The sequence below is a fragment of the Ruditapes philippinarum genome, unplaced genomic scaffold, assembly GCF_026571515.1.
Source record: "Ruditapes philippinarum isolate M1 unplaced genomic scaffold, ASM2657151v2 ctg1368_1_1_1_1, whole genome shotgun sequence".
Taxonomy (NCBI): domain Eukaryota; kingdom Metazoa; phylum Mollusca; class Bivalvia; order Venerida; family Veneridae; genus Ruditapes; species Ruditapes philippinarum.
Genome location: NW_026861205.1, coordinates 1 through 144,179, shown reverse-complemented (window position 1 = coordinate 144,179; position 144,179 = coordinate 1). Strand labels below are relative to the sequence as shown.

Genomic DNA, 144,179 nt, shown 5'->3' with positions numbered 1-144,179 from the left:
ATTTTTTTTAAAACAACATTAAAATTCTATTTAAAGCCTTTTTTCTAACATTGCTCAATTTCTTATTTGGCATGCCAATTATACTGTACGTTTTCATTCGATAGCCTAAAACTGCATCTGTAATCACTGACAAATGTTAATTTTGTCAATCAGCGTATGCCACCTCATCACACTTATAATAGATGTGAAAAATGACAATGTCACAGAGCAAAATGGTGCACTTGTTTATCATTTATTCGAGTGCCGATTTTATTCAGTTTAATGAGGAATTATCTTGATGTCAAACATAGCAGTTGCAGCTACACGGAGGAGGGACTGTTACACGAGGGATGGAGATCTTATGAAAACTCGTCAGGAGTTCTTGTGATAACTGGCATGGAGTTCGTCGGAAAACTTGTGCATGTACTACAAAAACACTTGTCAAACATGATAATTTTCACCTTTAAAAAGTAAGTTTTATGTTAATGATTTAGCTTGCCTTACATCTTGTAGTTTATGTCATCAACTAATTAATAAGTCATGTTTTGTCGCATCTTGCTTAAAATCTGGTAGTTTGAGTAAACTTTCCAAATTATTGACCTGTTTATTTCTGGTCTTCATTCTTGCCATACTTAGTAATTATCTAATCTTAATGCAAAATTGCAAATATAAAGCTCCGGCTAACAAATTTATACCCGATTTTTCAAATGTCTTAGAGGTCTTGTGATTACTCTGAAAATGTTCTAGAGTTCTAATGATAACTTTTGTTACAGGCAGTATGTCTCGTGCGCTAAATCATTGCACATTTAAGCGTTTTTTATTATTCAATAATATAAAACGCCTGAACTGTCTTATGTTAAGAATATGCTAGGTGGAAATCTCCATGTGCTCATTTATAGAAGTGTTAAGTTGTGTGCTGACTATTTTATTCAGTCAAGTCAGTGTATTGTCGGGTGCATTAGTCGTTATGTTCAGTTCTTAAAACAAACATGCGTGTGATGTTGTAACAAAATTATGTAAAGTTAAACAGAGATGTTGTAGGGTGTTACACAAAGCGAACCATTTCCTTAAAGAATTTACACCATTATTCATTTTTTTTCGAGCCATTTAAATTGTCCGCTTTAAAGTTGTTATTAAAATCCTGTACAGAGAACACTTAAAAATAAAACGTAAATAAGAGATGGAAAACCATTCACTCCAATAATAGTTTATCGTTAAAGATTATTCAGTGTTTACAAGTGTATTACAATCTACACCTCCGGAGGATTTAAGTTAATCTGAAAGCGTGTCAGTTTTGAAATATGAGTACAAAGTATAAAATTTTACATTTTGATATACCCATTTGCTGACAATCTAAACTGTGTCAAACCATTGATTAATATCATAAAACTAGTACGATGAAGGGGAATGAACGGGTTAACTTTTAAGTGGCTTATTTAGTGATGGCTTTTTATAAATTCATTTTTGTTATAAATTCATCCAATTCATGTAGTTTCTATTTCGTATATCTTTATTGTTGCCATGGTTTCTTGTTGTGTACAGAAATCAATCAATCAATCAATCAATCAATCAAACAAACTGACTAACAAACTATACTATTTAGGTGTCTTCACTAGCTCTACTCCGCTTAAGTTTGCAAAACTTAAAACTTAGAAATTTAAACATATAATGCGCCAACACCATTTTTAAATCAGTGCTGAATTTAACAAAAGCCTTTATACTAAAACATTGCTTTTGTTAACGCGATAAATAGATCCGATTAAACGATTCAGGAAGTCGTTTATACACCAGTTTTCACCTCAAGATATCCAAGTCAGCCATGTCTTCATTGGTGCATAGTTTGGTAAAATTTAACCAATCTGCAGACAATACATATGTTCATCGAAATTTTACATACTGGAATAAAATTCATGTTAACTTGATACTATTGACCGCGCAAAGTTTAGCAACTGTTAAGTTTACTTAACTCAACGTACTTTTTAAATTTTGAACTTGTGAGCATAATACTGCTCAGTTTGCACTCGAAAGATTATTTTAGTTGAGTTAATAAAACTATGAAGTTATTCAATAAAACTTCTTGATACTACAGACTGGCCCAACACTTATATATAACTATATAAAAGTTAAGTTTGCTTCTTGCGAGAGGTCTTTTGGCAGCTGTGGAAGATTTGTTTAATTCGAATATATTTGGAGATATTTTTGCATAAAAGGCTCAATGATATTTATAAATTACAATTATTTAACAAAATAGAATTTATTATTTATATTGGATATAGTATCATAATGAAAGTTTGTTTTACACTTCCTTTTTTTAAATGTTTTGAGAGATTATATGCCGGAGAAATGGACATTTTCTTGGCGCATCAGGGATATTGTCTCTACAAAGGGAACAATTTTTGTTATGTTATCACACTAAATTTAAAATAAATGATATATATTAAAAGTAGTATCAAAATAAAAGTTTCTTGTAAAATTCAATAATCAAATTTTCGATTAATATTTTGGAATGTATAAGGAATCATTTCCTCTGCAACAGAGATTTTCTCTAACGGGCATAAAGTATGTCAATAAAACAATTTTAAGTCCCAGATTTACATGTATCTTGCATAAAATGTGTATATCATTTGATTGGAATAAACAGTATATACAGCTGCATGCCTCCAACCACAATATTTCAAGAAAATCAAACTGAGAAAAATGTGTGCCATTTGTGCCAAAAAAATCCTCCTTGCGTACTTTAGTTATACCGGTTCAAAAGTAAAAGGAGCAGCAAAATTTCAGTACCCGGTTCACTCGGACATATAATAGTGCATGGTGATATTGTAGCTATAATGTTCACTGTAACTGTTTTTCGGAACATGAAATGGTAAAACGCTATTCAGAAAACAATGAACGATTTTTTACAGTTTAAAGGATTAAAAACGGAATGAATCATTATTGTTAGTAGTGTTATGTAACGTAAATGATATTTTCCGATTTTCTTTATACCGATTTGTTTACTTCGATGTTAATTTTTCGTTTAAGTTAAGTCGTATTTTAAAGCGGAGCATGGGCATAACAATTTGTATTGACTGGTCCTAATGATTTAGGGCTTAAAATGCGATGCATTAGCTTCAATTTGATACGCAAAAATGGATGCCGCCAGCAATCATTCTCAACACTGTTGCCTCCTCAATAAGCACTCCAGATTATATTCGTCATTGGCTCATATTTTTCAGGGGGTTTACTTATTGTGACGACAGGCAAATATATAACAATAGAAAAGTCATAATTAGATGCTCGATCGCTGGTTACTTTTTTCTGGGGTTTCATATTATTTGTCTATGAAGCTAAGGAGAAAGAACATTAAAACACTCGGCAATCTGATTTACACTCGGGGCTACGTTTTCTCATACAAATCAGCCTCGTGTTTCGATGTTCTTTCTATTACATGTTTAATCTGTTTCAACCTTCGGGCAGCCCGCTTAAAGAGTAACCACTAAAATTTATATACATGAGATTGAAACCTACCTTACTAACTTGCAGGGTCACCAATGACTTTTTTTTCAACAAAGCATACCCGATTCATCAAATTGCCAGTACAATAAATATTAGCTCTAAATTAGTACGAAGTCAAATAAAAATAATTTTATAGTATAACACAAAACAAAAATCATTTTTAAATCAACTTAAACTTCTTTTTATTGCTTTTTTTCTAAGTTGCTTCAATTTTACTTTTACAGGCGGGGTTTAAATCCAGTAAAATTTATTCGTGCCTAAAATTTTACTGTGAAGTTTATTTTGCCCCAAAAGCTATTTTCCCTTTATAAATTTTTAAAACAATGTCATAAAACAAAAATTTTGGACTGTCTGTTGTCGTTTGCATTTTTAAAGTACCGATTTTTTTCAGTTAAAGTAAAAAATTTCTTTGTCAAACAAAAAGTTGAAGCGTTCTTTTTTTAATGTAGTGACATACGGGAATTTTGTATTCACATTTTCTTTCAGGTACCTTCCACTATTTTTTTTAATAAAACTCCAATGTTTTTCCTTTCCCTCTTCACAGGAGTCTCATATGTGCGGCGTAACGGGGTTTACACGTGGAAATAGTAATCTAAAGAGCAAAAGCCACCAGAAAGAAATGTTATACTCAATGCCATTAATTTAGTATATGTTGATCCGAATGTGTATATTAGCTTTTAGCTTCGTAGGCAATCGATCTGAAATAGTTTTGTATAAACTAAGATCGTTACAGCTCAAAATCTTATTATTTCTTAGAGGTACATTATACCTCAGAAATCAGTGTTTTTACCATTCTTTAGAACATGTGTTTAATAATGTTTAAATAATGGCAACTAAAAAGTTGAACATGCAGTTATGTGTTGTAAAGATAAGAAAATGTAAACAAAGTAGTAGTAGTCTGACTAGGCTTTGTACTTTTGGATGCATGCTTAAATTGTTGTATTTTGATATTTTAAATCCCCTAAACTTTGAATAGACTTTTCAAACAAATCCATTACACACATTCAAAAGGATAAGAATAATTACATGTTCATTGCCTATATACATTTGTGAAAGCCATGTCAAAGTACGTATCAAAGTACATATTGGGGTCATCTAAGTATGTTAAGGATTTGCGTGGTTTAAACACGGTTATGAATGTTGGGTATTAGTTCTAGTTTTTGGTATTTCTACTACTTGATTTACACGTGTGATAGCGTTAAATATGTGGTCAAACTAGTCAAGCGCAAAGAAATCGTTGGTAAACATTTACTGACACACATATCATCATCATTCATATGTTAGTTTTGTTATGTTTGACAAAATTTAGTTTGAGAAGAAAAAAGCAACCTTAAATGGGGTCATAATTACTACTCTTCATAAAGATATATAATTCAGTCATTACATTGGTTGGCATTTTAAGTAGGTGGTCGGTTATCTTTTAAAACCAGCTGATTTTAAAAGATAATTTTTATTTAGGTGTACATGTACTTTGGGAAAACTGGCTTGCTAGTTAAGAAATAATATGCTGATTTGTGATATATTATCATATTTTATCATTCAACATCATCATCATTCATATAAAACTCATCATCACGATCCCTCATCACCAAATTCTTTAATATCATCAGTCAAAATGATATTTTTATTTTGAATCAGAATTCTAGTCATCATGAAAATCATATTTTTCAAATCCTCGATTTATCACTATCATCAAAATAAACAAATTATCATCAAAAATTATCAGAATCATTAAAATACCTCCTCGTCTTTTCGTCCAATTTAAACATCACCTCCTTGCTCGATTTTGGAAAAGAATGATTAAATTTGTTGTTAAGTTTTCTTTTTTTAAGGTCATAAAACTCGAAAAAATACATAGTTGATAAAAAATTAAATTAAAAAAATAATATAAAACTTTTTTAAAAGACAATTGTAAATACTCTTTTCAAAGCAGTGTTTATCACTTTGGCGCTTAATTCAATGTTGTTAACTAAAGTTAAAATTATGAAGAGGAGGAGAAAATTTATTTCGCTAACTGTTATACATTTACAGTATCTCATTACATACAAAAATTACAAACATAATAATTCTCTGGTCACATTGACAAAAGCAAAGAAAAAAATAATGATAAAAGAAGCATAAAAAGTTTTAACTTATGACATTCTAGAAAATTTGATTCAATCTGCAAATAAAGGAACTATGTACATGTATACATTATTATGAAAAAGTTAGAAAAACATCTTAATTTCCTTTTTACCTTGTAGAATTGAATAGAAGGAAGTTAATGTTAACACGTCAGTTTTTTATGTAGCAATCTATTTATTTTGAAAAGAGTTATTATATGTTTGAAACCCAGTATGTACATTGGGTTTACATACAACATGTATTATGTACTTACGTAATGCGTATTTATAGAAACAACTAACTGAGACAAAGTAGCAAAAGGAAGAGCAGGTGAAATGTGAGTTATTAATTTTATTACAGATTTAAATTTAATATTAAAAAGGTAAGATTATTGATTATATTAAATATCTATCAAACAATTGATAATGATACGTTTATTTTCAAAGAATTAATTTTTTAGTGTAATCAGGAAATCTTGTTATGTTACATTTAGCTTATAATAAGATAATTTGTTACAAAAATGACATGTTTATGTATATATAAAAAATGATCCTGATAAAAGAATATTAAACTTATATGCGCAGATAACACGCTTGGTAAACGATAGATCTATTTCTTTTGGAGGTATTCGGTAAAGTTGCTATATCGCCACTTCCTAGTGCATGTTGCTAAAATCAGGTGTCAAGTGTTATCATTTTTTATATATTTTGTAAACTCTACATCAAATGTCGGAATTCGGTGAATGCTATGTCATGAAGATTTTATTGAGATTTCCAGGAAATGTAAATTTGTTATAATTGTGTTTGAAATATTGTTGTGGCAGCGTTTCCCAGTTTGCGAATTTATCGTTGAAATGGACAGTTTCATAATGAAGCAGATTATTTTTCCTCCATTTGTCATCTAAACAGCGATTCAGATTAAAAACAAATACGTTTCAAGTAGATATGAGGACAATGAATCAAATAAAATTGAAATCAGAACAAAGCATTAGTTATTAAAGAAAATTTAGGATATTTATTCTGTTAGACCGTTCTGTCGTGAAGGAGGTAATCATGTCGGCAAGGAGATATTTCATGGTTACGTACAAAGTATCTGAGTGTGTATATTGTATTCATTACATTTATCACGATATAAATAGTTAATAGAAACTATCATACTCATATAATTAATATATATGTATAATCATAACTAATTGTTTTAAATTAACATTTTTTCCTTTTTTTTGGGGTTTTTAAACACCAAAGGGAAAACCTTTTGTTTATTTTTTGGGACAATAAAGAATTGTATTTCCTTTTCTCTTGAAAAATTTTTCACAATGGTTTTTGAAAATCTTTTGGATTTATGGTTTTGGGAAAACTAATTTTTCAAACCCCGGGTTTTTGGAAAATCCTCCCAAAAAAATTTTCGAAAATTTAAAAAAAATACAATTTTTAAAAAAAAATTAAAACTCTTAAACAATTTAGCTAAGCTTCGATATTTGGCTTCAAAATCTTCAAATTATGCCTTTTATAAACATCTGGTTTTTCCTTTTAAACTATATTAATAATCTTTGAATGCCCTCTCTGAACCTAAAAAACCAAAACTTTTTTAAAATTTGACAAAAACATTGTCTTTCGACCTTTCATAAAATTTGGGCAAAAGAACCCAGCCCCATAAGCCATGGGTTTTGTTATAAAATGTATGTATATCATAAAACTATTAAAACATTTTCAATCCTGAAACCATACGGTCAAGAGCTAAGATTTTGGCATAAGACATTGTATAGATGGAGCCTACCTTTGTTCAAATCATAGCCGTGGGGTTCGAAATTGCCCTTTCCCGATGGTCATGTGTTTTCCTTTAATGAATATCACTGTCTGGTACTGTCTGGTTTGTGCGGACTTTCTGTGTTACAGTGCTTCCATTCACGATGGGGACTGATAACAACAATAAAGTACGCGTCATTTTATTTTTTTATGTATTAAGACAGATGCGTTTTATAGTTATAAATTGCCCCTGATCATTTTAAGCCTTCATACTCTGATGAGAGATATTAGGGCTGCCATTGCCCTCTTGTTATCTAAACAATAAACAGCAATGTTAGTCATTTACTTTGTTCTAGATAATTTACCTATCATTATAATTTTACATAAACTTACATATACTATAAAGTATTGCAATTGAAAAAAAGGATTCAAAATAATTATAATTCATGCCTCTCTATGTTCAAGATATGTATATAAAAGACGGCATTTTATAATACCTCATTTTGATATATTATCGGTGTTTTTGTAACTTTATTGTCACGTCTACAGGTAAAAACTTTTGTCTACATTTTATTACTTTAAATACTCAAAATGGATTTCATTTAATTTCCTGGTGGTTTCAAGATTTAGATTGTTCAAATTTAATGAAATATTTACCCAGTATATGGGACACGGAAGTTTTTAGTTTGAAACAGAAAAATATAGACATATACAGGTGTTTTAATACTGTTATTGACTCATCGTTCGCTATAAGCTCATAACTAGATTTATCAGCACTTGTGGGAGTGATCGACATAAAAATATGAATAAACTGCATATTCAATTTAGAATCATTATTAGCCAAATTTTTTTCTTGTATGTGTAATGTTCAAAGTTCGTATATTTTTATATATATTAATATAATAGATCAAAATCAGATAAATCGAGCTCTAAACATACATAATTTCTTTTTATGATGAAAAACATGTAACGCCAAAATACCTTAGACATGACACAAAAGAGTTTATCGGAACTTGCTACGGCTAGCTGTCCATTTTAAAGATACATTTTGTTTATGATGAGGTTTTTGTCTTGGTTGCTGTTAATTCTGCCATAGTCGCAGACGAATTAATTTGATTATCGTTAACAAAATAAATTCAGACACACTCCCGTATATACTGTCATATATAATTTTCTATATGACAGTATATACGGGGGTGTGTCTGAATTTTTTTTCGGATAATATTTCGGGCAGTTTGTGTTATATGGGTATAATTTCATCTATTTTATGATTATATAAGGACTGGTGCCAGTGTCATTGTACATATCTTCAATAATCAAACACCCTCATACCAATCGGAATTTATGGCTATTATGACCGACAAAAAAGCCCGAGAAGTTGCAATTGCCCTTTCACAAAATCTGATTTCATTCCATAAGGGGCGCCGCGCTTTGGCGCGGACGCCAATTAGGTAATCGTTATACCAATATAGCAATCGAAATCGGAATCTTCAACATCTCGGTAAAAACGTTAAACCTTTCAAGAAATACGCTTTTGTTAACTAATACTAAAATCTTAGCACTGAGTCAGCAATTTATTTCAGGTAATAGGTTTGACAAAGGCAAGAAATTGTTAATAATGTAAAAGAAATCACGTATTTTTTGTGATTTTTTTTTCAAGTATAGACACACACGCAATTTCGTTTTTTCACCGTCATTTAAAATTAATAAAAATGCTACTTTTAAGGGTATATTTAGTAACAGCTTTGATTATGTATCTTGGAATTTTGTAAATGATCTTATGTCGAAATTGTATAAAATGTCACGGTTTATAGAAACTGTCGAATTTTTCTGTCACTCTTTTGTCGGAAAAAGTTGATTTTACTGAGGAATTCGTGACATTTTCTGTCTACATAGTAGATTAAGCCACGTCAACATCTGCAGGCTTTAGGTTGCTGATTGCCGCCATTATAATCCGCGATGATTTGTTATGATGCATACCTTGTAAAACGTAGAGTTTGAGCATTCATCCTCACCTTCTTTTGTGTTGGAAAATGTCTTTTCGCAAAAAGTCGCGGCTAAAAAGTCACGGATTTCTTACAAAAGTCGCCGTTAAAAAATCCTCGACATTTTAGCCGTGACGTTTTGAGGAACAAAAAGTCGCGGCCTTTAATTATTCCCCTCGACTTTTTTGTAGAATTTCTACAACACTTGCAGAAAATGTCGCGGATTTCTTTCTTTTCCTCGGGTTTTTATAGACAAACGACGAGGAATAAGATATATAATCAAACAATGGATGCTACCGGCCATTGAAATCAAAATGTTCCTTGCTGTTTCCAACAACTGTTATAGAATATCGAGGTTTAAACGTTCCCCGCGACATTTTGTATTTTTTCGGCAGAAATTCTCGCGGATTTGTAAGTTGCCTGAGACATATTATGATAAAACGATAATATTTCTCGCTGGTTTAAAATGGCCGCAACCGGCCACCGTAAATTCCCTTAAGATTCGAATTCTAAGTTAGGCAAATGCAATATATAAAATCAGACGATTAAGGGATGACTAATCTTTCAGAAAAAACTTTTCAAATTTCATCTCCAGCTGCATATGAGTTGTTAGCTGCAGTAGAATATTCATGGAAGGGGACTTTGATGATTTCACAGAAAAAGCATCATTGTGAGTATCGGCCTAAATAATGTTCGTAAGATAATCTCTTAACATTTTATATGTCTCGTTAATTTAGGTCTTATATTTTAAACAGCAGGTTGTCTAAATGTGTGTCTATTAAATGTTTTGAACGTTTCTAAGGCCCATCACCAGTGTTCTAGTCAAATACTACCAGACACAGTCAAAGAATCTAGGTGCATTTTGTTTGACTAAGTCATCAGATATTTTACCAGCAAATCCTAACATTTTTCATAATAAGGAATTAACCGACATATAGTTTCAAAAAATCAAAACACGACGGGTTAAGCTGTTTTCATATCTTTCAAGTCATTTCTCAAGTGTTAATAAGGACAGTGTCTATGAATAAAATGCCTCCCATCTCGCCCTCAAATAAATATTTCCATAATATTGGGTGTTTCGTCATGATCTACTTTTGCCTTTGCCCTGCAATGGAAAATCACTAACAAAATACTTTAAGAGTGGGCACTCGAAATATAGAATGACATTGTAAGCCTCAAATGAAACGAGCGTACAAATGGTTTTCTGGATTTGATTCTTATCATTTACAGGGAAAAGCTGCTATTGTATTGTATCACAGGGTTGTGTTTACTTGTATGAAAACTGGCGATCACATAAAGCATTCCAGAAACAGTCTTTAAAAGAATTTAAAAGGTAAGAGTTACCTTTTATTTCTTACTTGATATATTATCTTTCAGTCCTGGTAGACTTAACTTTAAAGCGGCCTTTTGTTGGGAAAACAATTCTTTTTTGTTTCAAACAATGTTAGCATGGATCAGTGCGTCATGTCACTGTTAAACCGTCTTCAAAACAGCGTCCCGAGAGCTATTTATAACACGTCAGTGACGTTTGTGTCTAAAAATAGAAGATCGGGAAAAGATTCTTTCGATATACTTATTTAAATATAGGAAGCCGGCCAGTAGAAAAAAATGTTATCTTATTTTTATTTCCTTACTATTTATGTAATTTACCGTACCAATATTTCATTTTCCATCTTAATTTTCTTTATTTGAGAATAATATGAAACGATGTATCTAAAAATAACGTATTTAGTCATTACAAGTGCTGATGGCCGATTAAAATACTGAACAACTTATACGGTGTAAGATAATTAAACTATCATCTGCACGTTGATTCTAGCTTAGCAATATGTAAATCAAGATCTAGCAAAAAAAAATTTTTTTTAAAACGTTATATGAAAATATGAAATATACATACAAGTGTAGAAATTAATTTGTTGTTTGAAAACACTATTTTAACTACTTACGATTTTTAGCGCTTGGGAGTCAACAGAGGAACACAATGGAGAAATTTGCTTTTATCTTGGTTACAATGATGAACAGCCACCTCTACATTTTTGCTGTGATACAGAAGAATCACAAAAAGTATAAACACAATACCTTTTATATTGTTATCATGTTCATTCCATTAGATTCGACTTCTAGCTCAGCCTTCCAGAACAAATTCAAATTAAAGATCCTGTATGTTATGTAAATAATTTATGAAAAACGTCAGAAAGGTAAAGGGTAAACGCGATCATTTTACGGGGAAAAAGTAACAATTGGTAAATAAAAAAGAAAATAAAATGGTGAAAAATCTTCAACGCTGACTGGGGTTTTCTAAATATAACACAATGATATGTCAAAAGCAACACATGATCTGTCACGTTACCCATCCTATAAGTAGAGAAAAACAAAAATATATGCCCAAGAAACCAGCTTATGAAGCAAAGAAGGTTATTTTTATACTTTTACTTTTGTTTAACGTTCTTAAGATTAACCTTCCTGTTGTATGTGGTTTCTTCCTTTCCGCCAAGTTTGCTTACAAGCAGTTTGAGCGCGTGTCACATGACCTCCATTAATTTAAATATTCAATTGTTACCACACTTAGTAATACCGTCAGGGTTTTCCGAAGATCACTATGTATTTAATTACATTCTGACCATCAACTTGTTTTTGTTATTCATTTGAAGACCATCTTTAACACATACAAAAGTACTATTCTTTTCTTCTATTAAGCGTTTATGAAATGTTTCAGGATCTTTAAAATAGATACCTAGGTGACGCGCGACAGATTTAAGAAAGTAACAATTGACAACTGTTATGAATATATTCATAAATCATCTACATTGAAAACCCTTGAAAAACGAAGTATTTACGGTCTTTGTTTACTTTATCATTAAAATCATCAAATGAAGAATTGCATTGTTTACATATAAATTATTGTAAATGTGTTGATTCGTTTTATTTTCTTTTTTCCCAACTATCTTAGATGATATACATGCACGAGTATGAAGTTCAATCATGGATGAAATGCTCGTTTTATTAAAAAGGAATGTTGCTTAATGACGTTTTATTTGGCTTTTGAGGTCACCTGGCCATAAAGTCACAGCTTTTGCTTGGATCTTAATCAAACTTTGACAGAATGTTTGTCTCAATGAAATACATGTCAGGTTTGAATATAGGTCATCTCGGATAAAAAATGTAGTCAAAATAGAGTTTAAATAGAACAATCTTGTTGGCACTCTAGTGGTTACTGTTATGATCTAAATATCCTGTAAATTGATCAGAAAGGTTGGTTTGATGATTTCTCAGTCAGATTTGATTACGGGTCACCTAGGTCACACAACACATTTATGGAAACACGTTTTTAACACCCAAGTGGCTATTGTTTCAGTCAGAATATCTTGAAAATTGGCCAGCAGGTTGTTTTGATGATTTCCGGTCAGATTCGAATATGGGTCATCTGTAGTAAAAACCTAGGTCACCCAGCCCAAATATGTAAAAACCTCGTAAACACTCTTGAGGCTATTGTTTATATTGTAAGCTAAGTCAAAAACTGTTCAAACTTTTATTGATATAAAGTTAATTCAACAATTTCTTTATCTAACTCTGAAGAGCACTAAATTTGCTAGATTCAACAATACAAGTTTCCATGAAAATATTACAAAATGCTCTTGTCACTAGTTTTCGCGACTGTCAGGATTTAAAGCCAAAATGCAAGCTGTAAATAACCTGTCATGGCTACTTATATAGACTCTGAAATGGCCGGGACTGTCACAATTGACCTATCATAACATTCCATTTGCCCTGGAAGTCTGGCTGAAAAGACAGGAATTTCTAAAAATGGCAGCCATCTTGACAGGAAAAATTTAGAAAAATGTAAATTTACATGGTAAACAAATAACAAAATATGCAATGAACACTTGAATTACATGCTTAACTCCTTGTACTAAATGTCTGGACCAAACATAATCATGTTTCTAGCTTATGAAAAATGAACTATTGAATCAGATATAAAAAAGATTCCAGTGCCAGGAATTTGAATTTCCCCTCCTGACAAACTTAGAGGTCATACTGGTCATCAAGATAATTATGAAATACAGCAATGCCGGCTAACTATTTGGAAAGTAACTTAAATCTTAAGTAAATAAGGATAACATTCTATGTTCGTTCATGTAAAATAATAAGTATTTGTATATGTTTATGAAAATAGATGCATCTAATGTTTTGAATCAAGTTAGACAACTCTCAACAGCCATTTTGATGCCAGGATAAACAAAGTAAATAAATAAATCATTTCTTAAAGTATTAACCTCCTTAATACTGCCTTATATCGTCCTAGAACCTCAGAATGTCCTATATCATGGTCTTAATTCCTTCATTTACCAGAAAATTATCTTAACAATAAAATCAGCAAATATTAATGAATGGCTGAGGCAAGTTCAGAAATCCTGACAGGTAAGTGTTAAGCATTGCCTGAGCATTATTACCTCATTAGTCAATAATTATCCTAGTTTGATATTCATATTGTCATAAAATATAATTTGTTTTAACTGATAACATTACAAGGTCCTAGAAGTATTTTATTAACAGTATCTTACAATATCCAAATATCCTTAAATTGGTCAGAAAGGTTGCTTTGATGATTTCTAGGTCAAGTTTGAATCAGGTCACAACGTCCAAATATAGAAAAACCTTGTTTACACACTAGGGGCTACTGTTCCAGTCCAAATATCATGGAAATTGTCAGATTGTTTTAATGATTTCTAGGTCAAGTTCGAATATGGGTCACTTAGGGTCTAAAGCTCGGCCACACAGCCAAAATATGGAAACCTTTACGTAAACACTCAAGAGGCTACTGTTTTGGACCAAATATCATGAAATTTTGCCTGAAGTTTTTTTTTTATGATTTCTAAGTCAAGCTTTAATATGGGTCTCCTTTGGTCAATAACTAGGTCACATAGTCCAAATATGAAAAAAAAACTTGTTAAAACCCTTGAGGGTACTGTTTTGATTTCAATATTTAGAAAATTGGTCAGAAAGGTTGTATTGTTGATTTCTAGCTCATCTCTTGTCACAAACTAGGTCACACAGCCCAAAAAGAGAACAAAACCTTGTTAACACACTTAGGACTGTTGTTTTGATTAAAATATTTAGAAATGGGTCAGCTAGATTGTTTTGTTGACTTCTAGGTCAAGTTCAAAAATGTGTAACTTGGTGTCAAAAACTAGGCCAGACTGCCTAAATACTGAGAACATTGTTTACACTCTAGTGGTCACTGCTGTGATCGAAATATCCTAAGTCACACATCCCAATTATGGAATCACCTTGTTAAATGTCTACAGGCCACAGTTTTGATTCAAATATCCTACAATTTGGTCAAAGATTGTTTTTATGATGTCTATGTCGAGTTTGAATACGGGTCAATAGGGGTTAAAAACTAGGCCACACTGCCCAAATAATGGAAAAACCTTGTTAACATTCTAGAGGCTACTGGCTTGATGCAAGTATCCTGGAAATTGGAAAGAAATGTTGTATTGATGATTTCTAGGTCAAGTTCGAATATGGATTATCTGTGGTCAAAAATTAGGTCACACAGCCCAAATATGGAAAAAACGTTGTTAACACACTTGGGGCTACTTTTTCAATGCAATGTCTCTGGTAATTAGTAAGAAAAGTTATGATGTTTTTGAGGCCAAATTCGAAATGGGTTACCTGGGGTCAAAAACCATCTGGTTAAACTTCTTCAGGCTACTGTTTTGATCCAAATATCCTGCAAATCAGAAAGGTTGTTTTGATGATTTCTCGCTCAAGTTTGATTATAGGTAACATGGGTCAAAAACTAAGCCACACTGCCCAAAATGAAAAAATAACATTGTTTACACTCTATGGGGTTCCAGTCAAAATATTCTGGAAATTGGGAATGAACCTTTATAATCAGATGAGCGATAGTAAGGCCATCATAACATAACCCTTTTGTTTCTTTTCAAATCTAAAACTGATAGTTTAATATATAAAATCAAGTATTACTGTTGTATTTTTTGTAACAGAAATGGGTTGACGAATTAAACCGCAGAATTTCGGAAGTGAAGTCCCACTTTCGTCAATCATGGTAGGCAGCTTTTTTCTTGATTTCGTTCTGTCTATTATTACGAATCTTGTTAAAGAAAATGCTTTTGTGTAGATTATCATAATTCAATAAATCAAAATAAAAAGATTGTTGGTGAAGAAATTAGATATGACCAAGTAAACAGTTTCCTTATAAAGTATCAAATATTTTAAAGAACTAAATACTAAATGCTATATTATATTTTAGTGATAGCGGATACGGAAGCGCAGGAACAGTACCCGCAATAGAAATCGGTAAGTAATTTTGTAATATCTTTAATTCTGATAACAAACTATATGATACATATTAGTCATTATGGCATTACGGATATATTTTGTCATACCGAAAGTTTTTAATTGATTTGTTATAGCGAATTCGTCTCATGCAAGAACATAATTTATACCATTTACAAGCATAAGAAATATCTTTACAGTCAGTGTATAAAAGTTATTTCTTAAAAGTTTATAAGTGGCAAAGAGGTTCAAATATTAAATGCCAGGGTCGGGAAAATAAAAAAAACTCTCTGTTTTAGTTGAAATATTATTGATTTAGCGCAAATTATTATCATATAATTTTACGACATTTATGATACACAACATCATGTTATTTGTACCTTCAGATATAATATTGTATTAAAACTTTAAAACAAAGTGTTGCAGTCATTTTGATACATAGTTGTGAAAAATAAGCCTTTTATCGGGTAAATAGTGCCATTTTGTAACCACTGCTTTTCATTTTGTAAAAACATAGTATCAGTTAATATCATTTCACTTCAAGGGAGACCATGGGTTTTTTAAAATTAAGGTGGTCCTTGAAAAATTTCAAATGGTTCGGACCAAGGAACCCGCTAAATGTGAGGCGAAAAATGTATCTATGTTGTATTTATTTATGATAGAAAAAGAAAATTTTCATTTTTTTAGCAACTTTTAACAAGATATGTTTTAGAATATCGAATATATATTAAATGTTAAATACGAATTCATCACATGACAATCATTCTTACGTCGATATAGATGTTGACAAAGAAACAAGAATTGGAACTGATGATAAAGCGTACGATGAAGTTGATCAAAGACGGTTTGGCAATATACACCATGGTAAGAAACTGTTCAGTTGTAAATTCATGACAGAAGATATGTGTTTGTTTGTGTGTAATGCTCTCACCTCCGATCAGATAAAATCGATCAAGCACAATCAAGCGATCGGGTACCGGTCTAGCTCGGTCTGCATGCGTGATCGAGGGTGGTCGGAGCGGTCTACCTTGGTCGGCATGGCTCGGGCTTCTTTCCCGAATTTTTTTGACATGTCGAAAAAATTCGAGTAGAGATCGAGCAGATAAGACGTCGAGAAGCGATCGTATAGTGATCGAGTAGAATATCTAGTTGATCGAGAATAAATCGTGTAACGATCTAGTTTGGTCGGGTTTACATCGGGTATACATCTCTTACCTGATTTGTGCACGATTATCTCGACTTCTACTCGAGTATTATCCGATCTGGTCGGGTGGAAATCTGGCAACGATCGATCAGAGGTCCTGTTAGTCTAGTAGAGATCATGTATGACTCGCGTATAGGTCAGGGTGATCGAAAAAGATGTCGGGATGTTGGTTGGGTTGTCGTCGAGAAGAAGTCGTAAACATGGTCGACTTGAGGTCGTGTTGGGGTCGTGAATTTGCATTTGATCCAGCTTGGTCGGGCTTCATCGGGGAATTAATGTGATCGGGACAATCGACTTGATCTGATCGGCGGTGAGAACATAGCTTAAGATGTAATTTTATTCCATCCCGTAACAACAATATTCATACGAGTGACAGAAAATACTGTTTTTTATGTTCGAAATAAAATTACATCTTACACAGCAAACAAGCAATATTTTTTTGTATTAGATGCTGAAATTTAAATGAAATTTCCTGAATATATACTTGTATATAAACAATTTCCCCCCCCCCCTAGGCTTCAATTTCGGACGAATTTCTCACATTTACAGGAAGTCTTCAGCATAAATATAAGTTTATAAATCAAAGTTAAATGGCGATGATATTATTTATTCTAAACAACAAATATGAATGATGCCTCGTTTTAATCATTTAAACAAACATTTCTAGATGGTTAATCTAAATCTGTTTTTACACCAATATAACTGATATAATAGTCTCTATCACGTCCGCCATTTTTAAAAATTGTTGAAATGGTAAAATGTGTTTGATTCGAAGGGATTGCATCTTTTTAACATCTATCATAAGAAAAAATACGTATTCTAGGATTATTTCAGACAATAATGTATTGTTGACATATTTGTATTTGTACACATTCAAGAAGTGACTTGAAATTTGGAAAACATTGATTTTTTAAAAGGCTGTCTTACGAACGCTATGTTATTTACTTATCCTTCGAGCAGATGACTGTCATTGCATTTACATAGTTTTACAGATATTGCTCGTAGAAAACTTAAATATGCCAAAATGTAATCAAGAGCAGTTTTGCATGATGACGAAAGACTAATTATCACTGTTATAAACAAAGTCAAAGCGCAGAGACGAATTTGGTGATCGGTAAATTGAATGAATTGAAATAAGTTAAGTTTGAAATTGAGTTATTTATCAATACATGTTCTGTAAAATTTAAACATTAAATATCGAAATTATTGTCCTCAATTTATAGGTACATAAAAGATAAACTTAGATACTATATGTTTCATATGGTCTATAATTATGATCAATTAGTTACACATAATGTTTGATTTAAACAGGGGTAATCGTAATCACACTTCAGGCAGTATATACTGTATGTGCGGTAACTGTGTTAAAGTTTACTAAATGAAATAAGAATTATTGGTTGAACCGATTATTCTTCATTGGGTTAAAGCAAGAATTTTTCTATAAAAGGAATGAAGGAAGAAGCGGGTGTTATACACATGAAGGGGCAACAACATGTATTAGACTCCGCAGACACAGATGACGATTATGAAGACGTAAGCCCTTCATTAAAGGGTAAGACAAAATCAGAGCTTACAAAATCTTAGCTATGAATATATACGTACATATGTTTTCATATACACTACGTTTAGGCTTAATTGATACATGGCTTTGCTTGTTTCTATGAGATGTATACTATGCACCAAATTTCGTACAATTGCAGTGATGTAAATCAAACACTCAATTTGTTCACCAGGTTTTTTTCATGTTCGCTTAGGCATATGGAAGACAACATAGAATTGTTTCATATTAAAAGCAGCAAAATAAAAAATTTGATTTTTTCCTAAATTTCATTACAATTGATTGTCGCTGATTTTTTTTCATCAGAATTTGTTCAATTCATATAAACATGCCACGGATTATCATAAACTTGTTAATGTTAACATATGTTTTATTTCCTTCTTGTTAAATACAAGGCCTATTAGCAGGAGATCGAAAACATTCAATAGCTTCGTCATTTTGTTCCGTGTCAGCACCAAGTGACTCTCACTGTGACACGCATTTAGTTCATGAGAATGACAGCAAAAAGAAAACAGCACATTCACACAAAAGTGAAACGGAACGCCATAATGGTATGAAACGAAATGGCCAGTCAGTGTTTATGTCTCTAATGAGCATTTAATATAATGATAATGCTGAATAACGTTAGACTTATAAATTATTTTTTTCTAATTAAATATCTTTCTCAAATCATATTGTTCTCATCTAGCGGTAGACAAATGATCTTTTATATAGACCTGACAAAGAAAAAAATCAAAGTCACACTCATAACATTACCTTTAAAAACATGTCGCGGCAATGTTAATTTATGACAAACTCTCAGCAATTTGATTTTCACAATCAAATTACATCAAATTCACAATTGAATTACATTTTCACAATTAAATTATTTTAACGACTAAATACACATCATTTAGGATTACACGGAACACGGTGCATTAACGTGACTTTTTGGTTTTTTCTCGCCTTGAAAAAACAAAGAGAAAACAAATACAAAAAACCGTCCAGGCTTTATTTTGTGCCTTAACTTGTTTTATTATATACATATAAATTTTGTTCCTAAAATACACGCAAATCTTGAAGCGCAAATACACTTCAATGGATAGAAAATTCCGTATTATTATAGTTACAAATACGGTACCATATATGGAAGTGTCGGACTATTTTTGCCGTTGGTTCTGATCTTCCGAGCTGTGTATAACGTAGCATTTGGAAACGGGAACCAAACTTATAAAAGGCGTGGCCAGTATTGCAAAAATTACATATTCATCCGTCAGTGATGAATTTATTTCTTGACAGATACATTACATTTTCTGAATAATACGGAATTATACGGAATATCATGTTGTAGTAGCTTTCTGGGGCTTTGTATTTTGCTTCGAGCAGCGGCGGAACCGAATAGAAAAATGCATAGCCACAGAAAGCTACTACAACATAATTTACCTTTTATTATATAGCTTTTCGTTATGAGTAAAAATGATATTCATTTTACTACACTTTTATAAAAAAAAATTCAAAAATGAAATTCAAAAACACACTGCACATTTTACCTGCTTTTGTAAGCACACAAAATCTGGATTTTAAGCCAATGAACATAATGGTAAATAGTGACATTTTAGAATCTGTTAAATAAGCTTATACTGTCAAATGAACGCTAAGACTTTTTAATAAATTTTATTGCAAGTTTTTACCAAAATGTTTTGAAATCTTAGTTAATGCAAAACAAACAAATATAACGTTGTTATAAATATATCTTTTAGAAACAACGGCCAAACAAAATGGAGCATTACTGTTTCCAAAAGCACCATTTTTAGATGAGCTCAAAACAAGGGTGCATTCTGATAATAAAGGCTGATCGGGCGGTAAGTATTTATTAAACATCACATTTCATTATACTATCATTAACTCTTCTTTCAAATAGAAAAGTATGTGATTCAACAGATTTACCATAAAACATTTTTTCCCCTGCCAATCAACTATTATTGTTACATTGACTTACCAATATATTTTTTCCAACTTTATCGTATACAGTTATGAACTAGTAAACAAATAAAATTTAATTTTTTATATAACCTCTGTTACTTTAACAAAATTTCCAAAATGATACTCCAGTTCAAGATTTTAAAGTTAAATATACTAGCATCTGACCAGTGTTTACTACAAGAATTATCTAGATTTTACAGTTACTGTGGAGCATATTCATTTATTTGAACTACATTTCATGTCAACAAATTCAGAAGCATTCATCGTTTACCTTCCTTTTATATTTTAAATATTTTGCAAACTACTTAAAGTCTTGAAGCTACTCTCCCACACAAAACGGGGTTAAAACATCAAGATATTTGTTTACGTTATTAAAAATACATAAAAGTAAACTTGCAGTTTTCACGAGATAACTGTCACCAAACGGTTGTTATGTTTCACTCACACCCATGAACATATTGCGAGTATAATAAAAATATCACTTTTTAACTGGATAACCGCAACCAACGTATCTACTTGCAACCAGATAACGGATAAGTGTATAAATTATAAGTGTATATTTACAAAATAAAACGTTGCAACGGTTTAAAATAAAAGCATCATAAACAAAGCAAAAGTTTGTTTTTGATTATTTTTCTTCACACAATACATGCATTAATCATCTTGTTCCATATAAATGCACGAGCCTGTGGTCAAATGTTATCTTTTGATGGCATTTAATTTCATAAATGCCCAAACTACATATACGGGATAGTAGCTTACAAGGGTATAAAGCTGTATCTAATAAAGTATCTTAATAAAACATTTTAGATATTAAAATTATGTGATGTAATGATAATACTCTTTTTGTCGATTCTCAAAAGAGCTTTATATTAGAATTTCTCATTCACGAAACACACGTAAATATTTAACATAAACAGAATAGAAATGAACTGGAAAAATATCGTGCAGCTTTTAAGTTGCGTTTCAATTTTTCAGCAAAGATTGCGAGTACGTACCTTTTGTTCAGAAAATGTACAAACTCATATAGTTGTTTGTTTTTGGAATGATACTTTTTTAAAATTCAAAAATAATTTTTAAACTGCAATTATCAGATATATAGCTTTACACACTTAAAGGACTGAATACATAAGAGGTACTACACAAGATTTATGAGTTGCAAGAATGAATCGCATTAGTTTATGAGTCTTTAATATTCTTGATATCAAATAAAAAGAAATAAAAATAGTAGGAAATGAGATAAAATAATAATGATGATTCATTATTTCGGTGCATAACTAAATACAGACTTTATCATTTCATTTTAGCAGTTGAAGTGGAAAAAGAAAATGAATAAATGATAACACAATGTTTACTAGTGTTTATTATCATTAAAAGATTATAACACTTTATCACTATAAAGGTGCATTATTTGTGCTACTGTTAAAATACAAGCCTTCTATTGGATGGTTATAGTATAAAGGACATATTATAATTTCAGCCAAATTGGCATATTAACGAATGAGTCATATGCCCAAAACATTTATTTTGTCTTAATGCACATCTATGCAAAGTTTGATGCTTTTCTCATTTTCTTAAGTATGTTGACATATTTGTTACAAATTGAAGGACTAATAATACACAATCTAAAACGACATCAGACACATTATAATATTAGTTAATGTTTTAACTAAATGCAATTTTAATGTTTTAAGGAGGACATAAGAAAGATATGCAGCCTTCATGAAGTATAAGAGGAACGACATGAACGAAGATTTTTTTAATTGAATGTTTGAAACAAGTGGATTCCCTCAATCTTTGGGCCTGAGCATAATATGTCATAAACATAAGGCTGGATCAACCTGTAACCCGAGTTATTCTCGAGGAATTCCTCACATTATTACACTATATAAAATATTTTCAAGCATCGGTGATAAACGCTTGACGTATAAATTGGGGAAAATAACAATTATTTTGATGAACCACAGGCAGGTTTTCGGTCTGGATATCCGGCAATTATTTGTTTTACTTCAAGTTATGGCGCAAAAATGTTTTTCTAAACTGGTCATATATTTCGAGGCTTCTACATGGTTATTTGCAAGGCCTTCGATATGATTAATCATCAGATACTTTTTCAAGCTTTACAAAGCATAGGAGCAAATGGAAGATTTAGTGTTTTTATAAAATAAAGTGTATAATTAGCTCTATGCAAGCGTAAATGATGTGTGCTGTGATTTAAATGCACAAACCATTTCTAAATAGGCCTACGATTTCTGAATCTTTCAAATGTAATATAGGAACCCGACAGGGATACAGTTTCTGCCCTTTGTTAATGAATTAGCATAATGCCTCGCATATATATAATTCTGAGATACTTATTACGCACAAAATTCACGATATCTGTGCTGATGATGTAGCAAGTTGTGTTGAAACAGCAATAAGATAACATCAACTAAATGTTGTCGATGAATTTTATAAAAAATACTGAGACGGAAATAAATCTAAATAAAGCTAAGATAATGGTTTTTAGATATAGAGGATCTCTCAAACAGTATGGGAATTGGATTTCTGAGTTTAGACAAGTTTACACCCGTAAACAAATAAATGGGATCTTTATTTACGCCTTGGCTATCATAGAGTTCAGCACAGAATGAATTATGTACACACGCCGAACCGAACATGCAAAACTTTCTGTGTATAATTCAAAGAAGCTTATGATTATTTTCCGACTAATGAACTGTTCATTCTGTTTGATAATGTGGTTATACTATTCTTTGCTTTTGGTGCCAGATATGGGAAAATTGATTTGTTAATTCAAGGCAGTTAAAAAGCATTTATGTTTTAAAAGAAATATAATGCATGTTATAAATAAATGTGTATGTTTGCCATTATGTATAATATGTTTTGTTAATTGTATAAAAAACGGGGTAAGTTGTTTCCATATTATAGATATTACAAACTGTGAAAAAATCCTTGAACGAGATAGGTTGAATTATTTTTGGGACTCTTAAGTAAATCACTAGTTAAAACTTAAGGTTTTGGAAATGTATGGATTGCACAAGATGTTGGAAAAAAGACATTTTTCTTTTAGCCCTTCGTCAAGAATGAAAGATTTTTTAAACAAAATATCATAATGATATAAATATTGCGTCCCGTTGTTACCGTTTTCAATTTTTCAAGAATCAATTAAACCCTGAGCGTTATCTTTGTTGTGATATTCCTAAAAATGCGTGGTTGCTTTTGCAAGGATTCGATATTCCTGTCATAAATTAACGATTGAAATGCATATGGGAAGACACAATAATTTCATGAAAGAATATGTTCAGGTGGTTCAAACCAAAATAATCTGCCTGCTCTTGATTGTTACCTTTTCTATGTTCTTAGTATTATGATATTCAAACTAATTATCTCTACAATTAGTAAAACAGCAATGAATGATTTTTATTTTCTGATAAACTCACAACATGAAGAAACCATTTGTAAAGTAGTCTGTAATTGTGTTTCATTCGTTGAAAAGAACGAACACTTGAATATAAAATTTTATAATAATTATTTGTATTTACAACTACATTTATTTAATACATGAATATCATATTGTACCTTTACTAATGTGTATTTTTGGCCAGAAGCCTTTTAAACTGTAATAAAAATATTTTAGTTGAGTGTAATTGACTACAATGATAGCAAGTCTTTAAAACCGTCTTAAAGGGTCTTCACTGAGTTTCGTTTGACATGTTTGTTTCAAAGATTCGGATAAACTTATTTTAATTGAAGAAATGATACAAAATAAGAAAAACGTTGCTTTGCTTTTCATTCAAATCGGACTAAGAATTTCACTAAAAATACGATTTTCAATTTATTTCTGCAAATATAACCTGATTATTGCTTGGCGCCCATAGACGCAGAGCTATTTGTTTACTATTTTTTTGTCCATGGACCCGATTTTTATCAATTATTCCCTTCGATTTATAGCTAAAAATAAATTCGGAAAGCAGAATTCCTTCCGATTTCTATTATGTAAAGTCATATATTGGTTTCCCCTTCGGTAATTCGCAGCATGTCATATTGATGAATTAGAACGGGAACAAACTTCCCGAAAATCTATTTCAAGAAATAGTTCTAATTTAGCGCATCTGAAACTAAACGGTCATTCGTGTCGCGCTATGGTATTAATTAACGATTTGGAGAATTTTGCAGGAAATGAAATGCAAACATATTCAACACTACATATTTATATTTATCGAAAAAAAGTAGGCCATTTTTACGAATTGTTATATCATAGTATTATCTATTCCGTAGATACTTTCCGGTAAATTAATAGCTCCCCTGATTGTTCTTCTGACATTTTTTTAGAGTGGATATTTAAATCGACCCTGATTTCCCGAATTTTTGACAGATTGATCTCCCAAAAAATCAGTTAACAATAGGTCCAAAATTCGGGTGACAGTCTTCCATTATATTGATAAATAATGTTTCAACATATCAACTTGCCATGCAAATTTATTCATAATTTTTATTGTACCATTTTTTTTTTATTATTGCGTTTAACAAAAAAATCCCGTAATTGGTCTTCCAAATTTTTCATTCCAGTGTGTGTTTTACTTTCAGTAATTATCTGGGACTTGAAATATAACTACTGTATCTTAAGTCCCAGGTGTTAATAGAAACCATTTTTTTTAAATTTGATCTGAAAAATATGCATGTAATAATACTATATTAGTCCCTTTGTTACTATTTTTATATACTGTTTGTACATTTGTTACAGGTATAATAATAAAATAGATCAGACTGTGTTTATTTTGACTACTGTTTTGTATGTTCCAAAGAAAATACATTTAATATTCTAATCTCTAGCAAGCCTACCAAAGTTCATGATGAACAATGTCTTTCGTCCGTTCATTCATCTATGATATACAATTCTGGTTAAATCCAATTAACCATTGAAACGAAAATATAGACATCAGATGTCTCTTAGTTCATCGTCAATTGCTTTCTTGCTTGGACGCCCTCCTTTGATGCTTTGTATCAATGCTTTTCTTGTTATATATTATGAAACATGTAACAGACCTTTTGAAAAAATAAAGTCGATTAAAGTTTTTGTTTTTGCTTATTTACATATGGATTTTTTATTTCTTACCACGATTAGGTGTGATACTTGTAGAAAATGAGTAGCATTGTAAGTGAAAAAGAAAATGTACATGCTTTGATTTTTTTTTACCATCTAATATTACTGACTACAGTAGTGACACAAACAAAACAATGTTGCACTGCTGTCATGTCACATTACAAGTCTTGCATGTCATTTTTATATTGGAATTACTTTCCTTATCAGGTAGGCATCAGTGAAAGCATATTTTTTAAAATGTAATATCTCTCATGGTCCCATGGACAGTGCATACGATAAATATAATTATGCAAATTTAAATGATTTACAAAACATCCAGAATAATATACAATAAATAGTACTTAATCTAAATAGAAAATGACCTGTATGAATAATTTGTAAGGGTGTAATGAACGCATTTTTTGCGCGGAGCTTCTCAATTGCTGCATTGAAACAATAATTGTACTAGTCCATTGACGATTTTTCGTTCTTAAGTTCACCAGCTGGACTATGTAAGAAATTCATTTAATATTTATGTTTTAGGTTTTTGGTCGTTCAGCGACGTTCCTTCAATGAAGCATCGATTGCGACCTTGACACCATTTAAATATAAAAGCATCTTTATATACAATATATGAGAAATGATAGGGTATTTAACAAGCTACATAATACGAATGAAAATAAACGTCCCTATAAATATATACATTATAACAATAATATTCAAAAACTGACCAAAAACACAACATTTCACATTATATTAATATTTAATAAGTTCTTTTCACTGAGCTTGATTTCGATTTTGTTTGTTGTGTTGTCCGTTTTATCAAACATAACGGATGCTTCATAAGCCCCATAAACACTTCGAAATCAACAAAAACACCAACGTCGTGACTGAAAAAGAAATATTGAGTCTCAGTGAGTACAAGAATATGTTCAATATTTAAATATGAAGTTACAACGAACATATTACTAAACGATATGTTTTGTATAATTTTACCAGACTAAGTTGAAAAAAAATGAAAAGAAAATAGTGAATTAAACAAACTTTTGAAAACATATTTGAAAAGGACTAAGTGAAGAAATTAAGTATTAAAAACCAAATTCGCTGCAAAGATAATGGATATTCTTAATTCCTCCATAGAAAGGTTGCCCCATTACCTGGTTGTGCACTTATATTGCAACATTTATTGCCTGCAAAGACAACGTTGTAACAGCTTCTAGCGATCGTGTTGTTTGAATCTATTTGTCGAAATGTAATAGGTGACAAACTGTCTGATATCAAATAATGACCTTTGGTAACTTCCTTCAATATTGTTTCAGAATTCATTAGAATTTGACTGTACATATTCCACTGAGGTTTCTGGTGTTTCTTTCTCATCACCTTTTGCAAACATGTCAGTGAGCAATTTCAAACTTTCAGTTAGTTCACCTTTTGTTAGGGCCTCACAATTATCGAAATACATAGTACAAGTATTATTCATCATCATGTCTTGCTTTTCACTAAACGTTTTTTTCGAATTCATGTAATTTGTCAGATAGCGAAGACAAAGAACTTATTTTAAACTCTCTTAATTCTGTAAACAATGATTCAACATCTGACTTAGTGGCTAAATCTGAGATAGGCACGTCGTAAGGTTGCCTAGTCGAAACATATGTATTCATTTCTTTTGATAAGAAATTGCGAAGCATATATTTAAGCTCAAACATTTCTGATTCGACTTTATCTGTCATTCTGGCAAACAATAATTTAATACCTTTCTCTGAGTAAGGTTTCGTAGTCGAAACATCTGTATTCATTACTATTGATAAGATCTTATGAAGCATATCAGCAAGACCATTCATTCTTAATTCGATATAATTTGTCATTCCGAGCATGATCTCAGTTAGTTGCTTGATACCTTCGTCATTATCTTTAATACTTTCTTTCATTACTTCCATATCCTGCAAATGATATATAACAGTCGACATATCCACACTATTGTACAATTACCTCAATTTTATTAACATGGCCTTGTCGTGTTTAAGTTAATTCTTATAAAGATTCATATACCGGTGTATTCCGAGGTTCATCCAATAGTACAACTGAATGTATTAAAGGCTCTCTGGAAAGCATTTTCAAAGATTCAAAATGTTGACATATTTAAAACAGCGATAAGATTTTCGAAAAGTAGTTGTTGGCCTCAAATACTGCTGAATGGCCCTTTCCTCGAAAGCAATAAAACATTTTACGAACATATTTAAATTAGTGGCAACAATTCAATTTAACAATAATTCACACGTGAAAGAACATATGTGATACACCGTTGGAAAGATCAATAATTTTTCTAACCAAATTTTTAGCCTGTTATTATGGTCAAAGGCGATGAAATGTTGCTTTATTTTTTTTTATTTTATTCTTTTTATTTTATTTATTTATTTTTTTGTGCCAGACAATAAACTCATAGTGCAGAGAATTGAGGTTTTGCTACATCCAGCTAATAGTCATTGATCTCTCTCCTTCTGACTTTTGGTTAAATCTATACATCAAATCTTGCCTTCACGGTTACCGGTGCAAAACCCGTAGTGCCGTCGTAATCGCTCTCTACAAGTGTATAAAGAGAATACCTCAAAGAATAGTATATAAATGCTTGTTCGTTATAGATTCTGAGGCTGGAAAGTGTGTAGAAGTCCAAGTTGAGTAATTTTAAGGACTCTACAAATTATGTTTTCCACATGTTTCACTTATTTATATGATAAAAACGCACTGTCGTTGCCACTAATTTAAAATATACTCCCGTATTATATGAAAATTGCAGACTTGATCGGCTGAGAGATAGTTTAAGAAATGTATTATCATATACGCTCCCTAGCACCAATTTAAGTTGTATTCAATCTTCAACGCTATAGTACTGGAAGAAGCAAAGATCCACAAGTATCAGACAAAAATAGAACAATACTGAAACATATTAAAACCATTAAAATATATACGTACATGGACTTCTTTGTCCCGCAAAACATGTTTGTTTTTTGCATATCTAAATAAGTATTATATTAAGTATTCATATTAAAAAAATTAAGTTACAGAAAGTGGTTTTTCACCTTAACTATCACTTTCAGCGTTGCCTGTATATGTCGTTCTAGCAGCATACGACTTTCACTGAAACACTGCACAACGATAAAGCATATCTGCAGGATACTATCTGTCCAGTTTTCATAGTTGAATACACCTTCCAGATCGTTAAGCTTCTACTGCAAAAAGTGATTTGGAATCACATAATTTAAAATAAGTTATACTTCATCTAGTCCGTATGGTAAATTATATTTGATATTATCATAAAATTATATAATTTGAAAAAATTAAGTTTCTACTCGTAACATGATTAATTGTAATGGATTCCCCTGCTTTTACTTTGAATTAGCCTATTTTATTGTAAACTGTACTTTAATATTAAAATACTACTTATTCCTTTCTTGGAAATTTGATTGACTCATTTCTATGATAATAAAATTTTATGGCAAAAACTAAAATTCATTTACCTACAAGTTATGAAAAAATCCTTACCTAGCAAAAATATGAATGTCACAATTTCAACACAATAATCCTGACTATAATTGAGACTGCAAGTCAAATCAAAGTACCACTTTAGAAAAATAAAGGCTCATTGTTTATGTTTCTTAGTTTATTTTCAATGAAAACAAATATGTACTTATATAGTCTAACATGTATCAAATAATTAAAAAAACGCTTATTATTATAAATATGCATTTTGTTTAGATTCTTGTAATAGTTACAATAAAATTTAATGCTTTGTGAAAGAAACAACTGAAACTTAAGCGATTTTATAGAAGAACCTAGAAAATCGAGTGGGAGTCCTATGTATTATGTATTTTTTTTAATGTACTTAGGTCCACTTACAACTATTTCATTTACTATGGTAGCTAATTTTTGTTTTGTTTTACGGCGCACTAAAACAATTTAGGTCATATGACGCCAAAACAGGAAAGATCAATTTGGCTGAGGCAGAGAGATACAAAGGCTCCAGTAACATGAACCCATTTGGTCGCCTCTTACGATCACGCGGGATAAACGGTCGCTGCCATTTTGATGCATTAACACTTTAAGGCAATTCCTCAACCACAAAGGGGATTTTAGCTGTTAAATGTCAATATGTTGAATTCATTTAAGCAAAAGACTTAAAATACATTAACTAATTTTTTTTTAATTCCCAAAAATGTTTGATACTGGACAAAATCTAATATTTCTTTCATGCCTAAAACTATTTGATCATTCTCCTAAATTATACGATGCGTGAATTAGTTTAAGGATGTTCTTATTCTTATATCCCGAATAATCTCGATAACCAAGCAGTAATGGACAGAATAGAACCGTATTTAAACAATACACATAGTTTATATTAAGTGGTCATACTACGGTTTAGACTTATGATAGCGCTACTCTATATTTGTGACATAGTCAACTTTTTGACCTGTGAAGTCTGTATGTATTGAATGGAATAACAAGCCACAAAGATACGATATCTGCTTAAAAATATATACAACGCGTCTATAATCTTTCAAAACAACTACATCGTTTCAATTTTACATTTAAAATAAAGTTGAAAACAAGCTGCAGATAAAAGAGAGGAAAACGGAATCCCTAAAAAACTCACAAATCGAAAAATTGAACATATTGCCGACCCTGTTTCATTAAGCCTGTTCATGGACGGTTATGGAAATGGCAAATTACCGTCCAGGCCCCTAGCACCTGATTGAGCAGAATTTAAGAATTTAACATGTGTGTGTGTGTGTGTGTGTGTGTGTGCGTGTGTGTGTGTGCGTGTGTGTGTGCATGTGTTGGTGTGTGTGTGTGTGTGTGTGTGTGTATATATATAATGATGATAATACAAGATAACATTTTTTTTCTTGTGACGACGTTGTTTATTTTTATTGTATATAACCCACTTCATGATCAGAGCTGCATCAGTACTAAGGGTGTAGTACTTAAGTACCAGTACCAGTACTTGGCAAATTATGCAGTACCATTACCAGTACCAGTACTAGATTTTAGCTCGGTACTGCAGTACCAGTACTTTTTTTGGTGAAGTAATTAAGTATCAGTACCATTACTTTTATATATTCATCAAAGTTTGAATAAATACAGTGTCAAACAAATAATTGCAAATATTATTCAGCAAAGAAATAAAATCATAATTTACTTTAAAGTTAACATAACATATTTACAACTTTATAGTTTTAACATACTTTTTACAAACAATATTTACAACATAATTATTATATTCATGTCATATCTAATTGTTCAGTAACCAGTCAACTGTATAAATACAATGCAAACATCTTTCATGATTTAGAACACAACAGTCTTTTGTTGCCTTTCACACCTTCACACCTCTGTTCAATTTATACCAAAGTAAATAACAACTTTTTATGGTGCTAATATGATCTAAGTCCAAAGTTATTTTGTCAGTTATTTGATGCTTTTGTTGTTTCTATTTTGAACTATTCATGTGAAGTCTGGGGATATTCTAAGTCGAAACCAATTGAAAGAATTCATTTAAAATTTTGCAAAAGATTATTAAAAGTGAGACAGAATACATGTAATGCATATGTTTATGGCGAATTGGGAAGGTACCCATTGTATGTAAATAGATATATAAGAATAATAAAATACTGGATGAAAATTGTTGAGACTGATAATATCTTATTAAAAACAATGTATAATATAGCATTAAATGACAGCAATAGTGGATGTGTAAACTGGGTCACAAATGTGAAAAAAATTTTGAATGCTTATGGATTTTCATATGTTTTTGATCAAATAAATTACATAGATAAGAATATATTTTTGACAGAGTTTAAAAATCGCATTTTGGATGTTGTTAAACAAGAATGGTTTGCTAACTTAGAAAATAGTTCCCTTTTATATTTTTATAAAAATGTTAAGAGTACATTTGAATATGAGAAATATTTAGATATTTTACAAAAAGGATTTAGATTTTATTTTTGTAAATTACGCATGAGTGGTCTTCCCCTTAGAATTCAAACAGGAAGATTTAATAGAAACCTTATTCCCCGTAATGAACGATATTGTTTATGTTGTAACAATTTAGATATAGAAGATGAGTATCATTTTATATGTATATGCAGCTTTTATTCAGAATTAAGAAAAAAATACATAAAGGATATTTACGTCAAAAGACCATCTGTTTATAAATTTATCAAACTTTTAAATTCTTGTGATAAAACCGAGCTCATACAATTATCACTGTTCATCAAAAACGCTCTTGCTTTAAGAAATTCAGTATTAACTGTAGAAAGATAACTCTAATACATGTTCTTTCTCCTTATACATGATTAATTGTTTTGATTTATATGTATTCAAATTACTACCATTACTGTCAAAAATAATTCTGTTCTTATTGTATCTCAATTTGACATATATAATTATTGATATGTATATACAAGATGATGTACTATGTACAAATCTGAATAAACTATCTGTTCTGTTCTGTTCTGCTAACAATATCACTTTTTTCACTTGAAATGGGATTATTTAGAATAGAAGAAATTAATAAGTGTTTATTTTGCTCTTTTACTAGTAAATACAAAGTAATAAAAGATTTTAATAAGGATATTTTAGGGTAAAGAGTTATTGAGCCTGTTTATCTTAATTTAATATTTACTTAAAGTCTTTGGTGCTTTTTATGATGAATACTATGTTAACATTTGAAGGAATATTGCAGCAAATTATCTTTAGATTTGATAACTTACTTTTTCACAAAAATAAAATATAGTTAATGTAATTTACAGCTTTATTTTATGAGAAAAATTGATGCTATTTTTAATTTTTATCAAAACCAAAAGTACTGGGTAATGCAGTAGCAGTACCACTTTTTAAGACAGTAATGCAGTACCAGTACCAGTAGTAGCAAAATTTTGTAAGAGTAATTCAGTATCAGTACCAGTACTTGCAAAATCGCTGCAGTATGTACTGCAGTACCAGTACCAGTACCAGTAATGCAGCTCTGTTCATGATAGGGAGCTTTATTCATCAATGCGAGGCATCATTCTAGAAACCGGCGCATGTTATTGACGGATAAAGCTGTACTGATTTAACGAATATTGCTTTTTCAGCGCTATATATGTGTTATTGCGTAACAGATGAAGGTACAAGGAGAGCTATATTCGTTGAAAGCTACATGCGGCGTAATACAGCTTCCTTACATCATAGTTCTGAATCATGCTAGTACGAACGACAGAAAGTGATACGATATCAGAAATATAATTTTTTTTTAATTCTTGATCTTGATTTTTAGAAGATTATGCATCTTTATCGGTGACAAAATCAATATTAACTACCCAACTGATATTCAAAAGCAATGTTATAACGAAAACATTTATTTTTATGTTTACCTCCTGATATTGAATATAAGTATGTTGATCCTTCCCCGTCAATCTTGTTATCTAACACTGCGAGTATTTTGAAGAAGATATTGACACCATTTGGTTTACATACATATGTAATTTATATTTATAGAAACAGCTAAATGGAAAAAATAGAAACAGGAAGAATAGGTGATATATATGTTATCAAACTTATAACAGATGAATCTTTTAATAAAGGTAAGATTTTCGATTATATGATTATTAAATACATTTCTTGTTAATGAATGAATTTGTATATATTGTAATCAGATAAAAATGTTATGCTATATCTAACTTTTGATAAGATAGTTAATTACAAAACGGCAAGTTTACACAAAAATTAGGTTCTAATGTTTGTTCCGGTGTCCAAATTGGCTATTCCTTTGTTTTCCCTATATGGTTACTAGTATAGAACAGCCTCGTATAAATTTCCTCTGAAACCATAAAGACTAGAGATTAGGCATTTTGGATGAAACATCTGCAAAATGTTCAAATTATTGCCCTTTGGTTAAAATCTGTCCTGTCCCAGAGGGTAATTGGTGTTCCTTATATCTGTAAAAATTAAACCTCCTCCTCTGAAAACACTTTTTATTTTTGACAAGAAATATTGTCCAGTCAACCTAACTAAATTAAAACTTACGTTGAAGACCCAAAGGGTCATGGGTTTTTCTTATAAATGTATGTATAAAGTAACAATTTTGACATATGTTTCAACTTGAATCCATACGGACAAGAGCTTAGATATAAGACATAAAACATTGTGTAGAAGGTATCTTTTATTGTCAAAATCATAGCCCTTGAGTCAAAATTGGCCTTGTCCCGATGGTCATATGTGTTTACCTTAGATGTATAAAGTAAAATTTTTGATAGCACCTACCAATACAAGTTTTGTTTAAATCATATTCCCTGGATTGAATTGACTCTGTCCCGGTGTCCATTGGCTTTCTTTACATGTATATTTATAATAAAAACTTGAGAGCTTATAAAAATTGACCATTGAATAATCTGCAAGTAAATTTCATGGCAACTATTGGCAAATATCAGCCATTGATCTATAAAGCAACCAGTGACATCATATAACTACAAGTGGCCTCAACAACAACCATTGACTACCCTTTGCTACCGCTTACTTTCAAAGCAACCATTGACTGTTCTTAGCAACCAATGACTTCCAAAGCGGCCATTGTTTTCCGTAACAACCTCTGACTTCCATTATTGGCTTCCCTCAGCAACTATTGACTTTCAATAGCCTCCATTTACTTACAACGCAACCATTGACTTTCCAAAGCAACCATTGCCTTCCCTAAGCAATCAATGAATTCTGTAGCAATCACTGACTACCCTTAGCAACTTCTTACTTTAATAGCAAGCATTGACTTTTCTCAACAACAACAGACTTTCATATCAACCATTGTCTTTCCATAGTTAAAATTGACTACAATAACACATATTCGCATTCCTTAGCAATCACTGCCTTCCATTTCAAGCACTGACTTTTTTAAGCATTCAGTACTTATATAGCAATCACTGACTTCCATAAAACCATTGAATTTTAAGCAATCATTGAATCCCACAGCAACCATTCACTTAGTTTAGCAAGCATTTCCTTCTACAACAATCATTGCATTTATTTAACTCACAGTGTTTGAACAGGTCCTCTAAACGCTCGACATAAATCATGATCACAAAGTAGAAAAATATCACTTTTTTGCGATTCTTGCTCTTTTTGTTCATTATTGTACACGGGAGAGTAACTGTTACACGGAGGATGGAGTTCTCATGATAACTTGTTAGGATTTCTTCTTATAACTTTCACGGAATCCTCGGAAAACATTACTGATTTCGACGGGAAACTTCTGTATTAACCGAAGAAACAATAGTCAGGAAGGTTGCTATTCACCATAAAAAAGAGTTTAAAGTGCTATATTTAAATTTTGAGATTAATCTTGCGTAACATATTGTATTATGTGTCAGAAAAAAATAAAGTCCTTTTTTCAATGTCTCTTTTTGAAAATCTGGTAGTTTTGAAACATCGGGCATAAATTTGTTAGACTTTATGTTTGCAACTTTCCATTATAATGAAGTATTTAAGAATGGCAAGGAAATCACAAATAAACAATTCAATTTGTACGAATGAGCACACCATTTGGAAATTTCACTCAACACTACCAGATTTGACACAAGAGTCGATTAAAAGTGAGATGTAAAGTTTTTTCTCATCCATTTTTCAATTTGTAAGACAGTTTAATAATCCTTTTTGAAGAGTATTTCTTCTGTATAATATTATTTTTTATACATAAGTTTTTATACCCGTAACATTTCAAGGAACTCCGTGACAGTAAAAAATTCCTGACAAGTTGTCATAAAAGTTCCATCCTCCATGTAACAGCTCCTTCCCGCGTGTATAAATTAATGTGAGCGTCTTAATGTGCATTTCGGTGGGTTGAAAGCCGAGATTTTAGCATTTAATCATTCAAGCGCCTTGTCCGGTATTTGTAATTTAATGTGGTGCTCCAACACTTTTTTAAGTCTCAAACTTAGCCAGCCTCTGGATTCCATCGCAACCATCAACTTTTCACAGCAACCAGTGCTTTCAAAAACAACATCGACTTTTCATAGCAACAACTTCCTTTAAGGCAACCATTCACCAGTCCTGTTATAGCAAAAGTTGACTTCCCGAGAAACCAACCATGACAGTAGTACTGGAGAATTGGACATTTTTAAACAATATGAAATGTATTTTTTATATTTATAATCGTTGATCTAGATGGTGTCAATGGTGACCTGCTTTTTAAACTGAAAGCTTCAGCTATAAAAACTAAGAATTATGTCAATATTTCATATGCATATTTGCAGCTTTATATCGATATAAGTTGACGTAAATTTTGACGTTATAACTTTTTTTTTCATAGTAATTGTCCATTGTCATTTAGAGACTAAACACTCTGAAAAGCAATATAATGGTTATTATAGCATTCTTGTTATCAAAACAATAAACAGCGAAGTTTTTCGTTTACTTTGTACAAACTTATTTACTTATTATTTTACATTAACTTACAAATACTATAATATACTGAAATTTCAAAATAATCAGATTTATCTTCTGTTATGATTCATATCTCTTAATGTTTAAGATATCAATAAATAGGTCGGCAATTTATAACCTTCGTTATTGAAATATTATCGGTGTTTTATAACTTTATCGCCGTGGGGGTAAAAAAAGCGTTGTCTGTAAATACTCAATTGTGTTTCATTTCAATTCCCAAGTGCAACATAAAAACATGGTTTAAATATTTTTTATCTTAATGTTTACACAGTAAAACAAGGAAGTTTTAAACAGTATTACGTTTATGTATAATTTTGTCCTATACGATGGGTTATCCAAAAGTTCGTTGCGTAAAATATATTTGAGATATTGATTTGAAATTACACTGCTTAGAAGAATAAATAACAAATAAACACAGAACAATTCATATTAGTAGCTTCTTATATTACAACAATATTAAATTTTACATAAACACATGTGGCGCACTCCAAACAAGTATTGAAGTCAACGTCATAATATTTAACGTACAACTTATGCTTCAACGTTACGCAGTCAATAACCATTACTGCTTCACAAAGTAATGTCCATCACTAATTTTTTATGCCACTTAAACACTAATGATAGTAAAATTTTATTTTCTCTGTTCGCCTGATGTTTTTTGTTTGTTTGTTTTCAAATGTTTTTGTTGGTGTCATTCCAAAATTACAAGAACAATTTATGATCACGCTATTTTCTAATTTCTGCGTATACGTCATTTTCTCATTTTCCCGTTGTAAACAATATAGTCGTCTGGCGTTTTTGGCGATTTCAACAAAAATTAACGGAATTGACGTCCGTAATTACTTAAATGACATTATAGAAGAAATATGCGATGTTTATCGGGTTTTCTACGTTAATTACCGGTAGTAGTTTTTTAGATGACAATTGACTAACTGCGTTTTCCTACTGTGCGCCGGTTGCCGTGTATGTGCTTATTTTAAAGCAATATTAAATCGTTATTTATTGACTCATTTAACTGTTCGTTTTAAAACGTGTTGATAATATTCTACAATGTATGCTGATAAAATTTCATTACAATACACGTTGACGTTCAAAAGATATTTATATACATAAATTGTTTAATTGTTTTTGTTTTTTTTATTCATTTAAAGTCCGATATCCCTGCAATATTTCTATCTTATATCCATCCATTATATCATTTTTTCATGCTCACAATTTATTACTTTAAAATATTTTATTTAAACGTAATTTGCATGCCGGACTTCAATTTTACACAGTCACTTCCCGGACAAACCATCTCACGCATGCGCACTGTGATAAAGATATTTCTTTGGCTTACGCCTCAATTTATTTGAAATTAATAAAGCATAGGTTTATGTCTTTTACAGGTATAAACAGCCATGTCAAACATTAAAGGACCATTCGACATATATGATGAAAAACAAGTAACGTTCAATTGCCTGAGACATGACACAAAATATTTGAAGGGCTTGACACGTCTTATTATCCCTTTTAAAGATACCTTTTGTTTATCTTTTTCGCTCCTGGCCGCCAGTCCCAATGCTGGGTCGTGCGTTCATTGAACACCTAATCTTGTTTACCATATTTCATATTCTATCTAGGCTGTTGTTAACTTAAGTCCATAGACGACCGTTCACAAATTTAGATTAATTTATTAATAAAACATAATTAGGTATTATTATACCAACAGAGCAATCGGTACCAATTTTAATCTAAATATGCAACATTGTTGTAAAAAATGAAACTTTACAAGGAATCAATTGTTAATAACTAACAACAAATAAGCACTCAATCAGCATTTTATTTTAGGTTACTAGTTTGACAAAGGCCAGAAATTGTTAATGATGCAAATGAAATAACGTTTCTTGTCGTTGTTGTTATTGTTGTTTTGAAATAAAGTCATACGCAATTACATTTTTTTCAACATCATTTTAATTAATCAAATACCGAATGCTAGTTCTTTTGCATATTAAGTAACGGACACAATAATATGCTCCTGCGAATTTTGTAAATGATTCGTATATAAAACCACCAATTTTAGTTTCATTTTTGATGCCAGTACTTTTTTTCATATCTGCTTAATTACTGTTATAAATTGGTTATATTTCAGATAATTTGTGAACGGATACCCTGAAACGTTTTTAAATACTATGAAGATTATTAAGACACCGTTGACTATAGGTAATGTCATTTTGATATTAGTTATCTATTCAATCCATGACGTCACGTATTTTACTGTTCAACTCTATTTTCGTACATACCGATCCAATTGTAGATTTTTGTTGTTTTTATTTTGTTTTATTTGTTTCATGTTTTTCAAACGAATCCTTGTCATAATATATTAATCTTTATCCAGCACAATAAACATTGTTAAAATTAGCCTCCAGTACATAGAGCAAGGCCAGCATGCACATGAGTGCAATAAGACTAGACTCTACACACTTGGTAGCTAGCATTTTGCATTGTGTTATTAAATTCCCTTACGATTCGAATTGACTGTTAACACAAATTTGGGCAAATGCAATTATATATAACCTCATATAACCTCATGATATTAAGGGATGACTAATCTTTCAGAATTAACTTTTCAAATTTCTTCTCCAGCTGCAAATGAGTTGTTAGCTGCAGTAGATTATTCCATCAGTTGGACTTTGATGATTTTAAAGAAAAAACGTTGTAAGTATTGGCTCGAATAATATTCGTAAGATAATCTCTTAAAATCTTATGTGTGTCATTAAATTAGATCTGATTATGAACAGCAGATAATCTAAATGTGTTCCTATTGAATGTTTTTAACGTTCCTCAACACAATCACCAGTGTCACAGTCTAATGCTACCAGAAACAGTCAAATTAGAGTGTGATAACAAGGCCAGTCTCAGTTATTTAATCACATATATTAAATAGAAAATTAAATGAATAAAATGTCCCCCCTCTCGCCCTTAGATCAATATTACATTTCCATAATAAGTGGGGTTTAGTGATGATCTTATTGCTTTTGCCCATGCCCTGCTCGCTTTCATAATTCATAAGAATTCACTTACAAAATACATTTGTACTTTCAATGTAGGCACTCACAATTTTGAATGACATTTAATGTTGTTTGCGTCAAGTTAAACGAGAATAAATATTGTTTAATTAGGTTAAAATAATTTTAAATTTGATTCAAATCATCATTCACAGGGAAAATCTGCTATTGTATTGTATCCCAGGGTTGTCTTTACTTATATGATGACTGGTTATCACGTGAAGCATTCCTGAAAAAGTCTTTAAAGGAATTTGAACGGTAAGAGTTATTATTTTTTCTTATTTGATATATATTCGTTCAGTCCGGGTACACATATCTTTAAAGCAGCCATAAGTTTATATTCTCTGTTGGGAAACAACTCTGTGTTGTTTCGAACTAAGTATTTCAGTAAGTTTATTTTGAAAAAGTGCATCATATCACTGCTAAACCTTTAAAACAGTGTCCCGAGAGCTAGTCATAACGCATCTGTGTCGTTCGTGTCTCAAAAGTTGAAGTTCGGGAAACGAATCGTCCGCCTTACTTATCTAAATATAGAGAGCGGGCCGGTAGAGAAAAGGTGTGTCCTTATTGTTCATGTATTTTTTCGTCCAACGATTTCATTTTCCGTCTCAATTATTTTGATTTGACAATTATATGAAACGATTAATCTAAATATAACAAATTTAATCGTAAGAAAAGCTGAAAGTTCCTTAAAACACTTTACAACAATAATAAAACAATCATTTGCACTTAGCAATATGTAATTTAAAATCTGTTTAGTAATGGACACACAAAAAACCCTCTTCATCAAAACTTTATATAAATTATGAAATAAACATACACGTGTATAATAAAACATTATTTGTTTGATAATGCACTATATTAACAATTTATTATTTTTTAGCGTTTGGGAATCCACAGAGGAATACCATGGAGCAATATGCTTTTATCTTGGTTTCAATGATGAAAATACACCTCTACATTTTTGCTGTGATACAGAAAAAGCACAAAAAGTAACTATAAGATACCTTTTATATTGTTATCGTGTTCATTCCATTAGTATCGATTTCTAGCTCAGTCTATCAGCTCAAATTTAAAAGACGCGAGACAGATTTAAGAAAGTAAAAATTGAAAACTATTATGAATATATTTATAGAAAACCCTTGAAAAATGAAATATTAACAATCTTTGTTTACTTTGTTATAAAAATTATCAGTGTAAAAGAAAAATTGCATTCTTGACATAGAAACTATTGTTAATTTGTTGATTTGCTTTATTTTCCTTTTTTCAAATCTTAAAGATGATATGTTCATAAATGGATGAAATGCTCGTTTTCATAATAAAAAATGATGCTTATTGACGTTTCATTTGGCTTTTGAGCTCACCTAACCACGAGGTCATAGATTTTGGCTGGATCGTAATCAAACTTTGATAGAATGTCTGTTAATAATGAAATGCAGGTCTAGTTCAAAAATAGGGATAACAAATAGTCGCAAGAGCTAGAAATAAAAAATCTTTTTGACACTCTCGTGGTTAATGTTTTGATCCAAATATCCTGAAAATTGATCAGAAAGGTTGCTTTAATGATTTCTGAGTTATCTTTGAATATGGGTCACCTGGGGTCAAAAAACTAGGTCATGCAACCCAATTATGGAAAAATATTTTTAACACTCAATCAGCTATTGTACCAGTGCAAATATCCTGGAAATTGGTCAGAAAGGTTGTTTTGATAATTTCTAGGTCAGATTCGAAAATGGGTCATCTACAGTAAAAGACTACGTCGCACAGTCCAAATACGGAAGGACATCATTAACACTCTAGTGGCTCCTTCTCTTGTCCAAATATCCTGAAAATTGGTAATAAAGGTTGTTTTGATGATTTCTATGTCAGGACTAATATTGGTGTCTTGGGTTAAAAAACTAGGTCACACAGCCCCAATATGTAAAAACCTTGTTTACACTCATACGGCTATTGTATTAATCTAAATATCCTTGAAATTGATAGGAAAAGTGGCTTTGGTGATTTCTAGGTCAACTTGAATATTGGTCACCTTGGGTTCAAAATTAGGTCACACAAAAAATGGCATTTGAAACTACTGTTTTGCTTCACAGATCCTGGAAATTGGTCAGAAATGATGTTGTTTTGTGATTTCAAGGTAAAGTTTGAATATTTGTCACCTTGGCTCCAAATAGGGGCTACTGTTACAGTCAAAATATCATGGAAAAATTAGTCAGATTGTTATGATGATTCCTAAGTCATTTTCTAATATGGGTCAAATAGGTCTTAATCTCGGTCAAACAGCTAAAATAAGGAAACATTGATGTTAACACTCTAGAGACTACTGTTTAAATCCAAATATTCTGGAAATTTGTCAGAAAAGTTATTGTATGATTACTAGATTAAGCTTGAATACGGGTCACCTTGGGTACAAAACTAGGTCACAAAGTCCCGAAATGGACAACCTTGTTAAAACCATTCAGGCTTCTGTGTTGATTAATGTTTGGAAAATATGTCAGAAAGGTTGTCTTTTGTGTTTTATAGGTCAGCTGTGGTCAAAAACTAGATCACACAACCCAAATTAAGAAAAAAACTTGTTAACATACTTTGACCTTTTGTTTTGATTTAAATATTTTGGAAATTGGTCAGAAAGATTGCTTTGTTGACTTCTACGTCAAGCTCAAATAAAGGTTTTTTTTGTTGTAGAAAACTTGGTCACACAGCCTAGATATGGACAAACCTTGTTAACACACTAGTGGTTACTGTTGTGATCCAAATATCCTATTTAAAATCATGTAAAACTGTTATATTGTTTGTAACAGGAATGGGTTGACAAATTAGACCACAGTATTTTGGAAGTGAAGACCCACGTTCGTCCACCATGGTACGAATTTTTTTTATTGATTTCATTCTGACTATTATAAACAACCGTGTAAAGGTAAATGCGCTACTGTAGATTATCATAAATCAATGAAACACAAAATAAAAATATTGAGGGTTAAGAAATTAAATTCGACCAAGAAAACAGTATCAAAAATGTACCTTATATTCTTAAAGTACTAAATGGTATAATATATTTTAGTGATAGTGGATACGGAAGCGCAGGAACAGTACCAGCAATAGAAATTGGTAAGTAATTTTATAATATCTGATAATAAAATATATGGGACATTTTAGTCATCATGGCATTACGGATATATTTTGTCATACCAAAAGTTTTTTTTTGATTTGTAATGACGAATTTCGTCTCAAGTAAGAACATAATTGATACCACTTGCACGTTTAATTATCATACAATTATACTGAAAGTAAGCTAACGATTATTCGGGATTTCTTAGATTTTAGTATTTGTTAAAGGTTTTCTGTATCTGATAGAGTAGATCACTCCTTTTAGAAATTGTTTGGAAGCAATATTATCTAATAGACGTTTTCTGATAGAAGAAAGCCAATTTTAGCACCTTTTAACAAAATATGTTACATGTACTACATTGTTTAGATTATCGATATTTAATATAAAATACGACTTCATCACATGACAATCATTCTTACGTTGATATAGATGTTGACAAAGAAACAAGAATTGGAAGTGATGATAAAGCTTACGATGAAGTTGATCAAAGACGGTTTGGCAACATAAACCATGGTATGAAACTGTCCAGTTGTAAATTCAAGATAGATGATATTTATTTGTTTGTGTGTAAGATGTAATTTTATTCCATCTCGTGAAATTCAAAAAACAGTATCCTCGCGTGGAAAATTTAATTCCTCGAGAGAGCTATAAAAACAATATTCTCACGAGTGACAGATAATACTGTTTTGATGTTAGAAATAGAATTACATCTTGCACAACAAAGAAGCAATTTCTCTTTTTTTTATTATTTTATGCATAACTAAAAATTTAAATGAAATAACCTGAATATTAACTTGTGCATTAACAATTTGTTTTTTCCCCTGGTAAGCCTCAATTTCAGACGAATGTCTCACAAATACAAAAGTATTGAGCTGAAATATAAGTTCATAAAGTTAAATTGCAATGATATTATTTATTTTTAACAACAAATATGAATGGTGCCTTGTTTTAATCATAAAACGAACATTTCTAGAAGACGATAAAGTTACCGTTAATTTAATTCTGTTTTTTTAAAACCAATATAACTGAAATATTAGTCTATATCACGACCGCCATTTTTAGAATCATTGAAATGGTAAATTGAGTTTGATTCGAAGGGATTGCATTTGGCTTTGATATTTTAACATCTATCATAAGAAATAAAAATACTTATTCGTGGATTGTTAAAGACAAAAATGAATTGTTGACATAATTTTATTTGTACACATTTAAAAAGCGACATGAAATTTGCAAAAAATTGATTTTTTTTTTAAAAAAAGGCTGTCTTAAGAACGCTGGTTTATTTTCTTATCCTTCGGGCAGACGAATGTCATTGCATTTACACCGTTTAACTGTTATTGCCCGTAGAAAACTTATTAATGCCCAAATATCATCAAGAGCAGTTTTGCATGATGATCGGTAAATTGAATGAATTGAAATAAAGTAATTATAAGCATAAATAAAAAGTGAGGAACCACATTGGGAAATCATTAAAAGATAGTTTCTTCATTGCAAAGATTATATTTTGATACTTTTCACTGTGAAATTATCAAATATGATTTTCATTGATAAATCAGTAGTCCACTCAAAAGCATAAGAATAACGTGTAAAAAAATCATTAATTCGCCAATGTGTTGTAAATGCGTCATTACATTTCTAAACTCTTTCATTTCAGAACATGCTGTTTTAATAAAAGGAACACCGTGCTTAAACTGATTCAGATATTATTTGTTTATTTCTTTTCTGTTTGATAATCTTTTAGTACTGTAAAATTTAAACATTTACCATGAAAATTATTGTCCTCAATTTATATGTACATATAAGATAAACTTAGATACTGTATGTTTCATATGGTCTATAATTATGATCAATTTGTTACACGCAATGTTTGATTTTAAAAGGGGTAATCACACTTCAGGCAATTTATACTGTATGTGTGGTAACTGAGTTAAAGTTTACCAAATTAAATAAGAATTATTGTTTGAACCGATTATTCTTCATTGTGTTAAAGTAAGGCTTTTTCTATAAAAGGAATGAAGGAAGAAGCGGATGTTAAACACATGAAGGGACAACATGTATTAGACTCCGCAGACACAGATGACGATTATGAAGACGTAAGCTGTTCATTAAAGGGTAAGACAAAACCAGAGCTTACAAAATCAATCTTAGCTATGAATATATACGTATGTTTCGATATGCTTAATTGATTCATAGCTTTGCTTGTATACTATGCACCAAATTTCGTTCAACTGCAGTGATGTAAATCAAACATGCAATTTGTTCACCAGGTTGTATGGAAGACAGCATAGAATTGTTTCATATTCAAAGCAGCAAAATGATAAATTTGATTTTTTTCCTACATTTCATTACTGTAACAATTGTTTGTCGCTGATTTTTTTCATCAGAATGTGTTCAATTCATATAAACATGCTACAGATTTACATAAACATATTAATGTTAACATATGTTTTATTTCCTTTACTTCTTGTTAATTACAAGGCCTATCAGCAGGAGATAGAAAACATTCAATAGCTTCGTCATATTGTTCCGTGTCAGCACCAAGTGACTCTCACTGTGACATGCATTTAGTTCATGAGAATGACAAAGAAAAGAAAACAGCACATTCACACAAAAGTGAGAGAAGTAAAACAGAAACGGAACGCCATAATGGTATGAATCGAAAGGGCAAGTCCGTGTTGATGTCTCTACTTAGCATTTATATAACGTTAGACATATAAATGAATTTTTCTAATTTAATATCTTTCTCAAATCATATTGTACTCATCTAGCGGTAGACAAATGATCTTTTATATAGACCTGACCTGACCTTACCTTTAAAAACATGTCGCGGCAATGTTAAGTTATGACAAAATCTCAGCAAATTAATTTTCACAATAAAATTACATCAAATTCAGAATTGAATTACATTTTTACAATTAAATTATTTTAATGACTAAATACATGTACACATCATTTAGGATTACACGGAACACGGTGCAAAAACGTGACTCTTTGTTTTTTCGCTTTGAAAAAAAAAAACAAAGAGAAAACCAATACAAAAGACCGTCCAGGCTTTATTTTGTGCCTTTACTTGTTTTATTATATACCTATAAGTTTTGTCCCTAAAATACACGCAAATCTTGAAGCGCAGATACGCTTCAATGGATAGAAAATACGGAATACGGAATATCATGTTGTATTAGCTTTCTCGGGCTTTGTATTTTGCTTCGAGCAGTGGTGGAAAATTGATATCTCGCGAGACCGAGTAGAAAAATGCATAGCCTCAGAGAGCTACTACAACATAATTTGCGTTTAATTATATACCTTCAGATGAATATATATATATATATATATATCATTATCTTGTATGGAATGAAGCATAAAACCTGTTTATACGTATAAATAGGAAAACAAATCTTCTTCTTTCATAAAATAAAACTGCGTGGATATCTAATTGTTAAGACACACTGTTTCCACTTATTTCCGATACAAAACTGGATGTTTCCCTATATAATTCAATGTAATTGTTACATATTATAATTAGAGGACTTTAACATTTTATCCGATTAAACAGTGAAATAGTTAAAATATTATGAAGGAAAATAATATCTGGTAAATCTTTTGCATTGTTATTCTTGTTTTGTTTTTTGATTGTCGTTTTGCCCAAAGTAAGTAAGTGGTTAAATGTCATATGGTATAAGCATAAAAGTTACATCTGTAAATAGTAAAAAGAGTAAATGGTGGGTGAATCAAACTTATGGTTTAAAGAAAAAAATGGTAAGAGCTATCAATAAATGGCAGTGAAAATAAAACCAAAAAGTTAGAAATTACAGTTTTGAATTTATTAGGTCTGTTCACGACATGTAGCAATTGCAACAATTTTCATGCCCCTCCCCCGCTCGGTAGCAGAGACTTTACGATATTTAATTTTCAACACTTTAAGCATTGGAATCAATGGTTCTAAAGGAACTGAAAGCTATAACAACACAGTGATAGGGTCAATTCCTAAACAGTTAGCACACTGCACATCTTACCTGCTTTTGTAAGCACACAAATTCTGGATTTTAGGGCAATGAACATCATGATAAATAGTGACAATTTAGAAACTGTTTAGTTAGCTTATACTATCATATGAACCTCTCGATTTTTTAGTAAATTTAATTGCGAGTTTTTACCAAAAAGTGTTGAAATCAGCGTTAAAACCAAACGAACAAATATAACGTTGTTATACATATTTCTTTTAGAAACAACGCCCAAACAAAATGGAGCATTACTATTTCCAAAAGCACCATTTATAGATGAGCTTAAAACAAGGGTGCATTCTGATAATAAAGGCTTATCGGGCGGTAAGTATTTATTAAACATCATATTTCATTATACTATCATTAACTATTCTTTTAAATAGAAAAGTATGTGATACAACAGGTTTACAATAAAACATTTCTGCCCCTGCCAGCTATCAGCTATTATTGTTACATTGACTTACCAATACCTTTTTTCCAACTTTATCGTACACAGTGGTTTACTAGTTAACAATAAAACAATTTTCTATATAACATCTGTTACTTTAACAAAATTTCCAGATGCCATTTCATTTTAGCAGTTACAGTTGAAAAAGAAAATACATGATAAAACGAATGAGTCATATAATCAAAACGTTTCTTTTGTCTTAAAGCACATCTATGCAAAGTTTGATGCTTTTCTCAATTTCTGAAGAAACTTGGCATATTTTGTTACAAATTGAAGGACAAATAATATGCAATCCAAAACGACATCAGACACGTTTTAGTATTAGTTCATTTTTTTACTAATAATAACTAATAACTGCAATGTTAATATTTCTAGGAGGACGTAAGAAAGATATGCAGCCTTCATGAAGTATGAGAGGAACGACATGAACGAAAACGCTTCACGTGCAATTTGTTTTTAATTGAATGTTTAAAGCAAGTGGATTCCCTCAATCTTTGGACCTGGGTCAATCTGTAATTCTCGAGGAACTTCTCACATTATTACACTATATAAAATATTTTCAAGCGCTAATAAACGTTTGTATCAACTGATGAAAACAACAATAATTATGACAAACCACAGGAAGGTTTCTGATTTGGATTTCAGGCAATTAATAATGTTTTTTATGGAGCAAAAATATTTTTCTAAACTGAGGGTATATATTTCGAGGCTTCTACATGGATATTTGCAAGGCTTTTGATACGATTAATCATCAGATACTTTTTCAAGCTTTACAAAGCAAAGGAGTAAATGGAAGATTTAGTGTTTTTATAAAAGAAAATGTATGGTTAGCTCTATTCGTGCTTTAATGATAGAAATACTTTCTGCTGTGATTTAAATGCACGAACTATAACCAAATAGGCCTATGATTACTGAATATTTCAAATGTAATATAGGAACCCGACAATGAGACAGTTTTGCTCTTTATATTGACGAATATTGCCTCACGATATATACAATTCTGAGAAACTTATAACGCAAGAAATTCACGATGTCTGTGCTGATGATATAGTAAGTTGTGTTCAAAACAGCAGTAGGATAACATCAACTTAATGTTGTCGATGAATTTTATAAAATACTGGGACAGATAGTAAATCTAAATAAAACTGAGATAATGGTTTTTAGTGATGGAGGACCTCTCAGACAGTTTGAATTTCTGAGTTTAAACAATCGGGTTTACACCCGTATACAGATATATGGGACCTTTATTTACGCCTGGGCTATCATATAGTGCAGCACAGAACGAATAATGTACTCACGCCGAACCAGCAATACTTTCTGTGTATAGTTTTAAGAAGTTTATGGCTATTTTTCGACCAATGAACTCTTCATTCTGTTTGATAATGTTGTTAAACCTATTCTTGTTTTGGGTGTCAGATATGGGAAAGTTGATTTGTTGATTCTGTCACGGCAGTTAATAAAAGCCTTAAAGTTTTATAAGAAAAAAAATGAATGAAATTTATTCGCTGATGAACTCACAAAGTAATGAAAATCATGAAACCATTTTAAATTATTCTATAATTGTGTTTCACTCGTTTAAAAGTACGAACTCTTGAATATAAATTTTTATTCTAATCTATTGTATTTACAACTACATTTATTACGTATATATGCATATCATTGTGAACCTTTATTAATGTGTTTCGGCCAGAGGCCTTTTTAACTGAAATAAAGTTATCCCAGTTGAGTTTATTTAACGGCAATAGTATAAAGTATTTCAAACCGTCTAAAAGGGTCACCACTGAGATTCTTTTGACATGTTGTTTCAAAGAGTCGGATAATATTATTTTAATTGTAAAAATGATACAAAAAAGAGGAAAACGTTGCAATGCTTTTCATTCAAATCGGACTAAGAATTGCACTAAAATACGATTTTCAATATATTTCTGCTTATATTTCTTGATTATCCTTTGAAGATTTTTCGTTTTTAACTTCCCCAGCTGAACTATGTAAGGAATTCAATCTAATGTTTATGTTTAAGGCTTTTGGCGTTCAGCGACGTTCCTTTAATGAAGCATTGATTGTGACCTTGACATTGTTACAACACTGAGTCTATGTATTACTATGTACTATATATATGTACTATGTAATAATAGAATCTTTACCTAGACTATGTATTTTGTTCATGCAAATTTAGCAGAATATATAAAATAATGTTTGACATTGTTAAAGAAATCAAAGAAATTATTAAATGCTATTCTAGAAAGGAAAGCTACAGTATACAGTTAATTATTGGTGAAATGGACTGAATTATTCCTAAGCAACTAACACAGCAGAAAAAGATTCGATTCTTTTTTTGCCAAAAAAGGGTCAAATTGTGTTAACTTTTCAACCATGTAGAAAGTAAAAATACTCCTGATAATGATAATAGTTTAGCTTCTCTGAGACATAATCTGAGACAGCCAAACCTTGTCTCAATATATCTGAGAAAAATCTCAAATATTAAGTTGAGATTCTTCTCAACATTTTTTAGTGAAAGCCAAACAGAGAAAAATCTCAATCTCAATTTCTGGGTTTAGAAAAATCTTAGATTTGAGCTGTGATTAAAACTCTGAGAACGTTAGTGAAAGCCGGGCCTGGTCTATTAATAGGATATTTAACAAGCTACAGAATATGAATGGAAATAAACGTCCCTATAAATATATAAATTATAACAATAATATTCAAAACCTGATCAAAACACAACAATTCACATTATATTAATATTCAATAAGTTCTTTTTCACTGAGCTTGTTTTCGATTTTGTTTGTCCGGTTTTTTTTTTCAAACATAACGGATGTCTCATATGCCCCATAAACTCTTCGCAATCAACAAAAACACCAACGTCGTGACTGAAAAAGAAATATTGAGTCTTCAGTGATAACAAGAATATGTTCAATATTTAAATATGAAGTTACAACGAACATATAACTAAACGATATGTTTTGTATAATTTTACCAGACTAAGTTGAAAAAGTGAAAAGAAAATAATGAATTAAACAAACGTTTTAATACATATTTGAAACACTGTTGTACAGCGTTCACCGGATATAGCCCCTAAAAACACCGAAAACGAAAGTAGAAAGCTGCACAACGAGTACACCCAAGGTAATGTTTTAACTTATTTCTTCATCATAACTTCATAGATTTTTCCAAACTAAACAATTTTGTGAAGCTTAATGATTCTGAATTTAGAGCAATATTTGCTTTTGTCTGGACATTGAATACTTTTTGTTAACTTGGCGAAAAAGTGTAGCGTATTTGTTGACATGTGCGAACGATGTTGATATTCACCACTAAATCAAACCCAAAACGCATTTGTTGTAACAAATTCGCCGTTTTACACAAATTATAGTCATCCTTCTACTTATATTTGAGTTTACACCCTTCAACTCGAGCTGCTTTTAACAAAATTCGCAAAAATTTGCCTTGCCTTGTGTACAGTCTAGCAAAGAAAACAAACTTAAGTGAACGGGGTGTAGTAGTTTAATGTACAGGGTTTAGTAGATGTGTACGGTGTCTAGCAGTCACATATTTATAAAGTATAGTCTTTTTTATTATTTTTAATTGAAAATTATCTCATATCAGACTAAACATGGATAGGTTAGAGGACGATACAGAGGTATTTGGTAAATGATTTATGTTTTAAGTGTTTTGAGCCTAACAGTATAGCTGCGTTTAATTTTTATTGTCATACCATCACAACCATCAGCTGAATAGTGTCTGTCGTTATTTATAAGACATGTTGAGGAGTCTTCTAACCAACTCGCCGAATGGAGATGAGCCGAATGGGGATATATTTATATATATACATGTATAACTAACCTACACATAAGGTAGGAGGTCGAAAATCGATTAAAAGATTATGCAGGACTGTCATTTTCTACAAAACGGTATTAACACTGTCTTCTATAAAACGGTTTTAGCCGCCTTATATAAGCTATTAGTCGGCTTAGAAGATGCCGAATAGACTCTTTAAATTTTTCATATCTCTCTTCATACTCTGTACATTTGTATTGCAATGTTGAAATGAAAACATAACATACCATCATTTTCATCATCGTCATCATTGAGGTGTCATCATAATCATTTTCAGAAAAAAAACAGCAGCATATAAGCGGCAGCACTGTATTTATTAAACTGAATATCGAAATCACATGTGAGTAATATAGTATTTCCACAAAGACAAATCTAATGATTAACCTAACTAATCAAAGCGGATATTTTACCAAAGCTCATTAACAAATGTTTGTTTTTCAATGAAGTCTTAAGACCGGTGACATAATAAACAAATATAACATGTTTCGATCAAGTTTAGTTCACAATGTATAAGACGAACATGGTTTGAAATTGTTTAAGACAAATTATAGAATTTTCTGTTTATTATGTTCTACTAAATATGGAATGAAATTGTGGTCTTTTGAGTTTACATTTACCCTATTAACTTAAAGTCACGCATAAAAAGTGGTATAGCAGGACGGAAACTGTTTACTGCAATTAATATACATGTCGCGTAACATGTTGACAATTTAATTAAACATTTTTATCCTTAATAAAAATAAAATCATTCACTTCACAATCCCTGATCCCGACATAAATCGTTTTCTTCATCAGCGCACGTGTATATGCTCTGGTACTGAATATATTTTGCAGAAAATGACATTCTTTTTTCTACTACACCCCGTACAATCGCTATCAGCTTTCCATCTACACCCCGTACACATCCGTGCTAGACTCTGTACACAAGGCAAGACAGTTTTTCGCAAATTTTGTTAAAAGCAGCTCGAGTTGAAGGGTGAAAACTCAAATATAAGTAGAGGGATGACTGTAGTTTGTATTAACGGCGGAATTTGATACAGCAAATGCGTTTTTTGCTTGATTTAGTGGTAAATATCAACATCGTTTGCAAATGTCAACAAATACGCTACATTTTATCACCAATTTAACAAAAAGTATTTTATTTACAGGCAATGGCAAACACTGACCTAAAACTAGACATACGTATTTAGCTTCACAATATTGTTTAGTTTGGAAAAATCGATGAAGTTATGATGAAAGTACATTGTATAAGTTCAAACATTACCTTGGGTTTACTCGTTGTGCAGCTTTCTTCTTTCGTTTTCGGTGTTTTTAGGGGCTATATCCGGTGGACGCTGTACAACAGTGTGAAAAGGACTAAGTGAAGAAAAATAGTTTATTAAAAACCCTAATTCGCTGCATAGAAAATGGATATTCTTAATTCCCCCATATTACCTGGTTGTGCACTTATATTACAACATTTATTGCCCGCAAAGACAATGTTGTAACAGCTTCCAGCGATCGTGTTGTTTAAATCTGTTTGTCGAGATGTAATAGCTGACAGACTATCTGATATCATAGAATGACCTTTGGTAACTTCCTTCAATATTGTGTCAGACTTCATCAGAATTTGACCGTATTCCACTGACGTTTCTGGTGTTTCTTTCTCATCACCTTTTGCCAACATTTCTTTGAGCAATTTCAAATTTTCAGTTAGTTCAACTTTTTTTGGGGCCTCACAATTATCGAAATACATACAAGTATTATTCATCATCATATCTAGCTTCTCACTAAACGTTTTTTCGAATTTATGAAATTTGTCAGATAGCGAAGACAAAGACCTTACTTTAAACTCTCTTAATTCTGTAAACATTATTTCAATATCTGACTTAGTGACTAAATCTGAGATATTCACGTCGCTAGGTTGCGTAGTCGAAACATATGTTTTCCTTACTTTTACTTTTAAGAACTTGCGAAGCATATCTTCAAGTCTAAACATTTTTGATTCGATTAATTTTGTCATTACGACAAACGAATCTCTAATACCTGAGATAAGCAGGCCGTTATTTTGCGTAGTCCAAACATCTGTATTCATAACTATTGATAAGATCTTGTGAAGCATATCGGCAAGTTCATTTATTCTTGATTCCGTATTATTTGTCATTCCGTGCATGATCTCAGCTAGTTGCTTGATACCTTGGTCATTATCTTTAATACTTTCTTTCATTACTGCAATATCCTGCAAATGAAATATAACAGCAAATGTTACGGCCTGATAATGACCGACAGATCAACATAATTGTACAATTACCTCAATTTGATTAACATGACTTTGTCGTGTTTAAGTTCATTCTTATACAGATCCATATACCGGTGTATTCCGGGGGTCCATCCAATAGTACAACTGAATATATTACAGGCTCTCTGGAAAGCCAACGTATGTATAAAATGTAATGTTGACAAAATTATAACAGCAATAAGATTTTTGAAAAGAAGTTGTTGCCCTCAAATACTTCTCAATGTATAAAAAGAATAAAAAGAAAGGTGGCCCTTTCCTCGAAAGCAATAAAACATTAATACGAACATATTTAAATTAGTGGCAACAACTCAATTTAACAATGATTCGCACGTGAAAGAAAATATAATTATGATACACCGTTGGAAAGATTAATGACTTTTCTTATCAGTTTTATATTTTTGCATGATTTACACGTGCAATAATTTTTAGCAGGTTATTAAAATGCATGTTGTTTGTTAAGTATATACTGGTCGTAAACATAGCTGATTTTCTTCTGAGTGATGAGCAAAAAGCTTATTGAAATATTTGTGGGGTATTTGGTAAATGCACGTCAGAAATAAAAACGGACCTGGATTTACTTAATGGAGAAAATTTACTTCCGTGTCGTACAAGCGCCTGTGGGTGTAGATATTAAAGGAAGGTAAAACTAACGTTAGGAATGATCCCGAAATTAGTACTGCCTCATTGTAAAGGTTTAAAGATCGAAACCCTAGACGTCTGAGAAAAATGGTCACAGAGGATAAAACGTTGCTTTATTTTTTTATATTTTTTTTTGAGCCAGACAATACACTCGTGGTGCAGAGACTTGAGGTTTGCTAAATTCAGCTTATAGTCCTGACCTCTCTCATTATGACTTTTGTTTAAATCCAAAATCAAATCTTGCCTTCGCGGTTGCCGGTTCGAAACCCGTAGTACCGTCGAAATCGCTCTATACCAGTGTATAGAGAGAATACCCTAAAGATTAGTTCAAAAATGCTTGTTCGGAATGGACCAGAAAAAATAGAACAATACTGAAACATATTAAAACAATTAAATATATACGTATATGGACTTCTTTGTCACGCAAAACATTTTTGTTACTTGCATATCTAAATAAGTATTATATTAAGTCTTAATATTAAAACTAAGTTACAGAAAATGATTTTTCACCTTAGCTATCACTCTCAGATGTCGTTCTAGCATCGTACGACTTTGACTGGAACACGGCACAACAATAAAGCATAGCTGCAGGATTACTATGTGTCCAGTTTTCATAGTTGACAACACCTTTCAGATCGTTAAGCTTCTACTGCAAAAGTGATTTAAAATTGCAAAATTTAAAATAAATTATATTCCAATTAGTTCGTATTGTAAATTATATTTGATATCATCATAAAATTATTTATCACACACCCGTGCCGATTTTGCGACTCCGTAAATATGGTATTGCACGGCCGTGCATATATTTTGACGTGACGTCATTAGCGTTATACAAACATAGTGTAAAGACGCGCTAAATGTGAGCGTTATACTATAGGCGACGCAATGAAAATGAAAAATGACTATTATTTCACTTAAAACGGTCTTTATTTTGGGTATGTGATAAATAGAATATTAAATTCGTGTAAGTTCATTACTGAATTTATTGCACTTGTTGAATAAAATAATATTATTCAACTCGTGCAATAAATTCAGTATTAAACTTACACTCATTTAATATCCTCTATATAATTAAAAAAAAGTTTCGACTTGCAACATGGTTAATTGTTAGTGATTCACCTGCTTCAACTTTGGGTTAGCCTATTTTATAGTAAACTATATTTTAATATTAAAATACTACTAATTCCTTTCTTGGAAACTTGATTACTCATTACAATGATAATAAATAAGTGAAAACAAAAATTAGAACGTAAATGAAATTCATATGCCTACAAGTTATGATAAATACAATCCTTATCTGGCATAAATGTGAATGTCACAATTTCAACACATTAACCCAGACTATAATTGAGACAACAAGTTAAGTCAAAGTACCACTTTAGATAAATAAAGGCTAATAGTTTATGTTTCTTAGTCTATTTTCAATGTAAACAAATATGTACTTATATAGTCTTACATAAATCATTAAGTTAAATGCGCTTATTATAATAGATATGCATACATTTATTAGATAATTGTAATCAAATATTTACATTAACGTTTAATTTTTGACGTCTTCTTTGCGTTCTTTTGCGTATAATTGTTTCACTAATTTAACAGTTCTGGCCTTCGTTTCAATGCTTTGTGGAAAGAACAATGGACCTTAAGCGATTTTATAGAAGAACCTTGAGAAATGGAGTGTTTGAGGGCTATGTTTTATATATATATATATATATATATATATATATATATATATATATATATATATATATATATATATATATATATATATATATATATATATATTACTGTTCTTAGGTCCACTTGTTTGTTGTTTTGTTTAGCTTTACGGACACTTAAACAATTTAGGTCATGTGGCGCCGAAACAGGGAAGATAAATTTGGCTTACCTCCGGTGTTATAAACTTAAAGCAACACCAGCGGTCCAAACCACCTCACCTGTTGCAGCAAAGAGATACATAGGCTTCAGTAACATGAACCCATTTGGTCGCCTCTTACGATCACGCGGGATAAACGGTGCTGCCATTTTGATGCATAATCACTTTAAGGCAATTCATCAGTCACAAAGGGGATTTTAGCTGTTAAATGTCAATTCGTTTAATTCATTTAAGCAAGATTCTGAAAATACATCAACTAATTCTTTTTTAAAATTCCCAAAAGTGTTTGATACTGGACATAATCTAATATTTCTTTTCATGCCTTAAACACTTTGATCATTCTTCTTAATTATAGGAAAGCGTGAATTGGTTTAAGGATGTTCTTATTCTTATATCTCAAATAATCTCATTAACGCATTCAAACAATACGCATTGTTTATATTATAATAAGTGGTCATATTAATGATCGCTCTACTTGATCTTTGTGTCATAGTCAGCCTTTTTAGTTCAGTATAGTTCCTATATATTGAAAGGAATAATAAGTCACCAAGATACGTTATCTGCTTTAAAATATATACAATGCATGTATATTCTTTCAAAACAACTACATCGTTTTATTGAAACATTTAAAATAAAAATGAAAACAATCAGCAGGTTAAAATCCCTAAAAAACGCACAAAGCGACAAAATTGAAATGTTACCAACGCTGTTTGATTGAGACTGTTCATGGAAGGTAATTGAAAGTTTTTTTCATTATTATTATTATTATTATTATTATTATTATTCCCTGCGGGCCGGAGCCCGCAGGGTATTGGTACGCGTTTAATTTTTGAGGCATGGAGGAGCACGTGACCTGTTTTCGGTACATGGAGGAGCATGTGATCTGTAAACCGTACATGATTGGTTAATTGACCTATTCGAAAACCTAGCTAAATACCGTTTCCCGGTACGTTACGGATTTACCTCTAGGGAATCATTGTATACACACCGGTCTCTCAAATGAACCGATGTACACAATGCTAGGGAATTAGTCCGAATTACACCTAATTAAGAACATAACACTATATTTCTAATAATTTCTAATTTCGTGATATTTCTAATTTTCTATTATTATTTTACCGTTTAAGATGGAAAAACTTGCATGATGTGTTTGAAAATTATCAATGTTTCTTTAATATCTATCTGAAATTTTACAAACAATAAATTGTTTATAGTGAAAATCCACAGAATTAAAACATTCGTTTGTGGCATCTGCCATAATAAATAAAGATATTGTCTGCGTAAACTTGTGTGTTTACTTTATTTTATTATTTTTTGCAAGGAATTATTCATACAATGGTATTTAATCATTTTCTTAAACAGACATATTGTTTTATTTTCGACAAAGGCCAAAGACCTTCTTCTATTGATCGATTATTGTCAACTATATTCCTGATACAAACGTTAATTTTCTTTTAATTTTCCCTCCAAACAATGTTGAAAATAGTTAAATGAAATATCTTTAAATCATTAAAAATGTTCCCCGCACGAAACCATTTTACTTGTTATACCTTTGTTTGATACAAATAAGACATATAGACGCCTTGACTCTTAGATCTCTTTTTTACACGAATTTGAGTCCTAATCAAGTAATGAATTGCCGGCAAATAAAGCATTTAGGAGAGCGTCATACGTTAAGATCCATATGCGAAGTTACATAGCTATCCGTCTTCTTTAATGACTAATGCTCGTTTTACAACAAAGATTTGTTCATTGCCTCCCTTTATCACAAAAGCCAGTAATTTACCATATGACAATTACTGTAAATATGCTGTTATCATGATGTAGTTGTAAATGAAATGATATAAGCAAAATTATGTTTTAAACTAGCAAGCGAGTTACAAATAAGTAATACATGTACACGTAATCAAAATTAGTGCGTGTTCTAGACCAGCTTGTATAACCAAGAAACCGACCAACCTAATCAAAATACCAGCCAATCTATTGATTGACTTTCGTTTCTTTATAACAAGTAGATTTTTTATGACGTCATTCAAAGGATTCCGTTTTCTTTGTAATATACCCAATGGCTTTCAGCATGAACTTACCTTTAACCTGGTGAATGTGTGAAATGGGTTTGCCCTGCTTTGAATTAACTTACAGTTTATGGGGATTAAAAAAACTAAACATTTCTCAAGTTAAGCAGATTAAAAGCCCATTTTGCCTTAGAAATAGTGACATTTTTATTTCTTAAAAACTGCATATTTTTTACAATTGGTATAAATGTAGATAATAAGTATTCTGTAAGGAGTCAAAATATTTAATTGATTACATTTTCCTGCCTTTACGGTACATAGCCTCATGTTAAGCATTTACGTTTTCAGTTGTTAAACATCTAACATGCTTTTTATACATTTGTCACATTTTTGACATTTCTAAAGAGGTAAAAGATATGGATTTCTGAGGGATAATGCGCCTTTGAGAATTAATAAGATTTCAATCTGTAACGACCTTAGTATAAATACAGAGATTATTTCAGTTTGATTACGAACTACAATGTATATGCTTATAGACACACTCTCGATCAACAAGTACTAAATTAGTGTCTTCTTTTTGGTGACAAAATCCATGTATAACTAGTCCGACACATTATCCACTCGATCACACCGCCACCAATTTGTAAAGGCCTTGTGATGCTAAATTGTTTTCATTGAGATCACAACGTCGTCACTTTTTAGTCTTATCTAAACCAAATAGCTGGAAGGTACCTGAAAAGAAGATGAAGTAAAAACAAAATTCCGTATGTCACTACATTAAACAATGCACTAGCTGCAACTGCTATGTTTTAATATTAAGACAATTCCAACGTCAAACTGAAAAAAATCAGTACTCGAACAAGTGACAAAGGACTGACAGAAGAAAAATAGTTTAAACATTTTGCTGTTTGACACTTCATTTGTTCACATCTTTTATATGTGTGATGAAATTGAAAACAATGCTTGGCAGAATGAACAGTAATAGTAATTGAAGGGGCAATTTTAGACAATGTAAATGATACTTGCAGTCTAAAATATGATAAACAAGATCAACAAGGAAATTGATGCATGTCAAAGAAGACAACTTACATGTCAAAGAAGAAATTGGGCAATGTTTGAATAAAAGCAGTAAATGCAAATATATTGTTGTTTAAAGTGATGCGGATGCACAGGCTGGTCTGGATCCATGCTGGTAGCAAACGCATTACGTTGGTTTTGTCGTGACACGGCTTATTTATTGGTCCTATTGCTCATTGTAATTATACGTATAGTTAGGCGTTGCGCCAATTTGTAGAACCAAAGAAGCTTTATTGAATAATTTCATAGCTTGAATAACCCAACTAAAATGATCGAGTACAAATTCAACAGTATCATGCTTACTATTTCAAAATTTCACAAGTACTTTTATTTTAATAAACTAAGCAGTTGCTAAACTTTACACAGTCAGTAGTATCGAGTATCAAGTATGATAAATTTCGATAATCACATTTATTCCGTCTCAAAATCGGTTTAATTTTACCAAGCTATGCACCAATTAAGACATGCATGGAACGCCGTGACTGTCTTATGCTATCAATGTTTTTGATATCTTGTGAAGTATGATAAATTTCGATAATCACATTTATTCCGTCTCAAAAATCGGTTTAATTTCACTAAGCTATGCACCAATTAAGACATGTATGGAACGCCGTGACTGTCTTATGCTATCAATGTTTTTGATATCTTGTGATGAGATGATATTATCGAGTCATTTAAGCATATTAACAAGTGCAATCTTCACGGTTCTTTGACAAATTAACATGTTGTCTGCACAAGTCATCATGATAATTTGACAAGATAACATGGCATTTGCACAAGTCATCATGATACATTGACAAGTTAGAATGGAGTTTGCACAAGTCATCACGATACCTTGACAAGTTAACATGCTGTTTGCACAAGTAATCATGAAATTTTGACAAGTTAACATATCGCTTTCGCAAGTCACCATGATACTTAGACAAGTTAGCATGTTGTTTGCACATGTTATCACGATGATTTGACAAGTTAACATACTGTTTGCACATGTCATCATGAAATTTTGACAAGTTAGCATGGCATTTGCACAAGTCATCATTATACTTGGACAAGTTAACATGTCGTTTGCACAAGTCATCATGATACTTGGACAAGTCAACATGCTGTATGCACATGTCATAACGATAATTCGACAAGTTAAACTGCTGTTAACACATGTCATCATGGAATTTTGACATGTTAGCATGGCATTTGCACAAGTTATCATAATACTTTGACAAGTTAACAGTACGTTTTGACATGTCAGCATGATACAAAAAAAACAAGTCATTTGCACAAGTCATCACAATTCCATTCTTTGACAAGTTCACATGTTGTCTTCACAAGTCATCATGGTAATTTGACATGTTAACATGCTGTTTGCACAAGTCATCATGATACTTTGACATGTTCACATGTTGTTTGCACATGTCATCACGATAATTCGACAAGTTAACATGTCGTTTGCACAAGTCATCATTATACTTTGACAAGTTAACATGGCGTTTGCACAAGTCATCATGACACTTTGACAAGTTAACATGCTGTTTGCACATGTCATCACAATAATTCGACAAGTTAACATGTCGTTTGCACAAGTCATCATTACATTTTGACAAGTTAACATGGCGTTTGCACAAGTCATCATGATACTTTGACAAGTTCACATGCTGTTTGCACATGTCATCACGATAATTCGACAAGTTAACATGTCGTTTGCACAAGTCATCATTATACTTTGACAAGTTAACATGGCGTTTGCACAAGTCATCATGACACTTTGACAAGTTAACATGCTGTTTGCACATGTCATCACTATAATTCGACAAGTTACCATGTCATTTGCACAAGTCATCACGATACTTTGACAAGTTAGCATGTTGTCTCCACATGTCATCATAATAATTTGACAAGTTAACATGCTGTTTGCACAAGTCAGCATGTTCCTTTGACAAGACATGATGTAAATTGCACATGTTAACATGCTCAAACGACAATATAATATCATTGTTTCACAAGATAACAAAAACATTGATTACATAAGACAGTCACGGCGTTCCATAGACATGGATATATTGCCTTTCAAAACTACTACCTTAATCGTTTAATGGAATCTATAAATCACGTTAACAAAATCGATGTATTACTATTAAGTTTAAGTTGAAATTTAGCACTGATTTAAAACTGGTGCGGAAGCATTATATATTTAAATTTCTAAATGATAAGTTTGGCATACTAAAACGGAGTAGAGCTAGTTAAGACAATTCTTGACTACCAAAAATTATTGTTCGTTAGTTTGATTGATTGAATGATTGATTGATTGATTGATTTAATGATTGATTTCTGTACACATCAAGAATCCATGGCAACAAGAAAGATATACGAAATAGAGACGACATGACTTGGATGAATTTATAAATTAATGAATTTATAAAAAGCCATAACAACAAACAAATTATGTAAGGGCTCGTTCTAAATAGAGCCACTTAAACTGCTACCCCTTCATAGTTCTAGTTTTACCATTATCAACGGTTTGACTAAGTTTAGATTCAATTTGTTTACATTCTGTATTCATATTTCAAAACCAACATGCTTTCAGATAAACTTAAATCAAAGACTTTTATTCAACCTTATAGGTTAAATGTAATATACCCATAATTGTTTTTGATGTTAACAGTGTTTTTTGTTTGTTTTTTTTTTCAAATTACAATTGGAATTCTTGTGAAATCATGCCAAATTCTGAACCAACAGTTAGGCGTTGGGCCAGATATTTATGTTTATATTTAATTGCTAACACTGAAGAAAAATAAAATAAAATAAGTTTAATTTATGATGAACTATTTTAAGAACTTCTTGTACATGGATTTGGAGTGAAATGGGGGTTTTACCATTTCTTATTACGTTTTATTTCCCAATGGACTCTGTACAGGTCTTTTAATTACATGATTAAAGTGAACATTTTTAATGGCTAGAAAAAATGAAAAAATAGTGTAAATTAGTGAAAGAAATGGTTCGCTTTGTGAAATAAAACTTCCACATACGTTTTGGTATGTAGTTTTGTTGTGTTTCTTTTTCTTTTCTTGTTTGTAAGTTTAATTTTATGCTTTTCAGTTGATTACTGATTTATCTATGAAAACTGTATTTGATAATTTCACAGTGAAAATTATCAAAATATAATTTCACACTTTTCAATGATCAGACTACTTCTTTAAGATTTTCCCCATGTGGTATCTTACTTCTATTATTATTGTTGACAATTCTGACATTATCAGGGCTGTTTAGAGAAAAGCAAAGCTGAAATTGATAAATAACTTAAATTTCAAAAGTAATAAAAAGAAGAAAACTAACTTCAATTCATTCAAATTACCAATCACCAAATATCGTCTTTAAATTTTGTTTCAATTTTACAGCCTGAAAAATACAATCCCTTCCACATGCAAAACTGCTCTTGATGACATTTGGGCATATCTAAGTATCCTACGAGCAATTACTGCTTAATAAGTTGAAAAGCAATAACAGACATCAGCCAAAATAATACGTAAACATCCCAGCGTTCGTAAGGCAGCCTTTCAAAAATTCTATGTTTCCCAATTTTCTAGCCGCTTTTTGAATGTTTACACATCTGTCAACACTTATTTATCGTCTGTAACAACCTCAAATAAAATAAGTTGTCTTTCTTTTAAAAAGTGTATGACTAACAAATCCAAATGACAACCCTCTGAATCAAACACAATTATTTTCCTCCCGTAAAATACACAACTTTAAAAAATGGCGACCGCTTACATTTCACAGAAGAAGGTCTAATATAAATTCGCCGTAAGTAACAGAAATATGGATGGATGAATGGTTTGACTTTTCCTCCTACGAGAATTGTTGGTTTTTTGTGTGTTTTTTTTTATTAAAACAAGCAATCTCTAAAATGAATAATATCATCGCCATTTAACGTTGATTGTTGAACTTATTTTTCAGCCAAATACGTCTTGTATTTAATGAGAAATTCGATTGATAGAAGCTACCAGTAGGGAAAACAGATTTTAATATTAAAGTGAATACATTGTATCAAGGAAATTTCGTTTTAACTTGTTTTTAATCATAAAATAAAAAGAAAATGTTTTGTCTGTTTGTTGTGTAAGATGTAATTTTATTTCATCTCGTGAACTATAAAAACAGTATTCTTCATCTTGCACACAAACAAACAAATATCCCCTTTATTTAATTAAATTGATAATTATTATTTTCATTCTGTTTTAAAATGCCATCATAGATAGTGATAATAGATGTAAAACTGCAAGGAGAGTTTACGATTTATAATACATTTTTCGATATCTCAGCGATTTATATGAAGTACTTAACAAATATTAAATATCATGATTAACACATCGCGCATGCTCTTTTCGATATATTGGAAACATAAAGTCTTCTTCCAAATAAATTTCATTACAATGTTTATAATGTTGGAGTACTGTTACAGTTTTAAAATAAAAGTAACCCGTTCGCCTTATACTGAACAGTCTTTTGTAAAATGTTTTTGTTGTTTTTTTTTTGCAATTATGAGAAACATTTTTGTCCTTTCTAAGCATGAAAAATAAATCTGGTTATTTTGCATTTAAAACATTGTCTTTCAACTAATGAGATAAAGTTTGAACTACATATACCGACAACAGGACTACAAAATTTATATTATTGATTAAGAAAATTACTTAGACCTAAATCAACATTGTTTCGCTGAGAAATATATTCTTAAGAATTTCAAAATGATACATTTCTGTAATTATTTCTTTATCAATATTTGACATATTTATTGATAATGCGCCATTTGAAGGCGTATTCACTTAAAGTGGCAATATGCCTATCCATGTCTAAATGCTGAATGCACAATTAATGTCAAATTAAGTTACATTTTTCCGAAAATTGTTAATGATTTTATATTTTACTATGCAAAAAGGACAATAATCTGTGTGACCCATGGACATTTTTATAGATATTGATTGGAATATAGCGACAGTATTCAAATTCTAAAAAGAGTGGGACAGTATTTTTATGATTTAGATTCTTTTAAATATTTAACATTAAACATTACAAATATTACATATTATTGGCCAATAACCATTCTAATAGTCCATCTCTTGAAATATAATATCAAATATTAATTTTACTCAATTTGTCAGTGAAAGAAGAGCATAACATCACTTTAAGCTGTTCATTAATTTAAAAGCATAATAAGTCGATATCAGAGCATATTGATTTTCGGAACATTCCCACTGTTTTTTTTCTATAGAAATGTCTTCGCGAATGAGATGAGTACATGACTTGGCGTCTTGAAAAAAAATTGGTACGTAAAATTTACGTATATATCTATAGATAAAGCAAACTAACTGAAGAAATGTCGATTTGCTACGTATTCAGAAGCGGTTTTGAAAACCGTAACAAAACTAGTTTTTATACTTTAGTTAGTAATTAATTCTGACTTGTTTATTTCGCATTACATTTGTTTGCTTTGAGCGTTAACAAACCACGTTCGTCATGATTTTTACGTACGAGTGTGATGTAATTTGAGAGTATCATTGCATTGAGCTTTTTTACATTGTGCCCTGAGTCGCGCATTTTAAAAATGTGCAACTTGTATGCACGTTATCTTCTCGGTTTATGTATAGCTTAATGCGCAGTGTCTATGCAAAAATAACAGTTCATGCATAGCAATGAGTAGGTCTTGTAAAATAATTAAAGGATTGTTTTTCTATAGAAAGTTTATTTTATTCACCATTCAACCACTTGACGTTTGTTAATATGAGTAGTTAATTAGTCCTACCCTCCTCGAATAGCAGATCTTAAATCTGTCCCGTTGAATATCATATAATGCAGCGGTAGTTATATGGTCAAATTAATTGTATTTCAACTCCAACAACGTGAGTTAGGGCATTTCTGAAGTCCCTATTATGGCACTAGTGTTGCTTTATTCCATGAAAGGTCCAAAATATGCAACGCCTCTTTGCGAAGAGCTAACTTTAAGAAATATTAAAACTGGTTTCGTATACATCAATGCACTTTAAATTGAATCCTACCTCCAAAATGTCAATATAAATGACAAAGGTTTTATGTTTTTCCACAAGATCAGATTATTTCAAAATTTGATTGTATCAGCTTATCAAAATATACTATCTCCGCTACATTACAATGGTTTCGTGTTACATTAGTGTATTTAGTCGCTACTTTAAAGACACTTCATGTTGGACCAGCATTCTTTTTATTGACTACTTATTACATTTTACCCATTTAATGAAACTCCCATCGTCGCTTAAGATACATTTTTAATGATTATTTAAGTTATATTTTGCATATGAAGTTTTAGAATAAAATTCTAAAATTCTTGTAAAAATTATGTTGTTAACCTATTCAAAACTTGTTGTTAAAAAGAATTTTGTCATGTATAAAAAACTGCGTTATATAATGTTATGTGTTCAATTTTTAGCCGCGCTTTTTACTTGATTTGGGAATCCGGTTTAAAAATAAAAACGATTTAATAAGATACCCGTACAATAAATTTATATAGTACCCTTTTTACAATAATACATGACTTGTTCAGTATGTAACATCGATTATGATTTTTTTTATTTACAGATTTTTATCATTTCAATTACAAACGACATTTAAAAGGTTATTTGGCAACTTGTTTGCGATAAACTGAGTCATACAATATGTTTTTGTTAACAAAAATATATTCTATTATATGTTATGACAGAAAAATAGATTAGATAGAAAATAGAAATATTGTATCATTAATTATGATCAAGGCATTAAATAACTGACGCCTTGATGTGATCTAAAAGACAATTGCATTGTTTGACTATCTGTAGATATTAAATCAAATAAATAAAGATAATTACAGCGACACACTTCTAGATGTTAACATTTAAAAAAATTAAAAAGAGGCACGTCCAAAGATAATGGAAATTGAAAATTATAATAGCGATACACCTCCGGATGATGTTAAAATCTAAATGTACTAAAGTGCATCCACATCCCACTCCAGATGAGTAAATTAAATCTTCAAAAAACTTAAAGGGGCACATAATGCCTCAAAAACAGAAAAGCTATATTTTATTTGGAAAGTGCAAAGATGAGTTTTATAATATGTAAATTAAGGTTTAAGAAACATGTAACATACTTATCACCTGACGAAAGAAGTGCTGATAACAAAAATAACTTTGTAAATTTAAATACAAAATTAATACTTTCTCAATATAAATCTACTTTTTGCTAAAGAGAAGCAGAATTAAACGATGGTTCAGGTAATTGGCCAACTTATAACTTTTGGAATCTATAATAGAACAGAACACTTCTACATAGATATATCACCTTAATGCATAAACATCTATGCTAAACATGTTGCATTCATTGATTTTCATAAATGTTTTGATACCATAAATAGACAAATTCTTTGGAATGTACTTAGAAATGGGGGTGTCAGTTGAAAATTGTATATAGCTTTTCAAAGTATGTATAGAACCGTTAAAGCATGTATTAGATGTAATAATGAAAGAAGTGATTACATATTAAGTTCAGTAGGATTAAAACAAGGTTGTTTTGCCAGCCCGATTCTTTTCTCTTTCTATATAGATGAATTACAACATATTTTAGATGATAGTGGCATAAGAGGAATTCAATTACACCCGTCTGAGACACAACTTTTATCTTTAATGTTTGCAGATGATATTGCTCTCCTTTCAGATACAGTTTCTGGTTTACAAAACAGTTAGATACTTTGTCATTTTTTTGCGATACATATAAACTTAAAGTAAATGAAAGTAAAACAAAAATAGTTGTTTTTAAAAATGGTGGTACATTATGTAAAATTGAAAAATGGACTTATAAAAACAAGCAGATTGAAGTTGTTAATGCTTTTAGTTACGTTGATTTAACATTTACAAGACAACTTTCTATGAAAAGAATGGTACACGAGTTATGCATAAAGGGTAAGAGGGTTTTTATATCAATCTTAAAATCCTTGTATGATTGTGGCCAATTAAATAAGAAAGTATTTTTTAAACTGTTTGATACTAAAATATGTCCTCAGTTACTTTATGGGGCTGAAATTTGGGGCATGGGTAAATTTGAAGAGCTAGAACGAGTACAATATTATGCATGCAAACGCTTTAGGTGTTGTAAACAAAATGCATCCAATGTAGCTGTATTAGGCGACTGCGGGAGGTATCCTATGTATTTAATATCCATTAAGAGGTGTATTTACTATTGGTTAAAAATTATTAAAATGCCAAACGATAGATTAGTTAAAAAGTGTTACTTAATGATGTTTAATGATGATATACAGGGACATGACAATTGGGTTACATCTTTAAGAACAATTTTACAAAGTCATGGTTTTGGATATGTATGGGAAAGTCAATCTGTTACATCAGATAAATAATTTATAGCACAATTTGAAAATAGGTTAAAAGATATATACCTACAAGAGTGGCATTCATCTGTAACCTCTAATTTAAAATTGTCTTTTTATGGTATGTTTAAGGAAAATTTCTCATATGAATGTTATTTAGATGTTCTAGACATTAGAAAATTTAGATATATATACTCAAATTTTAGAATAGGGTCACATGATCTTGAAATTATGGTTGGTAGACATAAAAAGATATTGAGGGAAAACAGATTATGCACAAAATGTTCTAAGAATGTAATAGAAGATGAATTTCATTTTTTACTATGTTGTGATTTTTTTCAGAACTTAGAAAATTATATTTACCGATTAAGTACCTAAATGCTCCAACCCGAAACAAATTTAATATATTAATGTCTACAAAAAATGATGATCTTATAAAGGGTACAGCAACATTTTTGTATTACGCTTTTGAAAAAAGGAAGATTAACAATTAATATGTCTTAGATACAAAATGATAATTAAGAAACTCCCAGAAAAAAAAAATTATGCTTAAAAGTTATTTTCAGTTAAATTTATATAGTATATGTTTAAACATTGTGCACATGCTATAATTTTGTGTAAATTGTTTCTCTGTATATATGTTTTTGCATGGGCCGGAGGCCTTAAAGCGAATAAAGTATTTGTATTGTATTGTATTATATTACATATCTAGAACATATTTAAAAAGTTTAATCATATGCCCTTTAACATATATTTACATATGATGAAAACATGTATCATAAAGTCAGTAAGGTAATAAGTTCTACAGCATCAGGTCATATTATTTATAAATGAATTTTGAATAACAAAAATCTCTTTCATATATTTGCTCAATTTAACAACATCGTTTTTATTTGAAGAAGTAAGCAAAACATGAAATTTAAACACAGAAATGTTTACTTAATGAAAACGTTTGATATATCTCTTTCATATTTAAGTGTAGCAATGATATATACAAATAAAGTTGAATTTATTTTCAATGTCTCTTGTGTAACAACATTAACATTATCTTTAGTTTCTTGTTAAATTAGGACGGGTATCGCTCCCTGTTTGTATCCTCAAAGGATGCAATAAAATTCCGGGTTTAATAAAATATGTTCCTAGTATTTTTGTAATAAGTCTAAGTATTTTTTCATATTCAGAGGTAGTTTTAAATATTCTATTCATATTCATTTTAGAGTTAATGTCGATATTTCAATACCATTCCAGCATAAAGTATCAATCAATCTACATTTAAATTCACAAATGAATAAATGATTTTTCATTTTCAGAACTAGGATTTTTAAATACATTTGAAAATCCGTAATTATGTAATATCCTATTAACATGAGAAACCCAATCTGTATGACCATTATTACAATCAGTAACACTCGAGCTTATTTTTAAAAAAAGTATTCAATACCATAACAGAGCGATTTATATACAATGGATATATATAACTCTTCTTATACAGCAACATTACTAGAATTTACAAACTTGTAAAATAAGTTTGCAAAACTTCAAATAAATTCGTTCTAAGTCTTCAGGCTTTGTAAAACCCCATATTTCATGAAAATCGAACCAGCAAAAGCATCAAACAATGGGCAATAAATTCTAAGTTTTGAGTCATTTGTTTTACATTTATGTTACAAAGTATTTATAACTTTAAGTCCTTTTCCAGCCATATGTTCTTGGTTCAGTGTTAAACTACCGGTAAAACAATTACTGTACCCAAATAGTTCAAATTGTCTATTACCTCTATATCATGGCCATCATATGTCCATTACTCATTTTGGCGCAATCGGTCCTTCTTTCGAAACCAATTGTTTTGGACGTTTTAACTTTTAGACTCAAAATGAATTATCTAAATGTGTTTGAATATCTCCTGGAAATTAACCTAAAATAGCCCCTTTCATCTGCAAACAAAAGCAATATAAGCAATACAATGTCTTCTACATTCAATCCCAATCCAAATTCAATATTATTTAGTAAATAAAGCTCTGAATCTTCAACAAACAAAGAAACTAGTATCGGAACATTACCTCTCCTTGACAGAAGCCCACAGAATAATGAAAGAAATCTGTGTACGATGTTCATGACTTAACATGTGATTTGACATTTTCATACATATTTATTACAACTTTAAGCATTTTTCCTCCAACCCCTGATTTATCATTTTTACCTCAACCATTTCTAAAACAAACAATTAAACACGTCATCAAATTAACGTCAACAACATTCACTGTATAATCTTTTGTTTTCAATAAATTAATATATTTTTAACAATACATAAAAAATAACATAACTGACATCAACTGTTAAAAAACCCGCACCGGAATGTGAAGTGTGCATCCGAAATGTAGCTAATGATATTATTTAAAAATATGCTTTGATGTGTTTATTAGACGCCGCGTGCAACTTAATTATTACACAACGAGCACATACCAAGAACATGGAGAAAAAAATGATTTGTGCTTCGGATATTCAACTGTAATAGAGAACGATTGTCAATGCTGATTGTACGGTGGCATAGAGGTGACATTTGCAGTTTTATTTTATCTCGTGGCCACGACTTATTATCTTGAGGCCTCAAGATACTATCTCGTTGCCACGACTTATTATCTCGTGGCCACGACTTATTATCTTGTGACCTCAAGATATTATCTCGTGGCCACGAGTTATTAACTTGTGGCCACGACATATTATCTTGTGGCCACGATTTATTATCTCGTGGCCACGACTTATTATCTTGTGGCCTCAAGATATTATCTCGTGGCCACGACTTATTATCTTGTGGCCTCAAGATATTATCTCGTGGCCACGACTTATTATCTCGTGGCCACGACTTATTATCTCGTTGCCTCAAGATATTATCTTGTGGCCACGAGTTATTATCTCGTGGCCACGACTTATCATCTCGTGGCCACGACTTATTATATTGAGGCCACGACTTATTATCTCGTGGCCACGAGTTATTATCTTGTGGCCAGGACTTATGTCAGCCAATGAAAATGGTCGTTTCATCTTGAACAAAAGTTAATATCACTAAGACCTTATATCACACTTGCCACAGCTTTTACAAGAGTGGCGGGTCAAACGCTGCGGCGGTGAAAAAGGGGGACGTTTTATAATTATTATTATTCTTTTTTTTGTATGGTCAGGTGTTTCTTATATACTTTACTTAAATTTAATATAAGAAAATATTGATAATTGTTACATAGTTCCTTTGTACATGTAAACATAAAATAAAAATGTTTTGACTTCACAGATAGTTGATATGTTATGTTTAAAATTCTACACAATATAGGTGTTAACCATGAATATATGTAATGTCAGTTTTTTAAGTAAAGATTACTTGACCTTTTATAGAAAACGCAGCTTCCTGTACATAGTTCATTGATTTCTTTATTCATGGCGGACGCATTAAGTTAGAATATCATAGATTTAAATAAATTTCTGTGATTTTAATATTCAAGGATGAGCACGGTTTATCTAATGTGAAGTCAAGACAATTTTATTTTATGTTTACAAAGAAACAGGGTTACAATTATCAATATTTTCTAAAATCAACTTTAAGCAAGATAAATGAAAAAACACCTGACCATACAAAAAAGAAGAAAGGGGTACACTAATAACTATAAAACGTCCCCCTTATCCAACGCTGCAGCGTTTGACCCGCCGCTCTTGTGACACTTTGGCCAGTGTGATATACGGTCGTTAACTTTTATTCAAGATGAAACGACCATTTTAATTGGCTGTAATAAGTCGTGGCCACAAGATAATAAGTCGTGGCCACGAAATAATAAGTCGTGGCCACAAGATAATAACTCGTGGCCACGAGATAATATCTTGAGGCCACAAGATAATAAGTCGTGGCCACAAGATAATATGTCGTGGCCACGAGATAATATCTTGAGACCACGAGATAATAAATCGTGGCCACAAGATAATAAGTCGTGGCCACAAGATAATAACTCGTGGCCACGAGATAATAAGTCGTGGCCACAAGATAATAATTCGTGGCCACGAGATAATAAGTCGTGGCCACAAGATAATAAGTCGTGGCCACGAGATAATATCTTGAGGCCACAAGATAATAAGTCGTGGCCATAAGATAATAAGTCGTGGCCACGAGATAGTATCTTGAGGCCTCAAGATAATAAGTCGTGGCCACGAGATAAAATAAAACTGCAAATGTCACCTCTATGCCACCGTATGATTGACTGTTCACATCATTTGGCGGCGTCTTTGATGTGCAGCATCAACATTTAAATTCTATATGACTGTGATGAACAATAAAAAAAACAATCAATAAGCGTTATTCCTGTTAAGTTATTAACATCATTTACCGGACCCTTTTATGCAATTGAATTATAATACCCTGAGGAAAAATCCTAAATACAAAATAGTGTTGATTATATCATGTAAATAGCTAGATAATATATAACTACATTCAATAAATTACTTGTTCCAAATAATGTCACAACTGACAAATTAAATTTGTTACGTGAAAATGTGCTTGTTTGTATTTGGTATTTCATCGACAGTTATAGAATAGTCTAATTTCTGAAATGCTAAGTTCTCTCTCGTAAAACCATAATTGGAACAAATTTGTTCTGTTCAACTTTTATTGCAATCAGCAGTATTACTACTAAGTCTCTCGAAGAACATTTTATAATCTTCTAAAGAAATACCTTTTTTTAATTTTGCCATTAGTTTAAAAATATTTCAAAAAATCTCGATGGACTTTAACTCTTCATGCTTTTAATTATAATCATTTTTCTACGTTACGCACAACTTTTTTTCCTTAATTTTTTCATTAATGTTTCTATAATACGACTTACATAAATAAGTTTTTTTTTGGCGGGGGGGGGGTTTGTTGTTGTTTTCTTTCGTTTTGAACATGTTGTTTGAAAAATCGATTCGATAAAAAAAATGATAAAAACAAAATAAAAAAAAAGATAAAACTGTCCTGCTGAGCTCCATGGCCATATACCTGTGATGCTGGGTCGTGTTGGGGATGTGTTCAGTGAATGTCACCCTCCCTTGTTGATCCTGTTTTACATATTTTGCCATTTCAAGCTGTCTATAAGGCCTACAGACCTTAAAGCAGCACGCCTCCAGATTCATGCTAATTTTCATGGAAATTTTGAAAATGTATTTGAATGTAAAGGTGGTCAAAATTTGCATAAATAGCCCTTCCTGCGTTAGTAACGCAGAAGAAATATAGTTGTAAATACTAAAAAATCAGTCATTAACCGCACATAACATGTAAAATATTACTTGAATCTTGAATCATTTAATTAATATTACGTTTCCTTAAATCGTAGTACATGTTTCTCAAGTTTGATTTTATTGAACTATTTTGACTCATCTGGAGGCATGCAGCTTTAATGAATATATGCTTATAGATTTTTAATGATTATTATTTTTAAATGTCATTTCATTGCGTGTGTGGTGTAGTGTCCCGTGCATTCACTCAAATAAGTTTTGAATTTATGAATGAGGAAGTGGAAAACCTTTAAGAAATTATGAATGCATTTTCAATAATCATCGTTAGTCCTTACTGGATAAAATTTATCCTAAAGATAATTGTCTTAATATTAAATAAGATATCCCTAATTCATTTATGATGGACATCTAAGGTCATTGAATAGACTGAGTTAAATTGAAATATTATTATACAAGCGAGAGAAGGGTCCTTAACATGGCAACCAATTTATTATTATTATGTATAACTGCTTGTATCCACCGGGTTGTACTATATAAAACCAGACAAGACACTGTACAGCATGTCACAAAATTATATTATCGCGGTGACTATACTTCCTGTCTTTTGTAATCTGCAAGCTGCTGAATAGCTTAAGAAGATAATTTCTTTCTTCAATTTTTATTTTTATCATCATTTTTACATTGATCAAGTGTAGAGTTCGCCCACTCTAGTGAGTCACTCGTCATTGGTAAATAATCGTATATATCGCGACAAATAATTACGTTTAATCCCATATAAAATGATATAAAAAAAATTCAATAATTTTCGGTAGAAAATTCTAAATGCCCCGTCTTTTGTATTGATTTGCGACCCATGATCACAAAACGTCACGTGGTAATGGCGCAGTTAAAATCCCCGAAATACACAAAATACAGCATTTACTTGCGCCCTGTTTTTATTTGGGTTCCTCTTGGTCTCCATGTCGCTGGGTCTTGTTGCTGGGTCGTGTAGGAGTTGCGTTTATTGAACGTCGCCTTTCCTTGTTGCTCTTGTTTATCATATTTTAACTCAAAACAGGACAAGTCTATAGGTGTATAAGTTTACTTTAGATTGTAACACATATTAACCTTCTTCTCAGATATGTAGCCTTTTAAAGATCTTGAATGTTATATTTGAGGTTGTTACCACACGTTAGTGGAACTTTATATATGTTTATAATTATAATTTTCAAAATGTGAAGAATAGGTAAAATATGAACTGCAAATATTTGTGCACATTATATGTAATCATTAAAATATATGCATTCATTTTTTTTTTTAAATTTGACTTACTCATTATAAAAAATAAATTTCCAATTATCTCCCTCTATTTATATGAAATGTTAAAATTCGGTAATATCTTTATAAATAATGCTTTTTTGGAACTTAAAATATTTATAAATTTCAATTTGAGCATCATTTTTATGATATAAACCATAAAAAAATTGTGTTACAGGATATTTAAAAGACGGACTTGAAAAATAATGGGTATTTGCGAAGAGCCCATAACAATAGGTAAGACTTATTAGTTATCTACCTATGAAATAAGATTAAAAATGTATTATAAAAACAAATGCAATAATGGTTTTAATACTACAAATCAAAAGGATTTGAATTTTTGTAAACATATATATGTTTGATAGATATCAATGTGTAAGAATTAATGAAGAAATATTTCACAATGTACCCATTCGTTTGGATACGTCAAAAGTGTTTAAGAGACACAGTTTTGACAATTGAATTGGGTTTCTTTCCTACTGTTAATTAGCCCGTTCAATACAGTTCTAGTTTTGTTATATATATATTCATTTACACAGTTATAAACATTATGATTTAACGTTGATTTAAAACGGTTCAAATTTGCTTTTTTTAGCCAAATCTTTAAAAACAAAACCAGTATAAGTAATAGAAAGGGCATCAAAATCCGAGGCTATCTGATTTGCACGAAGAGATAGGAGTCAGTCAGATTGCTGAATGTTTTGATGTTCTTTGGAATTCGTTTTTGTATCATAGACAAAGTAACAAGAACTAGTTTGTTAAACAAAAATGCCTCCGGCTCAGGTTCATGTCAGTACCAATATTTCAAAAAATGTTCTCTCATTTACTCAATTAAGGACCGAAAATTACCAAAAATGTAAACGCAGTAATATAATTCGACATGGCGTTTTGTAATTTTAAAAACATAAGTTGGCAAGTCATTGCTATGACTAGTGATTAAGTTGAAAAATATTCAACTTAATCAAATCCTAGTATTTTAAATGTAAATGCAAGACTTTACCTTGAACCAAGTAACCCCAAACTCCACCCGATCTTAAAGGACCATCTTAGGTATATTCCTTGTAAATATGAGACTTGGTAAAAATACAAGGCTTTATAAATAAGTGACATTGTCTTTGTGACTATCCAATGTATGTTCCTTTCAAATTTGAAAAGCTTCAGGCTATAAATAAAGGCTGTATAAGCCAATGTATAAAAATCTGTTTTTGTCACCCTTGACTTTAACCCATTGACCCCTTACTCAATCAAAACTATGCAAGATATCTTACTACTAAATATGAAAGACGTCTGTTTATAAACAATGGCTATATGGGCAAAAGTGTAAAAATCTATTTTTAGCACTGGTGACCTTGACCAAACTGACCCCTAACTCAATCCAAGGATGCAAGTTATCATCCTTTCAAAAATGAAAAAATATCAGTCAAAAAATAAAGGCAGTTTCAGTCAAAAAATAAAGGCAGTTTAAGCAAATGTGTAGAAATCTATTATTAGTGTTTTCTTTTACTTTGACCCACTGACTCTTAATTCAATAGAAAGGAAGAATAACACCCAAAACCAACCAAACATGATAGACATCTGTCCATAAATAAAGGATATATTAGCAAAAGTGAAACAAAATATATGTTTAAGCAATGATGGCATTGACCCAACTGATCCCTAACTCAATGCAAAGGAAGAAGACCATATGAATTATCATCCTACCAAATATAGTCAAAAAGAAAAGGCTGTGTTAGCAAACATATAGAAATCTATTTTTGGTATCCTTGACATTGACACACTGACTCCTACCTCAATCAAAAGGAAGAGTATTATGAAAGTTATCTTTTTACCAAATATGAAACACATCTGTCAATTAATTAAGGCTGTACGGGCAAAAGTGTAAATAGCTATTTTCAGCACTGGTGACCGAAATGACCCCTTACTCCACCCAAAGGAAGAATACTATGCAAGTTATCTTCATACCAGATATGAAATGCATTTGTCAGTAAATAAGGCTATATTAGCAAAAGTGTGATTTGAAATCTATTTTAACACTTGTGACATTGACCCACTGCCCTTACCTCAATCGGGAGGAAGAATAGCATGCAAGTAATTTTCCTATGAAAGACATCTGTAAATAAATAAATGTTGTAAGTGTTAAAGTGTAAAATCTATTTTTTTTCAGCACTGGTGACCTTGACCCAACTGACCCTAACTCCATTCGAAGAAAAAGGCCCAAATCTTATATGCCTACAAATACAACATCTGAGACATCTGTCAATTGACTAACGTTAATACACCTGTAAAAAAGTAAAGATATGTTTTTGACATTGGTGGCCTTGACCCAAATGACCCCTAAACCCAATGAAGATGACCTCCATGAGCAGTTTGTATTAAACATGAATGACATCAACTAAAAATAAAGGCTGTATGAGCAAAAATATTTAGATTTGCTTTACACCAGTGACCTTGATTCTAGAGACCCCTTATTCCATAGAAAATTAGAGAACCGGTTCAGGTATCCACCTACTAAATATGAAATATACCATTAGATAATTGAAGCAATTAGGAGACATTTAAGTCCAACTTGCCTAAATAGGTTAACCATACAAGGCCTTATTTTCAAAATGATAAAAAGGGAAATATCTGGGAAAAATGGATGACATAGTTATATAACTTGGCAATATTATTTTCGTAAGTGTGGTAATTATGAATCTATTAGATTAGTATAGATAGAACTAATAATATATCCAACTTGCCGTTTTAGGTTAACCAATCATTCATTTTCTAAGTGCTGAAAAAGGCAATAACTTGGTAAAACTGAAAGCCATAGTTATGGTACTTGCCTAGATCATGAACGTTAAGTTGATTACTAAGTTGTAAAGTATTAAGCCATTGGTATAAGTAGACTTTGAGAAAAATCCAACTTGCCGTTTTACGTTAACCTCGTACGGACAGTCGAACAGCAGGGCGGACGGACGGTTCAATCACTCTATGCCCGAGACATAAAAACACTGATAGCACGTTATTGTGAAACCCTAAAAAACCAATAAACGAACATTTGAATAGATTTTTTATCATTATCCCTTTCACTTTCGTAATAATAAATTAACCCAAGAAAAAAATGTATTCAATCCTCTGCATTCTCCATTTTCATTTCCGACAGACAGTGAGGTACCTCGAGAGCAGATAACTTATACCTGCAACCCAGTTTATGCATTCATGAGTATAATCCTGGCGATCTAACCCTGGTACATTTTAATTTAAGGTGACCAAACTATGATACAATGTTGCTATAAAATGCTATCTTTGCTCAATCAAACCCTGCAACATATCCAATCTTGCAGATGATTTAAAGAAAGTAATTATTTCTCTATTTTACTCACATACTTTTCTGAAGAAATTGTGAAATCTTGTTTATTTTATGTGTAACACAATTGTTCAGTATTAAAAATAATCTACAATTGCTAAGTTTAAATCTATTAAATACATTCTTCTTGAAGGTGCAGAGGACCTTTTAAAATTTGATAATCTGGCACATTGTGGGGATATATATGTTCATTGTAAACGTAGGATAGGTAAGAAGTGTAAGTATTTGTGCTATTTATTTAAGAAATAAATCTCTCTTTCATTTTGGAGCAAATCCAATTATAAAGCGTGTATATGTATCGTTCTCTGCTAATTGGGGAGCCATACGTGGCCAAACAAGTGTGCTGCCTTAAAATCACTTGTGGTCATCGCTGTGGTTGTGAATAGAACAGGGATTTTTATTATTTCATGATACTAACGTGGTTCGCTAACATTATAGGTCAGTGGTTCTATTGAGGTATGTTAGACCACATTTGTAATAAACATATTTCCAACATCTTTTTCAAAAATAAGACATGCTTTATGAAAGTTTGATGGACAAAAAACACGTTCATGCACAGTTCAAAGTGTTTTCTTTAGACCTAAGCTTTTTACTGATAGGCATTTGTTTGAGATCGTATTTTGCCTGCATCTGTTTGACTATCCAGCATTTTAAGAAGCATTTAATGTCTTTGATCCAGCATATATGGCTGTGGCGTTATTGTTTAATTATAGGCTTAAGGAAAATTACAAAGGTTCGAGCCTACGTTGTTGAAGCAGAATTTTATTAGGCAAAGTTACTAGAACAGATCGCAAATCAAAGGGGCCTAAGTTTATTAAACACAAAATTCACAGAAATTTATTTTATTTTGTCTTTATATTTCCAGGGAAACAGAGATATGTGATCATATCCAAAGGCTGCTTTTATGTTTATCTTAGTAGAAAGGCTACAAAACAAGACCAATCTTACTCATTGAAACAATTTGAAAGGTATGCAAAGATCGTTAGTATCAATTAAAATATTTACATATAAACATATTTAGCTTGAATTATTGTACAAAGCCCTATTATGTCGCAGAAACGTTTTTATTCTTGATTTCCTATTTTTATTTAATTCTTGATCACCGAAAAGTTCTAAAAATATTCTTATTAGTTCTGATTAGCTTATTACCTGAACCGTCTTTTGCTTCTGCTGCTTTTTGGCATTTAGTACTGTTAGAATAAAAGACTATTTCGGTATGGGAGTGATAATACTTTTGTACGTTCAGCGCTACTTTCTTCAGGTGATAAACATCTAAAACCATTATGAAAACGAATTGTTTGCCCTTTCTAAAGAAATAAAAACAAATGCTCTTGAGGCATTATGTGCCTTTGATTTACAGAGGTATGTTAAGTTGACTTTATAATTCAAGTGAATTTTACGATTTTAATTTAGTTCAAGACTTATATCTAAACAGGAAAAAATCATTGTTACCACATTTAAAATATACTGGTGGCTACATTGTTTCAGTGCAACAGAGTGTGTTCTAGAGAACGGTGAAAAAGGTTTTCGTCTAAATTACACTACAATGCAAAACCCAATATTGTTTTTGTGTGATACCACCGAGCACATGACAGTAAGATATCTTATATATTATTCAAGGGCGATTGCTATTGTACCCTCGTCAACTTTATGTTCAGTGACGTAGGGATACTTTGCTGCTATGAAACTAAAATTTCAAGATTATGTATATTATTTGTATTAACCATAAATCTTTTGATGTGCCAGTCAGGCTCTACATTGATGGCAAAGTATAATAAATTCAGAATTCAGCAGGTTGAGGATAAAGAACGGTGTTTATTAAACATGTATTATTAAACATCATGTAAACGTAAACCAACATGTATATAATATTTATACAAATACGTCATGGGTAAAGTGGCTAGGATTTAGTAAATTGTTATATATATCACATACCATATGTTCTGGAACGGCGGAATCGCCATCATAGCAGAAACACAGAAATTCAGAATAACACCTCTCAAGTTGCCGAGGTACCGACAGAAGCTGTATTAACCAATAGAAATCCAAACCACCAGTCTGTTATAAAATGTGTACATGTAGTAACAAAAAGTATTAACAAAAACGTTTGTATCTTGTTTAGAAGTGGATTCAACGATTCCAAGAAGAAATTTCTGAAGTGAAACGATGGCATTCCTGTTCAGCGTAAGTTAGTTTGGAATATGTTTTAATGTTTCAAACATCAATATCATAATTATTTATTGTTTCCGACATTCATTGTTAGATTGACAAGTTTAAATGATTTACTTTCACCTCTTGATTCAATCAAGATAACAATCTGCTTACAAACACAAATGAAGAATTATTGAAATATATCGATATACTAAACTATATAATTTGCATGAATTATCCAACCTTAAAAGCATTAAAAGTGGTATGTAATATAAGGTTTTCTATAATTTTGTTTTACAGAGACAGTGGCTTTGGAAGCGCCGAGGCGACTGTTATCAGAAGTGGACAAAGTAAGTGCATTTTACACAGATTTATGTAAGGATGCTATAAGATATGTTTAAAATGTTGTTTGTTTGTTTTTGGGTTTTACGTCACATCGACACAGTATAGGTCATATCGCGACGTTCCAGCTTTACTGGCGGAGGAAGACCTCAGGTGCCCTTCCGTGCATTATTTCAGGCAGGAACACGCACCTGAGTAGAACCACCGACGTTCCGTAAGCTAGCTGGATAGTTAAAATGTTGTTTTATGCTTAAAAAAATTAGATGAAAATGGTTGTAAAAAAGGGTGACAACTCTCTATTAGAATGGTTTGGGTATATTTGAGAAGGAAAAATAGGTGGAAAATGCAAAATATAATTCCTTGCTCTTTATGTAAATCGGTTAAAAGATCAATATATGCAAAATTGGAACAGCGAGTGTTTCGAAAATAGTAGAGGATAGAAAGCTTATGTTTTATAGAAATTTTAATTGTAATATTAAGAAGCAATCTTGAACTTTGAGGTCCTCACTACTTTACAAACGTGCATTAGAATGAAAAATCTATATAAATATCAAGATTATCCAATGAAACGCGAAGTTACAAACGTGCAGTATTATGGTAAACCTAAACCGTTTACACTGGGCCCTATAACCTATAAGATATTTTTATAATTAAAATCAAACATGGTAGTATAAAATTCCCTATAATTATAATGAATAGAAATTCCCTAAATAGATTTGGATGAACACGCATTATCTAAGCTTTATCGCATGAGCTTGTGCAATAGATGGCATACAAGGATTGATAATAGTAAATGAGAGTCGTTGGATGTAGTCAATAAATGTCCAAAAGGTCATTTATCATTTCTGGTACCTCAGAATAAAATTTAAACAAGAGGGCCATGATGGCCCTAGATCGCTCACCTGACTTATCAAACTCATCCAAACAATTACCTAGACAAGCATTCTGACCAAGTCTCATGACAGGTGAGTCAAAAATGTGACCACTACAGTGTTAACAAGGATTATCCATATTTGAGCAGTGCGACCTAGTTTTTTACCCAGGTTACACATATTCAAACTTGACCTAGAAATCATCAAAACAAACTTTCAGACCAATTTCCAGGATACTTGGATCAAAACAAGATTTTTCTACTTTTAGCTCCGGTGACTTAGTTTCGTATGCGTTTTCGAACTCATCCGAGCAATTACCTAGACAAGCATCCTGACCAAGTTTGATGATAATTGAGTCGAAAATGTGACCACTAGAATGTTAACAAGGTTTTTCCATATTTGGGCGGTGTGACCTAGTTTTTCATCCAAGATGACCCATGTTGGATCTTGACTTAGAAATCATCAAAACAAATTTTTAGACCAATTAACAGAATATTTGGATCACAACAGTAGCCACTAGAGTGTTAACAAGATTTTTCTATTTTTAGCTCCTGTGACCTAGTTTTTCATCCGAGATGTCCCATGTTCGATTTATTCCCAGAATACAAATACAAATACAAGACATTTATATAGCGCAAAAATGTATTAAATATTCGATTGCGCTGTACATTACAGAAATGACCTAGACAAGTTTCCTGATCAAGTTTGATGACAATTGAGTCGAAATTGTGACCACTAGAGTGTTAACAAGGTTTTTCTATTTTTAGCTCCTGTGACCTAGTTTTTCATCCGAGATGACCCATGTTCAAACTCATCCGAGCTATCACCTAGACAAGCATCGGGATCAAGTTTAATGATGATTGATGCAAAAATGTGACCGCTAGAGTGTTAACAAGGTTTTTCTATTTTTAGCTCCGGTGACCTACTTTTTCATCCAAAATGACCCATGTTTGAACTCATCCAAGCTATGATCTAGATAAGCATCCTGACCAAGTTTGATGATGATTGATGCAAAAATGTGACCGCTAGAGTGTTAACAAGGTTTTTCTATTTATAGCTCCAATGACCTAGTTTTTCATTCGAGATGACCCATATTCGAACTCATCCGAGCCATTATCTAAACAAGCATCCTGACAAAGTTTGATGATGATTGGGTCAAAAATGTGACCACTAGAGTGTTCACAAGGTTTTTCTATTTTTAGCTCCTGTGACCTAGTTTTTCATCCGAGATGACCCATGTTCGAACTCATCTAAGCAATTGACTAGACAAGCATTCTGACCAAGTTTGATGGTGATTGGTTTAAAAATGTGACCACTAGAGTGTTCACAAGGTTTTTCTATTTTTAGCTCCTGTGACGTAGTTTTTCATCCGAAATAACCCATGTTCGAACTCATCCAAGCAATTGACTAGACAAGCATTCTGACCAAGTTTGATGGTGATTGGTTTAAAAATGTGACCACTAGAGTGTTCACAAGGTTTTTCTATTTTTAGCTCCTGTGACCTAGTTTTTCATCCGAAATAACCCATGTTCGAACTCATCCGAGCTATTACCTAGACAAATACCCTGAATAAGTTTGATGATGATTGGGTCAAAAATGTGACATCTAGAGTGTTCACAAGGTTTTTCTATATTTAGCTCTTGTGACCTAGTTTTTCATCCGAGATGAGCCATGTTCGTACTCATCCGAGCTTACAACTAGATAAGCATCCTGACCAAGTTTGAAAATGATTGAGGCAAAAATGCGATCGCTACAGTGTTCACAAGCAATTGTGGACGTACGACGGACGACGGACGGACGGAAAAACGGACGACGGACATTCACCGATCCTAAAAGCTCACCCTGAGCAAGCTCAGGTGAGCTAAAGAGGATTAAAAATGAGTTACTTACAGTGCTTCTTATGACTATGCGATATGCAAATTGACCTAGCTCTATACTTTTGGTTTTGATTATACAAATCAATTTTGTTTCCATAAGGAGAAGTGTTTACAATCAAAGACAGCAAATGCTACTTACGTGCCTTTTTGTACTACTGTGTTTGAGTATGTTTTTAATATTAAGGGCTACATCATATTAAGTTTATATCAATCAAAATTTCTCATTTTCCTGAGCCAAGGACCCAAGAACAATACCGCTTAATAATTTATATTAATTTTGTAAAAAAATAACGAACAAGGACGTTTCAGGAAAAAACAATCCTTTGTTTATTTTTGTAGAGACACCTGACTATGCGTATGCAAAGTACGACGAGGTCAATGAAAGCTTTTTAACAATGGCCACATGTGTGCCTGTTCAGCCAAGTGGTATGTTATCTTTAGATTTGCTGCCTGCTTTTTATTTTATGACCGTATAATTTATATATATTCAATTATTAACTATATGTTGTTGGAAATATTACAACCAATGAAGTGCTATGATTTGGTTGTTGGGTGCAAAAAAAATAATAAAAACGATACCCAATGAATAAATATGCATATAAAGATGTATTTAATTTTGGATACAGCTTTTATAAATGAACGATTCGAAGAAAAAGGATATATAAAAATAGGCTCCGTCCGTCCGACCTCTCTCACGGGACAGTAATAATGTAGCTAGAGGGACAGTAGGTAAATGTTCTTTCTCTTTGATGTCATTCACTCTGTAATGCTTTCATGTGGCTATTTTTGTGTGGCTAAAAAAGAACAATAGAGAAACAACATTATTACTCTCCCCGTCCCTCACACTTTTGTTTTCTTTTTTCATTTTTCAAAGGAATTTGAAATAACTTGGCACAAATGTTTGTTATAATAAGACAATGTTTCATGCGTAACAACCATACTCCTACCTCCAGGATCAAAATCTGGAAACAAAGTGATCCCTCGGAGGCATTAATCACAACAAAATTACATAAGAATTGCAGACTCGGTTTGATTGAGTCTGTACATGAGGGATAATGATTATATGCAACATCCCTCACGCCCCCTAGCACCGGCTTGAGCGGTACTCAATTCTCAACACTTAATAGTGCTGGCATCAATGATCCCGAAGGACCAGAAAAATATAACAACACTGAAGTGAAGTACGGGGCAACTTTTTACAGCTGCCACACAGCACTTGACACCTGCTGTTGTGTCGCATTTGCTCATTCAAGGTCAACATTGTCTATTTGAGGGTTTAGCTCGTGTCCGGCCCATAATTTTTTTTATCCGGCGGGGGATATGATAATAGTCTCCGTCCGTCCGTCCGTCCGACCTTCCGTCCGACATTTTTGTCCGGAGCATATCTCTAAAAGTATTTGAGTTATCAATTTGAAACTTCATAGGTGGATAGACCTCATTGAGGAGGAGTGCAGGGCACAAGAATGATAACTCTACCCTGCATAATTTTTGAGTTATTGCTCCTTGCTATTTCTCAAAATTGATTTTTGTCCAGAGCATAACTCCAAAAGCCTATGAGATATCAACATGAAACTTCATAGGTGCATAGATCAATTCAGGTGGTGTGCAGTGCGCAAGAATGATAACTCTACCTTTCATAATTTTTGAGTTATTTCCCTTTGTTATTTTTCATACTTAATTTTTCACCTGAATGGAGCATAACTCAAAAGTGTTTGAGATGTCAACATGAAATGTCATAGGTGGATAGATTTTATTGAGGAGGAATGCTGTGCAGAAGAATGATAACTCTTCAATACACAATTTTTGAGTTATTGCCCTTTGTTCTTTTTCATGCTATTATGTCCAGAGCTTATCTCAAAAAGTATTTGAGGTATCAACTTGAAACTTCATAGGTGGATGTATCTCATTGAGGTGGAGTGCAGTGCACAAGAATGATGACTCTACCCTGCATAGTGTTTGAGTTATTGCCCTTTGTTATTTTACAAAATTAATTTTTGTCCAGAGCATAACTCAAAAGGCCTTTGAGATATCATTATGAAACTTCATAATGGTACATAAATCTAACTCAGGAGGTGTGCAGTGCAGAAGAATGATAACTCTACCTTTTATAAAATTTGATTTATTTCCCTTTTTTTTTTTTCATACTTAATTTTTCAATTCAATATTTTTCTCAAAAAGTATTTGAGGTATCAACTTGAAACTTTATAGGTGGATAGATTTTACTGAGGAGGGATGCAGCACACAAGAATGATAACCTACCCTGCATTATTTTCCGTTATTGCCTTTTGTTATTTACAGCCATCAGTATTCACATAGGTTTCAAATCTGTAATCACTATAGCCATCAGTTTTCATTACCAAAAGAACTCTTAAAATGGAATTATTCTGCTCTACTACATTTACATTTATTCCAATGAGCAAACACATTCGGCGGGGGATGGCCATGTTGACATGGCTCTTGTTATCTTTGAAGGGATTTTGTTAATACTTGCCAATTGTTCACAATAATGAGACGATGTGTCATAAGCAACAACCGGTGATGTACCTTCAAGGTCAATGTCACACTTTGAGGTCAAAGATTAACATAGTCTGTTGTTTTGTTTTTGTTTGTTTGTTTCATTTTACGCCTTCTTCCAACAGTATTTCAGTCGTATTTGCGGGTATTTTCCTAACCATCGTTCCTGGAGAGTTACACCAGTACTATAATACCTTCCTCCGCGCTAAACTACCAAAGCCTGTCCCGGGGATCGAACCCATGCCAGAGAGGTAACAAGATTCGAAGTCATCGACTCGAACCCCTCGACCATGGAGGCGGTAACATAGTTTGTTAAAGAGTATATTTTGTGTCCGCTCCATACCTTTTTTATAAATCAAAGGATTTTGAAAACACTTTGCGCAAATAGTCGCTATAATAAGAAGATGTGTCATGCGCAACATCTGCATTCCTTCCTTTTAGATCAAGGTCACACTTAGAGGTCAAAAAGTAACATAATCTGTTATTGGGTATATTTTGTGTCCGATCTAGAACTTTTTCATTGTTCAAGGGATTTTTAAATAACTTGGCACAAATAGTCACAATACTAAGGCGATATGTCAAGCACAACAACTGCACCCCTTCTTCCAAGTCAAGGTCACACTGAGAGGTCAAAGGTAAGCATAGTCTGTTATAGGGTATATTTTGTATCCGATCTATAACTTCTTCATATTTTAAGGGATTTTGAAAATACTTGGCACAAATAGTAACAATAAAATGGCATGCACAACACCTGCATCCCTACCTCCAAGGTCAAGGTTACACTTAGAGGTAAAAGTTTAACATGAAAGATGTTTATATGTCTGTTGTGTGGTATATTTTGTGTTCCGTCCATAAGTTCTCCATCGATCAAGGGATTTAAAAAATACTTGGCTGAAATAGTAACAATGATAAGGTGATATGTCATACGTGACACATGTGTCCCTACTTCTATTTTCTATGTCACACTTAGGGTCAAAGATTAGCATAGTCTGTTATAGGGTATATTTTGTGTCCGATCTATAACTTCTTCATAGTTCAAGGGACTTTGAAAATACTTTGTACAAATAGTTACAATAAAATGCCATGCACAACACATGCATCCCTACCTCCAAGGTCAAGGTCACACTTAGAGGTGAAAGTTTAACATGATAGAATTTTAAATTCCGTGTTTCATTTTCTTTCTTTAATAAATTTATTGTTGCATTTGCAGATCAGGCATTGATCATAATTTTGGACTGAAAGTCCTAACATCCATACCTCAATCTTTTGAAATAGCACAATTTTATGCATCAAAATTTTATGCATGCGAAATAGAAAGCTAGTATTTTATTGAAAATTGAAATGTTATGATAATTTTGAAAAATAAATCTTGAAAGTATAGACATTGAAATTAGGGAGCAGTCTTGTAGCTTTTAGGTCCTCTTCCCATCTTGTTGATGATAAAGAAAGAAGGACATAGTGGTATTCCTTGGGAAATTTGTTTTTGTTTACGCTGTCAGTATACATTGAATATGAATACCATTTTCTGTTAAAATGTCCTTTAAATGATCATTTACGTCAACAATTCTTCCAAGTAAGTATTTGGAACATCCAAATATTCATCGGCTGTAACTTATAACTGTCATATAAAAGTGTAAAGACAATATTAAATTTATCATTTATAGATTATGCACTTAAACTGCGAAATAAATTTAAACCTTAAATTATTAAATGTTGGTTGCTAATTCCTTTTATGCAATTACATGTTTTGTGAAACATGCTGCTATGACAATATGCGATTAAACTACATGTATACTACTTTATTTAAACATAAATATTTTGTGATGAAATATAACTCTTAACAGCTTTAAATGACGTCACGTTGTATTATAATTTGGCGCGCTTTTCATTCAGTGTTAGGTTTTATGTCTTTTTAAAACTTTTTTTTTTTTGCATATAATGAAAAGAAAGTTTGTTTAGTTTTTTGTAAGATCGAAATATATTTCACCTTGTGAACACCAAAAGTTCATATTTAACTCGTGGCTGCGCCACTCGTGAATTATCCCTTTTAATGCTCACTCGGTGAAATATATTCCGATCTTACACTGAACTAAACAAATATCCCGTATATAAACGGTTGTTTTGAAATATAGACCGAACTGCTTAGCAAGGGTTGTTTTGCAAACAACCGTTTATATACGGTCATATCACCTGTCAGAAATATCTATAACGAATTTATAATACAGCAAAAACTTCTTTAGATAAGAAAGTGAGTTTTCTTCATAAATTATCAGGAGCCGTATGTTTATATTATATGTTATTTTGGTTTTGGAGTAATATATGTGGATATATTACCTGTCAGGATTTTATATCACCCGAGCCGTTTGGCGAGGGTGATATTTTATCTTGGCAGGTAATATATCCACATATATTACTCCAAAACCAAAATAATAATTTTATTACCCTTCCTGTGCCGAGTTAAGACGATTGTAAAATTAATCATTGCTACTTCAAATGAAACGTCGAAATAAGATTCCCTTTAGGATACCCCTTCCCAATAACATGACGTCACATAAATACATGACGTATTTTCTTTCGAACATAATGGATGTAAACAAGAGAAAAGGAGTAGTCTGCTGAACATACTTTTTTGGAATTAATATCAAGCTTTCACAAGCCATATTTGTTTCCTATACTGACGAGAATATGTATCATTACTCTATTTTGGTAAATATTTATCATTTGACAGTTTAAAAGTGCTTGTAAATCGGAATTTATATCGCGTAAAACCAAACCGTACGCGCATCGCACTGCGCATGTTGTTTACAACGTGGGGTACCCATCGGGGAAATTTAATGTGTATATTACTCGTCTGGCTCGGTCATATCAATTTCTTTCGGGTGATCAATATCTAATCAAAAAGGCGGAAAAAATCTGGAAGGGTAATAAAAAACTTTATAAACTTCACGATTATTCAATGAAAAGCGACGTTACAAACGTGCAGAATTATAAAAGTCTATATAAACGTCACGATTATCCAACGAAAAGCGATGTTATTAACATGCAGTATTATAATAAGCTTACAGTCATTTAAGGATTTTATCAAAATATTGAAATTTTGCATATCAGCTGGAGGTGAATAGTCAAGACACACAAGGTTGATATCTGTATGTACTCAGCTGCATTAATATTTGAACAACGTGTTGTAACTGGTCAATAGCAGCACTTATAGTGATTTGATAACATTGTTACAGAAGATGACGATGGATATGAGAATTCGATTGGCGTTCTAGTGTCAGATGATCCGTTGCGCGTGAATAAATCACCAGATGGAGACAGATCTACTGGACCTGCAGGTATATATCAACATTTATTTCAGTTTGTATATTAATAATATTTACAATACTATAAGTACAAGAATATATATACCTTTACCTTGGCCTTTTTAAATGCGCAGTTTGTCAAAAGTTATTCTTTATTAAACGCCAATGAGCCAGTCTATATTCGGTCGTTCTAAAACTTAGCCGTTGAGAGATGTAACGACTGAGGCAGTGTCATTTATTTCATTTGCTCCGCCTCTCTTGAAGTTCGGCTCCGCCTTAAATTGTCGCCAAATATTCTATCATGCTCCGTATGCTAGCATTTAGTCTTTGTTGACGGGGTGGAAGGGAACCAGGACATCTTTGATCAATATCACTTGTCGAATCATTAAATTACAAGTTACAAAGCCTTAACCACGCCCACTTTTAGAAAGGTGGTTCTACCTCAACCGTTAAGAAAGTTCGCCAAACTGTGCGCACCGGTTACGCTACGGCCCTAAGGGGAGATCACTGTAGAACAGTTCGTCATTATAATCATTCGAACATTATGCAATTCGTACCAATATTTAAATGGACATATCCTTGGCACATATTGTCTTGAATTTATTTTAAGTATACCAATCATTTCAATTTTACTTGTTATCCAATTTATTTGCTTCGACCAGACGTTTCAGTCTTTGTCGCAAAAGACAAACATTTCAGAATTTCATACATGGCATCACTTTGTGAATTAAATGCATTAGGTTCTACTTTTTCACAAAGATATGCAACTTTATTATTAAACAACGAGCACATACCAAGAACATTGAGAAAAAAATGATTTGTTTCGGATATTCAACTGTAATAGAGAACGCTTTTCAATGCTGATTGATTGTTCACATCATTTGGCGGCGTCTTTGATGTGCAGCATCAACATTTAACTTGTCACTAATTGTTAAAACAAAACATAGACAGCACTATAATAATTTTGATAAATGTACGCTATTAAAAACATTTTAAGCCTATTATAGTATTCGGCACGATATGGCCAGTTATGTGTTGACGTGCCTTAAAAAACCAAACAAACAAACAAAACAAAAATATTTAAAGAGAAAGAAAAAACAAAACAAGACACTTTGATAAAACATCATTTCTGTGCTAAAAATTCTTGTTACACATTTATACACTAGTGTTATCAAATATTGCAATACTTAATTAATCTTGTTCTTGATTTCAGGAACATCTGAAAAAGATACACATTCTCCGCCGAGTGATAACCTCATAAACGAGTTAAAGAATCATCTTGAAGGTAAAAACCATTCTTCCTAAAACGTTCATGTATTAATATAACTTCATATTTCGAATGCATTTCTTAACTTTTTAAAGACATCCTTAACGAGGTGTTCTTTTAATAGCTACTTATGATTTGTATAACCTGTAATATGTCAAACGAATATATTTAGTGTACTTAATTACTATATATACACTGTACTTCTTTAACATTATCCTTTGTTTTCCTATTTTAGGAGGACAAATTAAGCAACGTTTAAAACCGAAAGCATTGGTTAAACCAACAGTGAATAGATCGCCTGCAACTTCGCATGCTTCAATGTCACCATTTAGTCGACAAGGAACGAACGCTTCTGAACTGTCAATTAATCACATGCCGTCTGTTGATCAATCATTTGTCTCAGTTCGAAGCGGAGCGAATGATTCTGTACCTTCATGTGATTTTGAAGAACATCTGGACGAAAATAATAATAGTGGCAATACATCGCCTAAAGTTCGTTATGAAAATCCAGAAACGTTACAAAGCATGCCGAAGAAAGTAAGTATGTTTCTTCTTTACTTTTCTAAGTAAAACATTTTTGTACGTTTATTATATAATCTGTAAAAAGTTTTGAAATGCCTTTCCATGACTGGCTTATAAGCAACTTTTTGTTAACAATAACAGGCTAATAGTCTTCTTAAATAAATTGTCAGAGTATATTCACGGATATTTTCCCTATAAATAGATTTTCTTGTAATCCCTCAAAAGACGCGAGGCTATGACGTGACGTAACGCCCATTTTATTGTTGTTATTAAAAAAAGAAAACGTTGGGTGACTCGCAAATAAAAGTCAAATTAATCTAGTTTAGCTTTCATTTTCACATCTGTAAGAGAATTACGAGTTAAATGTACCAATGTGCTCTTTTAAAATATAAGGTTTGAAAACGACAAATAAATAAAAAAAAAAACAAGCTGAAAAATTGTCGGTTTCCGTCATATTCAATAGAAGATGTTATAAGCCATACAAAAGCTATTTATAAACTATATATGCATGATAAAACAGATATTTACTTTTTAGCTGACGTGACGTTGGCGATATATTTTTGGCGATCTGATTTATGTAAACAGGAAAATACATCGTTGGACGGGTCAATGGAGCCCTTCCATTTTAAAATTACTACCAGTTGGCTTCTAACAGGGCGCTCGTGGATTGTTTTCCGAATCAAATGTACATATTATATATCAGTGCAATGATATAATAATTTCTATCAGCGTCTAGTTTTAAATTACACTTGTCCCTCTTTTCTATGTTTAAATTTGTATAATTATAATTAGAACAAGTTTAATTGATTATTGCAGACATTTGCAAGAGAGGACTATTTTTGTGCGGACATAGTAAGAGGAAAATGGTAAGAATGAAATAACTCTGCTTCTACTGCTTCTACGCATACTTTCCATAAATTACTTTCTCAGTGAATATCATCAGGCTTTTTTATTTGTAATTTATGTCGCATCAACACAGAATATGTCAATAACCTCTTCCCACCTTTTCCTATTGGAGGAAAACCTCAGGTGTCCAACCGGCTTTGAAGGCACGGACGGTACCTGAGTAGATCAATCGACATGACATAAGCTAGCTGGATAGCATCCTCATGTAAAGTATCTCAAGTCCTCAGGATTCAAACCAAGCGTGGTGAGAGTTAGGTGGTTTGAAATCAACAATGTCCTTCAGTTTAACAGTTAATCAAAAGTGTGGCTGCTGACAGTGAAAGGATCATTATGCTTCTAAAGAAAGAATATGTCAGTAAATTTCTGTGATTAAAGGATTAGCAACGTATATCTTTAATGTGATATGTTATGAAATAAATCTACGGAAATTGTATTTGAATATTAAATGTACTTTAGGTTATTAAAAGAACAGGAAGTTGGTCACTTTGGTGAGAATTCAAATGGCGTTCTAGTGTCAGATGATCCGTTGCGCGTGAATAAATCACCAGATGGTGACAATTATAAACGTAACGATCACAGATCTACTGGGCCTACAGGTATATATCAACATTTATTTCAGTTATTTTATTGATAATGATGACAATACTATAAGTACAAGAATATATATACCTTTACCTTGGCCTTTTTAAATGCGCAGTTTGTCAAAAGTTATTCTTTATTAAACGCCAATGAGCCAGTCTATATTCGGTCGTTCTAAAACTTAGCCGTTGAGAGATGTAACGACTGAGGCAGTGTCATTTATTTCAAATTTCCCTTCTTAAATTTTGGCCCCTTAAAGCCCAAAAATTTTATGATTAATTCTAAAATTTAGTTTTTTGAAGGAAAAAAGCCTAAAACACTTATTTAAAATAACTTCATATTTTTAAAAACAACCCTTTTTTTTAACATTTTAAAGGTGTTCTAATAAGTTAAATTTGGTTTTAACGGGAATAGGCTAAGGGGGAAAAAAAATTGTAAAAACAATTTTTCCCTTTTTTTTTAACATTATCCTTTCCTTTTTTTAAAGGACAAATTCAACTTTAAACCAAAAATTGGTTAAAATAATAATCTCAATTTTCTTTCCAATTTTTTCCCAAACCCCTTTTTTTATCGCAAAGGAACGAATTCAAATTTAAACCTCCTTTGACGAAAGGGGAAACAATTATTTTACAACAGGATTTAAAACATTTGAAAAATTTCGGATACCTGAGTAGATAGATTAAAAAAAACAAGCAAAATTTGGGTTTCTCATATTCATAGAAGATTTTAACCTTTTAAAAAACATTTAACAATTTCTTTTAAAAGTATTTTTGTTTAATTGATGGCTTCGATATTTTTTTTTAAATACCCATAATCAAATTCCCTTTAAACCATACGGACGGTACCTGAGTAGATCAATCGACATGACATAAGCTAGCTGGATAGCATCCTCATGTAAAGTATCTCAAGTCCTCGGGATTCAAACCAAGCGTGGTGAGAGTTAGGTGGTTTGAAATCAACAATGTCCTTTAGTATAACAGTTAATCAAAAGTGTGGCTGCTGACAGTGAAAGGATCATTATGCTTCTAAAGAAAATAAATTTCAGTAAACTTCTGTGATTAAAGGTAAGCAACGTATATCTTTAATGTGATATGTTATGAAATAAATCTACGGAAATTGTGTTTGAATATTAAATGTACTTTAGGTTATTAAAAGAACAGGAAGTTGGTCACTTTGGTGTTTTCCCAGTTGGTGACAACCCCCATGAATATGTAAGTATATTATTTATTCCATACCATTACTGAAAATCAACTTGTTTAACTAAACATTTCTTCCAGAGACATATGTGGTCCTTTCCTACTTTCTTTTATCAACCAATGAGCTCGATCGAAAAGAGTTAATATGAGCATATTTTGTCTAAAAATAGTTTCTAAATTTCGAGAGATGCCAGACGCATTAGTGAGATATTGGAAATTGAATTTCACTTTCAGTTTGAAAGAGGCGAAACATGCTTATCAATTATATAGTCCTTAACTAATATTTTTCTCAAAACAGTTTGGCTCCTTTCAAATAAATTTAAGTTTAACATGTTATCATTATTTAAAGATCCTGCAACACATTGTTGCCATGGTTTTATTTCATAAATATGATGCTCAAATTAAGATTTGTCAATATTGTAAGTTGCAGTAAGCATTATTTATAAACTTAAGATATTACCGAATTTAACATATCATGTAAATAAAGGGAGGTAATTAGAAATTTATTTCTATAAATTTTAAGTCAAATTTTTCCAATAAGAAAGAAATGCATGTAATATGTTGAATAATTATACTCTTCACAAATATTTGCAGTACACATTTTTCATATTCTTCGATGTTTGAAAATTGTTTTAATTGCATCATATACATATTCCATTGTTTTTTCCAAGTGCGGTGTACACACAGTAACAATACCAATCACAAAACATACAGGATCTTTAACGAGTAAAATGAAATTCTTCCAGTGTTCAGTTAGCTTTCGCACGATCTTTTTCAGCTAATTCACGTACCTTTTTCATGTTTGTTTCTCTTTGAAATATTGTAATTGATTTAGATTTGTTTCTGCCTTGTAGGAACTGTATATTCAAACCCTTAAGGGCCTAAAATGTTTCCGGATATATTCTCAGGTTTGTTTTGCATGGTATTTGTTTCATGTAGGTTATGAGATCTAAAATTTCTTGGTTTTTCATTTTAAACTTTGAGTTCGATTTCTGTTAAAATGAATATCAAGACATAAAAATCTTTAAATTTCTTTTAGCTTGTTATTTTTCATTGCAAGTGAAAATAGCAACTAAGTCTAACTTAAAATTTGATTTTTTAGCCACTTATAGATACATTTTCTGTTCACTGGCAAAATTCAAGTATTGTGCATGCTAGTATTAGTTAGTTTTTTATCTATTTTAGAATGGTCGGGTTTCCTTGGACAAGCTTCACGAGGCTTACACATTTTCTTCCCTTGACAAACTCCTCTCGTTCTACAGTATGCATGATTTACCTTCTAGAGAATATCAAGTGAAACTTCAGTATGGATGTTACAGTAGACGACCCTAGTGTTTCGATTATACGTTTTTAAATGGCATAAATAATCTTACGGACAATGAATAACTTGCCTATTCAACGCAGAGGAATCAAATTTGTGTGTATATATATATAAACACTGTATCACTAATACACATATGAACACAATATGTGAAGTTCTATTGAACGTACTTTTTTGCATTTACAATTTGTTTTGCATGATGCCAACTGGAACAATCATTCGGAGAAAAAGTAAAATGTGTGCATTATTCCACATGAGCTGTATATTTAATACAAGTCAATTTTATATACATTATTAATCAATATCCTTCTCATGAACGAAATGATAGTTCAATTATTACAGAAAACGTTATCATGTTATAGAATCTTATGTTTTTATTTGGTACTCAAATTATTTTTTATTTATTCTTAGTTGCCTGTCTGCAACACCTTTATTTCTTGACGTCGCAGATTATCGTTTTGCCTATTATTTTCTCTTTATAGCAAACATATTTATTTTATCTTTATATAATGGCAAAATGTGCTACATTTAAAGTTCCATGATAACCGCTGTATGAACTTATCTGCTGATGTTTCTCAATTCAAAATTTTACCATTGTTCAATTTTGCTTAAACCGGTGTTAGTGGCATGGGCTGTAACTTGCACTTTCCAGTACCGTTCATGAACAGGCTAAATCAAACGAAGGCTAACACACATTTAACTCTGCCGTTTTTTATTTGTATTAATAGAAGGTTGCGGACACTGAAGTATCCATGACTAAAAAGCTTTATTATGTCATATGCATAAGTTTGAATTTGTGAAGTGTAAAATTGTTTTGATTTTAATATTTTATACGCTAAAGATAGTTGTATGTTATTTATATATATTTTTTAGATGTATTGTAAAGATATATTATATTATGTAAATAGTATATGAACTTTTTATTGGCCACGCCGGTGAACGACGTCGTCTCTTATGGAATGCTTTTTATTTTGGCCTATGGAAGGAGCTGTAATTATAAGAAGTTAATGTCATGTTGTGTTAATTAGATTTTATTGATTCGTTAAAGCAAGTTAACAAATATGTTGCTATATTTGTATTTAATAACTATATGTAAAAAGCATGTGCATTGTGATATTATTTTCACGAAATTGCAGGCTCAGTTTAACAGCTTGTCCCTTAGCTTTATTGGCAATACTAAAACCCGGATTTCGAATAATGGTGTGGTCTACATTGATGCCGTATTCTTTTTCATTCATTAAAATTGTTTTCAAAATGTTCATCCAAGAAGAAAGTTCACGTGCAAATGAGTATTAGGATTGGTAATGGAACTGTTGTAAACGATTATCCTATTGATTTTATCCATAGTACGTTTATCTATTGCACAGAATGATTGTTTTTACAAAGTGTACCAGTATCCGGATGTTGAAAGCTATCCGAGTTTCTGCAATTACTGCTGTCACATAACTATCTAATTTTTTTATGAATACTTTACCAGAGTCTGTAACATTTCATAATTTTGCTGTTTATGGTGTTCTTTTGGGTTTCATGTTTTCTCCTTTTTAAGGGGAAGTTATTCATGTTTACTAAATTATTTGTTCTTTTCTGTCTATCTTAGGTATTACTTACTATTTTTGTTGTATAAAATTTACCAGTTGTAAAGTCATCAAAGGCATAGAGGCCCTGAGGGGTGAATATTAATAGATTTTTACTGGCTTTATATACAGTATAGACTGGATTTTTCTAGTTTGTTCAGTAAGTACATACCTACAGGTATTCTGCTACAGGAATCTTCTAATCACTATGTGAAACTAATTATTATTTTCTATGTGTTTGTATATAAATTGTCTATCAAATAACCTTTGGTAAAAATGAAAGTTGGAAAATTAAAGCTATACATATAGGTGCTCATTTCCATATATTGAAACAGAGAAAGAATAACATCCTGAAATTATCAATTTTAAACACTTGATATACAATGTATATGCAGTTAGTTATAAAGTAAAGTCTAATGGAACAGTATTTGTTACTGTAAGAGATATGCATTTAATGTTTAGACACTCACACAACTCAATCTTTATTATATGATATAGACTATTTGAGATTTTTTTACTTTTATACTATACATGTACATTAAAGTTTTCTTTCTACAAGATTATAAATGTTCCATCCAAGTACCAATGCTAATAGGATGTTATATTCATTTTTAATGGAAACTGTGAATTATTAATTTTATGTGCATATATGTATATCTAAGTATATGGATATAGTGTGACTTACAATATTTCTGTATTTAAAGACTTACAGTTATGATGGATGAGATCTGGGCTGCGTTTCATAGAGAGTCCTAAGTAAATCCTAATTCCTAGGACTTATGACCAACTTTAGGAGAAAAAGTTTTTGCACTTAAGACCGTTTCACGTAACTGTCCTATCTTTTGTCTTAAACTTAAGACTTATGACCAATTCGCTCTCCTGAAAAAAAATACAAAATATAATGGCACGCGCATAATCCCGGATTGGATTTACTATGTAATTTGTTATAGCAAGTATAAAAAGTAATGTATTGCCTTCTTATCATATTGAGTGAAAATATATACCATATTTCACGAAAAACGATAAAATAACCATTTTATTTAATTTTATATTAAAAAAAAAATAGTTACCAACCCCTTTGCTTGCTACGCAACTGCAATTGTACAGCGCGCAGTAATATTATTATTTATAGACTCGTCTTGTTTTGCACGCGATATTTGGCGCTACATTGTGACGTCATGTAAACAACCCTTTAAACGTCTGTACAGCGTTAATGACTGAATTAAAGATATTGGTGTTCGGATTTATTTTCTTAGTTAGACCATTATCTATCATTCTAGATAGTTTTCAAAACAAAATTCAACAAAAAATTGTTTGATTTTGGAGTGGTTTTGACTTAGGACAATCTTAGGATACCTTTTAAACACTCCTAGACTTAGGACTGTTTTTGGTCATAAATTTAGGAGTCCTAAGTTAGGACCTTTTTTAAGACTTTCTTTGAAACGCAAAATTGTCACAATTTTTTACTTAAGACAAACTTAAGACTTAGGACTCTCCATGAAACGCAGCCCAGCATTTGAATTTATATTGAATGATTATACAGGTTTTGATTGGTCTACAGGTTATATGTGTATATACCAAGTGTTGTCTGGCTATAAATAGTATCTATAATAAAGTTTATACATTAATGATAGTTTTCTTTCTACAAGATTTTGAATTCCATCCATTATTACCAACGTAAATGTTGATGTAAGGATTTCATATTTATTCAATAGAAACTGGGAATTGTTAATGTTATGTGCATACATGTATATCTTAGTATATGGATATGATAAGACTTTTAATATTTCTGTATTTAAAGAGTTACAGTTATGACATTATTATTAAATTGATGGAGGACTTTCATTTAAAGTTTTAAATGATAATACATGTATTGATAAGTATACAGGTTAAAGGTTTATACCATTGTTAGCTGGCTAATAATAATATCTATTATACAGTTAAAGGAATCTTAGCCTGGATGTTGTGGTTTATCTTCTGCACTTGTGAGATTTGGCAGGCTACATAATGACCTATCCAGAATTGAGGTTAATTAGTGTCCATAACTAGTGATGGCAGGGTCCATGGTGCAATTCCACCGGACAGTTGCATGGCAATATAGACATATATTCCACACTCTCTGTGTAAGTAGGTCATTACTGGTCCTTTAAGGGAAGAAAATGTCCTTAAATTTGGATCTAGCAATATAGTCTCAAAAAATCATATTCTGAATTGTTATTCTATTTTTTCTAACATGTGCATAGTTTGAAAAGGACAGCTTCTGTCTTATCTATTTGTAATTGAGGGACACCGGTCTCAACCTCCAGGTTTCCAGAGTCAACCCAACTACAGACTTTCCATAGAGTAGATTGTTACTTGCACTTGAATAAATTTGTGCACTAAATTTTATAGTGGGTGATTTGTGCCACATGAAAACCGACAAAGTACAAAAAGTTACCGGGCGCCAGATGAAAACATGAAGATACAATCTTGTTGTATTTTCATGTTTTCGCCCGGTGCCCCCTGATGCAAAATACTAATCAGCCCCCATAAAATGTCTTATCAAAGAAAAAAGGTTAGTTTCTTATCTACAAAAGAAAGATATTGTACATGTATTAGTACAGTTATGTTCACTTTCAAATTGACCTGTTACAGATAATGGCACAACCAATAAATGTATTAGCCGTTTTTTAGTAAAATAATTATACAATATATAACTTGTTATTTTCTTTAAGACTATGAGTATGTAAGTTTTTTCTTATTTGTTTAATTAAGAATTAATCTACCTGTTAATTAAAAAATAGAAAAAGTATCTGTCAAGTTAAGAACTGTTCACTATGAAGGGGAGACAATATTTAAGCGGCCAGATAGCTCAATCGCTACAGCCGCGTTACATTATTCTGTGGGTCACACATTCGACTTCAGGTCAAGCTGAAAATTTCTCATCCTGTGACTGAATATAACCCTGAGTTTAATTCACTATGCTCTGTACACATCAGAAATTCAAGGACACAAATCAATATAGTGGGGGAATACGTTGTGGTTTAGAACTGTTCATTATTAAAGAGGAAATGTGTAGCCGGCCGGATAGCTAGCTCAGTTGATCTTCTAACAGTCATGGGTTCGACTCATGGTCAAGCAGTTTCAGTCAAGGTTTAGACGTGGTTTTTCAACTGACACATGTTTGATTCATTTAACAGGTTGTATTTAATTTGAAATGGACAAAGGCAGTATTGTATGCGTGATACTTTTAGATCAACAAAAGGCAATTGATACAGTTGATCACACTTTACTGCACATGAAGAAGTTCTTCTTCTGAAACTTCTAGCATCTGCCATAGGTAATGACATTCTTACATGGTTCAAGTCTTATTTCTGATGGACAGCAGCTGGTGGATGTGGCTGGTACTCATTCTACTACTGCTCCGAGTACCTATCGTGTTCCCCTGAGGGTCATTTTAGGTCCTCTTTTATGTCTTATATATGTCAATGACATGTCTGCAATCCTAAGCAATAAGCTTTTATTATATGCTGATGACCCAGGTATATTGTTTCTGGTAAAATAAATCTGAAGAAATTCTCTCTTATGGCATGACTCTTATTAGTGATTTGTTTATTGACTAAAAATTGTCTTTACATCTTGGCAAGACAGGGTCTATCCCTTTTGGTTTAAGTTTCAACTTAAACTGGGCCTAGCCTCCAGGTCACATGTACTGGTACTGCTATAAAGTACACATCTTTTGTTAAGTATTTAGGTGCAAAACTTTATCAAATTTTTTGGCGTCGCCTTTGATGATTTGCATCAATGCTTTTCTTGTTATATTCATTGTGATACTTTTGTTGCATAATTTGCTTAAGATATGCACTTTTTGTACGGTTTTCAATAATAAAAAATAAATGGTAATGGCAGTTGCATTTTTCCTCTAATGAATTTTATATTTGTACAACCATATTTAATCATCAAGCTTATTCGTTGAATCGATATCCCCAGTCTAATGATTAAAATTATTTTTCTGACACTTCTTAATATTATGTATCTCACAGCATAAGAATTATTTTACAAAAGACCACAAATTTTAAAATGATCAGTGTTAATCAAATGGACTTATCCTTTAACAGTATAATTACATTCAGAAATGTACTTATAATATCATATATGATTATTCATTTAAAGTATATTTATAAAATAAGGAAATTTCAATATCGAGATTCAAATGTAATTAATTAAGTTGTTATTTTAATTTATCTTAGTAGATCAAGGAATAACACTCTGAAGCAAACTCTTAAATTATATAAAAGAGAATCATGGTTCATGGACAATTTTTTTCGCCCATTATGAGATACATGAATGTCAAGGCATGAGGTTACAATATGATATCTCCTACATCTTCAATCTGAAAGGACCAATAACTCCACAATCCTAAAACTTGTGTTTCTCATTTATAAGCTAAATAAAACTATGAAATGCCACATTGATTTCTACAATACTTAAGAGTTACACTATACTCAAATTTGATATTAAAAAATATTGAAAATTGCTACAAAGTATCTTTGTTAGTATTAAATAAACATGTATCGACTTCTCACAAAGAAGATATGTCATGTTAATAATACTATAAATTAATAGATGCACACAATATGAGTATAAAGTGTCATTTAACAAACTGGCAGTTTTCCTCAAGGAAAAAAAACAAGTTAACTTGACCTGTATTATGGTTCCCATATATAGTTTATTATACTTTCTTTTATTCATATTAGACATATTCAGTGAGAATCTTATGGATTTCAATAGATGTTTGTAATTAAAATAAGTCAAGGATGAGCATAGTACATGAATAGGTTTGAGAGAAAATAAACAGGGCAAGAACTTAAAAATGCGAACGAAAGTTATGATCCAATTAATAGCACTATACCTTAATTATATGTAATATATCAATTTATAAAGTTTCAAGAAAGTAAATTATACATTTTTAATATGTCCATAACGCAGTAAAAATGTTATACATTACGAACGTTCAGTAAAACCTTCGGTCATTTGAAGAAAACAAGAAATTATTGTACCATTTTAATTATTTTTTTATTGCAGAAGTGTTACTTTATTCAAATTTTAATATGATGAAATCGCCAAATAGGGCAGGAGAATGTATTTTTATTAACACAACTAACTACACATTAATAAAAACGCAAAAAGGACAACCAAAATGTATGAAACAAATATAACGAAAAACGTTCTTGCTCACATAAATACTATAAACTGTTAGTACCAAAGATAATATGTTTACTGATAACAGTAACAATATCGTATTTTTGATTAGACGTATCATACAAATAAATAGAAGAAAACATCAAATTGAAACACTTGTAAAAAGAAACAGGATTTTTTTATCTTACCGAATTTGTTTTCCTTTAAAAAAAATTCTTATATAACCAAATACCTTTACAATATTGGGATGACGCTATCATTAAAATGGAATTTGATAATTGGTTGAAATTTAGTATCATTTGTATCTGACCATCTTTAATATTAATCTTAGCTCGGGAATATTGTCTATAGATTTTAAACATTATTTCAAAGTCAATTTCTTGTTTAAAATAAGAATAATTGGTTTGTGTAATTCGTAGGTTTCTCGAAGTAACATTTCACATCATTGACTTTGACAAACGTTGGTAGTCAGAAAGAAAAGGCCAACACAGCTTTATGTAATACATCGCATTATTTCATCAACGATTGGAAACCGAAGATTTAATTGTTCATTGACCACTCAAAGAACTTCTCTGTTAGTCTTGATCAATTCCTGTAATGACTCATTTAATAAAATACAAACATGCTTGATATCTCTTCATGATGATCGATAGAATAAAACACAAAGCACAATACTCTTTCCAGAACCTTACCAAGTTTGAAATCATTAATAAAATTGTCCCTTTGTCTTCCTTTTTTCTGCTACCTCTTCTTGTAATACATCTTGTAAACGGTTTGTTACAGTTTAATATGATGTTTTGATTGAACAGTTATGACAAATAATAATATAATTTTATCATATTTATATGCGCAATACAAAAAAAAATTCATTCATTTTGAATAAACTGCCGATTAATCGGGTAATTTTGACAAAAACTCAGCGGTCAGGTCTCTGTCGAGTTACACTTGCGATGTCTTCGAGATTACATATCTTCTTATAACTTGAAATGATTGTAATGACACTTTGTATCCTTTAAGAGTAATCAATTTTCTACCATTTGGTACCAATATATTGAAAATTGGTGAAAAAAATGTTGGAGTTATATAGTTCATATTAAGATGAGTGCTGAAAATGAGCGGCGAGTTGCATACCTTTACTAAATGTATCATTTTTTTGTATTTTGTAGGAAATAAAAGTTATTGAATTAAAAGCATATACCAAATATTAAAACATGTTTCAAATGAAAAATACTACATTTCACGTGGTTTTGAGAGGTAGGAGGGTTGTAGAGTGGATGATGGGGGGGGGGGGGGGCGCGGTACCAGTGACCAATAAACGCGCCGAACACCTATGGTTTGAAAGAGCAAATTCACAAAAGTTAATGAATCGAGACGATGACGTTATCATAAGCTCAATGTGTGTAACATTGACAGTGCTTTAAAAACATTTGCCTCATTGTTGAACTTGTATCCCAAGAAGTGTTAAGTGAGAAAAATTTAAAATCATAAAGACGGAACCTTACTCTGTGACGGTGATATCTAGGAAACCTACATTCTAAAAAAGACGAACAGTCATATGCAAACGTTTTATTATCGATAGGTCCCTGATAACAATGCCTGATAGTTTTCTGGATAGGACAAGAGGTTTTCTATTTTCACATATGACAATTTAATTGAATTCACAATTGTTCTTTTCCACCTCAATTAATCTGTTAGTTTTTAAGTAGCATATAGGCAAGCAACAACAACTGAGTTTACACATACAAATGTATATAGTCCCTAAACTTTCTATAGTGCTATGACTAACGAATTGTATTAACTATTTCATCATGTTAAGTCTAGTTTGCTTCTTGATAATCCTGAAGGAAGATATATATCTACTTCGCTATCCAGATTTATCTGATTTTCAAAACGTGATATAACTTTAAAAAACAAAACAAAAACAAAAACAAAAAAAGAGAATAACTTACAATCATTTAAGTTCTTTCAATTTGTATTTGGCAAGGCAGCTATGTTCAAAGAAAAAAAAGAGAGGCAGTCACTTGTTGATAATCGTGAAGGGCTTGCTAAAGATGGTTATGGTCTCAATTGAATATTTCAACAACAGCGATGAAAATTAAACTTGGAAAATGAAACAAGGAAATTCATTGAGCTTAAAATCTTAATACGTTTTTTTGGACAATCGTCTGAAAGTAATTAAACAAATAGCTTTACCGTCTAAATGTGCCTCTGCACTTACACAAGAAGTTATCAAACCTCGAGAAAGTATTGACTGATAATGCTTAAAATACAAAATATCGTCTGATATTTAACCTAGATGAAACAGGGTTTAGTCTGATCATAGACCACCAAAAGTAATGTCTTGAAAATTGTGTGAGAGAATTCAAAAGGTTACTTCATCCAATGCGACAACAACAACAAAAACACACTGAAACGTTTTTAAATCATTTGTTAATATGTTTTAAGTGAATAAAGATGAAAGGTTCTGCACCATAGGTCATCTTATAAAGTGGCCTAGACAAGGTTATCAATGGTTAAATCTTGATGCGATAATTGGAAAATAAATTCGGAAAATATGCCGCCCAGAAAGATCCTGTTTAACAACAATTACAATGGTATGAGCAGTTCATTGTTTGCGACCTAAGCATTGTAAATAGGAACCTACTGGAGAAACTTTTTCGTGGGAATGCGAATAAAATAAAAGCATCGTCATACAGCATTTTAGCAATTTAAATATAAGCATGGTTATACTCCTTTTTTAATTAATGGTCTTTTGTTGTATTTTTTTTTCAATAATAAAACAGATATTTATCCAATGAAAGTGTATGTTAGGCAGGAATTGCAAGCAAAAATGACCAGTCTCAATTTGTGTGTTTAAATATTCTCTGATTTGATAACACAATTAACCTGCAGTGAAATGTGAGTAGTCACACTTTGTCCTAATGGAGAAATGACACTTTAAAGAGCGCGCAGCTGGATAAAATTAACATATAATTTGGTTTGAAATATACTATTCTTACACGAAAGTGGTAAATGCAAGCCATCAACAAAGCCCCACTAGCGTAAGCAGAACTCAGAACTTTAGATATTCAAGACTTATAAACATAAGCAGATGTGTTCATCCTTAAAAAAGAATTACTGCAGTATTTAATTTATTATTTTAAGATTTTTTGTTTGAACTTCAACTTGTATCTGAGAGCCTTCATATGGATGTGAAATATTTCAGCGATAATTTGAAGGTTTAACCTCAAAACTGTAAAAAGAAATGAAGTATTTGTCACAACATGTAGTTGAAGTAGATTTTATTATTGTTAGGGCCGCACAAAAAAAACAAAAACAGTAGGAGTTGTTCTGACTTGAACAAATTAAAGGTTACTGAAAGTGCACGATGCGTACTGGTCGTTTATGACTAATACGTTTCAGAGAGTTTAAAAATTGAAAACTAAATAATAACAGTACATTTGATATATCATAAGATAAAAAGGACATTTCACATGAACCACATTTTAGAAAGTTACTGATAATTCTTAACGTTAAGAGTTGTAGTGCGTCTTCATATTGCATTAAATTAAAAATATTTTCTAATATCGCAATGGTTGAATATTGTCTTAAAATTGAGCATGATTTTTATAATTATTGCTAAACGCGTGTTATCTTTGATATTGAATAACTATGGTAACGCGCATCGGCGCAGCGCATCAAATATGTTAAACAAGATCATCAAGGACAGGCGGCGTTCAATGAACGCAGCCCCACCCGACCCAGTAACAAGAGCCAGTGGCAAGGAGCCCAGAGGGATCCCAAACAAAAACAGGGAAGGGTAAAAGGCAGAGTACGGCCAGGCAAACCACTACCTAAGAATAAATAATTAGAAACTGATAAGGAGCTAAAAGAAAACAAATAAATGATTGGATAGTAGGCCCATAAAGTCAAAAGTCACAGGGGAATAGGACATGAGACCCGGGGAGAATAAATAAAAACTAGGGGCAAAGGGGAAGATACTTACCGTAGACTAGACAACAACAAGAGACACAAAAGTTTCACCGAAACAGTATAAAACAACATAGACAAACATCTGAGGAACACGGAGGGGCGCCGCCTTGGAACGGTCAGCAGCATAAATACTGCTGGGGAGTTTAAACCGGTTAATGGTGCACCAAACCTCACTCTGAGCCCCACCATGTTCCTATAAACGAGACAGTGTAAATAAAATGAATCCCCGCCAAGTGAAATTCTAACAGTTGTCATGGTTACAAAAGGTGAAATAAGTAAAACATCGAAATGCTCATGTAGAAAAAAACAGTTTTTGAGGCTTGGTTGTACTTATAGGTTCTTCATAAATTGACCTCTATTTTTGCCATATGCTCCATCAACACGTTTTATTACATTAACGAGATAGTCATTCAGACATGAAACGGCTAAATAATTTATTTTAATGGCAGAGGTCATAGCATTAATATATAAAAATATACGAGATCACAAACTAGAAAAGGTGATGAAGAAAGAATATAAAATTGACGAGAAATTAATGACCTAAATTTAAAAAGCGCTAATTTAAAAAAGGTATCGACTGTAAACAGATAGCGATCTGTCCGTCATATTTGATGAAAATAAAATGATGTCTGCATCGGGTTTATTCATTCAGTTTTACCAACATTTGAAATTGATGCATATGTTTAAAACGGTACTTGATTTTATCTAACTAGTTATCTTTTTTTTCTAAAGCGAATATTTTAAGAAGAAATCGCGTTTTACATATTGTATTTACTTTCCGACGTGATGACGTACGTTATTCAATTCATTGATAGTGTGCGCCGGGCTACGTACCCTTTGCCATTTGTTTTTTGGGGTTTTTTTTATCACAGAATTATTCTTTGTAAACATACTTTATTGATTGTTTCACTGGTCATAAAGGACATATTTCAATATTTGTCTCCAGAAAATTGTTCATGTTTATTAAAAGACTGAATAGTAGAGCCCAAGTCATGTTATTTTTTGAAAAACCCTCGTAAAGACATACAGCAGAAGCGAAATAGAGAAATCTGAGATACAATATCTATTTTTATGCTCCACTGGAAAATTCGGAGATAAGTCCGTCCCTCCGTATTCTTCCGTAGCTACGCTGCACTTTTCTCGTATAGACATACACCAGAAGCGAAATAGAGGAATCTGAGATACAATATCTATTTTTATGCTCGACTGGAAAATTCGGAGATAAGTCCGTCCCTCCGTATTCTTCCGTAGCTACGCTGCACTTTTCTACAGTTTCCCCGAGCAAATTCATTTATCTACAGAAATCTTCTATATTTTGGAGGTAGATACTTTGCGTTGTCCTCTTACGTAAAATATATTTTGGAACTTTCTCTCTATTAGGGTGATCAGTATTAAAATAGTTTTTAACGTTTTTGGATTTACATCCTTCATGTTTTTATCGACATCTTCATATATGGTACGAACATAAAGATACATTAAGGTTGAGCTCAGAGAAACTTTGGTCAAGATAAAGGTCACATGTGCTTAAGGAAATTGGGTAATTTATAATTTCTTTGCTAATTCAACCTCCATTTACTAACCAATGTTTCTTTAAATTGATTGATGTTCCTTTAAAATATGGCAGGAAAATATCTTGGAAAGGTGCTTTTAAATTAAAAAAGTTGTCAAATGTTTCAAAGTTTATTTCGTTCTAAGGCTTCCGTCCCATATACAACATTTTGCAGCATATAACAATAACATGTAAGTGTTGACAGGAAGATTTAAATAATGTCAAACATACATGTATACAATAAAGTTCTAATACTGATGAAAGTAATTTGCTTACAGTTGTGATTAGTTTAATTTTTGACTGACTTTGGTAAACATACATTGCAATCTTTTTTATTACATCTACGTTTTTAGTAGAAATCAACATATAAAATATATACAAAGAATGCTTACTTTAATATTTTGATGGAATATTAAACTTCTCTGATGTACAAAGGATATGTAATTACAAAATTAGTTTCATTTTTCAGTATATGTACAATTTTTAAAAGTATGATAAAAAAGATCAACAAGGAAAGGTGGCGTTCAATGAACGCAACACCCACAAGACCCAGTAACAAGAACCAGCGGCAAGGAGCCCAACAATGCATATTTAAATGTCTACCAATTTCAATAACGAGGTTGTAAGTAGAACAACTTCACTACGAAATGTACTAATAGTTATACAATCAATATCAGTTTCTTCCCAAAAGACCTGCTTAGCATAAGTATAAAATGAGTTCAGTTATAAATTTCTTACGTTTTGTCTCCAAATGTGTAGTTATTGGTATTTTAACCTTAAAACAGATCTGAACAAACATTTCTTTTTTATTTTAATTTTCTACTTCTTGGGCTTCCCAAACATAGTCAATTCCATTCATTTACAATATAATACGTAGTTCGTTTAAAATAATACACAAATAATACAAGCAACTGCTATGTCTAAAACAAGGCATACCCAATGGCAGAATGTCGAGCTCGCTGGTCTTTATTCAAACCTAAACCTATAAGCTTAAGATGTACATAACTCGTTTACAGTATACATAAGTGATCTTAATATATTGTTTGCAACACTTCTGCTTATACCCAAGGCAATATATTGGCATTGTATCATCTAAGGTGACCATGACCTATGACTAAGTGACCTGGTTAATATGCATCACACTCTCATGACGAATATTTGTGCCTTAAAAACTCAATTCATGTTATTTGAAAATTTTACATGCACAAAGAAGTTATGGCATAGACAAGTTCAGATGCATGTTCGAACGCAGGCGCACCCAAACAACAAAAAGCCATTTTTACAACTAGGTCGGCTCAACGCAAGCGGGCTCAATGAATATCTACCGACCACTAAGCATAATACTTCAAAGCATAAGCAAGATACAGTGCCAACAAACAAATTTTAATTTTTCTATTTAACTTTTGATCTCTTGTGACCTTAATATTGACCTTCATTTTGCGCGGGCCAAGTCAACTAAACGCGGTAAACATTTATGCTAAGTTATATTCAAATCCAGCCATGTATATAGAATATGATAAACACGGCCATTTAGAATACTAGTCACATCCTAGTCAGAAAGAGGTTACAAACATTCAAAATAATTCTCTCCAGTGCTTAAAATAGATTTATTTACACTTTTAATAAATAGCCTTTATTGACGGACATCGTTCATCTTTGTAGATAGGTGACGATACGTAAGGAGCGGTTTAAGCCATTCTACTTTTGATTACATCTGGGGACACTTTGGTCAAGGTCAAGATTGCATGTGCTTAAAAAATATTTTTTTATTAACTTTGCTACTGCAACCTTCATTTTTGATCAATGTCTTCCATATTCATTAGGCAGATACTTAAGTCGATATTCTGGTAAGGGCTACTAGTTTCAATTTTAAAGTTTCCACCGCTAACAAAAGATATTTCTTAAGTTTTAGTTTTGCTCATGTAGACATTATAACCTGATCATTGTTTTTCACATTTTGTAGGTTGATACGTTGGGTGGTTTCCTTATTTGGCAAGGTCACAGTTGCCTTAAATATAATATAAAATATTTCATAATTTTACACTTGTATTTGCAGAACTTTTATTTATCGACTAATGTATTTCATATATGATAGCTAGAGTTGACAGAGATCTATACATGTTTATATATTTTTGCCGAATGTGTATTCATGTTCTTAATGCGTGCAAATTTTATTTTCTAACCCCACACAAATTTACGAACAAATTAATAGCATAATTGTAAAGAACAATTACGTTTTGGTTACTTGACACTGAAAAAGCAGTATCATGAAAACACATGGAAATTTAAACAAAACAAAAACTGTCATAAAATTGTACAAACGTTAATGGTTTGTTTAAATGATTATGTGAAGAAATTAAATTTAGTATAATTAAAAAACAATTCCGCTTGAAACAGAATTGATAGCGGAACCATGGGTCATTTACGGTTATTAATTTCGAGTTTGTCCAATATACTCGTGTGTATACTGAAATGCCATTAGATATACAGCACCTTTTTAAAAAAATATCATGCCAACCAAAAACATCTAACTGCATCGTCCTGGGAATGATTACAATTATCTCCACCAATACCATATATCCTATGACAATCAAATAAATCAAGTTCTTGACCTTTGCAATAAAGACACGAAAGCCAAACTGGACCAGATCCTTTTGGGACATTATATCCTTCAACGCCCCTTGCAAATCCAGCTGGTCCGCATGCTACGTTCGACTCAACCTCGTCAAAGCAAACCGAGCATACTGTGCCCCAGTGGTTGTTATATCTGACTTCAACGCGATCTTCGACCGCAATTTCCGTAACTATTGCGTCTGCAATACGAATATTCTTATTGCCACAATGGAAGGTTACTCTTTTGCCTGGTTGTGCATTGATATTGAAACAACTATTATTATCGTGATCATTTGCTATTTCAAATTCTTTTTCATAAACAACTTTGAAACAGCTGGCTGAAATTGTATCCTCCGAATCCGTTTTGCGAGATGTAATAGCTGACAAACCATCTAATATCATAGAATGACCTTTGATTACTTCTTTATATATTGTTTCAGCCTTTATCAGAATTTGATTATACTCTGCTGACGTTGTTTTATTTGCACTTTCATCATAATCTTTTGCGCGAGGATTCAAAGTGTCTATGAGCTTTTCCAAATTTTCACAAAGGTACGATTTTGTTTTGGACTCACACTTTTCGAAATATAAAGATATATTCTTCATGAATAAGTTTTGCTTTTCAATGAATGTTTCCAACCGATTAAAGGTGTTAACTTGCAAAAACAATGAATGCATTTTAAGTTCCTTAAATGCATTCTGCAATCTTTTGATATCTGACTGAGTGATGTGTGTCTTTGAATTCTTATTTAGATCCGAGATATTCACATCTTTCGATTTCGTAGTCGGTACATTAGTATTCTTTAGAATTGATAGGGTTTCGTGAAGCAAATCGGAAAGCCCGTTTATTTTTGATTCAATATTATTTATCATTCCTTCATTTTTCTGTATACCTTCGGTATTTTTGTTTATCCCTCCTTTCATTATTTGTTCTAAGTTATAGAGTTTAAAATTTAACATCCAAAAGCATCAACGTGTTATGAAAATTCCCCAATTCTAAAGCAAAACAGTAAAAAAGAAAAATTATTGACTTGACGGTTTCTTCGAATAAAGTTCATATCTATATTTATCAAAATGGTAGTCTTCAGTTGTTCTAGTATGAAAATGTTAAGTAAGGGGTATATTTTCAACGACAACTTTTACAGAGCACTCAAACTATTCTTTACAGACTCATGCCCTCGAGAACAGATCTTTTGACAGCATTAATATTGCAAAGTCTACTAAATGAAACGATTCGGTTTATGTGCGTCTTCTTACTGGCGGGAAGTAAGTGATGACCCAGGGGTTAAAATGTCTGCCTCTCAACCCAGGGATCATGTGTTTGAGCCCTTCTTGGGTCCTGACCATATATTTTTCATTTGATACCAGTACTGGTTAGTTCAAGGAAGCAGACTCGAAAGTGATTTTAACTACGTTGCAAGAATTTGATTCGCATTTGAGTTTAGATGCATATGTTTAAACTAAAATAAATGCAAAGTATAAGTTCAATTTTTGTAAACATGAACATTAACCAAAGAAGAAATTTTGGAGATCTTTTCAGAAGAACGAAAACAAACAAACGCCACACAGCATTTGTTATTTTATTCAAACGATTTGTTTAAAGACACATTAAGCCTCAGAATCAATATTTTTTCATTCTTTAGAAATGTCACACATGCAAAATGTAAGCAAAGTAGTATTTTGGTTCCATATGAAATACTAATGCTCAAAAATTATAACGATTGCAAATAGAGCTATTATTGCAAAAGATGTATCTATCCATGTATTTATCCAAATATTCATATAACATGTAAGGGCTTAAAGTAATGCAGACGATATAATAAGGTAATTGAATTAAGGGCATTAAAACCATTAAATAAATACTTACAAGGTATTTTATGTAAAATAAGAGATATTTATTAAATGCTTCTCTTGACATAAATATTTAAGTATTAAATTTACTAAGTTATACCAGGTACATTTTTACCTGAAATATCAGTGTCTGCATTGCCTGTAGACGTTGCTCTAGCTGCTTACGAGACAGTTTGGCACATGGTACAGCAATAAAGCAAAGCTGCAGGATTACTATGTGTGCACATTTCATAGCTGGATATGCTTTTCTTCAACTGTAAAAATATTTAAATCTCATAATATGTGGTATAATTTATTCTCAAATTGGCTAAATAATCGAGCCAATTTGAGAATAAATAATATACATTTATATTTTACGTCTTACGTTGCCTATATTTCTACAGAGTTAATAAAGTTTTTTGCCAAATGAAGATGATATTTTATTGTATAATAAAGTAATTATATAATATCTTCTTCATTTTGGCAAAAGCTTTATTAACTCTGTAGAAAAATAGGCAACATATGACGTAATATTGAAATACAACGTTTGACACTAAAGATCTGGCATTTAACTATTAAAATCTTTTAAAAATATCATTATATTTATCATGAAGTATTAATGGCTCCTTTACGGATTTAGAGTTTAGATCTAAGATACATGAGAGTTTCAAAAATATTAAAAATATAACAATAATAAAATAAGTTTAAATATAAAGAACGATGAAATATAAACTTATTAATTACCTTCTAGTTATAATAAAGCGAACTCAGATTTGATCAAGCAGTGGTTATCAGCAATAAATACAAAGAATTTCGAGTCGATCGGTCAAGTTAATAGCACTACTTGAGAAAAGTTAAGGCTAAAATGTTTGAAGTTTCTTAGACATTTTTAAGTTTTATCAAATATGTATACCTATTTTCTAACTTTTTTCAAGCATGTACATTTTTCTGTCATTAAAAGTATCTACTATCATTGATATGCATTATTTTTGTTTTACTTCACAGTTTTGTCCTCGTGTCTTTTCATTTTGAAAGTTACTTTGATAGTAAGTACATTTTAGAGATAAAGTTTACTTACATGTACTTGTGCACCGCACCGGTGGAATGCTTCACTCCATTCACCGTTCGAAGAAACGGTACTGTATTTAATAAGCTGTTATATTTGTGTAGATGAATTGATGTTTTGTGTCAATTATCTGCGTCATATTCATCATCATCATCATCATCATCATCGCTATGATAGTCATCATCATTACTTACCACGATAATAATTGAAATGATTTTTATAAAAATAAGTTGAAAGCAGGTTATTTTAACCATCGTTCGACTTAATTTTATTTTGTCATAACAATTTTCTTTTCCAAATAGTAAAATGACTCGTTCCAAAATAAATATAAAACGCTCGTTCCAAAATAAATAATTTAAAACAACGAAGTTTATGTGAACATATTGACGTCATTAGAGTCTTCGATTATTTCAATTTTCTAGCAAGTGGAATTGCTGCAACCAAGCCTATATGTGACAAAGGCTTCAAAATATCTCTTTTATTACCAATACTATATGCGACTGAATATAAATATTATTTTGTTAAACAAAGAAATTAAATAGTTTCTGTTTAGGCCTAAAACACTTAAATCTATCATCCCAAAAATGTGAGTACGTTCATAACTTTAAAGATGATCTTATTTTTTACATCCGACATTGGCTCATTGAACAAAGTAAGGGCTGAACAAAATCAGCTTATCAACATGTAACATATTTATATGATAAGTGGGCAATTTATCGTCACAATATTTATGTTGCACATAAACGTATAAAGTATATTTTTTGTTTAACATTGACATTAAAATGTATTCATGTTTTTATATTAGAAGAGAGATAATCATGTCATCTTATAATGACATAAGTTGTCCTAGTTTTCTCCCTAAGAAGTCACGAGTGTCTTGAAAAGATAAAGTCCTAATGATTTTCTGCCTTTGTTATGCTTTCCTAATTTTTATTTTCAACTGTATTTAAGAAAAAAGTGCATCATGGAAATTAGACACCTTGGCTGAATTCAAAATGTGACTGTTTACATCGTTTCAGAGACAAGTGCTTATAGTCATTGTTATTCAGTAATGTCAATAAATTCCTGTTATTTGATTTCTCTTCTGATTGTCCGGAGTGAATTCAACCATGTGGTGAATGACATTTGAGTTCCGTTCAAGCCGGTACTAGGGGGTCATGAGGGATGTTGCACTTTTCATTATCTATCACGTACATTAGTCTGCTATTTTCATGTAATTTTTGTGTTTTTAATGCTTCCGGGGAATCACTTTGTTGCCAGATATTTATGTATCAATCAGTTATTAAATCAAAAGATATGTTAACTGATCTGCATATTGTCTCTTTTTCAAAATATAATTTTAATGGATTATATCTTATTAAATATACTTTACTTCCGAGCTTAAGTCACGATTTTTGATAAAAGAAAATACTCTTCCGACTGCTCGGAATGTAATCAGCCTTGTGGGCTTTAGACATTTTTGTAATCTTATAGTAAATGTATATTATTTATGATTATCCGGAATACATTGTATTAAATGTTTTATTCAGCCATTGGACAAAATACTGCCAAAAGAAATCTAAAAATCTGGAAACAAAGTGATCCCTCGGAAGCATTAATCACAACACAATTACGTGCAAATTGCAGACTCGGTTTGATCGAGTCTGTACATAAGGGATAACGATCCCAAACTCAGTAAATAGTTTAAATCTAAATGTGTGTTATTCTATATTTTCTTATCCTATTCGAAATTATAGCACATTAACCAGTATATGTTTGTTAATATTTGCGGTGTTTAATGCTTGATAATTGTTGCTGTTGTTTATAAACGATGTACTGGAAGTTAATACATGTACATTAAAGATTGTTACAAACTGTGTGCCATCGATAAAATACTTTCTCATGATGGTCCATTGATTGTAATTCAATCATTTAGAATGTAAAAAAAACTTACTGTGATATATTTTCTGTTTGATTGTGCAGAGTCATTTTGATAAAGTTATTTTTCAGCAAACCCATTATAATAATGATAAACCGTTTGATCGAACAAAAATTCTTTGAAATATATAACTATCCGTGGTTACATTGTAAGTACCCAACACTTAAAGATGACAAAGCCAATTTAGATTATCTTTCTAATTGTGCATACGTCGCGTTAAACTTTGTTCTCTTTTTATATATGGGTGTTTGGCCTCCGTTTCTTTGTTGTGTGTGATGTGTGTACGTGCGCGCGCGTGCGTGCTTGCGTGCGTGCGTATGTGCCAGAGCAATTATTATTTATTATTTATGTTGTTAGGCGCTTTAAAGGGATACTTAGGCAAATTAATGTCAAAAATATTAAAATGATATTTTTTACACGATAAAAGGACATTTGTTTTGAAGTCCCAACAAAAATTTCTTTATACATTCTATATATTTGGGTTTATAGCGGAAATACATCTTTATTATGTTGAATGAAATTTAGACGCCGTCAAAACTACAGGGTAGGTTTAAAACAAGTCATGTGACTTGAACAAACCCTGGAAGTTACAATATCAGATATTGTGGATATTGTATGATCGAAACAAGTCTAAGTCATTCATTTCAGATATTCGTTAATGTTTCCAGAGTTCACTGTGACACTATTGTGAAATAGAAACTCTCTTACCTGACCCTCGTGGGTCAAGTTCGGAAACCATGAATTTATTTCTTATAAGGAGAGAAGTTTTGTTACTGTGACTACCTTCTGTATTTGTTTTGAGAACATTTAAAGAATAAAGAATGAAAAAACGAAAACTTTGCTTTGTGTCTACTTTAAAAAAATAAAAGATATGTGCAATGAGCGTTACGAAATAAGTAATTGGTCTCACACATTTAATCTTTACTAAAAATTCACTTCTAATGATGTAAAAAAATGTAGTATATATATTTTAAGTGATGCCTCACACAGATATCATGTCGCCAACAAACACTAGGTAAGAGATGCTGATAAGCCCGAAAATTTACACGAAGATACGACGAAAAGAAACAGCCTATATCCGAAAATCAGCATTTTCTTTCCACAGCTTAAAACAATGTATAAATTCAAAGTTTTGAGGAGTTTAATATCATGTTTGCCTCTCAATATGGACCTTAGTTATACTTTTAAATGCAACGAATTATTTTTTAAAGTCTCATAACAATGTTTTTACAGTTACCTCTCTGGCGTGGGTTCGATCCGGGAGGTGCTTTGGTAGTTTAGCGCGGAGGAAGGTAGTCTAGTACTGGTGTAACTCTCCAGGAACGATGGTGAGGAAACTACCCGCCTATATGACTGAAATACTGTTGAAAAAGGCGTAAAATGAAACAAACAAACAATTAAAAACAATGTTTTTACGAATACATTTAAATTAATATATATGTTCTTTAAAGTACCCAGTTTTGTAATTACTTACGCATCAACTTATCTAGTTACACCTGCGGGTATTTTATATATATATTTTTTCTGTCCGATGTTTTATCTTTTATGTTTTGTTTTACTATGCTTGCAAAAGCAGTAAATAATTATTTTACACACGGCTGTCATGTTACCAGTGTTACATCGTAGTTTATGTTGAGCAGTATACTGGCATACTTTAGATAACGCATAACACAAAAATAGATTTTTAAACCTGTGTTTTCATCTTTTTGGAGTTTTAGATAATAGAAATGAATATATTGGAACAACATAAATGGTTTTAACAAAGTCAGGTAACATATTGCTCTGTGCTCTCTCTTACTATCACGAATCTTTTGTATTTGTTTACTTTTAGTGCACTGACTAATGTTTGTTTGTATATGGCAGGACCATTTTAATGTATGACGCGATTATCTCTATAGCATATACACTACCGGCAATTGAAATGGTGCCTATTTACGTTTGCGAAATGTACTGAAATTACACTCTGTTAAATTAAATATAACAAACTTACCATGGGGTAAATGTTTCATCATAAACCTTACGGAATGCTAAATTTCAAAGATAATGCATACTGAATGTAAAAATCAATTGACTTTTCAATAATTACTCTTTGACTATATAACTTTATTCACGGTTTCGGCTTGACATAATCAAAACTATTCTACATATTTTAAAAAAGTTATCGCAGTACTCATTTAACATGTAGTAAGTTAACTTACCATTAAACACAGTTTACACTCGTCCGGAGTACTAAGTGGTAGAATGAATACCTATTTGCAAATTAATGCATAAAAGTACTGTTTTAAAAGCTTAATTAATTACAGAATCGCTTTAGAATTAGGAATCTTTTAAATAACATTTTGAAATCTAAATTATGTAAATAAAAAAAAATTGGGACTTCCTTATATACACAACATTATTTTGGTCTGAAATACATATAAAACAAAAATTAAAAGACAATAAAACAACCATTGTTTGACCATTATTTATACAATTACTAGATTTTACTAGAAGGGTTACTCCGCAGTATATATTACCATAGAGTGCATGCGCCAGACATTTATCTCCCTTATTTAAATATCACTACTACATGACTATAATGTACTACATGACTATGACATCATTATAGGTAGCATATCATGATAACATACTTTATTTTATGCTTTTCAGTGGATTACTGATTTATCCGTGAAAATTATATTTGATAATTTCACAGTGAAAATTATCAAAATATAATTTCACTTTTTTCAATGACGAAACTACTTTTTTAAGATTTTCCCCATGTGGTACCTCAATTTTATTTTTGCTGACACTTCTGACAATATCAGGCTGTTTAAAGAAAACGCAAAGCTGAAATTGATAATCAACTTAAACGTCAAAAGTAATAAAAAGAAGAAAACTTACTTCTATTCATTCAAATTCCAATCACCAAATTTCATCTCTAAATTTTTTGTTTCATTTTTACAGTCTGACAAATACCTTCCTTCCACATGCAAACTGCTCTTGATGACATTTGGGCACATTAAAGTATCCTACGAGCAATAACTGCCGTACGCTTTATGAAAAATTGAAAAGCAATGACAGCTCTCACCTCGTAGAACAATTAAACCACCCAGCGTTCCGAGCAAGCTTCCAAGTTTTCCATTTTCCAAGCTCCTTTTCTGAATGTTTTCACATCTGTCAACACTTATTTTTTGTCTGTTTCAATCCTCAAATATGTTTTCTTTCTTTTAAAAAGGTGTATGACTAACAAATCCAAATGATATCCCTCTGAATAAAACACAATTATTTTCCTCCCGTGAAATACACAACTTTAAAAAATGGCTGCCGCTTACATTTAACAAAGCCAGGTCTAATATAAATACGCAGTAAGTTACAGAAATATGGATGGATGGTTGGAATTTTTCTCCTACAAGAATTGTTTGTTTTTATTATTAAAACAAGCGATCATTCATATTTTTTAACAAAATAAATAATATCACTGTCATTTAACGTTGATTGTCGGACTTATTTTACAGCTCAAGACTTCTTGTTTTTAATGAGAAATTCCGACTAAAAGGGGCTCTCAATGGGGAAAACAGATTTTAATATTTACATTTATATTATGGAAATTTCGTTTTAACTTGTTTTTAAGCATAAAATAAAAAGAAAGTTTGTTTTTTTGTTGTGTAAGATTTAATTTTATTTCATCTCGTGAACTTTAAAAACAGTATTCTCACTCGTGGCTACGCCACTCGTGAGAATACTGTTTTTAAAGCCCACTCGATGAAATAAAATTTCATCTTACACACAAACAAACAAATATCCTCTATATAGTTACCATAGTAAAATGACGAATGTAACACTATCGCATACCTTCTTTTGTAACGTAAGTGAATTCACTGTGTTTAGGTTTTCAAGAATAGTTTGAACTCTATGTAGTTGATTCTATTCTCTATCATAATGACTTTTCGGACAAAATCAATATGCCTAGTCAATGATTCGATAATTTATAAGTATACAGTAAGTATTTCCTTTCCTTTCTAAAAAGAAGACATGTAGTGAGAAATATTATACTTGCATTTGACATATTTCTAGCATCCTTGAAAAGTTTTGTTGTGGTTTAAACTGAATGTATGGTCCCACAGATTCGCTAGACCAGATGTAGGCTACAAGTTCTGACAGTGCTCGGCGACTGATTTTTTGTTTTCATTCTTTTTAATAATTCACTAATATGATATTGGTTGTTTATAACATAAAATCTGAAACCGTTTTAATGGGTGAATTCAAATTAATTTCAATGAATTAAAACAAGTAAAGTCGCTTGATAAAGTATTCAAAAAAAATGTTAGCAAAGTAGAGTCACGCTTTATGTTGCAAAAATTATCCCACAGATGTAAAACTTAATTCGTAACCTAAACATTTCAATTAAACAATCTACTCTATTATTTTTTATTACAAGGTTCACGGGAGTCGAGTAGCTGATATTTTACATTTCTATAATGTTCATGTATTCAATTTGACATCATGTACGACGATTCAAGTATTTTTTTCGTTGACATTTTTTAGGAATTTAAAACAATTAATATCAGTCTAGTAAACTATTGAAACACAAATAAAATGTCGGTTATGATATCATACTTGGTCAATACACAGAAGAGTCGTCATTTTGTAAAATGTTAAATCTAAGACAAAACAGAAATTCGACCACAAAGAAACGAATGAAGTGACTAACACATTTGAACATGTTTCAAGACCATTTTAGCTATGTCTAAGAATGTAATGAAAATATAAAATAAATTTTTTTACCAACTTTCTTAAAGACTGACCGAAATGAAACATTCGAAAGTTTGGAATGTGATTTTCTGTAGTAGTAAAATATCATTGTTCATTCAACTTTTAATTTTAGGTCATAAAATGTGTTGAAATATCTGGAAAAAGAGTGATCCATCGGAAGAATTAAAACAGCAAAATAACAAGTGCAACATCCCCCACGCACCCTAGCACCGGCTTTAGCGGTACCCAATTCTCAACACTTAAAAATGCTGGATTTTATGATCCCAAAGGACCAAAAAATATAACAACACTGAAGTGAAGTACGAGTCAACTTTTTACGGCTGTCACACAGAACTTGACACCTGATGTTGTGATGTGTAATGAAGCATTGATTTTTACCTGACAGCGTTATAAGATTAGGATGCATCACTTTCCGGTAAATATATTTTACTATAAAATACGTTTGTCTGAAACTGTATTCTTTTTTGAATGTCAGTCACTACATTGTTGGAAACATAACCTGGTGTTTAAACTACTAAACCAAATCAGATTGTTGAAAAATTCGGTGATAAATCTTTTCTTAAAATCTACATGTATTTCAAGAATAAAACCATTGTCATATTTCTATCAAATATTTGAGACATGCTTTCCTTAAAGTAAAATAGGAATACGAAAATCTATTTTTCCTATGACAGGTTTGGTGTGAGTTTCTTTTTTTAAATATTGTAACTTTGAACAAAATAATAATAATAATAACTGTTTTAGAAAATTGATGGCATACTTTTCAACGTAATTTCAACGCTAAATAAGTTTCTGTTATATTTCAGAGTACATTACACTTTGCAGTTGGGCTGCAATTCTGGAAGAATTTAGCAGGGAAATGTATACTAGAATTTGGAAAAATTGTTTGCATCTTAGTTTTATGGCTTCATATTGTTTTTGACCTTAATCCGGATATTATTGTATGTTTGTTCATATTATTTAAAGTACATGAAATGCCGTATTATGGAACGTTTAATACAACGAGCTGGATTGATATATTTAGACAAATAGTTTACATCGTACTAATAGCAGTATACTGGCCTTTGTGCCTTGGTTACGAGGGTCCTAATTTCACATCCATTTCCTTATATATAATTCTCAGCTGTGTCGAATGTTTTGGAGACAGTTGTGCTCATCCTTACATTTATGGATCAAATCAAAGTCAATCAGTTTTGGATTATTGTGATCTATGTTCTGTCGTAGCTTATCTAACGAAAAAGTATGTGTTTGGTTACCGTAGTATAATTGCGTTAATATTCACTGTTTTCCACCAATATTGTCACTTGAGTTTTGTATTACCTGCCTGTAAGCAAATAGAACATAGAATTAAGGAAGCATATTTAAGCTTACGATCGTATATTGTTCTACGGCATAGATTTTTGAAAAAGTATGGCAAAAGGAAAGTCTGCTGTTATTTTCTAATTTTTGTACTGAAAATATGTACTATTTTGATGTTTTCAATAGGAATAATAAAAATGAACCAACAGATTTCCGTTATGTACAGAGAATACGGTTGGCAACAGACGATAGATTTTTCAAATGAAAGTTTGTTTGATTATAGATTCACTAGCATGAACAACTATTCACATCCATTGTTATATACATTTGAAAAGTGCATCCAAAATACATGTTCAACAGTAATATCTAACAAAGCAGAAGAAAGCTATTTAAGAAAATGTGACATCAAGAAAACCACATCAAATGAACATGTATTATTATCTGTTAAGGATATCAATTGGGATAGAAATAGTGTGTATGTTTGGACTTTTAACGATGTACCCGTTTCTAAAATCAGTGCATATAAATATGTTCAAGTGAGAAAACCACCAGATTTTTACTTGATTATAAGGAATGTGAATAGCTATGACTTTGGAACATACACACTTGTTAAACAAATGTGTGTCAATCTAAGTAATTGTGAAAATACGCCTTTTTACAGGCCGCACAAACTTCTCATACAAAATGAGATTATACCGGTAGGAGCCATAGCATGTACTCATCTCATTGAACAGGACAGTAATTTGATTATCCATGCTTCCTTAGGAGAATTGATAAAACTGGCTAATATAACTGTGATTATGGAAAAAGGAGATACTAGTACCATTTATGAATTTCAAAGTGATTCCTTTTGGCAACGAAATGAAAACAAGTGCGGTGTTTTCACAAAATCAAAATTCAAAACAGGTTATTCAATGGAAATAAATGATATCACGGAGCAATGGTGTGTAATAAAACTACAAATGTTATTTTGCGTCTCTCCTGACTTATACTGGAACCAAAATTACATCTTGTACTGGATCAATAACATTCCCATGCATTATACACTTTCTTTTGAACCGCCGCTTGTTGATCTTTTTAATAAAGAATTTCTTGATTATTATCTACAGTGTGAACATATGGGCTACGCCTTGAAGACATTTTACAAATGCATTGATACATTTTATTTTCAAGACAAACATTTGTTGAATGTAACTTTAAAACAATACGATATAATGAAACGTAAAGAGTTGGCAGTCTATGTCTGTCTTTTTATAGTCTACTATTTGCTGTTTGTGTTTTGTCTTAGCATTCTTGATAAATTGTTATTTCATATATTTCATACACAAGTTAGAAATGTTATAAGTAATATGAATTTGTTGTCAACTAAGCCGTTTGAATTTGACATTTATCTATCCTACAATGATGAATTTCCAAATGACAGAAGCTTCGCCGAAGAAACAATTAAATATAACCTAATACAATCCAAAGGGTACAAAGTTTGTGATTGTGAAAATATAAAGCTCGGCCAACACAGACGTATAGCATTTGAGGAAAACATAACCAAAAGTAAATTGCTGGTTATACTTCTATCTGCCGAATATTTAAAAAACGAGATATGTATGCAGCTGGAATATGAATATACTCTGTTATCTCTTATTGGAGCATCGAAAATATCTAGAGACAACGTTTTAATACTTAAAATGGATACTTGTCCACGAGACGCTAGACCGTTGACTCAAGTCCACGTGCTTGACTGGACTGACACGGTAAATAACTTACGAACGGAGTCAGAAAAGAAGGAGAAACTGCACGAATGGTTGGTTCAACGTTTCAGAAAACCTGGAAAACTTAAAATGTCTTTAATTTCTTGGGTTCTGTGTCCTATCTTACGAATGATTGGCTTAGATTTGCAACCAGGGAATATTGAAAGACAATGACAACGATGGTGGTATAATTTATACTTACATGACATAGTGCTTAATTATTTATTATGTAAGCATTGTCACTGCTTGTTGTATAAGATAACAATTTTATTTCAATCCTCTAATAAAAATATCGTTTGACACATTTGTGACAATTATGAAAACTGTTTATGATTATGAAATAAATTTTAGTATGACTGTGTTATTGTTTTAAGTTTTGGTATATTGAATGGTATATGATCGTCGAATCGACTTATTTAGAATATACATACATCCCTATCGGTGATTGTTGGTATTGTATTACTCTATGATTTTATAGTTGGATTTAATGTTATGACGGGTAAACGATAATAAGTTGACCCAGTGACTACGTACTACATAGAACAGCAGTAATATATCTTTGCTGAGAATAAATAGTTTTCCTTTTGGCTTAACCTCAATGTCTGAAGTATACCCTTATCATACAAATATTATAGTGATTCAAGTACTTAGTTAATGCTTTTGATAATGATTTACTGGGCATTTGTATAAAGATATTTCTTTTTTCGTCCAAAATATGTATTTTATTTCAGGTGAAAATTTAAAACCCTTACAGTAAATTATAACTTAAATAATTGCCTATTTATAATATTTCTAGAGAACTAATTAATGGATGATCACAAACTTTGTCTGTAGCATTTTTATGAAGTCTTTTATCAAGTTTTCTAAATTAAATATTATTTTGATTGGCCCCGTTTAGGGACCGCAAAAGCTAAAAATAGATATACCTTTAAATGTCTATTTCTACACAACTAATTGATGGAAGATCACCAAACTTTGTCTGTAGCATTCTTGGGTAGTCTTTTATCAAGTTTGCTCATATTAATTTGATTAGCGCCTTTTACGGGTCTCTAAAGCTAAAAATAGAAATACCTTTAAATGTCTATTTCTAAAGAAATAATGGATGGATGATCACCAAACTTTGTCTGAAGCATTGTTGGGTAGTCTTTTATCAAGTTTGCTCATATTATTTTGATTGGCCCCTTTTAGGGGCCGCTTAAATTAAAAATAGATATACATTTAAACGTCTATATCTACAGAACTAATTGATTGATGATTACCAAACTTTGTCTGTAGCTTTATTGGGTAGTTTTTTATTAATTTTGCTCATATTTTGCTCATATTAATTTGATTAGCCCCTTTTAGGGGCCGCTAAAATTAAAAATAGAAAAACGTTTAAACATCTTCTCCTACAGAACTAATGAATGGATGATCACCAAACTTTGTCTGTTGCATTCTTGGGTAGTTACTCTTTTATTAAGTTTGCTTATATTTATTTGATTGGCCCCTTTTAGGGGCCACTAAAGCTAAAAATAGAAAAGCCTTTAAACATCATTTCCTACTGAAATAATTGAAAGATGATCACCAAACTTAGTAGCATTCTTAGGTAGTCTTTTATCAAGTTTGCTCATATTAATTTGATTAGCCCCGTTTAAGCTAAAGCTTAAATGCCTCAGGTCATGTCATTTCTTTAAATTATTGTTTAAACATATTCTATGCTCAAATTTAATAGAATATATTGACATTCCAACACTGATAAGCAGTTGTTTCTGGTGAGCTACTCAGGGCCATCATGGCCATCTTGTTGTTTTTTTGTTGTTTTTTTTTTGTTTTTTTTTGCTGCAAACTATTTTTTTTCAGAGACTTGTTTCGCTACTGCAAACCGATAGGATAGTAACTTACTGTTCACTAAAATGCCAGGAATAATGTATACATGAAGACTTAAGTCAATGCTCTACATGAATCCTTTTTCCAGTCTACGAAATCTACATAAGCAAAAATACAATAAAATAACGGGGGTAAGAAATAATTTACACTCGAAACCAACATTTTTATGCAGAGGATAAATATACTACGTTTCATAACGATTTACAACATTACTGAATAATACAAAACGCTAAAACGTGCTATAATTTTGCGCAAGGAGCACACCGGCTGTAATAAAAGTTATCACAAGAACTCTAGGACACCTTCTGAGTTTTCACAAGAACTCCAGGACATTTAAATTCGTACACAATTTTTTTAGTCGTGGCTTTATGTTTGCAACTTTGCATTATAACTTGGTAATAATCGTGTCGCCTTGAAAAGGGACATATAGGGGTTAGTTTTGTTGTCGGCGTCAGCGACGTTATCGTTGTTGGCGTCCGGAGCATAACTCAGTTGCTATAAGTCGGATTGACTCCAAACTTGATATACATGGTTCTTTCAATGACCCAAAGTGTAGTGCACAAGAATTGTTACTCTGCACTACTTAATTTTTGAGTTATTGCCCTTCGTTAATTTTTATACTTTATTTTTATCCGGGGCATTTCTCCTAAACTATAAAAGCTATTGACTTGAAACTTCATAGGGTGATAGATTTTATTAAAAAGAAGTGCATTTAACAAAAATCGATACTCTGTAATTCTTATTTTGTTAGTTATTGCCATTTGTTAATTTTCATACTTTATTTTTGTCTGGACCATGTCTCTAAAACTATAAAAGCTTTTGACTTTAAACTTCATGGGATGGTAAATCTCATTGAGATAAAGTGCAGTGTTTAAAAAGCGGTACTGTTTACTTCATGATTTTTTAGCTATTGCCCTTTGTCAATTTTCATATTTTATTTTTGTCTGCGCCATTTCTCCTTAACTATAAAAGCTATGGATTTAAAGCTGCATAGGATGGTGGATCTTATTGCACGAAAACTGGTACTCTGTACTTTTTTGAGATATTGCCCTTGTGTATTTTTATATTTCATTTTTGTCCGGGCCATTTCTCCTAAACTATAAAAGCCATGTACATGAAACTTCATAGGATGATAGATCGCAGTGAGATGAAGTGCAGTGCATAAAACCGATTCTTTGTACTCCATGAGTTTTTAGTTATTGCTCTTTGTTAGTTATAAAACTTTATATTTGTCCGTGCCAATTCTCTTACACTTTAAAAGCTATTGACTCAAAACTTCATAGGATGATAGATCTCATCGAGAAGAAGTGCAGTGCTCAAGAACTTGTACACTACACTTCATGATTTTTGAGTTATTGGCCTTAGTTATTTGTTAATTTTCTTACTAAATTGGCTTGCCAAGAGCACAACTTGGTCACTATCAGTTTGATTGACTCCAAATTTGTTTTGTATGCTATTTTCATTGACCTGAAGTGCAGTGTTAAGAATCCATCACAGAGTACTCAATCTGGTCTGTCAGTGTAAAACGTTTCTTTGGTATTTTTATTTTTGATAATATAACAGTTTTATGAATCATGATGTAACAATGTTACAATCAGTTCAAATGCCACTTAAGTTCAAGGTACATGTACATTGTAAAAGCATTGTTTATAAATAATCTATATTTAAGGGGAAATTGTCTTAGCTATACTGTTCACAAGGCAACACGTCTGACTCGCGGAGTTCTAGTGTATTGTAAGGGGGAAGATCACAAATGAACAGGTCAATTTGTTCGAATAAGCAAATTATTTGGGACTTTTACTCAAAACTCCCAGATTTTAAACAAGAGACGATGAAAAAAGCACTAATACTGAATTATTATTTGACACATAATACAAGATAATACAAGATATATGGCAAGCTTAATCATTAAAGCACCTAAAACTTACTTTTTAAAGATGAAAGTCTCTGGAATTTTTATTAAATATCTTAAATAACACTGCATATGTCTAATTTGTAGACTGATTATGGAACGATTAGTAGAAAAAATAAAGAAAAGGTTTGTTAAACACACGATTGATGTGATATGACAAACATAAAATTGAATTAAAGAATCAATATTGTCGGTAAGAGCTTACAGCGTTCAAAGATTAAACGCAAAAATTTAACGCAAAAAATAACCCCAAAAATGCGAGAAAAAGAAAATAATTAGAAGAATTTCTTTAAAAAGAGGGAGAACAAACCAAAGCTATAGAGCCAAATCAAATAAATTTTAGGAACTTGGAAAGAATTAGTAACACATACCTGGGATCTGAGAGAACAATGCTCAGTTTCGAATATTACTGTAAGTAGGCTTTGAGGACGAAGTCCCTACTTTTATCCTTTTTTTTCAGAAGAAAACCTTGATTAGGTTCTCAAAGGTTTTGGATTTAAAAGATAATTGGCTCTAAAATTGCAATAAAAGCAAAAAAGAGTTTCAGAATAATTACCAATGTCACGATCTATAAAACAGGACAAAAAAAACAGAGACAAAAATCAGGTGTGAAAAGGCGTTATAATTGGAAGTAAAAGCATGAAGTCTATTTTTGAATTATTTTTTGAGTTATTTCACGTGTCGCTTACTTACAACTTTAGGGCGGGCGAATGCATTTGGGTTTGATGTAATGATCTTGTTCAGGAGGATACACAAATTATGAAATAAGCTTTAATGATTAATGCTGAAAATATCAAGGCAATAGGCGAAGGCGTTCAAAACACAAGGGAACATTCCGAAGAATTCTCAACCTTAACTTAACCTGAAACGCAGTCTGGTAACTTGTTTGCTAGTGTTGCTTGCTGTTTCAACAAAGTTGATATAAATAGAGATGATATGACAGACGGTTATGGAATTAAATTCTTAAATGTCAGCATCACCCAGGCTAAAGAGTCAAATTTCATTGCGACAATAGAAATTGTTGTTGTTTAGTTTTTAATGGCACACCAAGACAGAATAGGTAGCATGTAAATCGGCTAGATATCCACGAGGCTTAAGTCAACGAAATGTCCCAGAAGGATCTTTCTGTTTTATTGTGACAGAGAATTTTCTATTTGCAGGAATAGTTGCACTCATTCCATGGATGCCGAAGTTAGGTGTTTGGGTTGCCTCAAACAATTCAAGACAGTTTCATTTTTAACGAAACAATAGAAAATTTGCAAATGAACGCTGATATAAGACGCTATTTCTTCAGGCATGCGTAATGGCCTTAAAATAATCTTATTTTTTTGTATTTTCCCTTTCACAGATATTTAAGTTTTGTGTAAATCTTAAAGCATCTTATTGTTGCTGCTAATAACCTTCTTTTGTATTTTATAAAAAATTCAAAATATACTTAGTTAATCGACAATTAAATAAAAATAGTTCAGAGAGACTAGCATATCTGCTAGTTTATTGTTAGCAGGAAATATTATAAAAAAAGATAGCTTGTATTTTACTTGAAAATTACTCAAACAAAAATAATGTTGTTAGAAAGAAGATATCGTATTAAACAAAACAAGCGTAGTAGTACTCTTTAGTTTCAGAAAAAGCATGTGAGATTTTGAAAAAAGCAAAAACTTGACAAATATAACAGTGGTACATGCGTAACTTCCCAGGCCTTGTAGACCGCGGCCAAAACAAGATTCTACATGCACGTTTAAGTAGTCCCAAGAGCATTTTTATTGTACTGCAGTTAGCAACGTCTGATAATCCGCAGCTAATACATAATTTTAGGGCTGCATGCCTAAAACCATATAAAAATATAGACCACGTACACATCTGAATGTTAAACATTTGAAAACTAAACATTGTTAATCAGAAGATATAGAACAATTTGTGAAATTGAATATTGAAAATATAAAACAAATGTATATGTAGAACTAGTTATAAACAATCTTTGACATATACATATTTAAATAATATTCTCAAGTTCTTAAGATCAATGATGAGTCTTACAAAAGGCATAAACAAAACCATTATCACGAACTCGTACGGTTTTATAGAGGCGGATGTCTGGAGAAAGATAAGAATATTAACAACATTTCAATTATTTCTTCATTGTTAATCTGATTAAAATAAATGCTTAAGTACATTTCAAAAATGTGTTACTTTTCCTAATTTAAGCGTATGCAGTCCTTTAAAATTATTTAGGATATACATACTATGATCATCCTTGTGTAAAATATTTTAATCACAAAAAATTATTGAGATCTGTGAAATTCTTACTGAATATGTCCTATGAGTATAGAAGAATGAATGAACTATGTTTGAGAAGCTGCATTTCCTGTTACAGGTCAATTGAAGCTGTCCTTTTTATGTCAGTTATTTTAATGACACTTTAGATATATTCATATTATGACCCCCTATGGTGTGTAGAATTTTAAACATAACATATCTACTTTGTGTGAACTCAAAACATGTTTTTTTTATATTTACGAAGAGATTGTTTAGCAATTATCATTATTTTCTCATATCAAATTCGTGCATAGTATATCTTTAATTTTAGGATGGTGTCAGCGGTCGGACCGTCAAAATATACCATAATATCATATTGAAACAGTTAAATATATTTTTGTTTAACCGCCAAATAAAATTTACCAAAGCTGTACTATTGATACATCTTTATTGGTGGGAGGTTAGCTGCTTTGCAACTGAAACAGTCCTTAAAGTTTTCTGATAAAAGATAAAACTATATTTTCCCATTAACATTGCGTTGACCACCCTCCCCCCCTAAAAACAAAACCAAAAAAAAAAAAAAAACTCTTCTTAATAATTTAAATTTACATAACGACACTTTGGTTTTGCTAGTAAATGCTGTATTTAAATCATATGTGATTCATATTGCATGTAAATGGTTTTTATAAAAAAAATATGTTGTAATTTTATTTTATAATATATGATTTCCAATATATATGATGAAACAAACTGAAAGATGAAATGACCCAGATACCATGTATATCATCAAAGCAGTTGTAAAAAATGAAATTAATACATTAAAATTAATTAAGGAAACATCAAAACGTTCTTTAATTTCATTAATTGTTTTAACAACATTGCATTATTTTATTCCTTTGTAAACTCTTAAAGATTTAAGGTTAAGTTTTACTCCTCTTCGTGTTATATCAATATTATTGCGAATAATGACCAACTTATCAAACGTCATTATTTAACAATTATGATCATAAGGATCTCTTCCGTTTAGATGATATCATCGGATGATGTACAAAAAATCAACACCGTACGCTGACCCAATTAAGTTTGGATTAAACTGCTTTAGGCCTAAAGGGGCATGATAGATTACTTGTTATCAAAATTGACAGATATACATAACTTATTCACTTTCGGAAAGGACACGTGCTTATCAGAACTAGCGTGTTAGTATAATAGAATGCTGTCCTTTCCTTTTCAAAAACATAAATTGGAGACATACAAGTAGATGTAGAAATACATATGCATACTCGTAGGCGTTCATAGATAATTTGGTCTATGAAACATAATATAAAATGCTTGGCCTTGTATTTTTTCAAGAGGTGCTCTTCACGGCAACAACGCATTGTATTTATATCTTTATTCAAATGTGTGCAAAGTATAGATTTGAATTTGCGTAAGTAAAATTATTTTTTTATAATTATGGGACTGATTTCAAATTTTCAAATATAATTTGTATAATATAATAATTAAATTATTATTAAGTTATATGGTTTATTTTAGTTTAATGTGAATGTTTAAACATTTTGACATTACGTGGTACCTTAAAACATATAAACTTTGATAGATTTGTTACGTTTAGTTTATTAAGATTTGTTTTGTTATCTAACTAGTGTTCCTGTGCTTCAAGCAATTGTTAATGTTCCATGACTCGATTTAATAGGCAATAGGAAATACTTTATACTTAAAATACCGAGCAAATTATATATAAATATTTTCAAAGCATGAGTTAACTTGTTTTTCAGTTGAAATTAAACGAACCGAAAGGTATTTCAACAATGAAATCTGGACACATAGTTATCCTACAGTTATGTTTTATTTTTGTGCTATGTGCCAAACTGTCTCGTAAGCAGCTAGAACAACGTCTGCAAGCTATGCAGACACTGATCTTTCAGGTAAATATACCTGATATAACTTATCATATTTTGCATATCTCTGCAACGTCCACGTAGGTGATTAGTTATGTTTCAATAATGCCCCTGTACCGATCGTCTTATTTGTGTATATTTTATGATCCAGTCTTCCCATCGTTATGTGGATAACTTTCGTTTCTATAGGATTACTATTACTGCATACTTTGTTACAAGATCATACTCAAAAAGATGCTATATTCAACTTTAATGCAAGGCAGGAAACACGGTCAAATCTTTACTAACTTTGCAATTCCACATATATTATCATTTGTTATTTATTCACGCATTTCAAATGAAGATAAATTATTTTTCAAATCATTTTCAGGATACGCAAATTATGAAAGAAGGAATCCGAAATAATGCTGAAGGTTTACAAACATTAGCCAAAAACATGCAGAAAAATTCTGATTTGCTTCAAGAAACCCTATCATTTGTCAGGAATGTAAATTTACAGGATGCGAAATCTAAAGACGCAGAAATACAGTACAACCCTAATACACAAGTTAACATTTCAAATATCAAAATATTGCAACGTGCATTTAAAGAGCTCAAAATGCATTCTTTGTCATTGCAAGTAAACACATTCAATCAGTTGGAAGAATTTCTTGAACAGCAAAACACATTCATGAAAAATATTTCTCTATATCTTGCAACTATGGAATCCAAAGATAGAGATGAGCTAAATGAAAATCTAATATCAAACATAAAAAAACTGGCCTCGTGTGCGAACAATAACCAAGACAGTACTCCAGGAACACTGTTGGTCGAATATAGCAAAATTTTAAAGAAAGCTGAATCAGTCTTAACGGAAGTAATCAATGGTCAATCCATAATTTCTAATAGTCTTTCGAGATTTACTCCCTATCAAACTAATGCAGAGGACAAGATCACATCAAGCTGTTTCAACGTTGTCTATTCAAAAGACACTGATGTGGCAAACAACGAAAATGACCATAACTGCTACAATATAAGTGCACAACCAGGGAAAAGAGTTACTTTTCATTGCGGTAATAGAAATATTCGTCTAGGAGATGCGCTCATTACAGAGGTAGCTGTCGAGGGTCGTATTGAAGTAAAATATAATAACCACTGGGGAACAGTTTGTCAAGATGGTTTTGATCAGAAAGATGCAATAGCAGCATGCAGATCGGCTGGATTTGCAAGAGGTGTAGAGGAAAATCGTGTCCATAAAGGATCCGGACAAATTTGGCTTTCACATCTTTCTTTTAAGGGTGGAGAGCAAGAATTGTTTGATTGTAAGAGAAGTTATGGTATTGGTTACCATAGATGTGATCATTCTGAGGACGCTGGAGTAAGATGTTTTTGGTTGCCTTAAATGATTCAAAATTAAAGTGTTTGCAAATGACTCATTTTGCATATGACGTTATAATAAAATCAAGCGTTGTCGTGTAATGAACATTTTGAATTTATATATAATTTGTGCTCAGTTCTAATAGCATTGTTACTACAAATGACCTTGTAATACACATTTTATCTTTTAATAGTTCTTATTTAATTAGTCGTTAAAGCTTTCTTAGAACTTTATCTTTAGCAACCGATGCTGTTTAGACCGTTACTGTACATAATCGTGAAGTCGCCGATAATCCAAATTATCTTAAATTTTAGATGTTCCGAGATGTCTTCTAGGGATTGATAATGAAGCAATTGATACACTTTCATAACCTCTGACCCCCTTTCAAAATTCCATTTGGTTTAGTTCCGCTCGCTTATTGTTTTCTCGTTTAGGGCACACGCATTTTTCTCTTGGGGAACATTCGCCGCTTTTCATGGAATGGCACTAACGAGTTACATTGAGAGTTCCATGATCACCGCCGTATGAACACTGCAGATGTTTTTTAATTCAAAATTTTACCATTACATGTTTAAATGTTGAATACTGCTTAAGCCGGTGCTAGGGGGCTGTGGGCAGTTGCTTGCACTTTTCATTACTGTCCATGAACAAACTCAATCAAAACGAAAATGATTTTTGAAGGCCTCAATTAAAAATGGCTAACTTCTTCTTATAAATACATAGTTTAATTTGAGTGAAGCTAGAGTTTATTTTAGAATGGAGCACTGCTAAGATCTGTCAAATAAAAATTATTCCCATGTATTCTACCCCCTACTCCCCACCCCGCCCCTAAAAATGATTTACAATTAAAAATTACTTTATTTTCGTTTTTTGTAATGATTTTAACAAGAATATCTTTTTATAAAATAAACTTTTTGTAAATACATCCTGCGACATTTCAGTTCAATACCTACTATTAAATTGCTCAATTACCTATGTTTGATTGTTTGTTTGATTTGGGTTTTACGTCACATCGACACAGTATAGGTCATATCGCGACGTTCCAGCTTTACTGGTGGAGGAAGACCTCAGGTGCCCTTCCGTGCATTATTTCAGGCACGAACGGGTACCTGAGTAGAACCACCGACGTTCCGTAAGCTAGCTGGATAGTTTCCTCACATGAAAGAATCCAAAGTCCCTGTCGGGATTCGAACCCACAGAGGTGAGGGGCAAGTGGTTGAAGTCAACGACCTTAACCTCTCGGCCACGGACGCCCCAAATTACCTATGTGAGATCATTTATAATTTTTAAATATTTTGTTCAACAATAAAAAAATCAGTTACCTATTTGGAAGAATACTGTCATTATTTTTGAAAAGATAACAATTTTATTACCCTGTTAGGTAAATACAGTTTGAAGTAGTTTACTATTAGAGAGTAATCTCCCTTTTTCTAAACTTAGACCATAGCTTATACATTTGTTCAGGTTTTATTTAAGCCACCTTTGCACCAAGCATTGGCAATTCCTAAGTAAATGGTCGATATTTAACGCCGTGCCATTTTATCACTATTTTAAACTTAATAAAGCGAGCCATAAAATAAAGGATTTCTGAATGCAGTGAAATTTTGTGTGCCTTTTCCATTACTTAACACATTCTCTTGTTATTTAACATGATTATATACCTTTAATAAACCATATCAAAGTATTTATTGGAACCAATGTAATTCTCACTCTTTACTGTAAGATTTGGTTAGTGAAATACAGCAAAATAACAATTTTCAAACACCAATCACATCTGGATTATTTCTAATTTCATTTGCTAAAATATATGTACATTCATTGAATGAAATTGTGGACTTGTTGGGATGCCTTGATGACAGAAACGACGGTCTCTTTAAAAGCATCTGACAAACAGCCCTTGGTGTAGATGGATAATCCGTCAATAAACATTTAATCTTAATAATCATTTCTGGAATTGGTCATATGAAAATAAATTCCATGTTCAATTCAACATATGTATCTTTTATGACAGTTTTCACTATCTTAAACTAACTTATTATCATAAAAATGTTATTTAATAATAAAGGAATTACTTTCATAATTATAAAAAAACACATAGCTAGGCTGATACAGTATTTCAAGGTGATTGTGGAATACCATTTTATCTCTAAAAATAGATTGAGGCATGCGCATTTTAGGGTAGCAGTTTATTTACCGTCGCTGTCATATCATGACGAGACGTTAAGGAGTAAACAATTTATATGTTGTCGATATATTTAACAGGTATTTATCTTTGTTCATTATTTAATTTTGTATCAAATCTGTTCATGCATTTTATTGAAGGTCATTTATTAATTTAATATATTTGTATTCAGCTATACATTATTATTCCGATAAAAAGAGGGTTAATGCACTATTTACATAATTTAAGGATGCATTTTAATGCATTTAAGCACGACCGAATAATCTAATAAGTTCGAGGACATCTGCAGATGTTAAGACACGAAAGTAAGTTGCACGAGTGCTATCCGTTCATTAAATAATACGTCTAAAACAATTATTCCGCCGCATTCCGTTATCTGTGTTGTGTATAATGTTTCTTCTAGTTAGACTCGTTTGTCATTACTTGTTGACAATACATGTTACATAACTCCCTGGATCCACTTTTGCAATAAACGTTTTACATTGCGCCCTGCGTCACGCATATTGAAAACACGTGCATCACCAACAGCAACACCTTTCACTTAATGTAACTGTTTCTTTTACATTAATGTACACCTCTTAACGTGACTTGTCATTTAAAGAAAATATATATGTGCAATAATTTTCATTGTTAAATACACTTAGATATTTCGTTTCCGGTTAAATGTATCGATAACCTTACATTTTGAAAGTTACGTTACAGTACTTGGTGTACATCAGGGGCAAGGGCTTATCTGAGTTTATTTGAATATATGCCAAGCTGAGGTTTTGGGCTAAATGGTTGCTACGACTAAATGACAGGGGATAAAACATAAGAAAACAAATTTTGTGTAACCAGTTTTGGACAAATACATTGCTTGTTTTAAATATTCCTCTCCCAATATGAGTGAAATTATATTTTTCTACGTATTAATCAACATAAGATAAGTTAATTCTATTTATACCTTACATAGATGTGTTCCTTCTTTTTAATGTAAGTGCCAAAGGCATTTAAATAATATGAGGCGTGTCACGACAAAACCAGCATAATGCGTTTGCGACCAGCATGGATCCAGACCAGCCTGCGCATCCGCGCAGTCTGATCAGGATCCATGCTGTTCGCTATTAGTTTCTCTACTTGTTATAGGGTTTGTAAGCGAACAGCACGGAGGATCCTGATCAGACTGTGCGGATGCGCAGGCTGGTCTGGATCCATGCTGGTCGCAAAACCATTATGTTGGTTTTGTCGTGACGGGGCTCATATACTGTTCTCGATGACGTGGCGGGTCTCACAAATATTATAGCGATGACTTTGTGGACACTTAAAATAAGTTTTTGTCGGACCCCTACAATGTTTCTGCGTGTAAATGCGACTGACATATTTATTAAATGCTCATTATACAGGCCGTCTTTTTTAACATTTTACTAGGTATTTTAGTTATTCAAACAATATTATTTAATTCCTTGCTGAATTTTCACCATTATATTCTAGTAAAGTGCGTCTAATCAAACAATTAACTGCACACATTATTTCAGACTTCATAGCCTTTAAATGACCTCACAGTCAGACAGCAACAAATTTAACAGACCGATTGGAAAGGCAATGCTTTTGCAAAAAAATTATTAACAATACGTTCTTTATTTTCCTTTTAGTGAAATTTTTACTGATTTTTGTTAATAAAATGTCATGAGTTTCTTTGTTGTTTTTTTTTAATTTGTCGTATATGGAAATGATATCCAGAAAAAAAGAACCGGTTGTTTTCTTTTAAACTGCGTTAAATAGGACGACATCTGAAATTTTATAAAAATGTGCCATTTGTGATTTAACTTTTATTTTTTCCAGTGCGATCTTTCAGTTTTTCTAAAGTCTTTGCTTTAATTGATTTGTTCAATAACAACGTAATATGATAGACTATTCAGTTATATCAACTTATACTTGCGCTGCATAATTATATAAGTACATTGGACCGCGACGAACAGATTTATTTATTCATAACAGGCTGACATAAAAGCTTTATCCCAGCCGCAATAATATGTTTGCAATACGAGCTCTGAAATAGGATCTACTTGTTTATATTTTGGAAAATTCCCTTCCATTTCAGTTGAATTATTTAAATCACACAATGTAAATACTATTCAAATCAAGTCAACTATTCAAAATCAATCGCTAAGCAGATCAAAATAAATAAACTTTTTACCATTGACGTCAATTTCCTTAAAAACATGTAGTGCTGCATTGTATCATATGTCTTTGCGGGGTTTTATAAGAAAATAATTGAAAATAAATATACGGACGAATTGTTGTACAATATTATTTTGAAGTGAATTTAGACCTCTTTACTGGGTAGAGTCATGGGTTTTTGATTTGTTTATTGTTTTTTATGGGTTTTTTTATTGGTTACTATAATATATTTGGTTACAATTAACTTACTTTGTTATCACCTTCAAAATAAATGAGTCTTTTTATAATTTTGTTTACCTATTTATATTTACTAACATATATGTATAGCATATTATAATATAATATTTATTCATTTATCTCAATTTCTTCATAAAGCTTGGAAAATGCTATCCTGTACAATAAGTGAAAAGTTTTACAAGTATGATCAAATCACAGTTGGAAGTGACCCTCTTTTCTGTATTTATTACAACAAAATTTATCAGTTCACACGATAGATTTTGCAAAAAGTCGAGAACTACACCAAACGCCGTATGCCTACGCTTTATGTCAATTATTGTGCCTTGGCAATTTTCTTTCTTATTTCTAAACAAGTTGACGGAATTTATGAATTTAGAAGAGCATTCTAGGGGAAACTTACATTAATCAGTTTAAACGAAGATTGAGGATGAATGGCATAAAAATAAATAATTTTGTCAATCAAATCATCACAATAGGGCATGTTTGTTTTACAAGACTCAACAGCATGAATCTCAGAGTGATAATTATTTTCTCACTCGCACCATTGCTAATTTCGGCCGACAAAAAGAAATTAAACATTTATACAGTCCCGTGTTGACAAGAAAAACTTGAAATATATATTTTTTTGAAATAGGCTTTACTCATAAAGCTATGTTATTGCACTATAAAGTCTTTGGCTTTACACATGAAGTTATAAAGTTAATGTACCGACCGAGACAGAGTGTAAATGATTTTAAATACATGTAGTATAGGAATCTTCATCTTTTTTAGTAGAAAACAACTAAACAATTGAAAGGTGTATTCAGCGATGATATCTACACATATTCTCATCCTGCAGCTTTGCTTTGCATTTGTGTCATGTGTCAAGGTCTCTCAGATAGAGTTTACAAAACAGCAAGAGGAAATGCCGACATTGACAGTTGAGGTAAACATTTGAGCTAAAGTAGCCTTAGATCAGTTGTTAATAATAATAATAATAATAATAATAATAATAATAATGATAATAATGATAAAAATAATAATAATGATAACAATGATGATGATAATAATAATAATAATAATAATAATAATAATAATAATAATAATAATAATAATAATAATAATAATAATAATAATATAATAATGATAATAATAATAATAATAATAATAATGATAACAATGATGATAATAATGATAATAATAATAATAAACAAATAACAATAATCTAAAAATAATAATTATAATACGAGTAACTATAATCAATGATGATGATGATTGATGATTATGATGATGATTACGACGACAAAAAAGCAAATAATTCTAAGTCGATGCTCTGTTTCGCTTTATCTCGAGGAAATAAGACTACAACTGTTTCAACTGGTAAATATTGATGTGTGGCAGCTTTAAAGACTGTCTTTTATATTACGTACATTAAATAATTGCATAAGAGCAGTGGCATATGTATTGAAACTACGACATAATATCTTCGTTCTATAAATAACATAGATAGAAATTTGATACTTAGAAAAAAAACGTAAATCAAAGCCGGGTACTAAAATTGACTATTTGCACAATGTTATTTAAATATACCTTCTAAGTGTCAATGTTGAATTTTGAAAATTTGGTAATTTCTCAATTATAGCAACTTCTTTGTTTACTAACAACGGGATTTGTTTTTAATATAATTTTTCAGGATATGAAAACTATGAAAGAAGATATACGGAATAATGCTGAAAGCATAAAAAACATTATCGAAGACGTTAAGACTATTGAGGAAGAGTTACAAAGTATGTCTGACCTTGTGCACAAAACATTATTAACTTTCAAAAATGCCTATAGGCCTAATCAAAATACCTGGAGCTGATACCAGCCCAAATGAGGGCATCCTGTGGAATGTCAGCTTAGTGAAGATTTAAAAGTAAACATAGACAAAAATAATTTCCTGTGCAGATGGTGGCGAAGGGGATACGACGGGGAATACCGTCCAGTTGAATACAGGCATATGCTTAATAAGATTCAATTGCTTTTTGAAAAAATGTTGTCAAAGACCATCGATGATATCTGGAAGAATTATCAAGCATTGACCCATCAAGAAAGCGAGTCCATCAAGTCCCGCAGGCTGGCTGTTTCACCATAGTTAAAAGTTATTATATCTGTTTGCCAATATTTTAAAATTATTGTTTGAATTCGCGGTAAATAACAATTTCACAAAATTTGTTTGAAGAAAACAGGTTTATGCAATTTCCTTTGGAGAGAATGGTACATACGCAAAAACCATTTTTTGATTGTCTGTTGAAACACTACATAAATAGTGGCACAAAATTTTGTTACTTAATAGTTTATTCTGTTTACATGCATCATGTACATGTGTTAAATAACAGAGCATTTTAACTCTTTCAAAATTTGACATACTAGTTTTGAAACAACAATATTGTACCGTTTCTTAATTGTATGGAAAAAAGTGCTATATAGCTCTTCTTAACACTAATGACACCGATATGGAGTGTGATTATGAAATAAATCCTTGCAAAACGGCGCCCACCCAGACAAAAGAGTTTTCAATTGCAATCAGTGTTTGTCCGTAAAAAGTTAAGTGCACATGGTCTTTCTGATATGTGTCAACCGTTTATTTTAAACATTGTGAAGTTTTGGCGTATTTTTTTTTAAATTGTATATATGAAAGCAAAATTGCCATGAGTTTTTTTTTTTTTTATTTATTTATTTTTTATTTTTTTTTTTATTTTGATAACATAAAACATTTATACTCGTACATTAAATGCCTGAATAAGTCTGTTTTTTACCAACCTGTAAATAATATGATACTGTAGCGTAAAATGTGACCCTTCTTAATGTAGCCTTAAAAGTGGTGTGTTGGGGAACACTCAATGTGACCGTATTCCTGTCAACCATTCTTGTCTGGGAAGTTTTAGATCATAACTTGTATGTAAATATGACACAAATACTTTGCTATGAAAATTAGACTGCAATGTAAAATGTATACTGCTATTTCATTCTTTTTATCTTTTGTTTTATATGTGTGATTGTTTTCTCTAACCAGGATATGAATAAAAATTACCAAACTGGCAAACTAATTCAATTCAATTTCAGAGACAGGAAGAGATTTGTTTGTCAAATATAAAAATGGTAAACATTTGAGAACTGACTTTTTGTAAAAACGTTTTTAAGATGATAAATATATATTGTTTTGACTCTTTTTTGTTGTTGTTTGTTGTTAAATATGGGGCTGTTAATTTTACTTAATTTTACTTAACAAACCAGTTCAATAATAAAAGTAATAATTAAGTGATTAAGGGATACCAGACCCCAAAAGGCACATATTTAAATTAACTTCTAACCTTTTCTTCCGAGGATTATGAATGATTAATTTTTTGAAGATGATGGGTGTTCAAATATGAATGCATCTAGGCCAATATCTCGAGTTTAACCACGTTTCGCACGAACTATGTACATGTTTCGTATAGATAGTTGTGTAAGCTCTCGATTGATATAAGTGTAATTCAGTTCAGTCTAGCTTTAACAGTAGCTCGATAAACGTTTTCTACTCGTAAAAAGTAAAGCTAAAATGGTTTGGAAAAGGTCTCCTTTCACTAACCAAACATAGTCCTATATCAAGAACCGCTGTATTCTTGGTATACAGGCGAAATACATATTTAATAAAAATATGTGTCATGTTTATGGGAACAATGAACTCTCTTTTTTTATCTGCCACACGTTGGTATAAGAAATCTAAAAGTGGTGTGGATAGCAATAGGATGCATCTAATGCATGCATTCGAAAAATGCATATTCGCCAAAAATGTTTGCAAAAGTGAACGATTTTATATTGCTACTGATGCAAGATTTGCAATAAGATATGAAGCTAAATGCGTTGGTATATCTGCAGGAGCCGCTCTTGCAATTCTCAGACGTGTAATAGAATATCAGAAGGATAAGTGCCAGATGGATATCCCATCTAAAATAATTGAATAGTTACAATGATGTTTGTAAAAGATGAGCCTCTGAGATCATTTTAGATGGCCTTCAAAAATATAGTACAATCAAGGTCATTAATGATTACATAATAAGATTAATAATTCTGATGGTGATGGTGGTGGTGGTGATGGTGATGATGATGAATAAAGAAATTTTGTAGATAGTTGTGCTAAGAACTGCTGAATTCAGGTGAACGTACATAAATTGAAAAACAATATGGATCTCCCTGTGACATAAAGATGCAGGAAGAAGGGCAAAATTTGAAGAACAAGGGAAAGGGTGAAAAAGAGAGGGCAAAACTTGAAAAACGAATGGAAAGAGCATACTTTTCGTTAACTACAAATAAAAAGCAGGGACACAAAAATTGTCATCACAACTGACATGTAACAATAAACAAGACGACCCCAAAATTATACACGTTTGATCTTCCCCTGGGTCACTTATACGTCGGCTAGTTAAGGGATGAAATATCCTAGTCAAGCATACAAAGTATTATATTTACAATGTACATTACACATATATACTTAAATAAAACAGGAATACTTCTTGAGCAAATTTACCTTTTGCTTAACACTTTCATGAAGATAATTTTACCACAAATCACAAGTTTTCGTACTTTAATCGCACATTTTACATTATGGGCCTACAAATTGAATCCTCATGATAACCATGTATACTTTAATTCCTCTTTGACAGATTTCTAGTAAAAATAAATTTTTATGCTAATAATAAATGAAACGTTTATGTCTTAATAGACATTTATTAAGCATTTGCAAGGAATTTAAGATTTTTTGCAATAGCACATGTTCACAATGTGAGTTGATATTTTTTAAGAAATATTTTTTCTTGTATGATTTTCATGACAAATCCTTCCCCAGCTAATGTGCATTGCTCAGTTTTGATAAAATTCAGCACCAGATAATATTATTGTACATTGTATACATGTGTTTTACATATTGTATAAGTTTTGGATAATAGCTTAAAAATCATCGTTCATGTACCGCGTACTAAGTATTGGGATATTGAATGATTATCATGTTTGTTGTTTTTAATACTAAATTTTGTGCCTGGAGAATATATGATATTGTTGGCGTTTAAATTTTAAGTATTTTAAGGGCAACCTTCTTCATCTGATTCCTCTTAGCTTTATAATGATAGTTTGCATTCATTGCTCCTTGTTAATGGAAACCATTGGTTCTGTCCCCGTTACGGCTAATCTAACAAATCTCATGTTTACTTGACTGACCAATATGGGGAATTTAGTTTTCATTGTGCCACTTGCGAACGAGTAATTTCCCTTTTCATCTAGCCATTGAACCGGTCGTCTGCGTTTCCTTCAGTTTATGTTTCGCGTATTGGGCCCATTCAAGTTTTAAACCTTCAGTGTTGAATTGCATTTCACTGTTAAATCGATTCACCTTACAACTTTGACAATTGTCATTTCGTTTTGCATTTTAAACGTTGTGTGCACAAAATTAAAACGTATGTTTTGAACTCTTTTTTCTCTTGACGTTTTGGTGGCAAACAGTTCATATGTTCTGCCCAAAGCAATAGTGCGAAACATGTTTCTACATTTTCTCTTCTATTCCAAAAACTAGCAAATTTGGTTTTGCCCCCAATTTCATAATTAAAATGTTCATGTGTTGCTATTGCTGCAAACGAAGTGGTATGTAATACATGTAAACAAATATATATCTGGAAGGAGAACCCGATTTAAAAATGTTTCTTATACTTTATCAAGACTTTCGAGGCTTCAAATTTTTAATAAAAGCTTTCAATGACAGTGACTGCTAAACAAATGCAAGTTTTAAACACCGACCTACTTGTTAAGGATTCAGGGGAAACCCCCTTCATAGCCCTTGAATAAGTAATGCATTACTTGTAAATATTCCGGAAATCCCCCGCTTCAATATCCGCTGAAACTTTATTTTTTAAAATTTGATCTACGCGTCTCTTTCACATGGGATCACCTATGACGCTTGTTTTCAGCAAAAATTGTGTCACCGCGAATGTGCTTTTTTTAACTTACTGCGTCGTTATCTTTTTAATATTTATACATAAATACGTGTTCAGAAAAAAATGCATTCCGATTCCAATGGAAAAATATTTCCCATATTAGCTCCTTGGTAGTTTCCCGATATGCCTCCAGAAAAATTGTTTGAAAACATTATTTTCAATCAAAAAATTGCCGCAAATTGGAAAAGTTTCTGCCAAGATTATCCGGGACAAGGGGCCAAGATCACCATATTATACCACTGAATTTCAGTAAATAGTCCCGGGAAGCTAGCTAATTTTTATTATTCAAATATTAAAAGATACAAGTGATGACGTAAACAATTGCACGCTTATCATTGCTATATCTAAATAGTGTACAAATTTAGGCAAAAAATACCTAAATAATTGAACGCTTAGTTATGGTGAAAACCTAAAATAGTGGTACACTTTGACATGTATAGCTTGATATTGTGCCTTAGCCATGTATATAAAGCGAGTGCCAAGTTGCCCCTTTTAATTCTGAAAAGTGTTACCACTTTAGCATGTTGTACCTAAATAGTGTTCGCTTTTGGCATGTATAGCCTAAATTAAACGCCCCTAGCATGTAAATTTTTAAAAAATAAATATCTATGAGTTTGGGCCTATGATTAAGCGTACTATATCGTTGTGTTATGAAGAATTGTACAAGTATACTTGAAATGTTGCGCACCTTAGATGCATTTGCCATAAAAAAAAATGTACGTTAGCGTGGGTTACCTTGATATTTTTCCACGCTTACATTACGCATTTATCATTAATTCCTAAAGCTTTATAAAAGTTCGTGTAACTATGTCAGTACATGTTTTTTAGAAACGTTCGAATGACGATATTTATTACCCTTCCAGATTTTTTTCAATAATTAATATGCACAAATACCCGATATTTCAAAAAGCATTAAAATAAAACCAAGATGGCCAAGGCGTAAAAAATTAAATAATATCGACCACATGATACATTTAGTTGCTTTTGCTATTTCTTTGCAAGAAAACGGAAGTGTCGCTAAAATTATTAGACCAAAATAACACATCACTATTCAAACTTGAATGCTTTAGTTCAAGGTTTGTTGTGAAAAACATCTTCTTAAAACTGATTGACGCATGCGCATTTAAGGAAGAACAATTTATTTTCTGAACAAGGGTAAAGGGTTACGGAACGTTTAGGGAGTAAAAACAATTTTGTATTTTGCAGATTATATATTAAACAGGATTTTTTTTATATAATGGAATATATTTTACCTTTATATTTAAAATTAAATTACCAGGTAAATATACGTTATAGAGATACTATTTGTTTAAAAAAAGAATTAATTTTCAATCGCGATTTATGGTTTCTTATTATGAGGGTTAGTGCAGCTTTTGTCCTGCAAAAGGATAAAAGGACGCACTTAAATCCCAGGTGTACATGGGCGAGGTTATTCCGAGTTACATTTATCTGATTCTTTTTTTTCTAATTTAATTATTATTTATTTATTATTTATTTATTTATTTATTAATTTTTTCATTTTATTTGTAAACGTATAGGAGAAAATTGCTGTCATACGTCTTCATTTGCTGGTTCGAATTCTTTGTTTATCAATTATGTTTTCTGTAATGAAAAAATGAGACCATTTGATCTCTATAAAAGCTTACATTTTGCTCAAATCTTATGTAAATTTTTGTGGAAAGACTGGCGAAAAAAAGTTTATTGTATAGTATAACCATTTAAAAAAAATATTTTTTCAACCCTTAATAAGAAAGATTGGTGGGAGGGCTTTGAAACAGCAAGTAAACATTAAATGTATAATGTTATTATAAAAAAAAAAAAGCACATTGTTTAAAAAAGCACATGCCAAATTTATCAGAAATCAGAAAAAAGTAATGGTTTTTGTTGATTCTTTATGATAACAATGGCATGATGTTTACATGTTTTGGATTTTCTTTCAGGCCAAAGAAAAGGTTTTTTAGCTTTTTTGTCAAGATAAGTTTTAATAATAACGTACTTGAAGTAGTGATTAAAAATAAGTAAAGTCAACCCGGGAAAAAATAATTTTTAACAATGGGGTGGATTAGGTGACTGTTTTCCTTCCATTTCCAATCCCCATACAACCCAATATTTTGTCTTGTCAAATTAATTTTAACAATGATGGGCGGGATTATGTGGATTGTTCCATTCCATTCCATCCCTACAACCACTATTTTGTCTTGTAAAATTTACATTAAATTCATGAAAAGTAAACCTTGAAAAAAAAAAACTTTTAAAAAATCGGTTTTTCCATAAAGGGTAGTGGGGTGATTTAATAAATGTTTTATAAAATAACATAAAATTTATTTTATTAAGGGTTTCACGATGTTAAAGATTGAATCCAAATTTCAATATTGTTAAATAATAACATTTTTGACCCCACAGTCATGCATATTTTGGGGGGAAAAAAACCACAAAAAAACATGCAAAAAGACTCAGGCGTTCTTACCGTTAATTTTGTCCTTAATTATGCCAGTTTCTTTCTTCCATTTATTAGTAAGAATATTCCCTGGGGACTATTCTTTTTATGCGTCAAAGATTTAAATCGCCATCACAAATTGTGCTCGAAATTTTATCTCACTTTTAAAGGTCAAAACTTTTTTTGAAAAAGGGAAAACACCCTTTTTGGGTTTAGAAAAGGGGGGTTAGCAAAATTCTTTTTTTCAAAATTATTTTTCTCTATAAAACAATTTGGGGAAGGGCAAGTTGCCCTTAAAGACAAAGGAAATGGGGCTCGGGGAAAGTTTATCCTATCTGTTTAAAAGTCCTTGCGATTTCGTGACTTTGTGGTTGTTATTTATTTTAATTGTTTGACGGGTTTTCCCAATGTCAGTTTAAATTTTTCCCTAAAAATTTGGTTTATCAATTTAAAAGGATATTTAAGGGTTTAAGGGGTTTAAAAGGGGTTAGAGGGCACGGGAATAATAGCCTAACCGGGTCTCTATTCTTTTGGAAAAAAGGTTACTCACTTTTTTTTAAATAAAAAGGTGGGGGGTTTTCTACTTAATTAATTTAGGGTTGTGGGTTTCGTCTGGGCAGGTTTTTTTATTTTTTTAATTTGGAAACAAAAATTAGTCCGTTCTAAAATTTATCATTTTTTGCGTTATACTCGTATAAGGGGCCCAACCACAAAGGGGAATGTTAAATTTTTAAAGCACAATTAAAAATTTAAATAAAGAAAAATTTTAAAAAATTTCAAAACTTATCCAAAAACAGCATTGTTAACGCATGCATCTTTTTTTAAATTTTGCGGGGGGGATCGGAGCGGGGGTCGAGTTTAATTAGGGTTTTAAAAAACCGGGAAAATTTTTTGGGATTAACCCTTTAAAGGGGTTTCTGTTTTATTACCGATAGGTTTCGATGTGAAAATAGGTCATACGGTCATCTTTAAAGGAGGTTTTCCCTTAAGGGGGGTGTGTGTAGGGTTAAGGGGGGGAGCCCCTTTCCCTTTAAATTATTTTCCTTTCTTTTT

At 31.5% G+C, this 144,179-nt stretch overlaps 6 protein-coding genes and 1 long non-coding RNA gene across 8 annotated transcripts; 6 read left to right on the top strand and 1 right to left on the bottom strand.

The window, feature by feature from the left end:
• Positions 1-9,862: 9,862 nt before the first annotated feature.
• On the top strand, positions 9,863-23,288 carry LOC132714869 (uncharacterized). The gene is made up of 10 exons (XM_060697787.1): positions 9,863-9,980; positions 10,541-10,643; positions 11,266-11,374; positions 15,322-15,383; positions 15,588-15,634; positions 16,394-16,477; positions 18,265-18,369; positions 18,771-18,926; positions 20,115-20,216; positions 22,032-23,288. The coding sequence occupies exons 1-9, from the start codon at positions 9,863-9,865 to the stop codon at positions 20,207-20,209; spliced, it is 879 nt and encodes a 292-aa protein (XP_060553770.1). The 3' UTR covers positions 20,210-20,216; positions 22,032-23,288.
• A 9,588-nt stretch (positions 23,289-32,876) lies between these two features.
• On the top strand, positions 32,877-49,276 carry LOC132714861 (uncharacterized). The gene is made up of 12 exons (XM_060697779.1): positions 32,877-33,039; positions 38,019-38,089; positions 38,513-38,584; positions 39,090-39,192; positions 39,818-39,926; positions 41,733-41,794; positions 41,993-42,039; positions 42,470-42,553; positions 44,051-44,152; positions 44,519-44,689; positions 46,264-46,365; positions 46,865-49,276. The coding sequence occupies exons 2-12, from the start codon at positions 38,059-38,061 to the stop codon at positions 46,894-46,896; spliced, it is 915 nt and encodes a 304-aa protein (XP_060553762.1). The 5' UTR covers positions 32,877-33,039; positions 38,019-38,058; the 3' UTR covers positions 46,897-49,276.
• On the bottom strand, positions 49,275-54,250 carry LOC132714860 (uncharacterized). The gene is made up of 3 exons (XM_060697778.1): positions 53,754-54,250; positions 51,761-52,544; positions 49,275-49,359 (listed from the first exon to the last, which is right to left on the bottom strand). Exons 1-3 carry the CDS (start codon positions 53,856-53,858, stop codon positions 49,310-49,312), a joined length of 939 nt encoding a protein of 312 aa, XP_060553761.1. The 5' UTR covers positions 53,859-54,250; the 3' UTR covers positions 49,275-49,309.
• Positions 54,251-61,002: 6,752 nt separating this feature from the next.
• Positions 61,003-97,085, top strand: LOC132714859 (uncharacterized). The gene is made up of 15 exons (XM_060697777.1): positions 61,003-61,237; positions 73,310-73,368; positions 76,614-76,697; positions 77,346-77,448; positions 77,969-78,074; positions 78,603-78,664; positions 78,932-78,981; positions 82,062-82,148; positions 87,470-87,571; positions 88,752-88,823; positions 89,041-89,342; positions 90,144-90,193; positions 91,957-92,023; positions 92,863-92,916; positions 93,194-97,085. The coding sequence occupies exons 2-15, from the start codon at positions 73,338-73,340 to the stop codon at positions 93,338-93,340; spliced, it is 1,317 nt and encodes a 438-aa protein (XP_060553760.1). The 5' UTR covers positions 61,003-61,237; positions 73,310-73,337; the 3' UTR covers positions 93,341-97,085.
• A 17,578-nt stretch (positions 97,086-114,663) lies between these two features.
• On the top strand, positions 114,664-121,184 carry LOC132714858 (uncharacterized). Its single transcript, XM_060697776.1, has 3 exons — positions 114,664-114,801; positions 117,900-118,202; positions 118,594-121,184. Exons 2-3 carry the CDS (start codon positions 118,188-118,190, stop codon positions 121,003-121,005), a joined length of 2,427 nt encoding a protein of 808 aa, XP_060553759.1. The 5' UTR covers positions 114,664-114,801; positions 117,900-118,187; the 3' UTR covers positions 121,006-121,184.
• A 6,779-nt stretch (positions 121,185-127,963) lies between these two features.
• LOC132714857 (uncharacterized) lies at positions 127,964-131,415 on the top strand. The gene is made up of 3 exons (XM_060697775.1): positions 127,964-128,294; positions 128,644-128,793; positions 129,137-131,415. Exons 2-3 carry the CDS (start codon positions 128,677-128,679, stop codon positions 130,145-130,147), a joined length of 1,128 nt encoding a protein of 375 aa, XP_060553758.1. The 5' UTR covers positions 127,964-128,294; positions 128,644-128,676; the 3' UTR covers positions 130,148-131,415.
• An 883-nt stretch (positions 131,416-132,298) lies between these two features.
• Positions 132,299-136,650, top strand: LOC132714870 (uncharacterized). Of its 2 annotated transcripts, none has more exons than XR_009623620.1 (3): positions 132,299-132,385; positions 135,474-135,627; positions 136,375-136,650. It is a non-coding gene; the product is annotated as an uncharacterized LOC132714870 (long non-coding RNA). The 2 variants fall into 2 exon arrangements; XR_009623621.1 differs by having other exon boundaries at positions 132,345-132,385; positions 135,477-135,627.
• Positions 136,651-144,179: the final 7,529 nt, after the last annotated feature.

Coding starts and splice junctions, on each gene's coding strand:
- LOC132714869 (XM_060697787.1), top strand. CDS start 9,863: ATGACTAATCTTTCAGAAAAAACTTTTCAAATTTCATCTCCAGCTGCA. Junction 15,384..15,587: donor TCCCACTTTCGTCAATCATG/GTAGGCAGCTTT, acceptor ATTATATTTTAG/TGATAGCGGATACGGAAGCG. Junction 18,370..18,770: donor CGTAAGCCCTTCATTAAAGG/GTAAGACAAAAT, acceptor GTTAAATACAAG/GCCTATTAGCAGGAGATCGA.
- LOC132714861 (XM_060697779.1), top strand. CDS start 38,059: ATGAAGATTATTAAGACACCGTTGACTATAG. Junction 39,927..41,732: donor ATACAGAAAAAGCACAAAAA/GTAACTATAAGA, acceptor TGTTTGTAACAG/GAATGGGTTGACAAATTAGA. Junction 42,554..44,050: donor GTTTGGCAACATAAACCATG/GTATGAAACTGT, acceptor TTTCTATAAAAG/GAATGAAGGAAGAAGCGGAT.
- LOC132714860 (XM_060697778.1), bottom strand. CDS start 53,858: ATGAAAACTGGACACATAGTAATCCTGCAGCTATGCTTTATTGTTGTG. Junction 52,545..53,753: donor ATCTGAGAGTGATAGCTAAG/GTGAAAAATCAT, acceptor TTTCATTTGCAG/GATATTGCAGTAATGAAAGA. Junction 49,360..51,760: donor TAATATAAGTGCACAACCAG/GTAATATGGGGG, acceptor TTTCTTTTTCAG/TCACGACGTTGGTGTTTTTG.
- LOC132714859 (XM_060697777.1), top strand. CDS start 73,338: ATGGGTATTTGCGAAGAGCCCATAACAATAG. Junction 77,449..77,968: donor TCATTGAAACAATTTGAAAG/GTATGCAAAGAT, acceptor ACATTGTTTCAG/TGCAACAGAGTGTGTTCTAG. Junction 88,824..89,040: donor GTTAAAGAATCATCTTGAAG/GTAAAAACCATT, acceptor TTCCTATTTTAG/GAGGACAAATTAAGCAACGT.
- LOC132714857 (XM_060697775.1), top strand. CDS start 128,677: ATGAAATCTGGACACATAGTTATCCTACAGTTATGTTTTATTTTTGTG. Junction 128,794..129,136: donor TGCAGACACTGATCTTTCAG/GTAAATATACCT, acceptor AATCATTTTCAG/GATACGCAAATTATGAAAGA.